This window comes from Enoplosus armatus, chromosome 3, assembly GCF_043641665.1.
Source record: "Enoplosus armatus isolate fEnoArm2 chromosome 3, fEnoArm2.hap1, whole genome shotgun sequence".
Classification (NCBI taxonomy): domain Eukaryota; kingdom Metazoa; phylum Chordata; class Actinopteri; order Centrarchiformes; family Enoplosidae; genus Enoplosus; species Enoplosus armatus.
In genome coordinates, this window is record NC_092182.1 from 6249282 (window position 1) to 6371177 (window position 121896).

The following is a 121896-nucleotide window of genomic DNA, read 5'->3' on the forward strand; positions in this document are numbered from 1 at the left end:
CAAATGTGTAACAAAACTGTAGCAATGCATAAGCAACTGTAGGGAAGAAGAAAACAATTTAAAGACGGACGTAAACAATGCAGGATTTACATTTTAAAAAAAGGAAGCTTTGCAAATGTTTTATGATCAAAGAAATCCACTCAACACATTTGATGGGCGTCAAAACATTTTGGTGAGAAACACTGGATTAAATATAATTGTTTAATCAAAAAATAATAACTCCACATATGAAATGTAAAATAAACTGGTGGACAATGTCACTCACCTAATCTAATGAAGAAGTCCAGGGGTAGAAAGCTACCAGAGCCTTTTAGCGTAGCGGGCATGGTCAGAATGGCAGATCTGGCAATTTGCACTGAATATAAATATAATTTTGGGGATGGATAAAAAGTTGATTTCTGGTTTCTTCTTTTCTCACACTGTCACTGTTCAGAGGATTAGTGCCTAGGATAGTTACTCCAGTGTACCACCCCCCCCCCATTGCAAAAGTAAGAGCCCTCAGGGAGTCATGACTACTATCTCACACATTAAGACACAGTTAATGCTTTAAGAGTAATGAAAATCCATTTGACATTTACTCACATTATGTCATAATGCAACTATAGACATAACAGCAATTACGTTGTCATCTTATTCTATGTTGTGTTAGCTACATTTTACTGTATTAGAGTGGTATAAGTTAAATTGGATCTTGAGTGCTCCTCCCTCTAAACAATGTAGTGGCCTAATATAAGCCATAAAGCCCTTCCATACACACACACGTGCATGCCTGCGCACACAAATACACACATTGGAAACATTTGGGGAGGCCACAGAGAGTGCAGAAAAGCAGATGCCCCTAAGTGCTACTGTAGTCCTTCACAAGAGGGGTTTGAAGTGTGTTCTCTGTCCACTTAGTGCCTTCACATATCTAAGTGCTCCGTTTGACCTTCTCACTGTCTCAGTGCCCAGAACTGGACTCATCACCTCTGATGTGACCTACTCTCTCAGGCCTGCTCGCTGCCATTTTCCTTGAACTACAACCAGAGACAGTGGAAGGAAACCAAAACACAGAAATCAATGTTGAGCCACCAAAACTAAATAAAGCTATTTTTGCTGGTTTCGTGTGGTTGGTCTGGACTTTTTGAGAACAGCAGCAAACCGCTACATGATAACCAGTCCTGAAGATACAGATAAAAAATCTATAATGCAGTTGAATGCATCCCAGCTGTTCATTGCCATTAAACAAAGTATTTTGTTAGATAAATACAACATCAATGACATTCGTGCTGTATTTATAGATGACCATGACATTTATAGACCACTGACATTTCAGAAGCCTAGGGAGGTCAATGTGAAAGAGTGTGGCTGGTGTGAAGCTGCATTTCAAAGTCTGACTTCATTTTGCCAGTTTTTCTTCAGGAAAAGTCTTGATGACAGCCGTTTATATGCCTCCACCTGGTAAAAATGCTCTCACCAGTCCTTTCAGAGGACGTCTGAATGGGCCAGTCTGACAACTAGTTGTAGAGAGTCTCCCAGTCTGTCATCTTTTCATGTCTCCGGGAAGCAAATCAGCACGCAGGGTCAGTCGGTCAGGCTTCCTTGGCCTTCTTTGGCCCACTTTTCCCTTGAATCAGATTCAAAACAGCTTGCTTCAGAACACACTACAGGGACACTGACGAAGCAGTGTCTGCATGTAGATATGCATCCAATAATGTACCGCACAGCTCCTCCAGCAGACACATAATAGACCCCTAACAGACCCAAGGGAGATTGTTAAAATAGCATGGCAGGTTAGCTAAGACTAGCAATGAAGTATTCCCATGTGAGAATCATCAAATAGACACCTAAGGGATTGATGGCAGCCTTTAGCCGCCTCCTAATAGTCACACGTTGGACAGATATGACGGCGAGGATGAGTCCCAGGTGGATGTGAAATACTCCACAGTACCTGTTAGCTGCTGGTTGTCAATACAAGCCAGGGGATATATGAGGGAGCTGGGTTGCTTGCTTGCTTGGTGAGCAGGCGGCGGAGCTCTTTGCTGGCTTAATGGTTAAATTGGGTTGCAGGGAGCTGGAGGTGGGGGTGGTGTGGAGGGTGATAAGCTGACACAGAGCAAATGGTAAGAGACTGCCTGGCTGCTGCAGAGGTGCGGCCTCTCCTCTTCTCTCATCATAACAGTTTAGCTGCTATTTTCCCTTGTTATTTTTCTCAGATTTTCTCCAATACATGCGGCATGTGACAAAAGTGGATGAGATAGAAGTGATGAAAAAAATCAGAGAGATGCTGTGAAGCCCCTTCATCACTGTCTTCTTCTGCCTTTCACCTCCATCGCCTCCTTTCCAGCCTCTGTGGATCCACAGGGTATAGCTAAGCACCTCCTGTCCTCCCCAGCCTACCCGACTCCTGATCTCCCCCGGCCCTCCGCCATCCTTCACTGGTCTTAATGACAGACATTTATTTAATTCAAGCTACTGGGAAATGAGATTAGTTTCGATAGAGAAGGACGGGGGGGCCAGAGGGAGGAAGAAAGTGAGAACGTGTGTGTCTTAGCCCCTCACCTGCCCACCTCTGCAGCTTCAAGTTATTTTAGAACAACACATTTAATGCAGTACAGTCCATCGCTTGTCATTCTGTCACTGACTCCATTGTGGCTCACTGCAGCATGGAGCCAGCAGGAGGACGCTGACAGAGACGATGTTAATGAAGATGATGATAGTAGTGATGATGATGATGATGATGATGATGACAGGCTGTTGATGCCGTCGGTTGGTAATGTGATTGCATCCACACGGCATGGCTGATTGCTTCTTCAACGCCGCCTCTTACTACATTATATTTGCAGAAGCTCTGCCATTGGGATATTGCTCTCCGCCAAACAGCAGCGTCAGACTCTGCGTGCTAGTGGAAGCATTGAGTCAGCAGTGTGTGTGTGTGTGTGTGTGTGCGTGTGTTGGGGGGGGGGGGGGGGGGGGGTCTCGTACAGTCTATCGCCCTCCAGCTCTGACACAGTCCACAGAGAGGAAACTGCGACAGGAGATCTTTGTTCAGACATATGCTCAATGTACCACTCTTCACACACACACACACACACACACACACACACACACACACAGTCATGGAGGCATGCGCACACACATGCAATTGATTGCTCTTACATTTACTCTGAATTGCCAGGTGATTGCATACACACACACACACAAACACACGCACTCAGCTGAATGCAAATCATATGAGATAAAGCATACACTCACTCTGCCTACAGAGATACAAGGCGGCTACAGAGCAGCACTTGGCTGCCTAAAGCCCCCGAAGCGCATGTCAACTCCTCCCTCCATCCCACATTGGGGCTCTGCATTTTAACTAAACATCTGGCTGTGTCAGCACCAGTTCATCACAGCAGGGACCCCCCGCCCACCTCCTCCTATTTGCCTCCGTGTCTGTGCCTGCACGTTGTGAGGCTGCGTTCAGAGAAAGCTCTGTGCGTTACATATTGTGATTCGGTTCTGTGTTTATGAGTGAGTGTTGTGCATGCATATTCATTTGGATTTAATCATCAGGCAGAGGTTGAAATTGCTTTGACTGGACAAACATGTATTGGGTGTCCAGCATATAAATGCATGCCAATGCGCGCCCACAAATGCCAAATGTCCTTACACGAGATGTTTACATGCGGAAATGAAACCACCTACCGGGCTACAAAAATTAATCGGCTGCTACCTACAGTGCATTAACATTAAGGTTGAGTCACCCCATTAAATGCGTTTAGCCTCCAGGGAAAGTGCTTTACTGTTAGCTGAGAGAAAGTACAAATAGCTCGGAACAAGCTGGATCCATGTTATATATAGAGTCTAACCGCATACAGCATGCATTAATGCAAACACTCTGCACAGCGGGACTGATTGGATGAGGGAGCCGGGGCACAAGCACAGAAATGCTTGCATTAAAAGAAGACTAAGACAGTTATTGTACAGTGACCTGCTATTGTGAGGAGAAATGAGAGGAGAGTCATGCCCTTTTTGAGGTGTGTGGCCATTAAACGCTGGCACTGGTGGGAAATCTCACCCGGCTATGAGAGAGTAATTTTCATCAATGAGTCATGTTCAGCGTTTAGTTTCACTCAGCTACATTATTACTTTTCTGAGTGGAAATTAATGTAACAAATTGGTCATGTATGTGATTATTGGTGCCACCAATCAAAGAAGGCCTACTCTTCATTTCCGTACCACTATTTTTGTTCGTAGATATTTGTCCTTTCAGATGAAAGAAGACAGAGTTGTTTTGTCATCTTGTTAGTATTCCCACTGTCGATTTTATTGAGTTACCATCTTGAAAGCGAAACAAACAAGTGGAAAACAAAGAATGCTTTTTAAATGAGGAACCGAACACTGAACATGTTAAGTAATCCATTGTCTCACATGTCTCACAAACCCATACAGTCAGAGAAGCAGCTACATAGCCACTGCCTATTTGGATAGATTCTACTTGCTTGTTGATGTTACCGGCAGGATTGATACCCTTGCCTGAGACGCTCTAGCTTCTTGTCTTAACTGGCACCCAGCTGGGGAAATTAGTGGATGAGCTCCTGACAGGCTCTCCGATAGAGAGCATTTAGAAGTTAGCACCTCTTGAGGAAACTGAATTAACCTCGCAATCTGTTTGGGAGCTTTTTCCTCATAGACAATATGGCAAAGATCTGATGAGACACGTGAGTTGTGAGTGAACACGTGATGTGTCAACGTGTGCTACATGTTTTTTCCAGTGTGAGTAGGATGAAATCTCACCCAGACCCGCTTGCCCGCCTGTAACTAAGGCGGCGATGTCAAAACACATTAAATCTCCCAAGTTCTGTTCGTTAAGTTATCGTCAATGCATCCCCAGTGCAGCCTTGTAGTTTTGAGTGCAGTGCACGTAAGCAATGCTTATCTCCGAAGAAAGGGGGCCTTTAGTGATTACAGTGTATTGGCAGTTGGATGTGTGTAACAGCAGTCTCCTGAAGTGCCCCATTACCTCTGATTTAAAGTGTGTAAAGAGCAACAGGCCAGGCAATACAGGCCTTCCTCTGACGATAGCAATAGCATTCTGCTCACGGACAGGAGGGCTGCAGAGGGAGAGAAAGAGGCAAATTACAGGAAGGAAAATGAGTCTTATTCATAGGAATAGAATCTAATTTTCTACCATTAATAACATTTTGGCATTCATCCTCTTTTTTACCTGCATTTGGTCTTTGGCTCAATAAAAATCTACATGTTGAGAGATGTTCATTAGAGAAGATACACTGAAAAGTCTACTTTGACTACATATAAATGTATTCATGCAACATTAGTCTATGTAGTTACAGATGTCATATTACCAGCAAATTGTGCTTTAAAGCATGTAAGCCATACTAAACTTAACTAGTTAGACATTCATTTTGAACTGGAAACATGTTTAACTGATGGATCAAAGTGAATAATTAGGATGAAAATAGTCAAACCTGACAGAGGCATTTTTACTGTTCCTAAACTCTCCTCGTCATCAGAACAGTCAAGAGAGAAAGTCAAATATCCCCCAAATGTGCATGCTGATATCATTAATCATCCCATGTTGTGCAGCAGGACACACTCAGATCTCGCTGAAATATTTTAGGGGTGAAAGACGCGTGGTCACCAGAGCAGCATCTCCAGAAGCACCCCCCAGTTTGAATCCTGAACAACAGCACCCCGCGAACATTCAGTTAATCTGTGATGCCAGGTCTAAACTCAACAAGTGTGTTTGTGCATCTGCCGCTGCACTGGCTCACACCTTTTAAAACTTCTTTCCTCACAATCAACACCTCTATTTTAGTTTTGGAATTTGTCACATTTGTAGCAGCAGTGGTGGAAAATAGTAAAATTTTGAGGTACTTGCACTGCACATGAGTATTACCATTTTATGCAACTTTCACTTTTTTACTAAAATAATATTCAGAGGAAAAAAATGTGACAATGGGCTTTTAGAGCTTTTTCACTCAGCTACCTGCAGCATCCGGAAACAAGGAGGAGCTCAAGCTGAGGAGAGCGGTGAGAGGAAATCAAAGCAACAGATTTCTGGATCGTAAAATCAAAACATTGAGCTGAAAGATGCTAAAATGCTACGTAGAGACGGGTGATAATCTTCTGTGGGTTGGTCACTACAAGCGACTTCGTGAACATCTTACATAGTCATTTGATTCATAGTTGACATAAACATATTGATTTCCATCAAGTAGGCAAGCTTTGGCTATCAAGGGTACGTACATGCTACAAGTGGCATTCATTAGATGCACACAAATTGAGAGTTTTGTGCATCTTTCATAAATCCCATCAGGGTTTTGTGGACATGTTTCTTATTATTCTGTGATGTCATTGAGACAGAAATATGACAAAGAGTGATGCGCACACAAAAGGACTAAGCCTCTCCAGTTTCAGCCATCTGTTTGAGGAGAGGCTGACGGTCATCACCTGGCAATAGTGGATGGCTGTGGATTAGGCTGTGCTTATCTTACCATATGGAGTTGAAGGTTGAATTGCATGTTGGGAGCCCCGAGAATGCAATTTACACACACGTATCTGTTAGTCTAATATAAAACCTCTTCAGGCAGCGGCCGCGGTTTATGTGTTGCATTGAGGGTTGAATATACGATTTCTCCCTCCACAAGGGCCCTATTACCACAAAACGTTAATGCTCCATGTCATTGTGCTTCCATTCAGTCACTTTAGTGCAATAATTAATCAAAATAAACATACAGTGCTTGACAATAAGGCTTTTATATTCGGCACTAATCAGACAACTCATTAGGCAGTAATGAGCCGACTCTGCCTGCTCTTGTCGTGTTTGGGGGAAGTTTGGCGCATGGGGACAAGTGTGTGTGTGTGTGTGTGTGTGTGTGTGTGTGTGTGTGTGTGAGTCTGTGAGCACACAGATACGTGCACCCACACATACGCACATATACATACACACACACACCAGCCGGCACTCCTGTAGTCCCACTCCAATTATGGCAGCATCTCACCCGGGAAGAAGCCCACTTACCCAGCATTCACTTTATGAATAATTGATTGTTTGTGCCAGTGTTATATTTGTAAATACACGTTTGCTCTCTGATTAATAGTTTTCTAGACATACTCATTTGTTCAATTTGATTAGACTCTTAAATGTATTATTTATTAGCAGAAAATGCTCTCCGGTTATTAGTCATCACAAGGGCAACAAGAAGATTTGGCATAAGGACGCATCTGCATGTAAACAGACGTTCTCACATCAATCCGCACTCACTCACATGGCAGGTGGCAGTGTGTGTGATTTAACACGTTGTTGGGATGTTGTGAACACTTTAACTGCCTTTTAGCATGTGTCAGTGTACGTCTTTTAGACGTCGGTCTGAAATTTTGATCATTAGAGAGCAAAGATGTCACTGTGACATTAAAACTGGGTTGGCTTGTATAAATGATCTCCAATAAAATGTACAATAGAATACTCGCAAATGTTTAATGTGTCAGTTTAGCCATCTGCAGCAGATCAGTTCGTCTTCTTTCTGCCTCCAGGGAGTGCACTAGCTAGCTATCAGACATGATAAAAAACACATTTCAGGTCGTGAAAATGACTCCAATTGTTTGCATTCGACATTAAGGATTACTTTATATTCTATTGTAAAGCATCCTCGTTGTGCATCACTAAATAAGACTGTGTTAGACTGGTTAGACCGGACCCTGGGTGTTTGGTGTTAGGTTTGTCTTGGTGAAACTGACTGCATGGTGGGAAACTGGTCAACAAAGTGCCACCAGGAACAAAACCTGGACCAGATGACCACTGTGATCTTGATGTTCAGTCTCAGTCTTCATTTTAGACCTGTGACATCATCATCCTAATTGATACAACTGAGCAATCAGGTGGTACACTTCCTGTCACCTCCTGCTCCTGATGAAGGTTTTAAAGTAAGACTGAAAAGCTTTTTTGGAGTATATGTTTTAGATATCAGCTGAGTATTGTGTTCCTGTAAGTATATCTGCAACCTAATGCTCAATAGATTGTAGAAGATGATCTATGATAATGATATATGATATTATATACAGATAACAGAAGCTAGTCAACCAGGTGAACACGTCCATCCATATATATGGATATGCATGTCACAGAGGATTGAGATCTTACATCTCTGTCAACAGGTCTTTTTCACAGCAGACATTTTGACTTGTTGTAGGAAAAGCATGGGGGTTACTAATAACATTCATGATGGCTAATTTTATTATTTACACCTGTGTTTTTCCAATATGTCAAAATGTCTTATTTTAATCGGGCCTATATGAATGACACTGAAGTGGTTCATTGGTTAAAGCCCCTACACATCTGTGGTACACCCACACAGGTGTTTAGGCCTCTTCTCAGGACGGTGTGGGTGTGAACACTGGGCTTGATTGACATCTCCTTGACCCTCCTTTTAGTTTTATTGCACCTGTCAGGTCGGTAAAACGCACACCTTTGTAATTTCTTTTTAGTTCTCAGGTGACCTTAACAAAGTGCCAGCATAGCCCCCCTCAACCAGAAGAGAGGTCTAATGAGCCAGAGTAAAAGAAAACACCAGTGTAGGTGTGCAGGGCCATTAATGGAACATGTGCTGAACTCACTCGAAAAGACTGGGTGTTCACATTAGCTGCAAATGTTCCCTTAACACCAAATCAGGTCTTTTTGAATCTTCCAGTGTTGTGAGTAAGCGGGCTGCGGCTGATTTGGCTGTTGCAGCATGTACAGTGCTATTGTTGAAAACCTTGAAACCTGTTGCAAAGAGGTTGTGGACGAATGCCCAGCAACTAAATGGGGGGGTCTCACATACAAAACTGACAGACGTGTTGCATCATTGATGTGTGTACATGGTACTTGGTATTTGCGATTGTGCGTGTATGTGTGTGTGTGTGTGTGAGTGTGCATGCCCGTGTGTGTTGCTGCGCTCCTCGGGAATGCTAGCAGGCCAACTGGGGAGAGAAGGAAAAGCAGCACTGCTCTGCACCATATGCCAAATATGAGCCAGCCTGCCAATTTGTGGGGGATACTGGCGAGTGCTAGCAAGGCTGAATTCTTGACAGAGGGAGATGAATAATTGAACATGTGCGGAGCGGAGTTGTGTTGGGATAGAGTGGGGTGCCTTTATACATGGAGAAGAGGAATGGAGACAGTCGGGCTGTCTACCAGCAAAACTCTCATTTAGATAGCGATGTGTTTGCTTTTTGTAAACAAGTCAAAAAGTTGCAGAGATTTTAAGATGAACTTGAATGGATTTATGGTGAGACATGAGTGGGGGAAAAAAGCCCAACTCATCGACTCATTTATGCATGTTGATCATAACAAGTATAACCATAGAGGGCAAAAGCTGTCATCGATCCTACAGCTTAGCACCGCAACCATGTAGAAAACCGAGAAAATAAATAAACATACTGGAAAATAAAGAGTGTTTGAAGAGAAATCTGTGCAACTTAATCAGTCTATTCCAACGGGGTATGCATTTTATATTTAAATTGTAATAATCTAGCAGACGCTCCTATCCAGATCAGCCTGTAAATGCAACAGTAGAACAAGCTTACATGCTCTTACACTTCTAAGACCTTACACCAGGCTCTTATACAATTGACCAGTAGTTCAACCCAATCTCTTGACATTGACCATAAAATGCCAAAGGATACCCATGTTCACCATCTTAGATTGGTGTGTTAGCATCATTAGCAGTAAACACAATGTACAGCTGAAGCTGATGGGAATATCATTAGTTAATTGGTCATAAACCAAAGTATTAGACGAAATAACAATTTGCCCTAATGATGGCAGATGAAAAGTTAAGGTGTTATCAAAGTGATAAGTGGAACATCAATGGGTGCACCAAATTTCGCTTTTATAACAAAACTACTCCTGAGAGAGGGAATACCTGGAGCCACCAGAGAGCTTTTCCTTAACACTTTTATTTTATTTAATTTTTTCATCATTGGCATACTGGGATTCATGCTAAAGTAGGATGTCCTGAAACCTAGAGTTCAGAAACCAATTGTATCTGATCACAGTCTGTATTTTTGTCAGTCAGCTTTAAGGCTTTCTAGATTAAAAATGTAAGCGATAAATGAAAAAATGAGCCATGGAGATTGCTGCTGATCAAAGCTCACTAAGAAACTTTGCTGGAGGACGGGAGAAGGGCATGCAACCGGGAGAGAGGCGTCAAGAGCCTCCACGGCTGCCTCTCCTCTTTCTGTCACCCAGCTGTGGTGCCAAGGTCTGAATAAATACCGCCCACAACAATGTACATAAGTGTGTGTGATGTGCATATGCAATATCCCGCAATTCTCCTGTGTTTCATTGAGTGAGCAAAAGAGCAATATAGACATCACAACGAGCGTTTGAAGATAATGATGAATCCCACTGCTTGAGGCAATGACAAGAAGTATAAGAGAGAAAACAAACTGTATTCTGGTTAAATGGTGCTGCCTGGATAATAGACAGAGACAAATGTGAGCGACTACGCAGTTGTGACAGCAAATTTTCTCCAATAGTAGCCCCACGTTCTGTATATGTCACTGTCCGACTATTGCCTGTGACTTTCCATTAATCCTCCAGAAATTGATCTGTTTTGTTCTCTTGTTTAGTGGTGACTTTAGTATTACAGTGCCACTTTTACTGAAGCCTATTATGTTCTAATCATCGTCTTCTCTCTCCTCTCCCCTTGCCCCTCTTCCTCCCTCTCTCTTTCTCTCTCCGGTGACAGATACCACCCTGTCCAGCGAACGCGGTAAGTACTGCAGCCGCACACTCCCTTGATTTAGAGCCATCTGTGCGGGGACTCTGCCAGCAACAGCGGATTGGCTGTTTGTGTTGGTGTGGAAGGAACCATTCTCAGATGTTAAGGCTCAGTGGGGGGGCGCGCCGAGCCGCACAACATCATTTGCATCACCAGGAAGCTATTTTCCTCTGCATCACTTTGTGTGTGATGGCGAATGTTGAAATGAGGAGGAAAAACATCAAGCGAAAGGCAATTATGAAAGCAGCATCCTCAGACCCATGTGGCCAATCAGAATGTGAATTTAGCATTTTTCCCTGCACGCATTTCGCCTCGACCTACTTAGTCAATTTACCCCCTTTTGACTCCAATAGCATTCAATAAGGAGCCAATAAGGAGTATCTTTTTCACTTTGTCTCATTCCAGCTTTAGTGGAACGCATCCCCATGTAGTCTAAATAGAGGGTAGATGGATTCCCCCACTGAGGCAGCCTCTCTTTTCATTTTATTTTGAATTTGACTCCCCTCTGTTGTGCGGTTATTAATGGCTTCCTGTGCTTGGAGGAGCACTTTAATCACTTCATCAAACAGGCTGAAAGAGAGAATCCATCTGCAGTACTGCCTTTGTTTATATCTTACGTTTATTTAGCAAGTGTGTGTGTGTGTGTGTGTGTGTGTGTGTGTGCTCTGGCCAGACACCTGGGTTGCCCTGTAAGCAGCGCGAAAGCACCTGTGTCAGCCACTCTTCGTCTACAGCACCGCTTTGTGTGTTTATAGATGTTCCCGCTGCACATGTTGTCAACAGAGTTTCAGTGTGACACCGAGACAAAAAGTTATCCTGCTGAACTTGCTCTCTGCTCCATGAAGGATGATGCTTTGGGGGCGAAATCATCGCGCTAAATTGGTGTGGTGGCATCACACGGTGTAGACATAACACCACATGCTGCGCGTCTGGTCTTTGAAACCTCAAAGTGGCGAGAGGGAAGAGAAGTGTAAAGTTGTGGTTCAGATCAAGCACTTGAGGTTTATTTTTTGTATGCCTGGTTAACCCTCATTCACTGGCGGAGGAGACACACAGCACAGAGAAGCTTGTGTGATCAATTTTTCATCGGCAAGTTTGCAGCAGTGTGGCACTTTTTTCATCCCAGTTAGGCTCGAACAAAGAGCAGGGAATAAGAAGTCACAATAGGCAAAGATTTGTATTCATCCTGAGTGTTATCCTTGATTTTGACCTCATCTCTGCCTTTCTTAAACGCCCTCCCGCTCTCACATTAAAACACACGCTTGAGTTCTCTCCTCTCTCGCACCTCTGTTCCTTTTCTGTACTGCTGAGTAGTCACATAATGTGAATGATGTTCAACAATGAAAGGCAGGAAAAAGAAGAGTGAAGTAATGAATGGATTAAAAAGCAGATGAGAGAGTGAGAGGCAGTGGTAGGGCAAGGTCTGTGCGCCCTTGGTCCCCTTTTATGAAACGCAGCCAGCAGGCAGCCGTCCAGTAGACTTATCACTCACCAGAGCAAACATCATTCGCGCCGTTCAATTCCTGCATTCATACATGTGCATTTTTTGAAGAACCTAAGCATATGGTATATACCTGCAGCACTAAACAGTACATACTTGAGCTCCCTCCCGGTTCCTTCCTGTGCTTAACAAGCTCCTCTCTTCCCCCTCTGCAGCGATGGGGTGTGTTTGGAGTCGTCTGATAGGCCTCCTCAATGTGAAGTGGCTGCCGGCGCATCCTCTTCTAGCTTAATTGGCTGTACCTGAGGCGGGAGGGCAAGGTGTAATTGCGATAAGAGAAAACGCTGTGCTTGGCTGGTTTTAGGGCCCTTATCTATAGTCTCCGGATTGATTATGGTTTTTCTGCCAGCCGTGCAAATTGTTCAGCCCCATCAACTGCACTGGAAACCACCTTAACTCTGTCTTGGCCAAACCGCAGTGCACATCGGCAAACTATAAACCAGACGGTGCGTGTACTGCTGATTAAGCTGCAATATTCTGGCCACTGGCTTTCAGCTCTGATCTCTGCTGGTTGTGCGCTCACAGTGTTTCATGCTTTCTTTTTTTTGCTTAAGGCAGCAGAGATTATATCGGAGACAGTACGGTTTAGCATCTGGTGTACCATATGAATGTCTTTTTTATGGCCAGATTAACAAGGCTATACTGTATCCCCCTGCAGTTACTTTCATCTCAGTCCTACAATTTCAGAAATCAGTTTTCCTCTAAATGCCAAAATATATTAAAACAACAGCTCGACATTTTGGGAAAGCACCCATTCACTTTCTTTGCGGAGTTAGATGAGAAGATTGATACCACTCTCATGTTTGTATGCTAACTATGTAGCTAGAGCCAGCAACCGGTTAGCTTAGCTTAGCATAGGGACTGGAAATAGTGGGAAACAAATAGCCAGGCTCTGTCCAAAGGTGACATCTACGTACCAGCACCTCTAAAGGTCACTAATTAACATATTGTATCTAATTGTTTAATCCGTACCAAAAACAGCTCCAGGAGGTCATTGCACCCCGGCTAAGAAATAGTCCCACACTAACCCCTGGTAAAACCACAACCTCCTGTCTTTGCTTTACTTTACTGCCACTCTTTATGCCCACCACCTGCTACCTGTAGCTTCATATTTAGCAGGCAGACATGGGGGTTTTATCAATCTAACTTTTGGAAAGAAAGCAAAAAAGTATATTTCCCAAAATGGTAAACTATTGCTTTAGATTATATTCCCTCATGCTGCTGTGACTTGTAAATTTCCCCGCTGTGGGATTAATAAAGTCTATCTTAATCTTAATCTTAATCTTATGTCAAGACAATACCTCGGCACCAGATGCACCTACTGACATGCTTCATGTACAGTCTCTCTCTCACTCCGGCTGTCTCTCCCCCACCCCTTCCTCGTATTCACTGGTTTTGAGTAGTGGTTGGGGCTGAAAGAGCAGCTAATGGGCTGTGAAATGTCTCCAAAGCTAGAGCAACAACAGAAGCTAATGTCTCAAAGCCCTTCTGAAACAACAAGCGGGGAAGAACCCTGACAGTGCAAAGAGAAGAAAAGGGGAGGGAAAACATCCCTGGTTTCGTCTGATGTGTCAGAGGGGCCATTTCTGTCAGCCTAATTGTAGTGAAGCTTTCCTAGTGGCCTTGGTGAAATGGCGTAATTGCCTGCTGAGATGGATCGAACTGCACTGTTGCCTGCACTCTGTAGGGTTTCCTTTTCACACGTAACGCAAGTTCCTGAACGCAGCTCAACAGTGTTCTGACATTTGCTGTTTCAATCTGTCTAGCTGCAGAGCACAGTGCTTAGTAGGGCAAATTCAAGGCTCAGGGATATTGACAGGGCAGCATGAAATATTACAGTTGGCAATTTTAGCTGGACAAGTTGATTTACCTGCATGGAAGCTGAGAGCTATTGCTCAAGGTGAACTACGGGATGTAGTTTCACAGCAAATTTGAACATGTGTTCATTTGAAGAGTAGTCTACTTAATAATCTAAGCATTTCTGTGTTTTATTACACATAAGGGATAATGTTAAAAAAGACCTATGTGGAGATGTTTGCTTTGTGTGCATTTCAATGCCTTTGCCAGGGAGACGCTGGGTGGAATGCAATTCTTGATCATTCGCAAGCATTTTTCTCTAAAATGTGGTGAAGCGTGCGACCCCTTCTGCTTCTCTTCCCCCTCAGTACCAATTAAAGCTGTTTTTCTGCAGCAGATCTTGAGCTGATGAAGACAGCCACTAAGAGCTCTTGAAGTAAAGTCGCACAGGACCTGTATGGCAGATGGTTTGTGCAAGAGTATGTGCTAAGAGAGAAAGCAGCAAAGAAGGAAACAAACAAGCGTAAAAATGGCAGCCTGTCTCCAGTGAGGAGCTCCTATTTTCTACCCAATTTAAGACTTACCATTTCCAAATTTTCAAACTTTTCCTCAAAAATGCTGTCAAACCTGCAGGAGAACAGGGGGAAACATAAGATATTGTTCTGTGGAGAATATTTGCACACCATCTTCCAAAAACTATTGAGACAACTGAAGTATTTCTCAGCGAGAAAAAAAAAGGGAGAAAAAAAAGTGCTGGGAGCTGCTTGATCTCGCGGCTTTGACCAGCTCTCCCAGCTGAATGGAAACAAGCTTTGCTCGGCCTTTGCTACAAAGGCTGAGACGGCAGAGAGTCAAGGCACAGAGGACAGTGCCTAATGGCTACAAGTCCAGCTTTCCCCAGTGGATTACATGTTTCAAAAAGATAAGGCTTGATCAGTATTTTTCAAGAGAAAAAGCCTCTTTTTGTGATGCAGATGAGAGCAGACAGGAAACTTGCTGGAACCAATGGGGTCTAAGGGGGCTTTGTGCCGAGGTTCAGAGCGTACAAACGCAGAAATGGAGATCATACACAGGGCAAGCTTTTCTTCACAGTCTGACCACTTTACTGCAGTGTGTTTTACATCACCTGTGGTCACGTCACCTTTAACCCTGCCTGCATCTGTTGAAAGAGCACCCGCCACCCCGTCATGATATAAAGCAGAAAAATTAAACATCATCTTTTTTGTCAAGCTTCTGGAGTCCTTTCTATCTCGCATAGGTCCCTGCTTACATCTCCATACTGGGCCTTTATTATTTCAGCCATGGTGTATACTTCACCAATTAGTTCACACTTCATTTTAACACCCTTACTGGGACTAATGAAGCCACATTTCCTGGGGTTAATTATACCAACATTATGTGATATTATGAGGAACAGGAAATGGCAAAGCACACTTTAGTATCTCTCCCTTCCATCATCACCGCCTGCTGTGGGAGACTTTCCCCTCTCCATCTCTCCCTCCACCCCTTTATATATCTCTCCTCTCTCCTCCGCTCGGTACTTTCAGGCACATCCTCCCCTTCTTTCAGCGACGAGGCTAGATGGCGTAGAAGCATTAAGGGCCTGTGAGACAAGGCTGGTCCGGGCAAATCCCTACACAAATTAGAGTGCAAGAGACCATTATTAAAGCCAATTGCCACTGTCTGCTACCAACAGTTAAATTACAATGTCTCTTGAACAGAAAGGCGAGCAGTTTTTATTACCCCCTTTTTCCCCTCCCTGGCAGAGCTGCGCACCGGAGCGAGTGCAGCTTTGGAACTGTGTCATTCTTCAAGATCTGGGGTGGAATTATAATGTACTACGGAGCTGACATTCGCATGAGGCCTGGCCCTCAAAGAGGCAGGCTCATGATTGGCACAACTTAAGTTTCTTCGTTTGGGAAAATAAAAGCCTGATATTTTTGCACACATTTCACCTCAGCTGCTCAGTTTCTCAAAGGCGCACAAAGTGCTCAAGTTTGCTTTCATGAGAAGTATACTGAGGCGATTTCTATGGCTGGCTTTTAACTCTTTGCATTTGGTGCTTTTCTCTGTCAAATGGATATTTCAGCAGGAACGATTTTCCTGTCAATCACAACTACCTCTCAGTGTTCCTCACATGCACAGATTACTTACTGTGAGGATGTCCTGACTTCTGTTTGTGCGCAAATGAGCGTGCATGCGTGCATTTGTGTTTGGGTATGTGTGTATGCATGCCAGTCATTTCATGTTATAAGTACTAATCTGTCACTTCTATAAGATTACTGCTGGAGCTGACTTCATGCAGCGCATGTCAAACTCCTAGCTGACAAAACCTGCTGAGTTCCTGTTTTCTTGACATTTATTCTAACTGCACTTCCCCCTATGTTACCAAATGACTTTAATCGACCCTAACTTGACACATTAATATCATTTAAACTCTCCACGACTCACTTCTTCACTGCTGCACTGAATTTTTCCTGTTCAGGGGCAAATTTGGTATGTAGAGCACATCTAGTCTCACTGGACCTTTTTCCATTAACGACATAACACTGTTGTGTAATTATTGCTCATCTGCACTTGAAAGCAGATACCACTAAAAGCTGGAAAATGTACTGATATTGTTACAGTTAAATACAGTCCAGTTATTTTGTTAACATGTATATGTTAACATGAACAATTATTTTGTATGGTTTTAAAAACCAGAGAGCCAACTTGATGGTAATATTTTTACACAGTAATCAAAAATGTACCTATGCTCCCAGAAAAATGCTGTGGGGACTTTTAGTATCTGAATGTATCATCTCTGGCTATGAGAGTCAGTACTCTGTTTTGTTTTAATAGTAAGGCCACCAAACACAGGATGTTCCTTTTTTGATCTTCAGGGCTCAGACACTGAAATAGCTCCAGGACTACAACGTAATGCAATGCAAAGTATTACCACTCATTTTTACGGAGACTGGAACTGAACTGTGAAACACTCAGTAAAGTATTCTCCCTGGGAAAGAAAAAATGAAACAAGTGTTTTCTGTGAAGTATGAAGAGGCGTATTTTTCTCACCTATGACAAACTCTAATTTCCTCTGCTCCCTTGTAGAGCAACTGTCAGAATCACTTTCCTGTTACAATTTTCTCCCTCATCATCCCAAAAAGCACATTCACCATCTACCTATGAGTCAGGCACGCAGGGCAGCATATGGCCGCTGACATTTTATGAATAAAAGAATTGAAGATAAAGACATGTCACTGTGAATCCTCAGAGATTCATGTTGTCCAGTTTTTTTACTACACTTGTACGGTAGATGCTTCACACAGGGTGCAATTTATTTTTTATTTTAGCCACGTAACCACTATCTGCCTCATCTAGGCTCCATCTATTTCTGTGAGTGATTTCCTGCAGTTTGTTATGTTTTTTGACAATCTCCAGAACTTTTTCCATTCAGCTGTTGTTTGTGAGCGGAGTAAATTCAGCTTCACATTCAAGACTGAAATATCTTAACATTGGGTGGATTGTCATGAAATTTTGTAGACATTCAAGGTCTTCAGAGGATGAATCCTAATGACTAAGATGGTGAACATGTAAACATTACACCTGTTAAGCATCAACGGGTTAGCGTTGTCATGGAAGGATGTGAGCATGTTGACATTAGCATTTAGCTCAAAGCAGCGCAGTTCCTAAATACAGCCACACAGAGCCGCTAGCATGGCTGCAGACTTGCAGTCTTGTTTCCTGAATATTGCAGCCATCAAATAGAACTTAATAGTAATTAAGAATAATACTCTTTGCACTGCACTTGGTAGTTACCACCCTCAAACTAGAGGCCAACATGTGTGGGTTTTTGTAATTAGTTTTTTAAATTACTTAGTTTTGTTTATTATTAAACTTCCTTACGTTAAGCTAGATATGTAGTGGAACAGCGAAAAACTAAATATGAAAAAAGGAAAAGGACATAAAGTTCTCACCAATAACCTGTTGTAGGTGTTAAAGTTTTATGAGCTGGATTTGTCTTGTAAAGCAGCCTGTATTTGTGACTCACCCGAAATGACCCTGATGTTGTCCTTTCCTCATCCTTCATCATCGCTTTCACGCCCTATCGTATCAATGCCCCAATTCATTTTGAATTGATTGAACTGTTCCGCACCGCTGATATTTTTCATTTTAGGGCCGGAGGAAAGACAGCATATTGCTGGCTCAACCTTTCCAAACAGCACCTGTACAAACTGTTTTTCTTCACCCAGCTCTTACAGCTCCATCACTCTCACTCTCGCCCACTCTGTAGATTAGCTCTGCACTGTGCTAGCAGAAGAATGAGGCCAGCTAGAATCAAACATTAATCAGCTGCTGTTTTATAAGACAGAGAGCGCGCCTGCACTCCCTGGCTCCCCCCCTCGTTCTTGCCCTTAGCATGCCCTACCACCGAATGTTAATGTGACTGCCATTACTCATTTATGAGCTGCCCGTTGCTCGCTGCCCAGAGCCTGGTGTCCTGGCCTAGGCTGGCATGGCGGGCACACTGCAGGTGGACGGGTGTGCCAGGGCATTCAGTGGTGGCAGAGCCAGGTCTGTTTGTAAAAAGAACATGGTTGGGTGGGCCGTGCTTTTTATCTGTCTAAAATAGGACTCTGGTGTTAGTGGAGAGGTAGGCAGTTGTGAATATGGTTGAATATGCTTCATATTTACAGTAGGTGATATATAGAGTGAGAAAAAAACAAGCAGAAAACAACACTGTCATCATAATAGAGAGGATCACTCATTCACATAAGACCAAATGCAAGCGCTCCAATTTTTATTCAGTAAATGGGCAATATGATATGATATATTCACATTTGGACTGTTGTAATTGGACATAACTCACGCTAAATTGCCTCCATGGTCAGACAAAGTACCTCGATATGTGCAGACAGGCAGCTTTGAAGAGTTAGAGCTGAGTGGTTGTTCTTGGTATCCAGGGCACAGAGCGCAGCAGGAGTCATTCTTATTCTTAGTAGTGACATCAATAAAGGAGCAAGTCTGCGCAAGGTGAGACACACACACATACACACACACACACACACACACATACACACACACTCCCTCTCCTGACAGTGTGTGAAGAGTTGCCATCAGTGTCAGGCTGTGTGGCAGAAATTAATGATGGAAGGAAGTATGGGCTGTGCACACGTGTCTGGGCCTGTATGTGTGTAAAGAGAGTAAAGATGAGAATAAAAGGGAGGAAGGTGAAGATTGAATGTGTGTGTGGCAAGTTTTCTCTAACCTCTGCTGCTGTGAGCTCGTGTGCAGCAGCGACATTAAAGGTGTTGCTTAGTGTGAAGTGGCTGATGATCCAGGATCCTACAGATTGTCACGCGATCCTGTCTCCCAGATGGCTTTGCTCTTTGCCTCACCTTCCCCCCCCCATGGCACTGCTGGCTCAATAGAACTGAGTGGATACAGTCCAGTGAAGCCTTCACTGTTTCCATGCATGTTTAATGCCTGTACTAGAATTACCAAGGATGGCACTCTCCAGCACATGTCATTTTTTGTGTTCCCTGCTTCACACAAATTGGTTCCCTCTCGAACACAACAGGGAGCTTTGAACGGTGTTTTTACACGCCAAATATTTTAAACATAATCAACCAACAGTGGAGTAACTCGGCCTATAACCGTCACTGTTGCAAGTGAGGAAAGAGCACACAAACAGAGTTTCATGTTTATTTTAAGAAAACTCGCCCAAGGAGGATGTCTTCTCCTTCATCTCTCTCTTGCCTATGGAGCCTCATATATTTGTGGCCTTGGGGGGATTCTCAGCATGCAGCCGAAACAGGAAGTGTGTAGCCTGTGGCTAAAAGGTAGATACTTCTCCTAGAGTGTTACACAGCGCACATACACACGTATACTTCTCTCCTATGGGAGTGCTAATCCCCCAGAGATGAAAGGAGACTCCCACTGCTCTCTGATCCCTGTGTCCTGCTGCGGCGGTTCATTTGGTGCCTGGCAGAGAGAGACAGGTCCAGTTGATGCTCCCACACATGGTGTCCTTGACCGAAGCGCAGACGTGACACAGGCCAAGCCCCATGCTGATCCAGAAAGTTCCCCATTAGAAATCGATGTCCGTTTGACGCCCCTTTCGTTCAAGCGCTCTTTGTGGTGTGTCTGTATCACCAGGGAGAAAGGAAGAAAAAAGAGGGGCAGAGAGCGAGAGAGAGAGAGAGAGAGAGAGAGAGAGAGAGAGTGCCTGTATGCATACTGAAGACCCCTTCACACCTCCCTGAATCATGGTGTTTCCTCATGGGAAGCCAGGCATTAATGCTAGATTAACTATCTCCTCTTCATTATAGGAAACAGAGTCCTCTGCTCAACCTTGATGCTTTGAAGTGGTACAAAAGTTCACTCAGAGTCCAATGACCATGTCTGCTTTTATTGTGTTTGTGTGTACTATTACACCTGTGTAATTGTGTACCTCTGGACTACAAGCACAACAAAGGAAATGCTTAAGTAAAAGCACGTCAACACCATTAAATGGGGAGGAAGAACGGGGAATATTTCCTGAAAGCTTCTTCAACCTCCATGAGGATGAACTCAGTAATATCCTCCACCCCTGTGCGTTCTCCGCCATACTGAGAGCTGCCGCGGCTGCTGACTGATGTAGGTCTTTCTTGTAGTTCTCCTCAATGTCATGAATTTTAAAGACCAGATAATAAACCCCAAGGGCCCTTATTCAGCACAACAGCACTTAATAAGGAAATTGCCAACCTATATCCTCTACATTTCACATCACAAATACAGTCCAGATGGCTATCTTCACTTCTGATTACATCCTTAATTCTCTGCTTGGCTGCTAGCCTAAATGGGAGCCTTCTTTCAGAGAAAGAAAATAAAAGAATCAGCAGTAAAGGATTGCTCAAGGTGTCCCTGCAAAGGTCTCTGTTCTTTCCTGCACCTGAATCCCACGCTAAAGCCCACCTGGTTTTATAAAGCCAGAGATGCAGGAAATCTTCTAGCACAGTATTTTATATGTGAGCACTTTACAAGAGAAAAAGAGCAATGTTGTGAGGAGAGTGAAAAGACTGTGTGCACTAACATTTAGCTAAAATGCATGTTAAATTAAGTTCAGATCATTATAATGTTTTTATGAACTCTCTTACACTGTCTGAAACTTAATGTGGCACACCTCATTAAACGTGAAGGTAATAGTTACAGTCAACAAACAAGACCTCCTGGTTTTGTCAACACATTTCGAGGTTTAATGTTGTGGTAGATCTCCTGGATAGTTTGATGTTTTTAAGTTGCTAAAATGGGCTTTTTCTCCATGTTCTGGCTTTTAAAGGAATTGTTCAACATTTTGGGAAATATGCTTGGCGAGAGTTAAGTGAGAAGATTGATACCACTCTCGCGTCTGTGCGGTAAACATGAAGCTGGAGCTCGCAGCAAGTTATCTTAGCTTAGCATAAATACTGGAAACAGAGCTAGTCTGGCTGTGTCCAGAGGCAACAAAATCACCTGGCTAAGAAATAGTCCAGCGTAACCCTCCCGTTTTTCCACTCCAGATTAGACTTACAAGTTATAACGTGTTAGTGAGCTGTTTCCACCTGTTTCCAGTCTTTATGCTAAGCTAAGTGATGAATAAAAAAAATATTTTCCTGTCAAACTTTGTTTTAGTTTTGAATGTAGAATGTAGGTACTTGAAACCAAACCCCACACAACAGTGGTTACATGGGATTTGCTTCACAAACCATCTTTCCAACAGTCTGTTATACCCAAGAAAACTAGGCCACCAATAGAGGTGTGTACGGCTCTTCTTAGCTATCTAGTCTAAACAACAGCATCCCGTCTCCATCCAGTATATTGATTGGCACACCAAGGTCTTATGAGCTTTCTAATTAGACAGTCTGAAGGCCAGTTAACCATGACACAGTACTTTTTTCTGTCTGTTTGCTCCAGCTTCATATTTACCGTACAGACGTGAGAGGGTTATCCACTTTGTCGTCGAATCTGTAGACAACAATGTTTCGGTATATGGTAGTGCTCCCCATAGCACTTCAGAATAAGTCCAGTGAATCTGCTGTTAGAGTCTAACAGCTAGCAGCTAACTTGAAAGCTTGCAGCCTAGTTTAAAACTTGCATCCCATTTTGCCGAGTAGGTTAGCTCCACTCAGGCTCCTCCAGTTTCACCTCTGCAGAACACATTGCGCTGTGCTTTAACCTGCTGCTAAAACAGGTGGCACATGGTCTCCCTGCAAAAGGACACCTTTGCGAGCTCATAAATAACAATGGTGAATGTTAGGTCCGTGTAGAACACATGGGGGTCACCTCCGCGCAAGTAGGGCAGCGTTGTCCATGGAGGATTGGGGGCGCATCCTCCCTCCGTCTTTCTAGAAGTGGCTACCATCAGCAGGTTTAGAGCAGGAAGCGCCTGGTTAATATTTAGGACGAAGCACAGTGAACATTAGTTTTCCCCCAGGCTCTCCTTTCCTGCCTCTCTCTGGTGCCAGCTATGCGACAGGTGTCTTTTCAGCCCGGGATGTGATAAATGAAAGGCTGTTTGTCTGAAGCAGAAAATAAAATGCACCCTGTAGGGCAACAAACAAAAAGAGGGCTCCCAGACATCTTGAACTGGATTAATCAAACAGTAAAAGGTGCTCTCCTGAGACCCAGCCTGTACAGCCATTTATGAAAACAACTCCTCTATTAGTTACTCTTTAACAATATGATTAAGTATCACAACATCACCTTCCAAGATGTGTGCAGTTTGCTTTTGCTTCAGTGCACCTTTTATCAGCATTTTTTTTTTTTTTTTTACAAATCCTGCTGACAATTTGTAAACATTCTTCATTTTAACAAAGTCCCCTTGTGAGTTTTCTCAACTAATAAACTTCTTTATGATGGCTTCTGTGTTGACACATTATGTAGCTTTACATTTATTGAAGTGTCAACACATAAAAATGTCACTTAACCTCATTACATGAGTGTGTGTTTTTGTCATCATTACTGTTGGAGGTAATGATGCTGAGAGAGAAGGGCACTGCTCTGGGTTGGCTGGAGGGACAGAAGACATGTACCTGCCTTCTCCTGAGACTCTCATTAAGCAGCACAGTGTTCACATCACATTACATCACTGCCGGGGTCCACAGAGGGCTACATTAGCTGTGTATTTATATTTCATTGCATGCACATGCAAGTATTTGCCCCGTAGGGCTCAAAGGCATATGCCTAAATAGTCTTGTCAAAGAGATACCATGGAGGATTCTGGTGGTTCTGAGCTGGTACAGGATTAACCACCAACCAGAAATGTATCCAGAATCAGCCCCAAGTCACAGTTCTCTCTCCCAGTTCCACCTGCCACTCTCCTGGAAGTAGAAAACAGGATGCAGCAGACACACTGTCAGGTCGTCACACTGCGATGATAATAATGAGTAATCAAATTGGACCCACAGTATATTTATCTCTTTTTGGAAATGTGCATATTTTCACCATCACACTGTCTGCATCTGTACTTACCAAAGTTACAATCCATGCTACTCTCTCTTTACTTTCATCCAGCAGCCATGTTTCTTCTCATAAAAATTGCAAAATCGCAATCATGAAAACATTTTGGCAGTACATTTTCAGACATTACAATGAGGCCATACATACAAATTCACACACTTGCACACACACACACACACACACACACACACACACACACACACACCTCCTTATCCTGTCCACCCCCACACAAATTCACCTGGTAGAACAGAGTGACCCCGTTCTGCCAAAACCCTTCAGTCATCCTCAGTGCGCTCTCTCTCTTTCTCTCTCTCTCTCTCTCTCTCTCTCTCTCACACACACACACACACACACACACTCTCTCTCTCTTCCCTCTCACTCAGCATCGTTGAGTGCAGGCTCCCAGCGAGCACGTTCCCTCAGCGGACCTGTTAAGTGATTAGCTCAACGCTGCACACAGTTCATACACTAGAAAGGCTAGTTAGGATCACACAACCTATAGCGTCCTATACTGCTCTGATGAGCGGGAGATTAGCCAGAGACTGCAGAAGCTAATGATTCCCTCACTGAGAAATTAAAATCAGGTCTTTTCAGGACATTCGCTGAGAGGTCTGACAGCCTGAAGGGACCCAGAAGGCAGTAAAACATTGGGCCGACTGAAAATGTTTGACTGAGCATGTCAGGATTTTGAGATGAATTTATAATTATAGCATGTCAACAGAAATGGCTTGATTGTGCATTTATGCATGAACGTTCAAGGGGTCAGGGACGTGCACAGGCATTTTAAGGGGCTTTGGCTTAATTCAAAAACTCCCATTGTGCTCCTCCTGATGTGCACTTGAACACACAAACATACTTGTGCACTTAAACCATGTAGTTCCTGGAAGACAAATTCAGATCAGATGCATGTTCCAAATATAGAATGCAAATGCTACTCATCAAAAGAAGCTGATGTATGCTATATTAAACCCACCATCTATGAAAACATGCTCACTACAATTTGAAACAAAGGAACCTATTGAAGATTCAGTCGCTCACTAGTTTGCAAAAATGCTCTTCTTTAACCGCCTCTGCCCCTGCCTCTTCTCTTTTGAGGGCGCTGTCACTACAAACATCACTGCATCAGAGCAATCACTTAACCTTAGCTGAACACAACAATTAGCCTATTATAGATATCTAATGCAACGAGTAAACAGTTTTCTTGGTGTGGGCATGAGCACTGGGAAAGAAATTCGATAAACGCTGAAAATGTGGCAACAACAACAACAATACTGCCAATATTTATTTGCTCAGTCTAGAATGGAAGTATGGCCAAAGGGGGCAAATAGGCAGTGGCTTGAGCCACTTTAGATACTCTGCACATCCCTATACAGTGAGCATAACTGCGATATTTCATGTTTACATATGGTCCTGTGTGTGTGGATATAAGCTTCATGCCATTCTGAAAGATGCATGTCTGTGTATTAATGTATTTTAAATGTGTGTATCTGGCTGTTTGTATGGACATGCATTCAGATTAACACTTTTGCCATTAGGTTTTGAGAGTGATGTTTCTGCAGCCGGCATTCACAGCCTCGTACACTGTCACTCTTTCAGTGGAAAGAAACAAAGCATTGTGGTCTGTGCAGCACAAGGATACGCAGCTTGGAATGTTAACAATCTCAGATTTTTATGCCAAGTGCGCTCTCAAGCTCTCCACTGTCTGTATTCCACAGTAACGATCTTCCATTGTGTTTCATTCAGTTAATGTGCCGCAGAATTTCAAGCCCTATATGACTTGAAGCACTCTCAGTAGGGGCTGTGTGGTTGCATATAAAGGAATGAAGAAGCGCTTACTAATCATCTGTTGATTTGTGAAGTTGTGAGGTTTACCCACTTTGTAAAACTCACACACTCAAAAACTCCATGCAGCCATTCATTTTCTGTCCCTTATTTGGGGCCGGGTCACAGTGGCAACAGGCTGAGCAAGGTGGTCCAGACGTCCCTCTCCCCAGCAACATTTTCCCGCTCCTCCTGGGGGATCCCAAGGCATTCCCAAGCCAGATTAGATACATAATCTCTCCATCATGTTCTGATGAAGCCAACAGAACCACCACAATCGTCTGCAAAGAGCAGAGAAGCAATACTGAGGTACTCCAACCCAGATATTGTCCACCCCCCTGGCAGCACCTTGATAACCTATCCATGAAAATCTCAAACAGAATCGGTAACAGGGGACAACCCCGGTGGAGCCCAACACCCACTGAAAACGTGTTTGACTTCCTGCTGAGAATACGGACACAACTGAGGACCTGAGGGCTCATAGTACCACTACCCCATACTCCTGCAGTACCCCCCTACTGCACTCACCAGGGGAGTGTACTCACGTAGACTGGATGGACAAACTCCCTGAACACAGCCTGGGCCAAGCCCTGCTGTCCCTTCCTGAGTCGTCTAACTCAAAAACTGAACTGAGCAAATAGATAAATGCAAATTAATATTATTTACAGAATTGTTTATTACTAATTTTGTATTCGTGCTTGCTTAATGCTAACCCTTTTATTCAGTGGTACATTGTTGCATTAGTAGCCGCTCTGAGAACAATTTACGTCTTGAAATGCACATTTCACTAAGAATATGACTCGCCTCTTCATCCCTCTTTTTTTTCTGTCTATTTTTATCTGATCACAAGCTCCCCAGTGTCCTTGCTAATTTTCACGCTTTCCCCCTCTATTTTCTTTCTCTCCTCGTTCTTTTTATCTTCTCCTCACATCTTTTCTACTTAATCCTCCCTGTCTTCCTAAGTCCTCTTTGCTGTTCATTTCCCCCTTTTTATTGTTACCTCCAAAACGCTGTGACTTACCGCGCAGGCTGCAGCCGCTTCTTGCGTTAATAACTGTGACCTATTAACTGACAGAGATGTCTCAGGGGAGAACCACTTGTCCTTAAATTATACATGATCGTTCTCTCAATTTGTTCGCCTCTATCTTCCTCCCTATACAACTCTCTCTCTCCCTCTCTCTGTCTTCCTCTTTATTTCTCTCACTAATCCTACTGTATAAGGTCACCGATATCACTTTTTCAAAAGGTTATACCAAAGATAAAACAATCGTGAGAAGGGAAAGGATGAACAGACACATTTGTCCACATTAGATAATTATATCCAGGAAGTATATTTCTTGTGATCTGACAAAGAACTTTTGTTTTCATTCTGCTGTCATGTCCCTCTCACATAAATGGATAGATAGATGGCTAAGTATATACCAATGTATTGCACTGGAAAGGTCAAAAAAGTTAATCCCATTGTAAAGTGTATTTTCAAACGCACATAGTATTCAAATCTTTGTTTAATACAAGAAAGAAAAGGCCTACAAACCTATTATTATTTTTACATTAACCTGCAAATGAGCACTGTTTCCAATTTTAATCTGACATAAAACACACCAATAGTTTTTCTAAGCATTTGTTTTATTCAAAGCAGCTTCCTTCACATTTTCAGGAACTTCTGACTAAATCAATAATACAAAAGCATTTCTATAGCCTGCCATTCCCGGTGTTACTATCCCTTTACTGCCATTCTCTGGAAACTTGTTTCAAGGTTTAGAGTTGACTGAAAATGACATGTTGGTCAGTTACTTTTGACTGGTCAGGGCAAAACCCAATCGCCACACCACAAATGGCTAACGAGATTAATATTAGACTGAATAATGAAATGGCCATCTAGTCTGAACATCAGGCTAGCTAAGGGGTTCTAACTGACCTAAAATTCTCATAGACATATTTGATTTGGTCCTACGTTTAGGCTTTTTATAAACTGTATTATAATTAAAGGTACCTCGTGGAGTTTTTGACCACTAGTAGTGCTATGGAGTGATGTTTTTATGAGTGGATCCCGATCCTGTTTGTATCGTGCGCACACACACGAGCATGAGGGCGACGTGACACACATTCCTGCTTTGCAAATGTTTCACGAGAAATGCATGTTAGTCAGACCTCAAGGATTCTGGTGAGAAACATTGAATGTAAACTTAAGATTTGTTTGTTTACAAGAAAATTTCCCAGAGCTCCTTTAACCTGGGAAGGTCAGCATAAGTCCACCTTCTGCAGGTCTGCAATGCAGTTGCCACCCTTATGATAGGAGGCATCCCTCACACTCCAATCTGTGCAATTTCAGACTCTACGGTTGCTTTTCTTATTATCATACATTGAATCTCAGCTCCTGCCCCTCCGACAAGCCTTTATTTAGTGAGCAGTGATCTTAATATATTGGACATGGATATATTAAATGTCACCCTACCAGCAGTTTATTGCACCTCAATGCTCCAATGTCATGCATATTCAATAATTTCTCAGCACAATGAACATGATTTTCAAAGATTTTATGTAAATTGTTTCCCTTCCTGCATTTGTGAAGGTCGAGTAAATCAATAACTCAGTTTCAACATATATCATTGGCATGGAGGCATGATCTTTGATGTTGTAGTTTGTGTGGGCGTATCTGTGTGCAGAAGGATTTCATTTGCAAAGAACTTTTCACGTTTATTTAATGCAAACTTATGTGAGACGAAGTGCTCAATTGAATTCAGCCGCTGGAAGCCAATTACAAAAAAGCAGATTAAATGCATTTTATGTAAAGGTAATTTTACTAGTTTTGATTAAAATGTTTAGCCTTTAGCTAATGTGTCATACACCCAAAGATGATGCAATTCACTGGTATTTTATTTGATTTCCCCTGTATTGAAGAACTGAGAAACTATAAGTCATAATTAAGTTTATCTTGTGAGTTTTGAATAAAGATTTGATTTTTCTCAAATAAGAACTTTTTCTTCGTGCAGATAGCACATGTAGGAAGCTTCTTAAATAACTCAGGTTCTAATCTGAGTTATGAGTAGTTAAAATCCTATTTTTGTGAGTGATCCTGAGAGGCTTCACAAAAATGGGCCCAAATGTACATTTTTGTTTTCTTCTTTACTTTACCAAACTACATCTAAACAACCCTCAGCTCTCACCGTGGGTAGTGACTAAAAGATTGACACAAGATTGGGTAAAACTGAGTTTCCCTTACAGGGTGTCTGGACTCACCTTTAGGGACAGTGGAGGAGCTCAGGTATCCAGAAACAGCTCACTAAATAAAGCCAATTGAGGTAATTTTGTGCAGCACACCTTCCATATGCCTCTCTGTGGAGGTATTCTGGGCACATCCAACTGGGAGGAGACCCCAGGGCAGACCCAGAACTGCTAGAGGGATTATATACCTCATCTGGTCTGGGAACTCCTTGGGATTCCCCAGGAGGAGATGGAGGTCGTTGCTGGGTAGAAGGACATCTGGGCTACTTTACTACAACAACTCAGAGTCAGATAAGCTGCAGAACAGAAGGGTGGATGGATGGATGGATGGCCAGGCCTCAGGTGAAGAGGGAAGAACAGTCAAAAACTGTACTTAAGTAAAAGCATTAAAACGTAATAACATGAATTCATGTATCGCTAAAAGTAATCATCACAATGACTTTGTAAATGTGTATCAGTGGAGAAGAGGACAACACAACTATTCTTGAAAGTTAAACATTAGCTTCTATCTATGAGAAAAGCAGACTGGTTCTAAATAAAGACTGGTTGCTAACCTCCCACAAGAATATCACATGAAGTCACATGAAGTTACTCAAACTTAATCTTTAAACCCACATGTAAGGATTGTACAAGCTTAATCAAAAGCCAACAAACTAATTTTTGTGGGGGAAAAAAAATGAAATTGTAACAAAGGCTCACACAGCGAGTGGATGTCAGGACAGAGGCCAGAGCGTACGATATGAGACCACCTGTTCAATGGCTAAAGTTGAACTAATCAATATTAATAGGTAACTTTTTGCTAACATGTTCGCCACAAGAATTGAATAATAAAAAAGGGTATTAATATTAGGAGTACTAGTTTTCAGGTAATTCCGCTTCCCCCAAGTGGCCAAACATTTTATTTCAGCAGGAACCTCTACAATTAAATGTCTGAAAAAGAAAGAATGTGATTTTGGGAAGTTTAGTTAAGCTCCAGACCACTGTGCCATTGTGGAGGTGTTGGCAGGACCTTAAAGCAGCTATAATTGATATTTTTGAAATAACAATGTATCGAATGACAATGTTAAAACAATGTGAAAGGGGTTGATTGTACAGAGAATCATCACCTGAATCTGCAGCTGCCCTCAGCTTTACAGAGCTTTAGAAGGGGTTTCGACTCATTGTTTAGCTTGTTCGGCACGCAAGCACAACTCTGTGCTGTTTTGGTTCACACTCACTGCTCTAATAGCATCATTTTCCGATGCAGCTGTTCTGAGACAAAGCTCTGAAAATGCACCTGCCCAACCCCAAATCGCAGACAGACACAATTAACAACTAGCTGCTGAACTAGTGAAACATTTAGCAGCGAAATATATTTCCCTCAGGAGGTGGTCGAGACCAAACACAGAGCTAAAAGACAGCGAATATTGGACTTTCATCAGGTGGCCAAAAAGCACGACTACAAATGAATGATCATGTAGCTCCATAACTGCTGGATGTATAAACAGGCAACTATTAGCTAACAAGTTCACCATAGCAACTTAAAAGGTGAGAATTATGTCCGTGTTGTATTCACAACATGTTTCTGCTGCCGCCAAGTGGCCAAACAAATCAGTCATCGCAGGTTTAAGTTTTTTATTCAAAACAAATGTTCATTCATAGTGACAGAACTGAAAAAAAAGAAACTCAATTAAAAATGTTAACAAAAATCAGCAGTTAAGAGTTTAATCACTTTTGTGTTTAGTCTTAATGAGTGAGATTTGCGAAGCAGACATTTTATATAATGTCACATACTCAAAACACTGTAGGTTGAATAGATTATATTGCTGCTGTAGGAACATCCGCAAACACAGATGGATGTAAGATATCAAACATTACTTAAAACTGTTGGTGATAATGCAGTATAACTTAAAAGCAGGTATGAAAAAGGGGCTTGAAAAAATGTTCAATGAAGTGCTCATCAGTCTCATCAGACTCATTCGTGTCACAGTCACAGACTTGATAACCAAAGAAGAGTTGAATGTTAAGTGCAGACAATCAATCATTCGAAGGTATTCTTCTGTGGGTTTATGGAGATGTCCTCATGCATTCATACTCTGAGACTTTCTTTGCTTTTCATCATTTGAAGAGGTGGAAAGGTTTTGCAAGAAACGGCATCAGCCACATTCAGTTTCAGTGTTTTTAAACAGCAAATTCTTAGGATATTCAAAGGTGCATTGTGGGGACTGGATAGCTCATTTAATTTATATTTCTAAACTATGTTTCTACCTGCCAAATAACATGCTCACCAGGGAGCTCTGCAGGCAGGAAAATATTATATGAGTAGATTATTTTCATAAACCCATTGAAGCCACTTGTAGTACAGCACAGAAATACATTCATCTATAAGAAGTCCTGACTATAGAATAAAATGTTGTGAAAGAAAGCCACTAATTTACCAACAACTTTGCCACGGCTCTTATAGCTCTTGAGCATTCGCTTCATTAAACAATGGTGAAATGAAATGAATAAGAAAAGTCTTCTTTGCTCTGAAGACATTATGGCCTTGGCCCCTCGTGGCCATTAATTCCGTTTATAATTGTATGCAGGAAACATTGTCTCACTGCGGAAAGGTGAAAATCAACTGTACATGCAGACAGAGAGGGAAGGACTGTCTGTGAGTGTCACTCTTTCTCTGTGCACTGTAAATCTCTTACCACTGCCATTTTTAGCCATGCTAGTGACATGGCTCCAGGGACGGCAAAGTCAGTCCGTCTGTCGGTGGGTCGGTCCACCACTTTGGTCTACACTTACATATCTCTACAACTATAGTAAGGATTGCCATGAAATGTGCTCCCCCTCTAGAGGAATTGTAATAACTTTGGAGATGCTAAAGACTACCTCCTACTAGCATGGCTGTAGACGCTTACTTTTGTTATGTGTACTGTATTTTTGGTTTGCACTGCTTTGAATAATACAGTAATCCTTTATGTTGACATGTGGACATTGTTCTCTGAATCTCAAACGTCAGTCTTAGCAGAACCGGACCCGATTGTACACACCAGAGCCACAGACAGTCCAGACATTGCTGGCTGACTCTCAGTCCGGCCAAAATGCAGACGTCCGCTCTTTCCATAGTAGAGCGATGAATTTTTAATGAGCCTGTATCACCATCCAGAAAGAGGGAGAGGAGAAAGCGGCGGGGCCACGCTCAAGTCAATTTCAATATTCCTGGATCACTGTCTCTGCCTAGTCCCCATCCCATCTTCATTATCTCCCCCTCCTTCAATTTATCTTTATCTGCGAATAACCAAAGGACCAGCAAATGAGGAAAAGGAGGGGAAAGAATTCCTTCTTGCATGAACATGGAGCAGAGAGAAGTTTGATGTGGCACGCAGACACGGGAGAGAAAATTCACATACCACAGAGTGTTCCTTTTTGTTTACAGCAGCCAAAGATGGACTCATTCTTCCTTTTGCTCTCTGCGTCTAGCTTAAGGCAGGAGAGAATGGAGAGTGTTTGAAGAGCTGACACAATGAGTCAGAGCGAGGCGAGAGTGAGTGTGAGGGAGAGGGAAGGGCGGTAAAGGTTTAGGCGTCTGCACTGACAGCTTTCTCCTGCAGTCTGACAGAGCTTTGTTGAGGATCCGGGGGTTTCACCGCTGTTGCCGCTCCAGGGTTTCACTGATGTTGCTGCCGCAGTAAGCGCCCAGCCCTGACCTTTTCATGCACACCGTACAAAATATCCATCCTTCACATGGCGACCGCTTTACCCCCGCGATCCACGTTTGTGGGAGAGAAAAGGAAGTTGAAAACAGGCTGTCATGTGTTGACAGATGGCCCGCGCTGTCAGTAAAACGTCATCACAGACCACGTCTCCCACGAGGCTGAGCAGTGGCGAAGATGGCCATTGCCATCTGTGCCGCTGCAACAGACGCTGCAGACAATACAGAGGCCACATGTGTCACACCGTGTTTCATACACAAGGCTGACTGTAATGCCCCTTGCAGGGTATTAGTTCGGGTGTGTCAGAACTGTGGAAATTGGTAGATTTTTTGCTGCTTCATCCTGCAAACTAACTCTGACATATTGGAGCTGTAAACCCCATTCTGTCCCTCTCATTTCTCTTCCCCTCCGCCTGACTCTCTGCCTGTCTGTCACTCCATCATGTCTGTCTCTCCCTCTGCTGCCCTCTCTCCTTCCTCTCCATCTTCCCGCCTGCTGTCTCTCTCACTCTGCCGCTCTCCGACGTTCTCTCTAGTTAAGAGAAAGCATGAAAAAAGATGAGCAAACATGCGGGCTGCCTCGGAATTCATTTTCAAGCCCCTCGCACTCCTGCCTTCTTCCCGTCTCTGCCTTGCCTCCACCTGCAATATTACTCCTCCGCTGCTCCCACACAGGATTAGGCTTAAATGAGAAATGTATTGTTTCCTTCATTCACTCAAGTCAAAGAGTAATTGAGTTAATCTGTCTGGCTTCTGTCTGTTGGGGAGCAGCAGAGATTAGGGCCTCTGTTGGCAGAGATGGAATCACAGCTTTAAAAAATGGAATAAAAATGTCACCACGTCTTTAATGACAGCCGGCTTGACATTTCCCAGCAAGCTTTTCATAGGAAATATGTATTCAGAATCTTTTTTTTCTCTCTCAATACAATGGAGGGAAATGCCATGTCGTTCAATTATTTAATCGTGGGATTTCTATAAACTAACTTTTATGAACACTTTATCAACTAGTGCTTATCTGGTTCCTAAGATCTCAAGTATTATTATAAAGATTTAACCTCCTAAGACCTGGCATCCACATGCGTGGACATCAAATTTTGGGTTATACCATAATACTTAATTCTGCTTATATGGAAATTCAAAATTGTCCCTGTATGCGGAACCACATCATGTCAACAGATGATGCTTAGTTTTTATACTTATCAGGTCCCAATAAGCCCAAATAGCAAAGAGAAATTAAGATAGAGCTTGGGTCTTAGGAGGTTAAAGACAGAACACTGTACAGTTGGTACTGTGTAGGTGCAGGGACTTTAATGGATCTCTTTGGATTATAAAAGGCATCATCATGCAGGTCCCCGGGGAAAACAAAATTTCTCCTTTGCCCAAAACAAGCTAGCTTGATTATGTTGACGCATAACTGGAGAGATGGATATTTGTCGTCTCTCCACATCTGACAACCCTGCAAATTTCCCTGTGTGTGCAGGAATTTGCTTATCCCACCTAAACAGTAACCATGCCAACATAGCAATTGTGCCTAATGGATTTTCACTGCGCCATTATTGCTGAACACACAAATAGTTATGGGGTGAATGAAAGCTTTTTTCCTGCGCACAGCAGAAAGACTAAGTTCAGTTTTACAAGTTCCGGCAGAATGGCTTGAGTTTATTTTTACAGAATAATGGATTATGGAGGCTTATTGCTGCAATGGCTGATTGGAAGTGAGCAGGGCTGTGTCAGAAAGTGATGGGCCACTCTATGTGCTGCCCTGAGGTATAGCTGGCTGATGGCAAGATCATCAGGCCACCACATTATATCCATGTAGAACACATAGTACACTCTTCTAAATTTAAAGGTATAAATCCAGGATGCACCTGAAAACAAAACCAAGAAGTCATGTTAAAATAAACTGGCTAGCAAATGGATACTTTACATTTGGCTAATTTAAAGGAATACTTGGACATTTTTGGGAAATAACCTTATTTACTGTCTTGCCAAGAGTTAGATGAGAAGATTGAGACCACTGTCATGACTGTATAGTAAATATGAAGCTACAGCCGGCAGCCAGTTAGCTTCGCTTAGCATAAAGCCTGGAAACAGGGGACACAGCTAGCCTGACTCTGTCCAAAGGTAACAAAATCCTCCGGCCAGCAAACAAACGAGATGTAACATGTTAATTAGTGAGCTTTAGAGGAGCTGATAGGCGGATGTTGTTACCTTTGGACAGAGCCAGTCTAGCTGTGTAGCCTATTTTCAGTCTTTGTGCTAAGCTAAGCCAACCAACCGCTGGCTCCAGCTACATATCTACTGTGCAGACATGTGAGTGGCATCCTCCTCCTCATCTAACTCGCCGCAAGAGCGAGACTATTTCCCACAGTGTCAAATTATTGCTTCAACTGTTTCCATATATTCAGATGTCTTTGTGTTGTGTTCCTGTTTTGTTGAGCATTGTGTTACTCGTACATTCCAGGTTCAGGGCCACATTGCTTGAGTCTATGTCCAACCTTGGCTAACATATTCAAAATGCCCCAGACTAACCCCGAGACGTGAGGTTTTAAACAAATGCAATCTTGCTGTCTGTGCACATGAAGGCCTCTTCAGTGCCAGGACCTGTGCTTTTAGATCGCCCGTACTTTGACAATAAAACAGGAAGCTCAAAGTCCAGAGGCTGGCCTGTATTGATTCTATTCAGTAAGCAAAGAGGCGAGAGAGAGAGTAGAACGTCTCTGGGTACATCCAAAGTGACTTTAGAGATTAATGACACAAGATATGAACTAGTGTACATAGTGAATCACCTGAGAAGGCAAACACTGGCCTCCTGGAGACAACAATGCATGCCTTCAGTGGTGCCAGCACACCTCCATCTGAGTAAATATATAAGTGGATTAGTAGAATTAAGTTTCCTGGAGGACCAGTTGGCAGGCTGAATAGGACAAACAGGTGCATGTGTTTAGAGGTAGATGAAGAAGGAACTGCTCCAAAAACCTCCTCTGTCTTTCTGCTTTTTTGTACCTGCCTAACAGTAAACATTCATTTGCCTGGATCTCGAAAACAGCTAGAAAATTAGAAAGAAGTGCTCCGTGAATAGTTTAGTTATTTAGCCAATCCTCCGCCACCTGTCTGGCTTCAGATACATCAGCATTTTTCTCTTCCTATTCTCCGGGGTTTTTTCCTCCTGGGTTTCTGACAGTGATCAGGGGAGTTGGAGCAATGCTGAGCTGAACAGTGCTGACAAAGCCAAAAGGCTCTGCACTTCAGGCTCCGGAGTGGCTGGATCGATGTAGTGCCATCACCGTGGCCTGGGGGGAACGGCTGCCACCATCCTTCATACTGCACTGGATGTCCTCATCCGCCTCTCTGTCACCTCCCCGCCTTCGGCAGGACGGAGATTTATGCATAGCAGACAGCTCAAGTCCGAGCATACGTTATAGGTTAGCAGGTTACAGCGCATGACACTAGCAATGCTGTTGGCTAGCTTAGATAGGCTCACCGTTTGGAAGGTTTAACACCTACACTGACAAATTGATGCTGGCAAGGAAGTCAAACTCCGCCATGGATTTGGCATGAAAATAAAGCTTAGCAATTAATTTGCTATTTTAAAGCCCGAAGCTGTGATTGCAGCGCGGCTGACTCTGTTGAACATGTTCCTCCACCACAGACGTTGTTTACATGGTGATTTGCAGGTTTTAAATATACTTTTCACACTTATTTATTAGCTGATATTTTTATATTAGCACAATATGCATTTTCACCCTGAAGGTTTGTGAGCATGTGGCATGTTTGTAAACACTGTGGGAAACACTTTGTGAATGGGAAAAAGCAGAACAACAGAGCAGGCGAGTCTACGTGTTCATCCAGGTGACAATAATAAAAGTGGATAGATCACTTCCTGTTAAATACTGAGAACTTAGAGAATTAAACGCCGACATGTTGGTACGTGTGCCGGCTTTGCTACATTGCACACACATCCAGCACCTTTGCATATATCTGTTTAGTCAACATTGTTGCATTGACTCTTGGTTTTAAGGTTGCGTTTCACTGTGCACACCCAAGTGTTTCTTTTTTTTTTTCACTCAGTTGGGGTCTGTCTCAAGAAGCAGGTTAATCATGTTAGTTGAATAGAGTAAAACCCATAACCCTGAAGACTGAAGTAAAAAGAGCTATTCTGCCTCGTATCCAGTGCTGTTAAACTACTAATTTAATAATCCTGCTTTGGGAGAGAGGTCCTTGGTGTGCTTTTGTGTTGTGTGTTCAGCACAGTTCTCTCTGGTTGGGTCTTAGATTCTCAAGCTTTAGCTCGAGTGAAAACAAAATTCCGCCAGCCTCTCCAGGGCCTCAGAGTAAATTTTAGAAGTGGTTTGCCAGGCTGGCAACCGGCCATCAGCTTTTTAGTCGCCAAGTCGACAGGATGGATGGTGTATTTTAATTGTTTGTAATGAGAGTGATAATGGTTCTATGTAATTATAGACCATATTTAATTAATGAAAAATGATACCAAGAATGATTAAACATATTTTGCTTAATACAAGCGACTTCTTGCCTCTCTATGTCTTTTGTGTGTTACAGACACATAAACACCACACACACACACACACACACACACGCTGTAGAATAAGTGTTTTCAGCCACTCAAAGGCAAAAATTTTCAAAGTAATGTATGGTAGGGAAAATTAAAATAGGTAGATTAATTAAATGTCAAATGAGATAAGACAGGAAAAAGGCTCTTTGTCTTTGAGATTACGGTGTTGTTGAAAACTTAGTTAGCTGTATTCAATCATTTTTCACTTATTGCAGTGCCGTCTTCTGTTGGTCAGTTCTGCTTTACCTCCCAGGCTTGGATGAAGCTTGACTGTCTCTTTTGTTCAAATTGAGATGTCTGAAGATGGGTGCTGTCTTTTTGGTCATCCTGTGGAGCAGACAGTATTTCTTTTTTTGGTAATCGTAATGTAACAGCAGCGCTCTTGCTTTCTTTGGCAGAAGATTAGGCCCATACACTGAGGGGGAGGTATATCGAGGGATTCTTTTAAAGACAGGAAGAGTGGGGGTCAAAATCTGGGCAAACTTGATTTATAGTTATCCGTTAAGGTGTGAAGGTGGCATAGCTACATCTATGCTAGCTCTCAAAAATGTACAGTACCTACATGTTGGGGCCACAGCGGCTGCAGAGATGTGAAAGCCGCAACAACTGTGGTCAGCATGGGCTGCTTGTCTTTTCTGATGCCGGTAGAGATTTTTGAGAGTGAATGTAAATATGGCGATTTGCACGTCAGTCGTCTGCTATTCAGTAATGAGACACAGTGAAATAGAATAAGAAGTAATTCGTAGCTCATTATCGTTTATGTTACAATTTTAAGTCAGCACATTAAAGCACAGTTTGTTTTTGTTTGACATGTGACTAGGGTTTGCGTTGGTGCTGTCAGTGGGTGAAGTCTGACACTGAACTATAAATCCAAACACACTGTTGGTATCTATTTACGCTTGGCTCAATTAATTCCAGCTTTACTATCAAATCCTGCTCTTCATAATGCTGCACCAAACCACTGCACATAGTTTGTCCAGTTCTCCTTTATCTCCCAAACAAGCATCTTTCTGCAGTCCGTTCACTTCCAATTGAGATCGGTCAGCTGACAACCAGCCCCGTTGGATACCAGTCAGTCCTAAACCACATTGCTTGATGACAGCCAAACATGATGGACTCAACTTTGCTCTCAAAGACAAGCGCATAGACCACTTCCACTATATATAGTCACTCGCTTAAGAAGGGCAATTAAGCCTCTTCCCAATACTTGTGCGATAACGCGTATACCCATTCTCACCCGATAACCTAAACAGCCTGATTCCTTATAGATTAATGACTTGTCTCCAGCTAATGTATTTTTATCACAAGGTCATGAGTGATGTATTATCAGTTAATGAGAAATACAGAAATGTGAGGCGGGGGGGAGGTAAACACTCACACTGAGAGACACACTCATTTCACCTTTCACAAGGGTTTTTTCTGGCCTGCGGTGAGTTGTCCTGCAGTGATAAGAATAATGGTTTTGGCGCCATGGCCTGAGGAGACCGACCTCCCGTTCCCTCCTGGTAGATAGTTGAGCAGAGAGGTTCGGCCTCTCCTATTGTGGCTCCTACATTTATAGCAGACAAAGAGGCTTAGTACTGCCCACTTAAGGGACAGCGGTATGCTCGTATTAAGGACCACTGCAGATCTCTCTGATAACTGTCACTAGGGGATTTATATGGAAAATGTAAGGAGGGGCAGAGTGGTGGAGGGGAAAAAAAGACACCTGCATTAGATTATTTACAAATCGTTTGACAGGAAAATGTCTTTGCAGGCCTGAAAGACAAAAGAGGACACTCACAGGGCATAATATCGTACCTTTCGTCTGATGGGCTTTTAGGCACGCTGGATTTCTCTGTCGAGTGTTGTGCAAAAACAGCACAGTAGGAGTCCACTGATATCCTTCATTATTTCATTTCACTTCACGTCGGAGCTTCACTCATAGCGGCGAATGAGTGCGAAAGAGTCCTTGCTGAAATCCTCCCGTCACTATCTCTGTGATCTCCGCATTTATACGCTGTTAGGCAGTGGGGGACATCAAACACTCTAAAGAGGAAAAGTGGAAAATGTTAGGTGCAAATGTATTAGTCATGTTTTTAATTGATTTTCTGGAACAGGCCAGGGTGACTTCAAAGCTCATAGCTTCATAGCTGTTGAAAGAAACTCAGATTTGTTGCTTTTAAGGGAGGGCTGCACTCTGAAAGGCTCACACAGTTTTTTTCTTTTAACTCAAGTACCTACGCATATCCAAACTCAAGCTGGGATTGTGTAAAGGCCGATTATACAGGATGAAATATTTTAGTTACCGTATGGTGTCACAGAGTTAATGACAAATGCTAGCATTCATATCGTATGTGCTGCTATTTACAACGCTATGTACTGTACATTTGCTGCCTACTGTGTAGACAGTGTGACTTAAAGGTGCAATAGTCGATTATTTTTATCTCAACAAGAGATTGAAAGACTGTGTGCAATTTCAAAGGGGTTGCTCATAGTGACGAATTATCACACAACACTGCCGTTCCCCTCAGCTTTACAGAGCATTTTATCATTGTTTTGGATTTATGACCTGCAACTTTGCTGCTTTGTTTCACTCTCACCAGTGTCATTTTTAGCAGCAGTAGGCAGCGCATAAATAAATAAATATAAAAATAAGATACAATAAACCAACTGTACACTACTTGCCCAGACCGTTAATGACCAGCTAGTGAACACAGTGGAGCATTTAGCAGCTAAAGAGCCAGATATTTCCCTCAGGAGTTGATGAAGACTAAAACAGAGCTAAATGAAGATTGAATATTGGACTTACATTCATCAGGTGGCCAGAAACATGACTCCAAATGAATGCTAATGTTGCGCTGTGTCTGCTGGACGTGTAAATTGGCAACTAACACTTTCACCATATCTACTTTATATCTACCCCCAAGTGGCCAAAAAAAATCCTGTCTATAGTTATGTGTATATTTATTTCTTTACTTAACTCCTTTGAAAATGTTACAGCATCCACGTCATTGTTCATGAATTCAAAAGTCCAAATGTATGTCCACACAAACACTTTTCCTCTAACTGTTTAGTGGGTTTGACACTTCATGTAAAATGTTTCCTGTTTGGGCCTGAAGCCATATGCATTGATTCCTCTTTTGACCTCCACACTGTGCCTTATGGCTCAAGGCTACTAGTTGGAGAAGCAATTGTCTTCATAATGACAACATCAGCACCCGGCTCACAACTATTTGTCCCCATAGTCCATGTACCTGTGCACCTCAGACGAACGTCATCTGCTTTGCAGGCTGGGCCCTCTGGAGAAGCCAGCCTAATCCCCACTTTTGTGTGCTGGTTGACAATAATGAGACCAATATCTTTCATCAGTTACTTGGCTGATTGATCAGCGGAGTGACCTTTACGGCTTCAGATGGCAAGAATCTGACTGAACAATTACTTCAGCATCACTATGGCTGCATGTTTCCATCTCAGAGTCTCCCTCCTTAGATCAGATGAGTGGAAAGTGAGCAGCTGGTGGAAAGGCAAAGATCACTCTTTAAACGGCAAGTATATACGCAGATACAGAGTCAAAACAATTATTGGTGTGTAATAGCAGTCGGTGTAGCTGACCTCTGAGATGGCCTTGATGTCCTCCTAGGGAAAATACGGATGAGTTTTTTCCCTGGTCTCGGGGTCTGGAGACTAATGGTTGGCCCTGGCCTATCGCTCGCCCCAGGGGGCTTTGGAGTAGAGACAGGATTAGAGAGAAATGGATGAGAGCGACGGATAATGAGGGAGATCTGTCTTAAGTCTAATCATTGGCTTTAGAAGACATGATCTGGGCTGGAGAGAGGGAGAGCGAGAGAAGATAAGAGGTGCGTTTCTTGTTGTGGTTATACCTTTTATCACGATTGAACATCCAAGATGTTCCCATTGTCAGCTGCTCAGTGTGCTGTTTTATTCAGGTAAAGCGAACACGCCCTTCATCAATTTTCATAATTGTAGTGAAAGTGTAGTTTAAGCGGATGCGGATAAGACACCTCATTATTGAGACGCAGTGATACACCTTTTATCACATGAGTGTAGCGTTGCCTTCTCCTCTGGCCTCCGTTTCCCTTAAATGAGTCTGTCAGGCATAACAGATATTTCTGTTCCTCTCTAAGTGTATATTTGTAATGCTAATTAGGGCAATTGCAGGGAATCAAATCAAGATGCTGAACACAGCAGCTAAACAATCACAAGGGAAGGATGCAAACACTTTTATGCTAATAACACAAGAAAAGGGAAAAGATGGAGAAAAGAGCCAGAGAGAAGAAAGGGGCTGCTGGTCGACTCAGCCAGTCAGGGAGGGAGGTGGAGAGTGAGAGCTGAGAGGGAGAGAGAGATACAACAGGAGAGCGTAAGAGGAGAAGGGGGACAAAATTAAAAGCTGATTACCTTGTGAGTGAGTCTTTGGTTTCTCTGAGGATGGCGAGGAGGGGCAGGGGGAGAAAGCCTGTTTTTAGTCTTATAGTATTTATTAAGGCCAGTCTCCAGGGTAATCAAAACCAGCTAAAAATAACCAGCTGAGATGTGCTGCAGCCATAAACACTGGACACAGACGGAGCACTGCCTTATGTACCGTAACTGGGCTCATTTGCTCACCCGGCCGCTCTCCCATTCAAATGGCAGGCAAAGTGTAGTCTCTGCAAAGTGTAACCATTATCTAAAACCTGAAGTTTGTTCTCTACATTGTACATTGTGTGCAGCAGGGGCAATGTGATTCACACTAGAAAAAAAAAAAAACTTACTTGAGAATAATGGGTTTTCATTACAGTCATTATACGGTTGAGTGAGAGTCACGGATATTTCCCAGAAGCCCCCTTTGTCCCCTGATCCTTGCCCCTGGTTTGCTCACATTCCCCTCTTTGTCACTCGGCCCAGCTGAGGTCCCACCACCTCCCTTTAGGCTATGTGAAATTATTATATTGTACCGGAAGATAACAGACAGCGTGTAGCCTTGAGGCGGTTTCTTCGCTTCACCTCCTTAAAAAAGATATTGCTGTGATAAAGCGTGGCTCCTTCTCTAAATCGAAGGGGAAGCCTTGAAGGCAAGGTCTGGTGAGGGGGAGCCAGATGAAAGAAATGAAAGAAAGGATGGGTTGATATGTTTGTGCAGCTTGCTGTGTTTTCAAAAAAAGCAAAATTTCTCATTACCATAAGACTCTGGAAAGGGCCACCAGCTCTATCGGGGGAATTTTTGAGGTGTTGTTTGCTGCCTTAATGCGAGTTTCCTGCGGAGGGCGGATTGGTTGTGAGCCAGATTTCACTGATTTGGCATGGTCTGAAATTAGTGGGTAGCTGCTGGTGAGATGGTTAGCCAAAAGGCATGCAAACACATTCAAGGATAGTGGGTGTTCATTAAAGTTCACAGCAGTGTGAACCTGTGAAGCCTAGCAACAAATTGTATGCAGTATTCTGAGATTATCTAGCTGTAAATGACTCTTCTTTCAAAAGTTTTAAAGCCAGTGTGACGGTGCCACATCTATCTCCCTTACTCCCATGCTTTTTCTTGTTAGAATCAAAAAAAGAAATCTCTTCACTTTGGATATTACATTGTTTTGCCTCCTGAACAAACGGAAAGAGGGCAGACAGGCACAGGTAATTTCTTCAAACCTGTTTGTTCAGGTTACCAGAATTCCTGACTTTAAAAGGGGGTTAATCCTGGCACACCTGAGGATGGCACGTATTGAGACACACTGGTGCCCCCTAGCTGTGGTATGCTTAGAAGATAACAGATTCACAAACAAAACCACACACACACTGCACACACACACTACAGAGAGAGGAGAAAAGCTCCTGGGCTGAATGGTGGTGTATTAATCACACTGACGCCTGGCACTGCGATCTGTGACCCAGTCTTTTAATTGCATCCGCTCTGCTTTGCTCCCGCTCTCCCTCTTTATCTTGCCTCTTTCCCCTTTCTCATTCCTCAAGCCTCCTCATGCCAGTGCCCATGAGAGGAGGCTAATGCAGAGATAAGAGGGAGGGCCGGGGATGTGCAAAACCCCAAATGTGCCCCGGCCAAAACTCGCGGGACGGCGAATGCAGTGGCGCTTTCAACACACTGTGATTCGAGCTGTAAAGCAGAGCAAAGCTTACTGTGTAATGCGATGATGCGCAAGTGGGGTGGTGTGTGGAGAAAAACAAATATCTGTGCGGAAATCTTCATAATCTATTGATATACTGTGACAACCTTTTGAAAACCCCCCACAGTGCATGTGGGCCCACACAACATCCTGTACGTCAGTGGTTATATTACAGGCAGATCTGCGGTGTAAAGACTCTCTCTGTATCCTGACAGGCGTGTAGGCTCCAACGCAGGAGGGCCTTCTTTCACAGCTGTGCCTCCATACCTGCAGAAGAAGGGAGGTGACAGAAGGAAAACAAAGGTGTGATGGGGCGGGGGCGACGGGGTTTGTGGGCGGATATTGGCCCTATAGACACGACAGTGCACCAGCAATGTGACAAGGTTTTGTTCAGCCCCGTACGTGCGACGGAACAAGATAACAAGTGCGTGATGTTTAAAAAGTGAAACATGAGCGCTGACACACACAAATACAGGTTGACAGCACCTTCTCTCCCACGCACACACGTACACACCTATAAGAGCGCAGAGAGTCGATGACACCCATACCCATTTATGCATCAGCTGTAATAATCGTATATGTTAAGAGCTTGTGTCACACACTCCCACTCCAATGTCCCTCTTCTCCCTCACTCCGCCTCTCTCTCTCTCTCTCACTCGGGCGCATAAGCACACAGAGCGACACTCACACACACACACACACACACACACACACTTGAGTCGCAGTGGTTTCCTTTTGTGAGAGCGAGCTGTCAGAGGGAACTGTGTGGGCTTTTGTTAAAACAGAGAACTGCAGAGGCAGAGAAATTCATTTCCAACTGCGGCAAATGAAAAAAAAGAAGAAGCCTTTTCAGGAAAGTCACATTGTACCTGCAGTGTTTTAAAAACAGCAGCATGTAAATTGAATTAGTTATAAGCATTCCTGTGGGGGCACAGTGGGCTGGATTTCAGAAGAGTTTCAAGGGTTGTGGATGTACCGCATGGGGCGCCTCAGGTTTGACTGCAGTTTCACAAGATGCTGCACTTTAGTTGTGATAAATCACGACATCAGAAAATAGATTTTACATCTTCACTTGCCAATCGCGCCTGTTCCGCTGCAGTTACTTTGCTGCCCACTGAAAGCTGTAAACTTTTCTCATTTATTTTGCCTTTCTTAGCTGGAAAGAATATTACAACTCAAATAAGTAGACTTGTAGCTGCTATAATGTCACTGTCACGTGGAAACCTTGTGCGTTCAGGCTTTCTTCATGTTTAAACTTACATTACAGGCACCGCTAAGGATTGTTTTAATTCATCAAGACCTTTTAGTTCCCCAATTAAAAATGCTTGGCAGTCAAGAAAAAAAACAAGGCTGTTTCTCTTTCTGACATCTTGGAGATAAAGTACAGGTTTTTCAGGAAGTTCATTGCTCTCAGCTGTGGGTTTTTGTGTGGAATTCAAGGGTCTAATCTCTTAGCTTGCAAATTGAGCTTTCGTATTTAGTTTCACAGAGCCACATTTGATCCAGTTTTATCATTTAAAAAAATGAATTCAGCTTCTTCTGAGTGACACTTCTTATCAGAGGACTTAAAAACAAATGCTTTTTCAGTTTTAATTCTTAATATGGTGAGTGAAATTAGATTTGGCATTTTTTTTTAATAAATCATAGTCCTTCTAGACTTAACAAGTAAAACTGCGTTTAAAGTACTTGCGACATGCACTTGAAATTGTAATGACACTGAAGTTACAGTCCTTTTCTTTGGACTGAGATATTCCAGTACTCTCCCAGCTTCTTGCATACAGTACTTTAGCAGTGTTGGTTTACTCGTCAGTGGGCCCCGTGCTGCTGTCTATCACAGCCTCAGCCTGGCAAAAATACTGTTATTTGCAAATTGAGTGGGTGGCGTTGATTTTCCCGTTGGCTTGAGGAAAGCAGCAGGGTACCAGAGGGAATGTTTACTTAGCACTGTGCCACGACTGGGATGAACAGCACCTTAACAAAAGGAGCTCCAAATGCTCCACGCGTGGCATACCTGACTCTCCACCAAGTACGCCACAGTGAGACTTTTAACTTTAACATTTCTTTACAACTGTGTCAACTGCATAAAGGTGGATATTTAATGTCGCACACCAACCCATTTATGTACAGTGTGTTGGCTGTCAGACATCTATCTTTAGCTGCTGTAGCTAATAGCATGATCTTTATTTATAGACCTTTCAAATCACAAAAACAAAGCACTTTGCAACTCATTAAAAAAAAAAAGCAGATCAAATGTGCAGTAGAAGCAATAAATACGAGGTGAGACATGCAGAATAGTAGCAAAACTCATAAAAGGGAGGCTAAGAACAGAGTAATACAGGTTGTTACATAAAAGCAGGTCTATAAAAAGATCCATCTGAGCCTTAAAAATGATCTGTAAAATCATATAATCACTTGTAAAACCAGCTATCAAGTGTGTAAATGCTCAAATCAGACTGACGTGATCTTGACCTTGTCTTTTGTTTTTTGCCTCTTTTTAGCTCTTTTGTGCCATTCTCTCAGCTCACTTTAATAACGGTAATAACTGACCCACCAGGGTGCCCATTTTTATGTCTGGCTGGGCCGTTAGCTCAGACTGGCTCTCCCAGTTTGCTTCTGGGGAAAAAGTAGCTCTGTCTGCAGGGAATGGGATAGGAAGAGGAGGGGGGGGAGAGGAGGATAGATTAGGACAGGTGGGGGGTTAAACAGGGAGGAAAGAAGGGCTGTAAGGAGGAAGGGGAGCTCTGACACTGGAGAACAGGGCGGTGGAAGAGACAGGGAGGAGACGGTGACATGAAGAGGAGAGAACGCCAGGGAGGAGAGGGGAGGCGTGCAGGGCGACAGGTGAACATGGTGTAGGCGGATGCAGAGGGATGAGGGAGGCACGCTCCATGTGGATTCACAAAGCAGGCAGTTACTACCTGCCATCCACATTATGCACATGTAATGCTTCCATACACGGCTGGTTTTGGCCTTCTCTAGGGTATTGTCGTGGATCTACAAGCAGGAAGAGTCAAAGAGCATAAGTGTGTGTCTCTCTCTCTCTCTCCCTCTGTGTGTGTGCGTGCGTGCGTGGAGGACTTGGTGGTCGGCGGTCACGGCTGCTTGCCCGCTCTGTTTTAGCCGAGCCTGTGCCGCGCTAGCCGCTCTGTTGGACAGCATGTTCTCTGCCGTACGAGGCCAGAGAAGAGCAGCCGAGCAGAATGACACCAGCCTCAGCTGCCTGCCAAACATCGCTGTGGATGGCAGGATGCACTAAAATATACAGGACACACTCTGACACACAGAGACACACACACAATGCATGCACACACTCACACAATACATGCACACTTACATACACTCAAAAGAAGCTCGCACAGGGACACAAAGGCAGACCAACACCCTACAATGCAAACACACACACACTTGCACATATCTAGGTACAATATAGAAGAACAAAATGCAAACACACACACACACACTTGAGCTGGTGGTTTAAAACCCCTGATGTTTTCCTCATCAACTACAGGGAACCAAGACAAAGAACAAGGACACACACACGTATACACCCATAGACAAACCAGCAGGACACAGAATTGTCCCTACACTTTACAGTTTATACAGTTTGCTGATTCTGCTGCAAGGCTGTTTGAAGCAACACTATCAGCCTTCCCATCCAGCGCATTAGCCCCGACCACAGACTATCATCAGCCATGTGTATGATATAGCACTACACAAAGATTGTATAGTAATTTCAACGCATTCATTCACGTTTTAGCCCATGTTGTTTGGATGGAATGTGTTCAGAAACGCATCCAAGCTTCAGGCTGCAGAGAGGTCTTGAAAAATTGAACACAGTGAGTTTTCTTGACAGCCTTCACTTTGACAGGGAGATGCATGCTGGGTACACAAGGCCACCCAGTGGCTTGAAATGTCGTATCATGACGTCTCCTATTAGACATTTTGTTGATCTTCTAAATCAATCCAAACTCATGGAGAGAAGCTCATTTTGATACGTCTATGGGTGAGCCACTATCTGCCCCACGGATGTGGCTATGACATGATGTCGATTGGGTCTATTAGCTTACAGTTCATGAAATTAACAATATATTCAGAACGTTTTAAGCTCGGTGACAACCACACACTGACACACTTAACCCTCAAACATTCACAGAAGAATGGCTGGCGAATAGAGCTGCCTGTAGATATCTGGCAGCAAAGTCTGATGTTATCAGAGCTGAGCATGTATGAAGACTGAAAGACTTTATTCCAGCATTAAATAATGAGCATTTTAAATACCTACAGAAACATGCAAAGTGTGAGATAACAATGTGTGGGACCTGTAGATAGATCTATAGTCAGAGGCCAGACCTGCACTCAGTCCAGTCCTCTGTCTCTTCCATTCAGTCCTGGTGCTCCAACCAGGTGATGAAGTCCAGCGACAGCATTGATTGACTGTGCAGTAAAATATGTATGTGATTTTTTTTTTTCTTCCGCGGAAGGAGGACTGACCTTCAGCGCCGTCAGCTTAGAAAACACCCTGAAGCCTCGTCTTCGTTCATTCATTTCAAGTTCAATTTTTCGCACAAAGGGACGCGCAGTTTGCCAAGCGTAGGATGACAAAACAAATTACATGCACTGGAGAACAATAAGAATAAATAAACACAGTTTAGTTATCAGCAGTGTTAGTCTTCATTCACTGTTATCTATTTCCATTATGATGTGACAGCAATGAATAAACGGCACTGCTACGTTTGCACATTAGCTCTTCTTGCCATAAAATTAAGGTTTTTTTTATTGAAGGCTGAGAAAATAGTTCCAATCACAGTTTATTTTATATATTTTATCTCTTTTTTGGGTGTGTGCTACAGTATTTTGAGTCTCTCCTTTTATCCTCCCATCTCACCCCTCTCTCTCTCTCAGACACACATAGTTTCTCTATCAGCGTCTAGTCTCAGCGTTGTCTCCTTCTGCCGCTTTCATCTCCATTTAACAGCGTGGCAGATCAGATCCCACCACCCGATTTAAATGTGCTTTGTGAACAAACAGGATCTCTTAATGAATAGCGAAGCGTTTATGAATATCCTCACACGATGTGTCAAGTCGACGTGTTAGGAATCACGGTCATGGTCCCTTGCAAGTACACACCAGTAGGCGGTGAATGGTACACTGAGAGGTGGCCCAATCAATCAAAGACACTCTAACAATGCCGCAAAATGGCAATGCCTCGCAGACCACATGTGTGTTCCCATGCCAACAGGCACCACTACAGCACACACAAGGCAGCGGACAGACCCTCGGAGACCTCCCTGGTTTTATTGTAGAATTAGCATAGAAATTAATATATGCACCAGCCATTGTCAAACTAGCTGTGCTTTGAACTTACTCCTACGCGTATGCGCACACAAGCAGAGAAAAACACACACATACGCGTGCGCATTCATAAGCAGCACTTTGCAGTGCACGTGTCCTTAAGCCTCTCTTCTCCAGCTGCACCACAAGAGACCTGCCTAAGTGACAACAATTAGCCCGCTCAGTTCAAGCTAATTGAAGTCATTTACATAATACATGCCTGCCATCACAATTCATCTGTGGACAATTCCAGCAGGTCTGTGTCATATTGTCACAACCCCCCCCCCCCCTCCCCACCACCACCACCACCATCACCTTGATAAATGATCCCCAAAGTAATGCTGCCATTTCACACAAAGCTTATCACTCACATAAGGACGTTCTCCACTTTTTAAATGAAAATATGGATTGCATTTGCCAACACAGACAGATGCGCACATTGTCAAAACTGTGTTTACCCTCCGTCCCATTACGCATGCAATTACTCAGAGGCTGGAAACAAGCAACCTCATTTGTGTGACACTAAGCTGCAGTGGCCGAGGAGATCTCACGCTTTATTAGCCTGTTGTTTTTGGAGCTTCTTTTGACAGGAAGCTGGGCGATAAATTAAATAGATGGCTTGATAAAAAGCTTGCTGTGCAGAATTCTCCACGCTGGATTTCTGAAAAATCACGCTGCCATAGCTCATAACACAGCAATCTGCTCCCCGGGTGATTTATGAAATCAATTTGTCTTGTTATCAGCAGCCAGAGTTTGTGAGATAACATCAGAGCACATGCATTTCAACTTGAAGGGAGAGAAGGGATGGTGTGTATGTGTAAGTGTGTGTGTGTTAAGATAGAAGACATATTGAAAATAACAATCAGCCATTCTCAGCATTCATGCCATTGCATCATGCTGTGAAACATGCGACAATGGCGCATTGAGTGTTAATTAAACTTGGCAATAGAATGAAAGGATTTTTACGAATAGTTGTGCCTGAAACTTGGGTTTCTCTTGTGTTTTGTGTGGTTTAATGGTATATTCATGTCAGCTGTCACTGGAGAATCTGCTCTGATGCACTCAACAGCCCAACACCATCTCCCTGCCTGTCTCTCTGTGATCTGTCCCAACACCCCCCCTATACCCAAACCGTCCTCCCATACTGACACACCCGGTACATTACTCTGGAAACAGGAATAGCAATATAGTTTGTGTGTGCAAACATGAGGTTTCCGCACAGCTCCCTTTCTTTTGTCTCAGTCGAGCAGAGCCCTCCAAATATCATTCAAGATGGAGCTCCATGCTTTGCTGCCAAGCACAGGGAGTCCAGTCAGCCTAATGTGCTTTAGACCTTCTCTTCATGCTCTCCCCGGAGAAGCCGAGGGAAATGCTGTTTTGACATTGCTATCCATCTAGTTTGGGAAAAGAATGATATGAAAAAGAATTACCCCCCCCCCCCCCACTCCATGTATTCCGGTTAAGAAACAGATAAGCAGTTTGTTTTGCCAAAGACGTCAAAGCGGGGAATCAAAAGTGACAGCAGAAGGGATGAGATATTTCAAGATACGTCGTGATGGATGCAGGTTAATCTTAAACCTGCCAGATGTGTCAAGGATTTGCGAACACCTCATGGACTTAATCTCACTGTGCTGCTCTCTAATTCTGTGCCCCCCTCTCCCCTTTCTGTCTCTCTCTGCAGTGAAGTTTGAGGATTGCCAGCGCAGCAGGGAGGTGGGTTTTGTCAGCAACGACCCCAACTTCAGCGTGAGGCCTGATGGGACGGTTTATGCTGAGCAGGATCTGGCAAACCTGTCTGAGCCCGTCCAGTTCATGGTGACGGCCCGGGGACTCCATGACCCACACATCTGGGAGACCACCGTCAAGCTAGCCCTGGCTGGACATCCTCATCCTTTAGCCTTGACAAAGGTAACCAAGAACAAGGGTGCACTGATGGCACCGTTAGCAGAGTTTCATCATAACCAAACTGTAATTTAAACAACTATCAAATAATACATTTGTATTATGTACTGACAAATATAAACTTCATCACTGAAATGCCTTCTCGATCTATGCTGTAAACTAGCAGGCAGTTTTCCCATCTGACCAAAACTTTCTATAGGTGGAAGTGGTTATGGTTGAGTTAGGTTCATCATTTTATACTGCTGCGTTTTTTGTTTGGTTGTTTTAGCTTTGGATTTGTTAAGATGTGATGCTAACAAAACGTTTTCATTAGCAAAGAACAATGCAGGAAACATTCAGGTAGTCTGCTTCTCATTTTAAGCCAAAAATCATTTTTAGCCAATAATCATCACCAGTGGGTGATTATACAACATCAGCTGTAGCTAATTAATATCAATTGAGGGATGAGGGACTAAATAAAACTTGAGTGGACTGTGTGTTCGCATCAGGAGAACTTGAAGCATATCATCACATCAATATTTTAACTGTATATAACTAATAGATCTGTATCGGACCTCTAGTATTCGGAGCAGGTAGCTTGTGAAAGCTAAGGTGTAGAAGTCAGCAGGCGTTTTAATGTGTCTGATGAATTAAATTTTCTTTTCATTCAGTGTCTTCCTGTCATTTCCATCTCATTTTCAGGTTGTCGCAACAGGTTGTGAAAATGAACTAAGCTGCCACTCAAAACAGTTTCTGCCTAATCAGCCAGCAAATGGTGATTATGGATCTTTGTTGTAGCTATTTTCAACTTTAGTTACTTGTGTGAGTGTTGAAAGCTAAACCTAATTATGATATAAAATAGATTTAGATTTGATAAGAGGATTTGAGACTGGATTTGAACTCAATGAACTGCTATTAAACCCCAATCCTAGGTTGTTTTCTGATTACGATATGCTTCATTGTTTGTTGCAGAGAATGTAAATCATCTCCCTGATAAAGGCTCCCATCAGTTAAGACAGGGGACACACAGTCTCTGACCCTGAATGTACACAGTCTTTGTGTTTACAGCTGTAAGACTTTGTAACAGTGCGTGCGCAGCAGTTAAGATGCAGTGCTTCACAGTGTGTGACAAGTAGAGACATGGCCCTATTTGCCACCAAGGCTCTATTAGCGAACCGAGACTGTAAAACTGCACAAGGCCAAATGTATAGCCACTGTTACTAACTTCCACCACCGGGCTGCACTTTGTTGAGCGACAAACCCATTATCATTTTTCCTGCACTACTTGTTGAACGCCATTGGGCTTAATGTTCAGTCATGTTTCTAATCATGACAAAAAGCCCAAGACTCATGTAGCCAAAGCAATTGCAGTGTGGGGATTAAAATTCTGCCCACTCCTGGCAGTGCAATAATGGAGACTGGGAAATAATTGACATTGATTGAGCTAATGTTCCACTCTGGCGGAGTCTGCGAGGAACAGGTGATGTAGTTTCAGCGTATAATTATGTTCCGCACATCGAGCTCGAGAAAGATTCAATAATTGAACAACAAATAATGTGTTTTTTCTAATCACAAGGATATTTGAAAAACAGCTTTTATAAGTGCAGTACAGTATGCTTATTCTTTTTTTTCTACCAGAACAGTGTTCACATGTGTACATGTCACATTTTCCTCACAACAAATAATGTGTTTTTTCTAATCACAAGGATATTTGAAAAACAGCTTTTATAAGTGCAGTACAGTATGCTTATTCTTTTTTTTCTACCAGAACAGTGTTCACATGTGTACATGTCACATTTTCCTCACGTGCTAGTGTTGCAGTAGACTGTATTACCAGTATGCCTGGCGGAGAAATACAAATAGATACGTGTTTCATTCATGTATATTAAGGATAGTCGTAAGAAAAATGTAATTATAATAATGTGAGACAGGAACATGAGGAACTCCTATTGAAGAAACCAAAAATGTGAAAAACACTTTAGTTTGTGGTTAAGTCATGTTTTTATTTGTTGCTTGTTACATACTGTTCAGTCAAACACTGCTATTTCTGATGGACTCACATTATCAAAACTGCATGAAATGTAAGGAACCAAGTGAAACATTGTGTGAAAACCTCCAGAAGGCTGAAAAAAAATCACCATTTTAAACACATTGTCCTCACTGACATCAACTATTTATGACTGAAGTGGGAAGGGTGACATTTATGAGTGATCACAGTTTTGCACTAGACCTATTCCGTCTGGTTGACTCTGGGTTTTTTTGTTTGGTTTTTTTTTATCTTCCAGAATTGAACCGTGAACTGTCCCTTCATTTGGCATGGAAGAGGCAGAAAATGAATCCTTATAGAGCAGCAGAGTGAATCTGTGACCTGCTGTAATGTCAAACGACAATGCAAACAAGGCTGTGAGTCTGTGAGCGAGGTGACGTTGTTCAGCGTCCCTAGACTTCTTGTTCTCTGCTGCCTTCCCTGTCTCGCTCCTTCAAAGTAAAAGCGTGTACGATTGAACACCAGGAAAAACACTATAGTACTAGTAATAGTTCAACAGAAACACATATTTACACCATTATTGTTATTATGGCACATTGGTGCTTTAAGCTAAATGCTTTGCATTTGATAAACACACAGTACAGGGAATGTCATTCATTTTGCAGGTAGTTTGTCTTAAACCAAAGTATTGGACAAATTGAAATGTAGATCAGATTATGGTGCTAGATAAAAAAAAATCCATCCAATAGTTGTCAAGACATCTCACTCAAAACCAAAAATGTGAACTTCATGGTGGCACTATGAGGAAAAGTCAGGGGATCACCAAAGTCAGTCGAATATCGAATGTATATAGGTCTGGAGACCTTACAAAAAACCAAAGCGGTGGATCGACCGACAGACCCACATTGCAATCTCTAGAGCTATGCAGGTAGCATGGCTAAAAAGTACTGTGCATGTCTTACCACTCTAAAGCTCAAATTAAACTTTCCGTTTCTGCGAAGCCACGAATGTTTACGTGACCTAAATTCAGCTGACAAACATGACAATCAGAGTTAAAAGTGTGTCCAACAGAGAAGAGAGTCCCCTGCCCTCTAACTGAGATGCTGTCCCAAAATGAACTTGTGGGTTTGAGTTTGGACACTTCTCTACTGTAAGCAGCAGTGAGTTAGAAAGCTAAGCCGTCCCATATTTGTTCTCCTTTGATGTATAGCATTATAAACTAGTGGAGTCAGTAAGTCAGTTAACGGGAGTGTGCCGTGTGCAGTTTAGTGCTGTGGCTTCACATGATTTCTGGGAAATTAAGTTAGAACTTATCAGCGTTATCAGTGCAGTGCAGTGTTTTTTGAACTGTGTGGCCCATTTTCCTTTTCCAATTCAATAAACACACACGGAGGTGAGTTGTTGTTATCTGAGCCCATCTCTTTGTTCTGAAAGTCAGTAGGTTATCATAATCGCATCACCTAACCGCAGCCAATCTCTGCGTAATCAACATGGCAGCGGCGGATATAAACAGCTCAGGATATCCCTTTCTTCTGAATGGCGATTAAAAGACGGGCGGCTCAAATACCAGCTCATTTTGTTCCCTCGCGTTGTGCAGCCACAGATAATGTGTAGAGAGGGGTGCTGTAGTGTAACAAATGGTGTGCTTGGTTCATCTCTGCTCAGATGAATCGGCTCCAATACAGAACACCGTGGCGTTCTTCTCTTGCCTGCTTGCTTTGTTGTGTAGCACCAGTGAGAGTGCACTGATTTGCTTGTAATAACTGGCTTACTTTCTCACTGTACTGTTTTAGTAGCAGAGATTAGCATACTTTGAATGTGCTCCATGATCAACCAGTTCATTTTTAGTATTTAATTTCCCGGTGTACAATACCACAGCAATTGAAGTGTAGAGCATCTTTGGCCTGAGAGCCCTCTCCGCTGTGTTTATGTACTCAGGCTATCGCACCTCACACAGGTAGGGCCTCTCATTGAGTGCTCTCCAACTCGTACTGATTTCATGGCACGTTGGTTTGCCTTCTCCACCAGCCCATCAGTTATGCGCCACTGGAACTGGGAGTCGACTGGTCGCCAGAGCGGGTTTTAGTGCTTATTTGATTTGCATTTTTACCCCACTCTCCCCGGACGGCCTCACCTGTTCAAGGTAGATTACAGGCGAGGCCCGGCAGCAGGGTGGAACGTAGGACCCTGGGGTCCACTGGTCATTGAAAAGCAACACCGGCAGGGTTGGATGGTTGCGCTTTTGCCGTGTGCTTTAACTTTGTGATTATAGCCTGATTATGTTGACAAGCCACACCGGGAACCTGCAAGTCTCAACAGGCAAATAGCAGCTGTGAGAATTTCAACACTTTTTTATGCAAAGTTAGATTAAAATGTTGTATTTTCTCACTTTAGTTTTTAAGAGAAGATCTCATGGGAGAACGTTCTCCTTACTGAAGACTCGCACTCTGATCTCTTTTTGTAGTGATAGTCGTAGTGAACCAGCAAAGGGAACTGCAGCACTCAAGACATAAAAAAAATAACATCAAAAGACATGAATCAAATGTTTTCAGAGCCACACTGAACAGAGAATGGACAATGAGCACACACTCTTCTTGTATTGTTCTGCCTGTTTGTCAGCCTGATAACCTCCAGATGTCAGTTCCAGGGCTCGGGGGCTGCAGGCCTAAAGAATGCCCCAGCAATACGCATGCTGCCTGGGAGCAGAGAGCTGCCAGCTGGCCCTGGCTGCCTCTGGGTTTCAGGAGCCCCGAGCACATCATGGACACACTAACTGACTCCCTGTCATGTTGTTCATGCACATACACACTCTGGGACACACTAACGCACAGACAAATACACCCGCGCATATGTTCATGCATTATTTTTTTACACAGTTGCATGTGTGCACACATGCTTGCATCAAGGCCAGCGCACATGATTTCCCATATGTGCAGGCAGGCCTGACTGAACACACTACACATGCACATACTGTATTCATACACACATTCAGACAGAAAAAAACATCCTAACCCTAATAAGCACCTATGTAGCTTCCTGGCGGCCTATAGAGAGCTTGTTCCAGTTTTTCTTTCTTTCCTTTCCTTTCTGGTATTGTCACAGTGCCAACCGCCTGTCATCCGCCATGCTGTTTGAAAGTGACAGTCACATGCAGCCGCTGCACTGATATCATCCACAAGCAGACTTACCAATAAAGGACCTCTCCCTTTCATTGTCTTTCTCCGTGTCTGTCTCTCTCTTTCATTTCTGTTTTGGCAACATTTCCAGAGGAATGTTGGGCCTGACCAATCGGATGCTTCAACCTTGTTATCGTCAGGCCTGATGGGCTGCTTTCATCAGTGGGCTGATTGGCGTATACAGCGGCTATTCAGTCATTGTGTTTTTCTGCTGATAGCCGGGAAGTCAGATAAGGACTTTTATGGTGGTTGCCGCACGCTGGACTGAGCATACATGAGGAGGAGCGACGCCGTGGTGTTATATATTTTATAACTGTCCATACGCACGGACATATAGACAGTCCTGATGACTCATCGTCATCTGCCAGAGAGAGTGTTGTTTATCCTCTGTGGCCTGCTTTTTTCTTTTTTCCCAGACTTGTTTGTTTTCCCTTGTTTTTGTTTGTTTCAAATGAGCATCTGCAAATATACACACAGCCACAGAAACACACACACACACACACACACACACACACATTCACAGACAGAGACTAATTCCACCTGCCGCCTGTGGAGGGGGCTGGCAGCGCCCTGCCTCCGCCGTGCCAGTTGGTACCTGTGAGTGTTTTGGATGAGTGGAGCTGGAACAAGAGTTATCTTATCTGGGAAACACATCTGGTCCCCTCGTTCCTCTTTCTGTCCTCTAACCATCCACCCGGTCGCCGTGCTCCCTCTACGTCAAGCCCCTGCCCAGCTAAACCCTCAGCCCTGGCTGTCCAGCGGTCCAATCCTCTGTGTGAAGAGTTAAAACAAAAGATGAAAAATATGCACTGCGTTTGCTCAGGTGTAGCTTACGGTCTGCAAAGCAGGTGTATATTGATAAGATGAACCGCCGGCCCGTATTTGGCACGGCAAACGTGTCCGTGGTTGCTCGTGTGCACACGTGTGTCTTTGCCTGTATGACTGCGTTGTGTGTGTTCCAGGTGGGATGAGCGGGCGGATTTCCACTGCGCTTCAGGTGACAGCGGCACACTGCCAGTGAGTGTGTGTGTGTGTATGTGTGTGTGTACGCGGGGCACAGAGACAACAATAGGATTAGGTGGATTACAGCAATACAACCATCTTACACAGGAGGACACCATAGAGGATCGGGGGGAAAAACACTCAGTCTTTTACACACCCTTCTAACCCTTATTTCAGCAGGCAAAATGAGTAAGAACACAATCTTCTCTCTGCAGCTATAGCTGGAGGGGAGTCATTGCAGAGGGGTTGTCTATACAGCCATACATCCCTACATAGGAGTAGCCCATAATACCTGGGTCCTGTATGATGTTCAAAGGTACCTCAACGTTAGAAATAAGAAGCAGTAAACACATGCAAACAACTGTGGAATAATCCAGGTCTAGACACTCTGTTTTTAACTTTTTTTTAATAAAAAAAAAAATCTCACCAATTGTGTATGACGTTTTGAGTTGCTCGTTTTCGAAGTGCCTGCTGCGTGGACAAAACTGCAGGGCGGTCTCCTGCTTCTCTCCTCCGCTCCCCTCGTTATTGCACTGCTATTTCATCAATACCTGTTTTATGTGACAATAGGCTTCTGTCAGGGAAAAGTGTCACCGTTTCTTTCTGTCTTCAGCAGGGACAGAAATGACAGCGGCAGGCGGGAATAATGTTGTCTGTCTGAAGAATCTGTGAAGGGATGCAGACAAAGCGCAGCACCTCGGCGGACAAAACCCAGCCATGTAGCCTGGGGGAGGTCTCGCTTTCTTAAGCAGAAGCCGAGGGCTTGGGCAGGCTAAGTGTGTCTTGCCAAGGGCCTCATGAAAAGTGATGCAGCAGCATTTAAAAAAAAAAAGTATATTTATACTACCTCGTGTTTGCCTCTCTGTCACTCTCCCAAAATGAGTTTATTGTTAGTGCGACACCCAGTATTTTAGTTTCAATTTTAGCAGAGGGGACAACTTGTCATTTTACAGCACTTTATAGATTCATCTTCCCACCTGTCGTGGCAAAAATGGCATTCTTCAAATGATAACGTGTGCAAGTTATTCAATGAGAGACACGGCATGATATGATATGTTTGGGCTTTTCTTTTCAGGTTGAAGAAATGCTGTCAAGAGTCTGGGACTCCCAACCCAGAGTTATCAAGTTTCCTCGAAAACATCAGAGGAGCTCCTCTGCCAATGGGCTGAGGCGACAGAAGAGAGACTGGGTCATCCCGCCTATCAATGTGCCTGAAAACTCCCGGGGACCCTTCCCTCACATGCTTGTCAGAGTGAGTGACAGTTTGTATAATTTCAGCAAACACCACACATCTCTCTCCTGAATGTCTTTGGTGCACCTCAAAACTTTTATATAACTTGTCTTTGCAGAGAAAAAACACATGGTAGCCAACCCTTATATTGTTATATAATATAACATATTATATACAGTAATATCTCTTATAATCATTATGACGCCAAGAGACTCAACATTCTGGTATTTTCTATCAAGCACGCCCAGCAGGCTAAAAGCGCTGCTCTTATCTCCGATTGAAGTCATGATGCCAGGTGATTTGTCAGGTAGAGGTGGAAAAGATCCTTGCTTGGAAAGCACACAAATTCGCAGTTCATGCTTGGTCTCAGAAGAATAGATCTAAGGATTACCCAGGAGTATTCTCTCTCAGTGGCGTATCTACACCTGTTACTATAGCTGGTGGACTACTTTTCTCATCACACTATGTCTCTTTGTAGATTACAGTTTATGTTAAGTTGCACGTTAAACACTGGGCACGCAAAGGATGAAAATACTACCAGTCCTCTGCTCGCTTAAAGATTTCAGTTTGGGTTCCTTTTAAAAAGATTTTTAGATTTTACGATTTTTTATGCAATATTACCTTTATTTGATAGTATTACGGTACAATGAGATACACAGGAAGAGAGATGACGACATGCAACAAAGCTTCACACCGGGAATGTAATTGTTACATGATATGTGTCTTACCCACTCAACCACCGGGGGCCAGATGCACATCGCTCTGTAGCCTTATGACTGAAAGAAATAGGCACACCCACTCTTTTTGTCAGATTTATAAAGCTGTGCACATTCATGGTTCTCTTCATGAATTTCACTCATTGTGAAATTTGAGTAAAGTAACATTTTTCCATTCCCACATGATGACAGATGGATATAGACACGCCCTTAATTAACTGCTCAGTCAGTCTCTCAATGAAACTGAATAGCATTGGCAAGGTCCTCAAATATCGCCAAAGCTGCCATCCCTTCGCACAGCTGCTCTATTTGTAGCACATATAGCCGTCATCATCAAACGTTGGGTAGGTGGTCAGTAGTGATTTAGTTTGTAGCCTTCAAACAGACTCTTCCTCTGAATTCTGCAATAAATAATGGAATTGAAGGACACACGGAAATGATCAAACAAGGGAAAATGCCAAAGCAGAATAAATAAAAAAGAATAATACAATTGAGCTCACAACAGTCATTAAAAGAAACATTTGTAATGTACATTTGACGACCATGATTTAAATTTGTGCAGACTGCAAAAAATAATTAATTCTTAGTGAAACTGACTTACAACCTAAAAGAATAACATTGTATATTGGATTTGGTTTCTCGTCTTATTTTCCATTTTTCCACCATATCACACAGAGCTGCCTCTAGAAAAAGGTATGAACAGCTGGTCTGAAATATGCATGAGGGGTGCACATTCTGACCACACGTTCCTCTTCACTAATACCACTTTAATGGCAGCCGTGGATTTTGTGCGTGTGCATCGTTTATACATCTGTCCCCTGGACGCAAAAGGATTCAATTTTGCCCTGCAGCTCAGGTACAATTCACAGTGAAAATGTGAAACTCTACAGTTCTCACAATCAGAAAACAATGTTGAAGTGAACATGTATGTAACCAGTTCTTTATTACAACCCGTGGATAACAGTGATTATTATAAATAAGGAAAATCAAGAGCAAGTTTCCCATAGAGGCATCACGCTCTCAGCTCTGTGCTTCTACTCTAAACTCCCCTCACTCGATGCCTCTTATCAGACACCCACACAGACGTGCAGCTTTCTGCTGGCATTTCTGACACACACACACACACACACACACACACACACACACACACACAGGGACACAAAGTCCCTTACGCCCATTTGTACAGCGAGGCTTACACTCACGGATTACGGAAATCGCCTTTCACCAATGTGTCGGCAAGAGGGCAGATTTTCCACCAAAGCACGGAAACACTCACCCTCACACAAAAACACACACAGCAGGACTGTGGAGTGTCAGGGGAGGCACCAAATTGTGCTGCCCTGCTGGAGAAATGGACCCTCTTTTATCCCCTTTTCACATGTCGGGTGTTAGATGGTTGGATTAAACCTCAAGAGCTTCCTTTGTGCGTGTGGCCAAGTGAGTGTTGAGGTTGGGGTAGTTTGAGAGTGTGTGTGTGTGTGTGTGTGTGTGAGAGAGAACATAGTACATATAGGTGTCTCTCAGCCATCAGCCATAGCTGAAGGCAGTGCACCATGGTGGATGTCACTCATGCTGTCCGTTGCTCTTTCAGCTCGTCTGTCCCCGGCTGTCTCAACAACACAACTCTCCTTTCTGACAGGCAGCCGAGGAGAGGAACAGGGGGGATTTCGTGCTTTATCTTGCCGGTCTCAGAAGTGGCCAAGAACAACCTCTTAAAGCTTATGCACTTGATTTCAGGACACGCCAACTCTCCTGTGCCGCGGAAACTCTTTGAGTTTTCTTCACCTGTGTTTCTGAGGTCCAGCCATCACACAGTCAGGCTCACTCGGATTAAAAAGACCAATTAACCCTCAGAGTGTAATTACAGTTTAGCGAGCATCAAATGATGCAAATGACACGCCCAAAGAGGTGTGTGGTGGAGCAGTGGTGGCTTTCTCTTTGATTCAGTGAGAGTGGAGAAAGACCTGGCAGCATGACACAATGAGAGTACAATGAGAGGCTAATGTAGCTCTGCTGCTGTAGGATAGTCGATTAATCCATAAATATTACAAAGTCCTTGCTGAATTAATTGTAAATAATAATTTATACAATCATAAAGCTTTCATTTATTCCTCCATTGTCATTGTTATATTATATTGGTGCTATTTCGGTTATGTGAATATAGAGCATTCTGACATTGCCACCATCATCATCATCATCATCATCATCATCATCATCACAGGCCTCTAGCTCATTCTGGTTCAGCTTCTGAAAGCTACTTTCACTTCCTCGAAACAAAGAAAAAATGCTCCCTCGCACACACACGCACGCACGCACGCACGCACGCACGCACACACACACACACACACACACACACACACACACACACAGCAGTGTACAGGAGCACCATTCTCACTGCTGGCCATTTTCACCTTGACATGTGCAATTCCGTCATGAAGAACCACGAGCGGTGCAGTGTTGATGCCATTGATTTACCATTGTGCTCAAATGGAATATGCTTCTGAGCTTTCGCTGTCAAATAATTTGACAAGACAGATGTAAGTGCAGTGGAAATGGAGAGTTTGAGAAACGTCTTGAGTTAAATGGATACTGAGGTAGATGGCAAGAAATACTCCTTTTGAGAAACTGAAAAGCAGCAAGGGTGCGTGCGTGCGTGCGTGCGTGCGTGTGTGGGGGGGGTGATATATATATATATATATATATATATATATAATAAAAAAATAGAAAGTCTTTGGAGAGTGCTGTAAATCTGCGGGGTGAGGGAGGCCAACATTAGTTTCAGGCCATTTGTGGCATTCTCATCTCAACCGTCTCCTGCAGCACCTATACTGGGGCCAATGAGGCAAAACTGATGGAAAGCAGTCTGAATATGGGAGAGAAAAGAGCCTCCTTTCATTTAACCAGGCCTCAAACACTGGCTCCCTCTCTCTGACCCACGGTTAGGACAAAGAAACGAACAATATGAGCTGGAAATAATTGAGCGCATTGTGGACGGTTGTTTTAACATTATGTGATTCCACAGCCAAGGGAAAGACTAAAAGAGAAATGTCTGTGTTCGCTGTTGCTGTCAGTATCTGCATGACTGTATGCCCTTCCCATGGAGCTAAAAGAAACTATAATGATATCTGTAAAATATAGTCTTTATCATACGCTCACATTCTTGTAGAAAAATGAAGGTCTTAAGGTGAATAGGTGAACCGGCATATTGGAGTGCATCTCACTATGATTTGGTTTACCTCATTATATTGAATAGCCCATTACAGTGGTGCTGATGGGTAATATAATATGGTACCGTGTAGTGTTGAATGTGTCACAGTCAGAGTGAACTGGGGCTCCTCATTTAAAAGGATTTTTATCAAAAGTAAACAGAAGCACACAAACAAAAACAAATGGTTAAGTTCTTCTTTGGCAGAAGAAAACTTGCAACTTGCTTTAGAAGCAGAAGGAATGCATGGCTGTTTGTTGGTTTTCTAATTTGGTTTGCTGTGCCCAGCAGCTGAAATATATGTGAGATATATAAATATATGTATACGTGTGGAGGAGCAAGTTAGCTCAATGACATTGTAATGTCTGTACTGCTGTTTGCTCAGTGCCCAAAATGAAAACACTGTGGTTTATTTACAACCTCATATTGCAGAGTGTATTTCATTACAGCTCATAACGAGCTCGTAATATGCTTTTTGGATCTGCTTGTTTTGTCTGCAGTTTTATTGCATCCCCTGCGCGCTGAAATACATTGTGTCTAGTTTGTGTGTGGGGGTGTGGTATGGATACATGAGGTATGTACACCAGCAAAATGTACACCATTGTATTACATTATTCAAGACCAAATGTATCTAAATTTAACACTTTTCTAACAGAATTCTTCACCCAAAGTAAAACAGTTTTCACATCAGTTACTTATTCCCCCTGCCCAGTTTCCAGATGGAAAGCACTTGTGTTCACAGTCCTTCACTGCTGATCGAGGCAGTGAGGGATACTATAGGACGAACTACAGCAAAATAAATGTCCTCTCTTTCTGCATCACAAGCACATGTAGTTTCACTTAACTATTACATACATAATACACTACTTCCTTCAGAATCATTCTAATTTAATGGTCTTTCTCTAACTTTACATTCAAACGTAGCATGATATGAATGTCTACTCTCTATAAGGAGAGTGCTAACAGGAGTTGTCAGCTTACCCCAGGTTACACAGCATTTTATCTTCACCAAGGGGAAACTCTCAAATATGGCAACATTTTGACATTAAAGTCAGAACTTCCAAGCTGCCTGCGTGTTAACAGTGTGAAAATCTCAAAACATGAGGAGTTTGACTCTGCAACAGAAAAAATGTGGGCTTTAATTGGGTTCAGACTCTCTAAGTGCTGCAGTGGTTTGATCTTGTGGTACTGTTTCCATCCTCTGCTGTTTCCTTAGTAGCATGAGTCACATCATCTGTCCAAATGACTTGTTGTATAATTAAAGTCACAATATCAACATATGTGTAACATCATATGTGTAAAGGTGAGGTCAAACACTGCTAAGTATTAAACTGCACCGACTGCACCTTTTTCACTTGATTTTCCAAGTCGATGTGCAGCGTCTGTCTGCGAAAGAAAATCAGAGTCAGTTTGGCTTTCAGCTTCAAGGAGCCAACACAGTCTGTTGACATGTCTCGTTCTGGTTTATATCAGGACACCCCTCACTCCCTTTTCTCCTGACACGATCCTCAGAGTGCGTCCCAGAATCCAGGAGTTTTGTCGTTGCTGAATCATCCACAATAACAAGGTCTCCAGGAATAAAGTTCCCTTTAATCTTGTTCCACATACTTTACTTTTTCATGATGAAGTACTATCTAACTCGCCTCCTCCAGAAGAGATCTGCCAAACACTAAACCTGACTCCATCTCCTTGCAGAGTTCGTGTCCTCGTGGTGGAGTAGTCCAGAGATCATGAAGCAGTTTTCAGTTCTAGCAGATGATTTAATGTTAGAGGACCGTTCATGTCATTTGTTACTGTTGTGATTGGTCCCTCATTTTGCTTCTACTTCACTTGTTACTTTATATACATGCTGCATTTTAAATATTCATATTGACAATGTAATAGTGACAAACCCACAGAGCATTATAACCCAACTCTGCAGAGAGTTTTAGCATTGTTTTGACAGTTGAAATGACAGTAGAATAGGATCATCTCACTGGTAAACACAACTGTATGATACACACTGCGGTATGCGCTTATCTCACTAAACCCTACAACTTTTACAAGCACATTAATCATCATGACTTTTTTAGCCACAATGATGTGGAGGATTTGCCTTTTAAAATCAATACAATTCACAAATGCCACAAAGTTGGATTGAACTTAATTTGGTGCACTCAGAGAATATATTCAGATATTATAAACACTTGTTTTAAGGTACCAGATGTAATATATAAATGGGCCCTTTGCTGATAATGGATGTGCAGGTCAGTGCTTACTTATTGTACATACTGTGCCATGTGAGAATATTCTCAGAAACACAAATATCTGGCATATAAATAGTGTCCATGTGTGAACGTTTGTGCACACTGCCCTTTGTTTGCTGCTTTATGCCTGTGTCTGTGAGGGTACTCTGTGTGTTTGTCAGCGCCTCTGTATTGTCTGTGTATTTGAGTGTATGTGTGTCTGTTTGTCATTCTGAGCATTCCCAGTCGGACAATTAGAAGGTGACAGTCCCATTAGAGCCGGCCCAGCAGTACAAAGGCTGAGTGCTGTTGTGAGTGACGCAGAGCTCAGTCTCTCACTAAATAACTGTCAGTCTGCCCTCGTCCACTCTGACCCCTCTGGCAGCCTCCCTCTGAGCCACCCGAACTCCCCTCTGGACTCTCATTGGCAGCCTTACTGGCTCCCCAAGCCAAGCATGGTCCTCCTTTTAAGCCTGGCCTCTTACTGATTGGTTGGACCCCCACTAGCCTTGGGCATGCCAGAGGGGCTTTCAACTGGCCTCCGGGTGCTGCTGATTGGCCAGGCTGTCAGGACCGCATGTCCCCTACGGGAGCGTGCGGCAGCAGCTTGGGTTGAGGGATTCAATTTGACAATGGCAGTAGGTGGAGAGGAAAAGTGCAAGAGCAGCAGAAAGCTCCTCACTGCCCCCTCCCTCCATTTATAACTCTATCTGTATCTATCTCTTTATGCCACCGTCTTTCCCATTAGTCAGCCTCCCAGCAGCCAACCATGCCTTCACTGTAATTATCTTGTAGGACATGTCTCTGTGGGTGGAAGACCTGTAGCATGGTTTACCTGTCGTCCTTATATACGTATGGAGCAGGAAAATGGTGCTACTTAATGAGTTGAGACTCTCCGGGGGTCTGTTTGGGACGAGTGAGACAAGAATCGGCCTCTGCCTCCTCCATTCCCATCGCAGAATTAGGGAATGTGGCTCTCTTTATAAGGGAGACAGAATGGCTGTATTTGCTCTATTCTTCTCTCCTCGCTGTGAATCAGGGGAATTAATGCCATTGTTAATGCAGAGAGACCGCTGTTACATTTCAACAGGATTTTCGCCTCTCGCAGAGCTCATCTAAATTGCCTGGCTAATGCTATAATTGGGTTTGTGAGTCACTTCTTAACTTCCATTAATATTTGTTCTCCCTCTAATTGCCCCTTTTTCCAATCCTACATTTCATTCCTCCGTCTAGTTAATGGTCTGAGGTGGAGGCAGCGTAGTGCGTGTGCGCGCGCTCGCGTACGCATGAGAAAGCATCTAATCTATTTCTGAGCAGATACAAAATGTAAAAGCGGTGGGACTTCTTTCTCTCTTCTGGGTAACAGTGAATGACATGCAGGATGGAGTTGGAGGGTATTGGAGTTTAAGAGAGAGACGTCAGAAAGGTTCAGAGTCAAAATTTGAGGAACAACCTCCAGATATCTGTGATCCATATGAGCTTAGGATAGAAAATATCTCCATGAAGTTTTTTAAAAGAAAGCAAAACTCTTTCATTTGAAGGTTATTTATTGGATATGCTGCCGGCATTCAGAATGCTTTCTGCTGTTCATTAAAAGACGTATTACTTGACAATGCCTCTGCTCTCTCAGATGTTTTCTCCTAAGCTTCTTCCTTCTTTTCACACTCACCTATAACTGGATTGTCTTTTCCTCTTATACATCACATTTAAACAGCTCCTCTGGAGGGAGAAAAACATCGCCCCCAAACGGTTTCAGCTTTGTTTCCCTTAAATTTTCAAGAAAAAAAAAAGAGTCTTACTCTATTATCTTTAAATCCAAATCCACTTCACAGAAACATCACCTCAGGAAACCTCAGGAACTCAAAGGATTCAATTCAATTGACCGCAGTGGAAAGTGGAGAAGAATGGCTGAATAACAGCGTCAGTGCCAGAGCAGACAAACCTTCCTCAGGTGGCAACTCTTGCTCGTTTGTATTGATGGGACTCTCACTGCTTCCTTCCCACTGGGAGAAATGGGAGGAGGGGAGCGCAGGCGAGTGAGAGACAGAAAGAGACAAACTGATATGGCAGCAAGAACACAGACAGAATGGGAGAGCACACCAAATGAAAAGGAGGGTGCATAAGGCAAAAAAAAAAAAATACATATTTCAGAGCTGCATGGAGCTTGGTTCATTTCCCATTCAGTTTCCGATCCATAATGGACTAGCGTGCCTGTGTGCTGGGGCCCAGACGCAGCTGTTCTTTATGAGTATCATGGATAACTGTGTGCGACGGTGGCTGTCAGAGGCTCTCACTTGAGAGATATTAAACCTGAGCTCTCTCCAGCTTCTCCCTCACAGACCTCCTATGCGACTATTTTTAAAACCATGCGCACCATTCCCCTCTCATGACGCCGCTAAACTGACAGGTTTTACCCCTGTTTATCGCCACACTCTTGCATGTTACGTTGTTATTGTGTTTTGTAGGAAGGAAAGTTTGAAGGCTGGCAAAAACTTGAGGTCCCGCATTTTCCATAATTGGAAATTTAGTTTCCATTTTGTCAGCCCATCTCTCTCTCTCTTTTCTTTCATCCTATGCTCCCCTATTTCCTCCTCTGTCATTTTGCTGAAAATTTGTGTGGATGGCCTATCAAGACTATTTGAATTCCTCTTCCCCATCAAACGCAGGGCACATCAGCTTTGAAGAGTGACAAGCACACAGCAGGAGGGATCAAAGCAATGCAAAACTGAAATTTAAGAGGAAGTTAAAAAGCATGTAGTTTTGCCATTTCCCTCATGTTCAACAAAGAGAAAACAGATACTGTATAACAGCAGGGGAAGATGAGACATTATCAAACACAGCGATTTTCAAGGATGCCTGTGTAGTTTGCAGATGCACAGATGCTTTTGATAATGCTGTTTAACATAGCAATTCACCCATTTGCAGTGGCTCGTGTTAGCAGCATCCCCACGAGTGCGAAGGTTTATTCTCAGATCTGAATGTTTTAACCCCAGTTGTGACACTAAAGTCAGCCTGCTCAAGATAGGAAAATCAATAGTCTATTCCAGCATGACAGTGTCATTTTCTTTTCTTTAAAACCACTCACTAAGGTGCCAGACCTGCTATGAATCTGCTATGGAAACATACAAAAAACTGAAAGCATATTTTAAAACCATTAAATTGGTTGCTAGCAATTCCCCAAGTCGACAGGCAGCAGCGTAACAAGGAGCAGTAAAGCAAATAGAAATTAGACATATGAGCTTGCAGCTGAAATTACTGGAAATTCATACTACTTGGGGGAGATTCAAGGGGGGAGAGTAAGAGCATCAGAGAGCAAATTAGATTTGGTTATCTCTAAAACCTTCTGATTGTTTTCTGCTCACACCGAATCCACATGATGAATCGACCATCAGGTGCTTAGACAGGATACCTCAAACTAATCCTGACTCTGAGCATTTTGCCTCGTTATTTAAATTTTGGAGAATAAAAATTCCAAATTGTGCTTTCTTCCCCATTAAATGACCACATTGTTGTCTGATGTCTGATGCTTGTGTGCCTACGTAAACAGGGTTCAGAGTGGGAGTCTAAAAGCAGAGCAGGCCTGTGAGTGCATGAGGCATCCAGTCACTGAGTAGTTTCTATTAAAGGCATCCAGATATTTGGCAGACGCCGTCTTAATTATGGTTGACAGCTATGACAGCTAAAGCGTGACTGAGAGGCCGCCAGAAGGGCTCTATGATAGCCTGTCTGTGCCCAGAGTGTTTGGCATCACTTCCTCCCACAATGCACCTTAGCACGGAAAAGCCATTAATTTGGTTTTACTGCATTTATCTGCTGCTTATTAACCATCCCTCAAACTTACAGACTTAGATCCCTCACACCAGCTGTTACATCTGCTGTGTAGTAGGTGTTATCCATAATTTGCTAGTGGTGCCATCAGTGACATTTACTGTCTCACCCAGTAATATACATAGCTGACTGTTATACACGTATAACACGATTGTATATATTACACATACATACATATATATATATATATATATATACACATATATATATATAATATTATAGCCTTTATTGGGTTAGGGGTTAGGATTAGACGAAAGGAAAGAAAACATTCAATAGGCAAGTAGTTAACAAGATATGAGGAGAAGAAAGAAAGTCAGCTCTACAAAATTTATAATGGTAATAATTTTATTTGCATGGCACTTTTTAAGCCAGGAGCACAAAGTGCTTTCCATAGACAGCATAGAAAAAATATCACAAATATTAAAGAAAAAAACACAAGAGCAGAAAAATACAAGCTCACAATTAAAATACTGTATAAAATAACAATAACAATAGACAATGATTCAAAATAAGCTCATGTCAAGTGGTTGCACAACTGAGCTGTATTATGTAATCAAATAAGACTAGTTGTCAGGCGAAATGGCAAGTCTGTAAAAATGTGTCTTAAGACAGGATTTGGAAGCAGAAACAGTAGATTGAATACTAAGTGGAAGACCGAACCAAAACTGAGGTGCCAGTACAGCAAGCACTTGATCACCCTTTGACCCTAACCTGGACTCTGCAACCTCTAGCAGGCCTAATCCAGCAGATCTAAGAGGCCTTTGCACTCGCCACGTCCATTATAAAGATCCAAGAAAGGTGGACACACGCAAAACAACATGGACTGGGGCAAGCCGTGCGAGCCAAGCTTCCCAAATAAACTTAAATTTCACACAAATCATTTCAAATGACGGGAAGTAAACACAGCATTTAACCCCCTGGTTTAGCTATTGTAGCTACCTGCATAGGAATCTACTTCCGAGGCGACCCACTGGCTAACCTAACTGGCTGCCAGTTTACGTGGGAGGATGGGTCAATTTAGTGTGTATATAGTGAACTAGTAACAATTGGTATAAAACTGTGTGCAAATTTACCCAGCAGACTTGCATCTGATATACGTTAGCTACAATAGCTAAATCAGGAGGCTAATTTTGAGTTTACTTTAGGCGACTCCATTTCAATTTGAAATCATTTACGTAAGATTGAAGTTTATTTGGAAAGATTTAGGAGGCACGTGCTGCTTGTCACAATGTATCTGTATTTCCCAAACCTCTACAATGGAGGTGGCACGAGTATTAGTATGACCCACTGGAGAAAAAGAAGACCCAGGCTTTATGGTTTTGTTATGATGGTGAAAATAATTTTCCACTGAAGCCTTTTCAAACTAATTCTCCTGATGAGCAAGTGCTACACAATCTAGAAACAAAGCCGTTTATATTCAGAGATTTGACCGTTGCAGAGCAGGTTGAATGGATAGGACCTGGTTGAACTGGCCGTTTGCAGGCATGAAACTTCTATTATATCCAGACTAATCGAACTGCCCCAATTCTACATGCATGTGTGACATTTACACAACTGTAACCTACAGAGGAGGACACTTTTTTTCCCCCTCAAGCATTTGATCCATTGAAAAAGGGATCATCAGTGGCAAGAATATGCAGTGTTGTCCTCTTGATAATAGAGTAGGTGAGTGTTTGTAAATTCATAGTGAGTGCTCTCGCTATGCTGGATAGATCTGTGGTATTAAACGATCCCCCGGTTTCCTGGTGTGGCTCTTGAGCCTGGGTAACTTGTGGGGGGTGTTTGATGTGCCCTAAAGGCAAAGTGAGGTGACTGAGCCCATAAAGAGCTATAAAATAAAGAGAGAGAGAGAGATGTGTGTGAAGGACTACAACACGGGCCTGAGCCATTAAGCGCGGACGAGACATAAAAGAGCCTATCAAAGAGTGTAAACCACAGATTCCCATTATTGTGTGACATTAGCCCATAGCACACAGTAACCCTTAATGATCCCATGGGTGCCCGCAGCGCACTGTCCTTTAATGACTTCCTGGTTGAATGATTGTTGTGTCCTGGAAGCAAAACACCGGCAGGGAAAGAGAACTACAGCTTCCACACATGCTTGTCCTTTGCGTAGCAGAATGCTGCTTTGTTAATTTTGCAATAAGTCGGACATGGAGTGAACGGATGAAATGCAGAGTACCATCAAATAAACAGCAAATTAGTCCATGTTTATGTAGGCATCAAACTATTTATGCAGATAGAGTGATCATACAGGGTTGGATCAATTAAAGGAGATTTGGACAGACTGAAACTTCACAGTGCGCTAATTAGGCAGCCCGCCGCTATGCTCAATAAATGGAAATGTATTCCTTTCCATTCCTTTCCCTCTATCTGTTTGTGTGCCTCGCGTCACCCCGAGGAGTTTAGCAGAACACTAATTCTTCATCTAATTTTCCCCCAACTCCCCATTGCTTTCGCTCCCTGTGTCGTCTCTGCCTCCATCCCACTCCATATTTCTTCTCACGCTGATAGCTTGTCCCACAGGATCCCAGCAGTTGTCAGTAATCAAGGAAATCACTCTCAAAGAGCTACAAATAGGTCACTTATCTGATGTCTGGTCTGATCTGACGGAGACAGACAGTCCGTTAAGTCCCTTGCATCTGCCTCCCTCTGCTATTTCTAGTGTGATTAGTAACCATTCTGTCTGCCAGGAGGTACTGAAGTAAGGGGGAGAATGAAAGATAAGGAGAGAGACCGAGAGGGAGAGAGAGGGAGGTAGAGGAGGATAGAAATCCCAGCTTTCATCATTAGCATTCCATTCAAATGGCTCAATTGAGCAGTTGTCACTCATGGGATTCCCAGGACTCCGTGAAGCCATGCTTCTTCATTTATTCAATTTATTGATATAAAGACTCTTCATTAAGAGACACAGTCAAATGTGACATCTGGTCTCAGGTGGCCTTGATGTGGAATTTTAAGCAGGCGTGGAAACAGAGGCCGCATGACGTGTAAGAGCTCCTTTGTCTCCTCTTGGAGCTATTACACCCATGTGCCAACTACACATGGCCTGCTTTGAAGTTTCAGTGAAGAGACAGATCGCACGCTATCACACACACACACACACACACACACACACGCGCTCAGACAATGCAACCGTGCCAGAAGCACAGACCCGTGGCAGGTGAAAATTTCACATGTGCGTTTCCCACATGACGGCCTTGTGAATTATTGAACTGAGCTGGTCCTCTTGATCCGCGCTTTGGTGCGCACACAGGGAATCTCTTACCTGTCAAACACTTCACTACACACACACATGCACATCTACAAGCTTCTTTTTTTCTTTTTGCATGTTCCTGCAACTTGAGCAGATGGGACACTTCACGGTGTGCCTCAGTTCTTCTTGTTGTTTTGAACAGTGAGGCCGCAACGTGTTTGTCTCCTTCACAGATAAGACAGAGTGTTGCTCAGGCACGTTCTTATTACTGAAATGCATAATCCATCTGTTCTGCTGCACATTATCTGTCTGTTATCCAAACAGATGACACTGATGATGAGGGTGAATGATCAAATTACGTTATTACTTATGCCATGATTTCATCATGCTTTGATTGACAGATGGTGGCCGTCGTGATTAATAATGTAATTTGTCTTACAGTATCATTGTTGCGCTACAGTAATTACATCTATGCCAAGTAGACCAGCTTGAGTGCACTGATTGATAGAAGTTATACAATACTGTACATTACACCTGAACCAGCCGGGTCCGCGTATGGATTGTGTGTGAAGTGAGCTCAGGAAATGAGAATTGTGCCTGTGAAAGCTCGCAGCGGAGTGCTACAATGTGGGTGTGGGAGGACCACGTCGGAAATTAAGAGAGAGGGTATCATGTTCAAACAGAGAGATGTTTTATGCAGAAGCCGCCGTCACTGCTGAACGGATGAAGTAATTTCATTTTCATGCATGATCTGCAACTCCACAGACCACGAAAATTGCATAGGAGGGGAAGAGAAAGATGGGGGGGGGGGAAGCCAAGGCTTCCTTTTTTTCTCCATTTGACTCTGTGATTATTCCCTCTGACTTGTAACCATAGTGATTTCTCATCCCCATAAAAAAAAAAAAACCTGAGAGCGAGGTCACTGAAAAGATAATCTGAATATATTTGGCTCTTAAAAGATAGAAACTGGTTCAGGAACCATAAATACATATAATCAATCCATCGTACTGGATCTAAGGAGTCATCGACCACTTATATTTGATTAAGTAGTTCCTGTATAATTACTGAACAAGAGCACAGTGATCAGATTACAGCTACAGTATGTATACTGGGCTGTATTGTAGACAGTGATTCCCAACCTGGAGTTCGAGGCCCCAAAAAGGATTGCAAAATAATTCATTAAATATGAAAAAACTAAATTCTGCCTTAACAAATCTTCAGACTTTACACTAATTTCTGTGTTGCAAAAATACTGTATAATTTTACCTCTTCAGACCCTTAAGAATTATTCAAATTAAACAGTCTGAGTAGGGAAAATCCCTCCTGAATCACCCCTGAACTGAACTGCTCACAGCTCATAGACATGCAACCTGTGAAGAGCGGTTGAAAGACATTGATTGACTATTAAGGGGTAACAAGCAAAGTGTCTGAATTTTATTACATTTTATATTTCACAATAATGTTGACAATGTACGTTAAGATTTTGTGTAGGAAGACATCGGCCCTAAAGGGGACTCAGTGTGGATTTTGGCCCCAGTTCATGTCTTTAGACATTGTTTCTTAAATATAAAGTAAGCAGGGTTAATTACTGACTGAGTTCATTAGTGGTGGCATGCAGTAATTACATGAAAGACAAATATAATATACTGTTAATTTGTCTTGATGTGTGTTTTATTGGAGTGTGAGTCTCCAGCTCTTGCATTTCTTTAGATGATAAAAATAACACCATTCAAATGGACTTGACTTAAGTAATCATTTAAACTGAGGTCCTTGAGGGTCACATTTGCATAAACAACACTTCTGTAATTACTGTTTGTACTGCCTGTCCGTACTGATTTGCTGCTATGGCCATAAACACACACAATAACACAATACCACGTAATAAGATTTTATAATTAGGGGAATAGTTTTTTAGGAAATAAGCTTATTTGTTTTACTGTAGAGAGTTCGATGATGCCACTCTGTAAAGCTACCAGTCGGTTAGCTTAGCATAAAGACTGGAAACAGGGGGGAATGGCTAGCCTGGCTCTGTCAAGGTAACAAAACTTCTAAAGCCCACTAATTAACATGTTTTATCTAATTTGCCAAATCAGTACAAACAGTATAAAAACGACACATTGTGGTTTTATGCGGGTTTTGTACCGGACTATTTCTTGGCCAAGCTTTAGAGGTGCTGGTTGGTGTTTTTTGTTACTTTTGAACAGGCTGGCTGTATCACCGTTTCCTGTCTTTGTGCCAAGTGTCTGCTGGCGGCAACTTCATATTTACTGTGCAGACATGAGAGTTGTATTGATCTAACTTTGGGAAAGAAAGCAAATAAACATTTTTATTGTCAAACAATTCCTGAAAATGAAAGAATAATAAGTATTCTGGGGGTTCAGAGGTGACAGCCTTTGTATGCCAACCTAACAATGGTAACACTTTCACACCCATCAGTTTAAGTAACGTCACATTAACGTTGGTGCATTGTGTGGTGAGACAGTCGAATCAATGCCACGGGAAGAGATGCTATAATCCCATCTTCTTTGTCTTCTTTTAAGTCAGCAAAGTGCTGAGCAGAAGTATTGATATTTTTATTTCTGTGGCAGTGGAGCTGCTCATACTGAAACTCGTTCAAAGTAAAATATATCACTCTTTAAATGTCACATTTTGAATTGTGTGTGAAATAAAAACCCAGATGTTAAAGGTAGAACAGGCACTGTGAGATATTAAGCTCCAGTCAGACATAGTTGAGAATAATGGCATGAATCATTCTCACATCATTCAGGCTGGTAGCTGTCAGAAGTACAATCATAGCTGGCAGTAAGGTCCTTTTCCACTTGTTCAAGGTCTGCTGAGAAGCTGGCATGAAGGTAAAGAAAACCACGAATTCAACAGGTCAGACAAAATCTTCTGACAGTAGATCTATTTCCCACTCTGCACATTGTTCAATTTTCTATTTCCACCTTCAGGCAGTAGGTTCAAAGTGTTAGCACAAAAGAAAGCTTGCAGTGGAAAGGTTATCATCAATGTATCTATCACACATCCCATGTACTCTCAGTCTTCTCTCAAACGTGTGGTATTATTTCACGATGCGTTTTTCACAATTGAAGTCACCCTGAACATTTTGTGCTTCCTGTTGCGAGTGTGGGAAAAGCCTAAAAACCACATGTTCCTCTGTGTTGAACTTGTTTGTCTGGTTCTGTCCACAGATCCGCTCAGATCAGGACAAGGACGTCGGCATCCGCTACAGCATCACGGGAGCAGGCGCCGATCAGCCCCCGAGTGGGATCTACAACATAGACCCCATCAGTGGCAACATGTTTGTCACCCAACCCCTGGACAGAGAGGAGAGAGCCTCCTTTCACGTAAGGAAGAAATGACTCTGTTTCCGTTTCCTCCTCTAGCCTCATTTACATCTGTCTCATTATCTCCCAATTATCCCTGTGGAAATGTGCCTCTCCTTTTCTCTCCCCCATCTACCTTTCATTCTAACACTAACGTCACCTGCTGAAACAAAATCACAAGTCGGCGCGCACATAACTCTGCTGTACAGTACCTTCACACCAGCCTCTCCAGGCTCTGATTGATGCAGAAGCCAGCAATGATGAATGCCTTGGCAAAACACACAGCCACTTCAGCTGTCATTTAGATTGAGGTTTCGCCGTGCAGAGCAGCACAGGATGGATAGAACAGAGGGAAAGAGACAGAGCCAAGGTTGAGTGCAGGAAAACTGTTGTCTTTGTTCATACCATCAGAGCTAATTAGCAGGTGCAGCTTCAAGTGTGTGCGTACATGTTTGTGCACCTGCAAAGGTGTATGTTCCTGCATGTTCTGAATGCTGATATATGACGTGTGTCATATCATGAGCAGAGCCGGGTCCCTCTTTTCTCACCTCTTTTCACTTACTGTATGTGCTTCCCACTTTTCCTCTGTTCACTGCTGCCCCGTTTTACTCCACCACTGCCACACATTGTTGCACGCTCACCTCTTGCACTTTGCAGCTGTGCTGTTCAAAGGTGCAGGCTGACAGCTGTACAGTTAGCCTGTATATGGCCCATAGGATTCCCCACCACACACACACACACACACACACACACACACACACACACACACACACACACACACACACACACACACACACACACACACACACACACACACACACAGGAGACTGGAGGTTTGAGTTCATGACTGGCCCCCCTGGAGCCTCGGGTTAATCGGCTTTGAGAATGCGTGAATTAAATATGCAGACCGCATGAGACTTGAGTTAACACTAGGCCACTGGTTCATATACACACATTACAGGTTTCAATTTATATCAGCAAAGACTAACACCTCCACTCGAGGTGAGCACTGGTGTCAGGCTCGCAATGCCCGCGTGCCTGTCACCATGATAGATGGCTGCGCTGCTGATAGAGCTAATTCAAAAGCATGCTGCTGTCTCGGAGGAAGAAGAGAATAAAGGAGAGTGGATCTCTTCAGTGTTTCTGTCAGCGCACACAGTCAGCAGTATGCACACGTAATACACACACCAATGCACACACACACACACACACACACACACCCACACACACACACACACAGTACGTGCAATGACTATAAACAAACGCAAAGCTCTAGACGATTGTCTTCTTGATTGGTTTGTCTCGTACTTCTGTGTGTGTGTTCCATTTAGTTTTAGATGAGCCTCCTCTCTTGCCGTGCTTGCTGCGTTCAGGCTCTGGACACTCCTGCGTGTGTGTTTGTTGTCTCCCCGTACCCGCTCTTATGCTCAACCAGCATTTTGGGATCAATAAAGCAGCGAGGTTATTGGTCCCTGGGAAAGGACAGCCGCTCAGTAAACACTTATTTGACACTGCCTGTAGTGAAAACAGCATGTTAGGTTGAGGACACTTCAAGTTGAACGCAGCTCCTATTTAGACTCCTGTGGACCCATGCTGCTTGTGATGTGATGTATGATTTACTATAGGAGAATGTAGCCGGCGTTTGACCCAGGGGAAATTTAGTCCATTGCTTACTTTCTTTCAACTTGACAGGAAGTTCCCAGCACTGCTGCGCTCTCGCAGGCCAAACTTTGCTTGTTAGTTTTGGGTTCAAGTAAAAAGAGAGACGAGGCTGCTGTTTTTGACAGACTAGCACCAGGGGGAAGTGATCTCCGAGGTGAGGAGAGTGGGTGTTAGCCTGAGCTCCAGTTTTGTCAGACAGATCTACAGTGAGTCAGCAGGGCACGAAGAGAATTGAGCAAATATGAGAATGTCTGTGATTTATTTATTTATTTTTTTTTTATTTTATATATTTTTTTTAACGCATGGACTTTAGTGTACATTCAGTGTTTGTATGTGTGTTTTACACAGATGCACCAATCACGATTAGCTGATAGTGCTGTGTTTGTATTTGTGTTCATTTGGAGAGGAGGTTGTGTGGGCCAGTTGCTGTATTTAGGCACAGTGGTGCTGTGAGCTACATGCCAACATCAGTATGCTAACATGCTCACAATGATATTTAGCAAGTATAACCATGTGCACCATCTTAGTCCAACGAGGTGCAGCTGAGGTCAAGGAATAATCAAAGTCATGAAGATAACATCTCACAAAATGTTGTGCCAATCCATCTGGTAGATATTGATATTTCACTGAATAAGTGAAAACTTTGACCTGCTGGCCGCGCTAGAGGAAAAATCAGGTGATCATCAAAGTCATTAGAATTGATCTTCCTGGGACCTTGAATATCTTTACCAAATGTTATGGAAATCCATCCAATAGTTGTTGAAATATTTCAGTGTGGACCAACAGAGTCCACAAGTTCAGCATTCAATACCATTGTGCCCTCAAAGCTCATCATTCAGAGACCTGGGACTCAACACCGCCCTGTATGGATCCTGAACTCCAGGCAGACCCCAGGCTGTGTGGCAAGGCACCACCACATCCTCCACCCTGACTCAACATGCTGCATGCTCAGCCCTCTCCTGCACTCCCTGTTCACGCACGACTGTGTGACCTCTCTCAAGTTCACCACTGTGTCACTGTGCTCGCACCGTATCTAGTAGTAGTATCACCGTAGTCTACCACAGTATTATATTTCATATATTATATTATATTCCTGTATTTTAGCTGTTGCACTATTTTTGGTCTTAGATTCAAATTGGATTTTGTTCCACTTGCATGATTTTTCTTTATACATATTCTGTTATACATATCTGTAGGAGCACTGTTGGAGGGGGCCTGATATCTAAGACTCTCATTGCCAACGACTGCTTCAGTGTAATTGGACTTGAATTTGAACCTGAGTGGTGGTGGGCGAACCGACTGACAGACAACACTGCCATCCCTGGATCCACGCTAGCAAAAAATAATAATAGTTCATTGTAGCGTGTGTGGTAGGCTTGTACATTTAAGCCTCCGAAAAATCCTTGTGGAGACACAAGAAGTAACAGATTTCCAACAGCAATTTGTTTGGAAAATGTCTGTAGATAGGCGTAATATAAGTGTAATAGCTACTTATTTTAGCAGAGAAAGAAACAACCACAGCATATGTTACAAAATTGTCAAGGATTTCTGGAAGTACCATGCAAGCATGGTTATATATTGGGTAAGTGGCCAGTGGGCCAAATACAAATTGTATTTCTCCTCTGTGGTTGGTCCAGTCATACTAAAGCTCACCCTGCAGAATACTGATGTCAGTTCACACACATACATTTGAAGTCTGCCCGGCGCACACACTTCTCTAGGCCCTCAGATCACATTTCCAATTCCTCCAGCGAACCCACAGACACACATGAGCAGACCCTAGTGCACACACACGGGAAGACACACACGGAGATGTGAATATAGAGATATATGCACTTATAGAAATATAAGAAAATATGCAGGAATGTACACGCACAAAGGACACAGGCAGAAAGGACAAAACATACACACACTAAAAGATACAGTTTAACACATAGACAATAAATAAATGCACAATTATTATCACACATTCACACACACACATCCTTGCACTGAGGCAGTCACACATATCAGTCACACATCCCTCAGCGTGCAGTGTTCACAGCTGAGAAAACAGATTGGGCTTGTTTGTTTGTTGGGCTTCCTCTCCATGTTTGTTTGCTGTGCTTCAGCCAATGGAAAACTAGCATCTTGAGGATCATTAAGTGGCTAAAGAGGGCTCTTTTGATTGGTTGTGTGTGCCTCCCCAGTGTGTATCTGCACGCTTGTGTCAGTGTCCATGTTAATATGCGTAAACATGTGTCTGAATCGGTGTTTGGATGCGCTTGTGAATGCTCAAGCGGGCGCGTGTTTGGGTATGTTTTGATGCATCCCTGACAGGCAGGCACAAAAGCCAGGATGATTAGTTGTGTTTGGGTGACGGCAGGTGCCGCCATTCAATCTTTCATGTCACCCCACAATACATCACGACTTCCTGTAAATAGGCTGGCAGGCGGATCCCCCTCAACTGTGTTGTGGCAGGCAAAATGTTTTGCTGCCAGTGTGTCGGTGTTAGCCGGAACGAGAGCCCCTCTCCTCTTACCAAGCCAAGCTGTGATTGAATAACATTTCTGCAGAGGATATGAATTTCTAGGCAATTGAGTGAGAGTAAGTCACAGTGAACAGTGCTGGTTTGGTTCCAGGGCTATTACAAAGCTTTGCGTTATGTTAGATATCATTAGCGGGGATTGGTGGGGAGTAGAGGGTGTGTAACAGCGGCGGTGGAGATTAAGACATCTCACTGTAGATGATGATTGCTTTTGTCAGTCCTCCCTGTTCAAGCCCCCCCCCCCCACTGCCTCTTTGTGTTTTCATCTCTCATTTACTTGCACATGGTTCAGTCACTCTCCTCCTCTCCCTCCCATCTCATTCGCCTTTTCCCTGCGCTGCTCTCTTTCTTCATTCTCCTCCTCTTTGCTCTCTCTTACTCTCACACTGTGAATTGTCAAGGAAAAGCTCGTCAGTCAGAGACATCCATCCAAATGGCGGACTTTGTCGAAACCAAACACTCTCCCACGAACAAAAAGACGCCACAGCTTGAGCAGCAACACCTCACTGATATTTTTTTAGGCCTCTGGCTGTGCTAACAACAAAATAGGTGTTGTTTGTGTGTCTGGAACATTTCACTACTTTGCCCCTTTCTGTGTTGTTGTGGTTCATGCCAAGATACCAACAGGATACTCATGCCCCGTTGGCAGACAGGAAACAGAACGTTTGCCAGTTGAATGAAGTTGCCAACTCACAAAGTCAAAGTTGTGCTGTGTGCTGAGTTTGTCCTGGTCCAGACAGTCTACAGAGTTTCATATCAATCAAGCCAGCGGCCTGTTAGTCAGTTGAGCTACATTTGAAATATTCCTTCAAGCTCGCATTCAGTGTTGAAAGCTAACGATCCCTTCTTTGTTTCTGTATATTCACAGCTGCGAGCCCACGCAGTGGACATGAATGGTAACCAGGTGGAGAATCCAATCGATCTGTACATCTATGTGATCGACATGAACGACAACAGACCCGAGTTTCAAAACCAGGTGTACAACGGCTCCGTGGCTGAAGGGTCCAAACCAGGTAAGAGTTATTTCTACTCATCGTAGATACGGCGGCATGCTGATACAGGTGTAAGTGCAGGTTCCACCATAAAATGGAGGTGGCAGCTTCCCAAATTATTATTAAATCTTTCCAAATTATGATAATATTCCTTTCTTTAACGACACCCTGTTTTTGTTGACAACTATCATCAAGCTAATTCATCTAGGCCTAAAACACACTGCAGACTATACACACAATACTTCCATTTTGTTCCTGTCATTTTTTATTTTTACAAAGGTGAAAGAGAAGGGGGAAAAAAATTTGAATTGATTCCCCATTGTTAGACACTGTGCAGTTCCCAACTTTTATGATTTATGACCCCTCAACTAAAGCAGTGTCCACTTGCGACCCCTCGTTGAGAAAACATTTACAGATTACAGAAAAGCCTGTAGCCTGTAGAAAAGCCTTTTTTCTTCTCTCCTTTCTTGTTAATCATCTCGCGACCCCTCAGATTTATCTTGCGACCTGTTTTGGGGGCCCCAACTCCCAAGTTGGGAACCACTGCGTTAACAAATAGGGGTTCCAATTCCTTCATATGGAAGAGTTTCATATTTGCGTCAAATTTAGGGATATCTAACATTCAAGCTCAACAGCAGAGCTCACATTGTGACTAAAGTGACGTCACCTTTTGTTATAGGAGGATGATATGAGCTCAAACTGTACTTTCAGTTCTGATTTGGCTGAGTCATAATGAAAGCCATTAAAAAAACTGTAAATACAAGCCTGTAATCATCTACAATTGTAACAATTGAAATGAATGCACGGACTTATGCACACCACTTATACTGCCACTATGTTTGCTTGTCTACTGCACTCTGCAGAATATTAATAATGCAATAATCCACTTGAAGTTGTGCTTGAGACTGACTTATGAATAGCTAAAACATTTTGTTGGATTAGTTTAAAATTCTAACAATTGCAAGAAATGTTTTAAATGACTGAAATGCACAGCCTCTTACTTGTTTACTTTGTAAACTACTCGAGTCTTTTTGGGTAACTCTATTTCGGTCAGTTCGACCAATCAGATGCTCTTTTTTTTCTTTTCCGTCCTCCGAGGGCCCTTCAGAAAACCCTAATGTTTCAATCTTACTTACAGTGTCCCTGAATAAATTTGGACTTGTGTGGCCAACCAATATTTTGAGGTGTGAGTTTGCCGTGACTCTTCAAGTTTTCGCCTGGTTCAGATGAGGGCAAGTTCACAAGACATTTGTGTTCCAGTGTCTTGGCTGGATGCATCATTATCCAATTCTGCAGAGCATGGAGAGACGTAGACCTTCCCTCACAATCAGGGAACAGATCTGTGGTCAGTGCGAAGCCAGAGACGAGAGCAGAATGTGCAAGTAGCTTTCATGTCTTGACTGGAAGAACTCTTGTTCTAACAATCAGACCCCAAGGACCCATGTTTGTCTTCACAGTGTTCAGATATTGTTCTGCTGCAAAGTTTAATCTCGAGGGGATTTGTAAACAATATAGGAAAGCATGTTGTGTGTGTGTGTGTGTGTGTGTGTGTGCGTGCGTGTGTGCGTGCGTGCGCGTGTGTGTGTGCCTGTGTGTAAGTATGGGATTTACTGTGTGTGTGCGTGTGTGAAAAGTGGTTACTCCTCAGTGGAGCATGGATCTATATACAGAGCTCCTAATTAGCGAGGGCAACCAGACAGACCAAAAGCTACTTTCTTCGTTTTTTTTCACTCTGATAATCTCTGCTTACTTTAAAATGAGAGCACGCAGTGACAAAAGACTTTGAATTAAGTTTTGTTTTGAATGGAATGCAATCTGCGATACCAATTAACAAGAAATATATTACATTATGTACAGTATAATTGCTCTGCTCTTCATTAAGCAATTGCTGCCATGTAACATTTATTTTTGTAGCGCGCAATGTCAGGTGTTGAGAGTTTGGTGTCAAAAAAGCTTATTGTGCATGGAGCACTTTTTATCTTCCTTTACTCAGCCATTGGTGTTTGAATTGATGAATTTTAATTAGGAAAACAGGCTGCAAAGCCGCGTTGGCCTTATTGCCTGTTTCAGTCGAAGAAAACAGGAATGACTGCGATTCGTCTTCAGTGTAGGTTCAAGGAGACATTTTGTACTTTTCTGGCCCATTTAAGCCTTTAATATATACTCTGCCAGTTAAATCTTTTACTCACTAATAATGGACCCAGTTTAGACCTCAAGTTAAGTGCCGCACAGTTTTACTGAAGTCAGTTTTTATAGCCAGCAGCACTGCAGATAGAGAACAGGATACACAGCCGAATGGCAGGTATGCACTTATCATTAGTATTCCTTCTGACTTTGTACGCACCTAGAACTCTGCTACATTTGATCTAGGGGTGGGCGATATGAACAAAACTAAGGGATAGCTCCCGAGGGGCAACCGCTATTGCCAAATCTCTACCGGGAGACATATTTCTACCATCGTATATACTGTCATATCGCCCAATCCTAATTGGATCCCAAAACCATAAGCAACTACCACAATATTCAATATATATAAGATTCAATAGAGGAACTATCTGAACTAAAATAGAGAGGAATATGAGGCACTCCCAAGCTCAAATAATACTTATTTTTGGCTTGAGAGTGCCTCACATTCTCTGGATTTTTCTCATCTTCTCGCTTTCAGTCTTCAATTCTGCCTATCCTGAAGAGCAGCCGCTGCTCTATTTTTTGATACTCATTGTCTATTCTGGCCGAGTACAGCGATTCACCTGGCTTCTACACGTAATAATATACATTTCCTCTACTAAATCCCTTAAACTAAACCCTCATATCACACATAAGTCTGAAATTTTGAGGGATTATTAAAAGAGCCATCGGATCAATAAGATGCAGTAATCACTTTCGCTGAGCTCCACAGTGTGCAACCAGAATTTGCATGTGGCTTGCATCATTGTGGGGAAATCGAAAGATGACCGTGGAAATCCCAGAGGTGTTACTCCAGGTGACTCTTTCCATCCTGGCAGCAGGTGGTGTGTTGAAAGCCGTCCCAGCTTTGCAGCTGGCAGGTGCTGCGCAGGGCAGAGTGTCCAGCGATGCTGCTGGAATATCTCAGTATCTGTGTCCCGCTGCCCACAGCAGGTTTAAACAGTGGTGAGACATCATGGAATACTGATATCTATTACCACATAATGATTCACAACAGTTACAGGCATGTTGTGGCCATGCACGTGCCTATCAGGACACAGAGAACTCAATAATGAAAAGAAAAAAAAACCCTGCAAAGACAATATTTCACAGTAATAAGCAGTGAAATAGTTGAGTGGGTTGTGGCTATCATGAAATTTGTGCCAAGCAACATGTATTGTACAGAAATCAAAACCCACAAGCAATTAATAACATATTTTCTCACGTACCTCTTTTTCGCTTCACCGTGTATGGGCATGGTGACAGAAGTCTCGGCGGCGGAGATTTCAAAAGCCTTGGGGGGAAAAAAAGGAAATTATCTGCATGGTTAGATTCCATTTATGTTAAGAGTGATTTCTTTAAACATTAAAAGGTTAAACAATTTAATTCCACTATTTCATCGGAAAAGAAGTGTGAAACTGTCCAAATGAATCCAAAATTTGTCAAATATTGCTGTTATATTTAATTCATGTGCTGATGGCTCGCAGCCAGTGCTCATGTCATTCCAACAGAAACTTAACTGAAGGCAGATTCATCGGCACTGTCTTGGCAGAAAGGTGAACCATGATGCATTGAAAGTAGAAAGGCTCATTGCATAGTTTTCTACCACACCAATACAAGAGATTAAATCAACCTGTGCACAAAGGAAAAGTATGCTCTCTGTCTTCAGTGTGCACAATGAATAATCCAAGTATATAGAAACATTTTTGATATTTGAGATATTTTAAAACATGGGCGGAATAGCAACAAGCCTTTTCTATGGATATGGTTGTAAAAATAAAAATAAAAATCCTTGGCCCCTATTTTTCTTCTAAATGCCAAGCAAAGTGGGGGATGCGTGTAAAGCTGAAGTAGTATCACATTCTGTATCTATACCCAGATATCAAAGGTTCTCTGAAGCATTACAACACATCTCCATATCTAGCGTGGCGTGAAAGCCATCAAAGAGGGAGACCTACAGGGAACCGCCCTTATCGCGGTCACCAGATGTTACGTGGGGAGAGATCCGATCAAACCGTCAGCCAGGTTCAGTTTTAAAACAGCTTCATTTGTCACTCCCTGCCACCGGGCCCCCCCGGCACCGCACCAAATGAACCTGTGACTAATAGAATTTAATTTGTGCAGGTAATCAAACGTAACAAAACAGTACATGACAAAATGAGCTATCTGATCACATTCGGCTCTTGTTAATGAGGAATAAATGGGATTCAATCTGAAACTAGGAGGATTATCCTGGGAAACCTGCTAAATGTGTGCAAATAGGTTCTTTTGGTAGTTCTCCTCATTTAGTATCATAAAAAAAAAAAAATCACTTGTGGGCTGCGGCTCAAGAGCTAGTGTATAATAAAATAATAAGAAATACTACAAAGACTTCTGCCTTTTCAAGGTCACCAAAATGATGTGAATTTCTATAAAATCTTCAAGACTGTGACATGAGACAGTCCTCGCGTTGTGTTAAGTGGCCTTAAGTGGTTAAGATGTGTCAACATGGCGTGACTTCTTCAGAAAGCTCTGGTGTTCTGAGGCCGCAGTGTGCTCAGAACATCTGCCCTGTGATGTTCTGTCGCTCTGCTTCCCTCCCCCGTCTCCCCGACTCTGACAGCAAGTTGTCCCCTTTTATGGACCGTCTTTCTCAAAAAAGGCCTTCGGAAATGAGAGTGCAAGATCAAAACCAGCAGCTGAGTGCCTTCTCTCACAGTCGATTTGCCCTCCCAAGGGGGAGGGGAGGGACGGGGGCTGCATCTCTCTCTCCTCTTTTTCTCTCTCCTGAAGAGTTTGCTAACAGTTGCAGAGAGATTTAAGAGACTTTCTCTCTCCGTCTTGCCTACGGGGGTAATTAGGCATCAGCACAGGAGGGGAGAGGTGGAGTGATGGAGGCGAGCAGAGGTGGAAGAGGTGGAGAGAGCAGCGATGCTTTTAATCCGTACTGGACCTAGACTTTGTGAGCAGGTGGTTGGTCCTGACATGTATTTCATGGTGCCAATCCAGAGCCACATGAACAGTTTTTATTGACACAGCGGTTTGTGCCGCCACCTCAGTGTAAACGTCTGTTTCTGTGTCAGTTTTCTTTGAAGCAGTTTGTTCCTACAGGCAAGCAATGTGGAGCAGATAATCCACTAGACCTGTAGGGAGGTGTGTTTTAATGTAGACTATAATACAGTGCCATGTTGTCAAAACCTCATCTGATCTTTGAGTGCTAACAAAATAATCCCTATTTTATTTTAGTTGAAATGATACTACTTCGTTTAGTAGAGTTCAGAAATGCTGCTGGCTCCTTTGTAAACGTTCATATGTCTTTTTTATAATATCCTCAAGGTTTAGGGTCATGGCCACCAGTTTCATTCTTCATGCAATGGCTGATGGCTGTAAATACTATGAGGCCCATGAGCCTGAAGGCTGGAACACACTTCTCTTGGCTAAATGTAGGCAAACGTGCATGAAGTTTGTTTGGAGATGTTTGCAGGGCTGCTCCATAACAGTCGCCTCTGCATAGACACACTCGTGTGTCTTCGGAGTACGATAATTCCAGACTTAGCCAAGACATCTATGGAGAAGAAGCCAGTCAGACACAACAAGTCATAATACACTTCTCTCCTATTCAGTGACTTTTTATGAAAGCTATTCCCATGAATTCGTAAAAAATGTGGAGACTTGCGAGAGAAAGATTTAATAAAGAATAGTTAAATTTGGTGATACAGAGGCCGAGACATCTTGAGCTTTAGTCCGTAGAATGGATCAACAACTGGATCCTGCAATTCCCTTATTGCAAGTAGTCCACGTCCAAGATAACCCTGATGACATCATCTTGACAAAGCTCCATGAGGGCCACAAAAGAAATGTTTTCACAAATAAACTGATCCTCATCTGTCAAAACAGCTGCTAATCTTTTGTACAGATGATTAAATCAGGATCGTTTCAGGCCCGTCCGAGCCTTGGAGGTGCTCAAACCACTGTAAAATAAAGAACATAAACTCTGGACACTGTTGCCTTCCTGTGGGACAGACTGGAGTGGAGTGGACAGCCTTCAGCCCCTGTGTCCTTGAGTATGAGTCGGCTGGTAGAGGCCCACAGTATCATGCTGCCTGTTTCTGACCTCATTCGTAGCTGGTGTTTGTGAATGGTCCGAATGGTTCGACTCGTGTCCTCAGAGACTAGTGGACTCCATCAGAGGCTCTTGTGTGAACACTGTGCGTCACCTTCATCACTTCCCCCCAAGATCCACGGGTTTCAACCTTTTCTCTTTCTTCCCTTACCTATCAACCTCTGCTCCTTCTCACTCTCTATCTACTGTACCGCAGCCACTCTTTCAACCTCTATCTTCCCTCCACTGATGAGAGTTATTATCCTCTTACACCGTCCATCCCCTCTCGCTCCCTGACACCCTTGTACTTTTGCTTTTAGTGGTCTTTATAAACCCTCTATTCTCGTCTGCACGTTCTTTTTCTGCTTTGCAGTTTCCTCCTCTGCTACCTATCTTTGCATCTGTGTATATATTTCCCTGGTACTGCTCGATCTGTCTGTGCGTCTTCCTCTTTTTTTTTGTTCCATCTTCCCTCTATTTGGGAGGCAGATGTTGACTCTGGCTTGCTAACGTTCAGGCCACAGATAGACCTCGTCAGTGATCTCAAATCACATGAGCAAAATGGCCAACAATGTGTGCGCCTGCCGCCAGTTGAATTTTCAGCTCCAGCAATTTTGGCGGAAAAGCAATTAGGATTTGGAATTAGTGTTCAAATTAAAGAGGAATTAAACAGGCCCAGAGATTAACCCTTTCAGGCGTGGCCACCCCTCTTTGAATCTGAAAGCGCTCCATCATGATATCCCTGAATCCTCCTCATTGAAATGAAAGGTAGCTGCACCGACATGTGATTCAAAATCACGTCCTCTCCCTCCCTGCGGGACTGGAATGGTTGATTATATATTGACGCTGTCCCCGGTGGAATAGCAGTAATTGTCTCTCTTCTTCCTGTCTTTTGGACTCGTTTCTCTTCCTCCAATGGACAAACTGACAAATCCTGCTTTGAGACGTAATGAAGTTTGAAATAGAAATCGAGGCTACAATACTCTTCATACGGGCTGTCACAGGAATGATGGTGCCATCTAGACCCAATTATGGGAATAGAGACACCTGTAAATGCCCAAATTTGATGGCTTTTGTGATTATTGAAAATTGCTGATTTGGTGCGTTCTCAGCATGGCACCCACCATCATGACCACTGATGGTCGACCACTGATGATAATGTTTTCGTTTTGGGTGGCAGTGGCATATTTTTATAAAGCATCAGGACTTTTATCCAAATTTTGTTTCTAATTAATTTAAACAATACATGTAGGTTTTATAATGACCACTTTCTCCCCATCTCCTTTTTCTACTTCAGCTCCTATATCCATGTCTCCCTCCTTTTAGACTTTTCTCTACTTACACCGTCTTCTCATTCAAGCATGTTAGTGCTTCAGCCGTCTCTCCTCTCTCCTGTCCCCCTCCTGCGAGCTGACAGTCCCTTTTTTTTCTCTCGGCAGCAGGAGCAGCCTGTAAATGGCTGCCTGATGGAAAGTGACATTTTCACAGAACCCTGTGAGGGAGGCGAGGTGATCTCTCCTCTTTCCAGCACAAAGTGCTCCTAATTGCCTGGTCGCATTTGTGAGCCCAGCTGACAAACTCTTGCAAATCAATAATTCTGCTCGGGGAAGATGCGGTGACACGGGGCCTCTCACCCTTATACGTGCTGTGAGGACAAACACACACACACACATGCATACAGGTGCACACATGTACCTGTACGTATACGCAGACATACATACACTCTTTACCCACACACACACACACACACTCCCTCCGCCTCACCACCTCTGTGCTGTCTGCCTTAAATGGCAGTGTTTATCCGTGATTCTAAGACAAATAGGGAGAGAGCATCGGAGCATTAAGGGCAGCCACGGTGTCGCTGAAGGCTGAAATAATGGATGGTGGAAATGGCAGAAGACCCAGCGCTGCTCATTACTAAATGGACTCTGCAGAGGTGGAAACTTTGCCCCACTAGCTTGCTATATACAGAGTACAAAACAGCACAGCTTAAAATAGGGGCTTATTTAACAGATTTGTTTGTGTTTTTGTACTCTGTTCTGTAATGGCGCTCCCTCTAAAAGTTGCTCGCCAAAGAACAGAGAATGTCACAGCAATTTGCAAAGTCTGATTGACTTGTTTCTTGTTTATAAATGGGTTTGTTGTCTTCTGAGCCCCCTTCCGTCTCTTTGATATTCTCTACAAATTCATTAACGGTAATATGCTTACAAGGAACCTTCACTATGCCATATGTATTTTTTATGTATTTTAATGAATGTCGCCTGCATGTTTTTCTGTCTTGCTTTTTTCCCCAACTTGACCTCCTCTAGTGCTGTGTGCACTGATGTGCGTCTACCTCGCTCTGAGTCTCCTTAGCTAACTAACTCTCTCTCTGCAGGCTCGTCTGTGATGCAGGTGACAGCCACCGACTCGGACGACTCCACCACAGCTAACGGCATGGTGCGCTACCGCATCCTCTCACAGACGCCCCACAGCCCCATCCCCAACATGTTCACCATCAACAGCGAGACTGGAGACATAGTTACCGTGGCAGCCGGCCTGGACAGAGAGGTCAGTATCAGATATGTGCATTGTGTTGCTGTTACTCTCATCATGTCATCATTCTGTGTCTCATTTGAGTCCACCAAGCCTTCAGATCAAACTTTGGCTGAAATTCAGGGACTTGATATCTTATTATTATTATCTTCTTGGCCTTCAGCGGTTTGGTTGATCCATCCAGTAGTTAAAGAAAGGCTAGCTGCTTCCCCCCACTTCCAGTCCTTATGCTAAGCTAAGCAAACCTTTTCTTTAACAATTTCTTTAACCACCCAGCCACCAGGATGCCCATTCTGGCTAACCAGCCACCGACTTGCTCCCATATGTCCGACCCACTCAAGAGGGAACTTGAAAACAAAGCCTTTCCATTCAGTCATTCATTATTTCACACAGCCTTTCTGCAGAGACCAAACCCCACATCATACACACACACACACACACACACACACACACACACACACACACACACACACACAACACAGCTGTGTAGTGCTTCACAGTAGCTTGGGTCTCCGTGGACAGAGTAAAGTCAAATCAATCAAATGCAGGTTAGCAGCAATACAGGTCAGTTACCATAATAGATGCTTCCCAAGTCTGCACCTAACATTGATTTTAATGTCTTTATCTGGTCTGGTCATTTAACCCCAAAATATCTTATTCTATATCTTAAGGGACTATCTTAAACTCCCTTAATATTTGTCTAATAATTAACTTTCAACCAAAACTAGTTAAGTTAAAATTTCACTAGTCATTAAACGAAATATATGCCTTTTCTGTTGATAGTGTAAAGTGTTTTCTGGATGCACAATGCTATGAAATAACCAAATAAATATCTCAACCTGCAAATTCCAGGGCTTCCTGCCTCACAAATCCCAAATTTGATCCCTGGACGTAACTAAACCTTAAAAAAAAATCAGGATCACTTTCAGCAGCATTTGCCCTTTCAAAAATGTCAAATAAAGTAAACCAAGCACAAAATTCATTCATTCATTCCAGTCATTTGCCTGTTTTTTGTGTGTATAAATATAAATGAGAGTCTGATATCAGCTAAGTACATGTACTGTAATGATATTTCATGTTTGTCTCAGTGCAGATATAATGGCCAGTTTGGCCACGCAAATGCAGCACCTCTCTGCTGACGAGGTCGCGGGAGCTTTCTCTACATTGTCTTCTTTCGTCTCATCCACCGCTGATGTGTGCGTCTGTTGCTTGCTGTGGTTGTTTGCCAACCCACACACCACCACAACACACATTGTACCCGCTCCCATCTTCCATCTTATTCTGCTAATGAGGGAGGTCACGCAGGGCCAACTTTTGTTTATCTCAAGCTGCATCAGGTGATTGTGGGCAGTAGTGTTTCATAGGAGATTGTTCGTCCTGCAGCCATTCTCCCTGACAGACACACACACACACACCTTCCCTTATCTCTCTGTTAGAAGATAAAAAAAAATACTGGCAAAATCAGGGAAACGTTCAAATTCATATGCCGCCATTATGAGGATAATCTCAACCTCGTAACTTAGTTCGCTGATTTTACTACTGACATTAAAGCACCGCTGAGTGTGTCTCATAATGTTTATATTCTGAGAAGTCCCGCTGGTCCCTCTCGGCACTAAACCCGGCCAGGCAACACTTTGGAAATTAAAACAGGATTTTAGCAACAGCAAGGCGAGGGTATTTGGAGAATAATTACGGTTAAAATCTCAGGAACAAAACCAGGTTTTGATAACAGAAGAATACAATACATCAATGCTCGTTCCTTATCCAAATTTTATTCGGAGCTGGCGTGCCATGATAGCGTGATACATTTGTGGGACAATATAAATGAGTCTAGTGAACGCGAGCCAGCTCTGTGTCCCTGTTTCCAGCTTGGCCCAGGCGGCAGCAGTAGCAGCTGATGTGAGTGAGGGAAAGCTCATTAATCTGGACACATCAAGCCAGGCTCAGTCCCACCTGCCTCTGATCCTCCCACTAAAACTGGGACACACCTGGGAGTTCACCCACCTGCTGTCAAGGTCATCAACACAAACACGCAAACACACTGGGCACGTGTTCGCATACACACGCCCGTGAAGTTATGTTTGTCTCTGAGATGCCGTGAAAGCTCACACAGAGCGAGGAGTAGCAGCGAATGTCATGAACAAGATCCAATGTGTCAAACTGGAGTGTTGTATAAAAACATGAATATGCTTATACCCTATAAACACCTTTGCAGCACTCTCCTCTCCCATCTCTTTCTCTCACACTCAGCTAATCCTCATCCACCATGCTGGTGTCTAATTAGAATATTCATGTGCTAATTAAGGGGTGAAGCAGGTTCTCTCGTGTTGAGGAGACCGGGGGGGTACATGGAGGTTAGCCTGGTATCACTTACCTCTGACACCGCTGAATACCAATTATTCTCCCTCACTCAATGCCCGCAACCCCTCTCCTGCCCTGACCTCACATGCTTCCAACGTGTCTCCTGCCTGCAGGCTCACAAGCTGGGCTGAACCGTACACATGTGTGTTTGACTCCATACATCCTAAATATGGAGTATAACATGGCTATTTGTGTGAGGACTCTGGATGAACTGCATTTAAATTGGGGGACAAAATTAAGATTAAGATTGCAGTAGGTGAAGGTTTAGGTTATTTATATGTATGCTGTACTAAAAATAGACTCGTCTGTCAGTCTACTGTAGAAGAAATCCATGTCTAATGAAGTGCAACTCTGGTGCAGCAGGTAGCAGAGTGGGAGATGTCAGGGTGCCACAGCTGGTGTGGATGTTCCCTCTTTGTGCCCCCTTTCCAATGGCTCCGGTTCCACTGGCATGCAGAGCTGTTGTCTTTCATTACCCCAGGCTGTCTCAGTCTCCCATGAGCCCTGGACTGGAACGTGGCATGGTGTGGCATGGCCCAGCGCCAGGCTGTCCGCCAGGCCGATGCCAGCTCTACGTTTGGACTGTCTTGCTGTCGATTAAGACATCGCCTGGACTGCCTCAAGGACATGAGCGCCCACAGCCTGGCTCCATCAGGATCTGCAGGGATACAGACTGAGAGCAATCCTCCTAAATGGGTCTGGGGCTTCATTGAGACGCTGAGTTATGTTAACTCGCCGCCCTGTACCAAAGCTCCAGGAACCAGAGCGCCAAGCCCATCAGCTGAATGAAGAATATTGATGCATTAAGTTGGATGTTGACTGCTTGTAGCCAACATTCAATCAAGAAAATATTTACTCAATATCCACCTTATTATGTGCACCTAGCTAGTATTGAGTTGGACCTTGTTTTGTATTCAGAAAAGCCTGAATTGAACTTTAGTTTCAAACCATTCTGCCCGCCCTCTCTTGTAGATAATGTTTTTCCGTTTTGGTCTTGGTCAGGTATTCACTGATTTAAAGATCCATATATTGATTATGTATTTGCCTCCTTTCAACAGCTCAGGATAAATATTCACTACCAAAACAACGTGTTTACAGACATTTGCAAGTCCATTGTTTTTCCTTTGTCCATTCTGTGGGTTTCCTTCTTTACCCATCGACAATCCCATGATGACTCTTTGACGCCAGTCTATTCTTTAAAGGACTTAATCTCATTTGTTTACAGTAGAATTCACCTAATATGACCCCATAAGGGCCTTGTGGCACAAATGATTTTGAGGAAATACCAAATGACCTATGGTCAGATATTTTGCATTGTATCTGCACAAGGCATGCCCTTACACAATGCAAAATCAGATGCTGTAATATATAACAGTGTTTCCCCTATATGTGACCAATGTCAGTGTTTACCTGCAAATCATATATACATATTTTTGGCTATGTCCATCATACAGTAACTGCTGGTCAGAGATTTCCCTTTCTTTTTTTATGTTATTTCATTTCCATTGTTTTATTGTTTAAGGCCTCGAATCAACTGCATGTTAGAAACCTTCCGCCGGTATCTTGGTCTATTGTGAGCAGATTGTGGTGACCACACGCCCTCTCTTACTGATGAGAGACCTGATATGATCTGCTGCGGCAGAACAAGAGCCATTTTCTATCTGGCATTCCTGTTTGTTATCTGTTTGTGACGTGCTGGAGCCAGCAAGTGTGACAACAGCATGTTCATCATGGTCATATTTGCTTAATCATGTCCTGTCCTTTGTATTGTAATGCTCAGTTGGACGATTAACTAAACTTAATGCCCAGTCGTGTTGCATGCTTTATTCTAGCAGCTTTATTCATATGTGACTCACAGCTTTTATTTATCCAGTATGTTACTCTGAGCTGTTTGCGAAAATGTGGAGGCGGATCTAATCAAGTGGATTCTAAGTTTATATCTCAGATTTACCTTCGTATCTGAGTGACTCTGTCTCTGCAGTGGGATTCAGAGAACCGTGCTTGCAATAAGTCACCGCTGACTTGTGTTCTTTTCAAACCAGTGTTGAGCTGTTTGTGTCCTCACCCCAACCTGAGAGACATCCCTGCGAGGGATGAAGAGAGGAATGGATGATGAAGATGGAGACAAAACAGACTTCTCTTCATATTTTTGGTTCCAACTGGGAAAAGATGTGAAAATAGAAAATAACTTTGTGGAAGTTTACTGTATTTCATCATCACAACCACCCAGCTGCAGGTACTTCACTTGTTACTATAGATATCTCTCTGCAACGTGGATGTGTAACTGAACTGAAAGGAACTGAACTGATTTGACCTAAACTGAATGAGATGGAATCGAATAGCATCAAATCAGATGGAGTAAATTTAATTGAAGTGATCTCAGCTGAACTGAGCTGAAACTGTAGTTGGGGAGGGGGGTCACTGACAGAGAGAGAGAGAGTGTAGTCAAAGGAAAGAAGGGAGCTGGTCTCTACAGTTTTAGCCACGAGTACCGGGCCATTTGAGACAGATTGTAAGTGACAAGCTAATGACTTTGGCCAGTGGGAGCCTGGCAGGCCGGAACTCAATCCACAAATGACACAAGTAACAGCAAGTCTCTCACTCGTCTGGCCTCTTTCTCTTTACCCCCCTTGAGTGGTCCTTTACAACACACCCAGAGAAAATGCACACTCAGCTCAGGTATGATTAATTCACCACTGTACATGTTTTGCCAGAAAACCACTCATCTCCATTTACTTGTTTGACATCGCCCTACACGTTCGGACCATTATTTCCTCTACTTTGCTCTTGCTAACAGAGTCTCACTGGAGCACGAGTCCATTTGCTTACAAATCATGAGCAGCCAGGTTTTTTCCCACCTGTCCTGTCTGCTGCTTGGCTTGAATTTGTCGAGTAGCTAACATTGGTGGCCTGAAGCCATTTTCCTGCTTCTTTCTTCAGGTCTGCTGGATGGTAAACTACCTAATTTTGGTCTCTGTGAAAAAAAAGAATTGGGTTTTATTGTTGGCGGATCTCTGTGTACAGGTGTTTCCATGGTCTCTGGTGGCTTTCAGCTGTGGCAGATTAAGTCCATGAGGCTCAAGGCCTGTGTGGGGAGTCTGGGCTGTTGCTGTTGGTCGTGAGACAAGAAGCTGCGTTTCCTGCCAGCGCTGGACTCTAATCTAACAGAGAGATTTTCTGTTCAGCACTTCTATAGGACTCATTAGAGAGCCCTTTACTGGCTTGTTAGGGCAGCCACTTTTGGACAGCAGAGTGTGCTTGGCTCTGTGTGTGTGTGTGTGTGTGTGTGTGTGTGTGTGTGTGTGTGTGTGTTTTTGGTGTGCACATGGACGTGTATCCCCGGTGTAAGAGTCTGAGTGTCCCACCTGTTCCCACTCACTGGAGCATTAGCAGATATGTATGTGTGCACTACAAGGGCCATAAACTCACAACTGCCCTCAGATGAGTGATATAACCCTGCAGGACGGGATGCATCAGCCACACCTCCTACTGTGTGACAGCTCCACCTGCTGGCTCAGCTCCAGCCATTTCTCTTCACCTGACCAAAGAAAAAGGCGTCCATCAGAGCTCGAGCCTATTAGCTTCCTGCAGCCATCTGGTGCTGTTTCTAGATTGATGTATGTGACGGGATCTAAATGAGCCTGCAGAGAGGCACATTCATTGGAGGCTCTATTTACTGAAGCGCTCTATGTGGGGAGATGGTATTGATATTTCATTATGAGTCTAATAAAGGGCAGCCTGTATTGAATTATCATTAATAGGATTGGTTTGGTGCAGATTAACATGTCTGCGCACTTCATAATGACTTGGAGAGATGCTAAATGAATCCAGTTGGGTGTTTTAACTGGCCTCAATGGTTTGACTGATCAAACAATCAACTGCATCCTTCACGACTGAAGAAAAAAAAGAAAGAGTGGGAGGGAGAAGGGAGATATAGAGATACACAGAGACTGGCAGAAAGACAGACAGAGAGATAGACAGATAGAGAACAGACAGGCGGAGAACACTGAGCAACCGAGATGTGATGAGAAAGATAGCAAGAGATCAAAAGCAGAACAGAATGTGAGTTAACAAAGAGAACAGAAAAAACCAGAGGAAGAAAAAAAAGCCATGACTTAAGGAAATAAAAAAAGCAAAGAAGCAGCCACCTAAGCAGGAAGCAATAACTCCCCCGTCTACACCTACAAGACCTCTGCCTGGGTTTGTTTTCGTTCCTCCAGGCAGTCCCTGACATCAGTGCCACTGGCCATCAAGTTGTTAGAAAGCGTGACCCCAGGATGAACACAGCAAAAGCTAGCCTAGCAACAGACGAACATTTGACTATCGATAGGACGCATTGTGGATGCTGAACAGAGCAGAAGGCCCTGTGTGCCGAACACTGGCCTGTCCTTGACATTCAGTCTCTCTCGCTCCCTCACTTTGCTGTGGCATAATAGAGGTTTGAGCCAAATGGATTAGTAGGAAGAGAAAGAGACCATAAAGCAGATAGGCTTATACTGCTAGGATGGAAACACACACACAGTCGTCTTTCCAGTGGCGAGTCTGGGGAAAAAACTGAACTTTCAGCACCATGGACAGTGTCACACTGCTGGGATGTGGATGCAGTGCCTCTCCGCCTCTTTGTTTTTTCATTGTGCCTGAACAAAGCTCAACGCTTGATGGTGTTTCCTTGTCACAGCACTGTAAGATTGCAGTGTGTGCTGCAGCACACTCTAGGGCAACTCCCCCTCACTGTAACTGGACTACGCAAGTTCACCTCCTGGTATTATCTGCAGCACTGTGGTGCATCTGAAAGTGGCAGAGCCTCCATTAAAATGAGTGATGATCCAGGTCTGTTCCCACAGTGGAAAGCCAAGACTTTTAAGCAATAATGGATGGGCCTTTTACCAACACATTGCTCCCTCCCTGCTACTTTGTGTATGTCTATTCATGTGTGTGTGTGTGTGTGTGTGTGTGTGTGTGTGTACACTGTTTACTATCTGTTATTGACTAAATAAGGGGTTCTAACTGACTCCAGTCGTTCTGTTGTTTCAGTGAATGGGTATCTACAAAAGAAGGGAAGGTGTGTGTGCTCAGCTGGTGGTTTTCATGCATTCATTCATATGACTCACTATGTCATTGTCACATGGCAAAAATATCTAATTTGTTGATCTATTTGTGTCCAGGTTTGTTGCATTTGAAATATTGTTCCCTGAGTATGTTTTCTCTTTTCTTCTTCTTACAGAAAGTGTCCCAGTACACCATCATTGTCCAGGCCACTGACATGGAGGGCAACTTGAACTTTGGCTTGTCCAACACAGCCACAGCCCTTATCAGCATTACCGACATCAACGACAATCCCCCAGAACTGACAGTCAGAACGGTGAGTCCTAAATTTTCCCATCAATATTTTATTGATCTGTGTGAGATTTATGATTCGAGATTTATGAAAATCGAATAGTTTAAGTCGTATCAGTCCTACAGTCCTATCTCTGTATTAAATCTTTATTTTTCTCGTCAAATTAGCAGCCTCTTCCTGGTTCATTCAGTTGGTGGCTGTCATGGCCGTTTATTTAACAGCTCTTTATTGAACATTAGAGAGTGGTTGTATTTTCACTATTTTGTATTTCGGGGAGGATATTACAGTTCTGTCAAAGGGGGTAGAATGAAATATAGGATTCAGCCACCCTCCCTACCCCAACAGTCCCTTTAGAGGATGTATTCCTATATGCATAAACAGGCAGGCCAGAGGTCAGACTCCAACAAAACAGTTTCACCTCCAGGTTTGACCTTGTCATTTTAACAATTGCTTATTGAGTCGCTATGCTACCCCACTGTCCCACAGAGCCACTATGCAACATATAGCACATGAGGGTATATTGTTCTCATATTATCCTCAGATATTATTAGAAAATACACTATCTGGTCCCTCTCAAAGACAACATTGAGACGAGGGGGATGCATATACAACAGCTGACATAGATGTGAGATAAGGACAGATATACAAAGAACATAAAACAACACAGTGACAGATAAAGAAACACCGTGCAAGAACAACATATGGAGAGACAGAAAAAAAAATCAGTTTTGGTGATGGGTGGTGTACCCCTCCCTCCCTCTCTGTGTTTTCCCTGCCAGCGGGGCCTCTGGTGGCCACCGCTTGCCTGCAGGCATCTGGCCCTGGTCCCTGTGACCTCCACATTGGTCTGACAGGAAGCCCGCTACAGCTGGTCCACTTAACTATGACACTGTGTGTGGTTAGATGGGTGGGGGGTATTTGTTTTTGAGAGTGAGAGTTACCATATGAAAGTTTATTGATGGGGAACCAACTGAAAGCAGAAGCTCTGCATTTATGCCTGCATGCCTTTACGTTTCTGCATCTTCCCCCACATATTGCTCATATTCTCTATTCTCAGCCTGGTCACAAAACAGAAACAAACGCTGACCGCAGCCCGACAGACCTACAGGATTGTTGCTGCTCTTTATGTGAGCGCTTGGATTTCTGAGATTCCTGAGAGAGACAGATGCTGTCTGCAGCCGAGCTCGGAGGCAGAGCGAGCAGTGTGTCAGCGTCACACACTGTGATCCCTGTCTCCTCAATGGGGCCGTCGGCAGTGTGCGTGCCAGTACAGTTCCAGCCGCATGCTCAGATAAGAGCTCCCCAGCTGTCAGGGGGTAGAGCTCACCGAACAAGGCTGCTGCCCCGCTCAGAACTGCCCCGCTCAGAATTGAGGGTAGCTCTGGACCAGAGTTCTCCCGCTAGCCAGAAAATGTGCTGAGCTTCAGTAGACACACAAAAACACATGTACATTGTCCTTGGCATATACAATACAGAGTGATGAGACATGCACATACATGCTGTGATAAACGTTTGTCATCTCTTCAGGGCCTCATTACGTTCCCTGCAGCCCCTCCTGAGTAAATGACTAGATTTGCCTGAGCTTGTCAGTAAAGGAGCAGTTGACCATATTTTGGTGTGTTATTCAAAGGAGCAGAAATGAATGAAAATGTGTTGTATGTCCTTTGCTTAGACACAAACAGCAACACACTCTTACATGAAACATCCACGGCAGGAGATTGTTCTCCACCAGATGCCGTTTCCACCACTTTGTCAATCTCTACGTCTTTTGTTTTGTTTTGCTTCCCACACAGGCAGCTAGACTTGGAGCAGTTCAGTAATTATTTGTGCATGACAGACACGAGAAGAATTCATTGCTCTCTACGGGAGGCATAGAGAAAACATAAGCACGCTAATTAAGTTAAATTGCTTGCGGGGGTGTAAACCAACTGATATATAGCATCTAATATGTAAAAAAAAATAATAAGCCACATGTTTTATTCATTACCACCACATGGGCCTAAACGCGCAATGTTAGCGCTATGTTCGGCATTATGTGATGACAAAAGACAGTGGTACTTGCCTCAATGTATCCAATCAAACTATCTAATCAAGCGTATCACCCCCCTGCTAAAGTGTACTGCCATTCAGCGGACGACGACAAAGAGCAGGAGCGTTGCTTGAAAGACTTGTGGGGTTGAAAGCTCGAACTCCCCAGACACACAGGTTTACAGATCTGAATGAGTGCTGAGTGATATTTGTGATTCACCTGTAGAGCTTCTAAATACCTGAAAGAAGTGGAGTGCCAGAGATTATCGCCGCTCACCACTTTCCCCTGCTTCCCACTTCTCGACTTTAATTTGTGTTAAGAAAGAGCAGACTGCGAGAAAAGGCAGTTCTGTGGAACATGAAAAACGAGCGCCTGTTGCCAGTAGCTATATCTTTATTACACCATAGTGAAGACATAACGGCCGTCTTAAGTGGACTGATGTCAGTCTGATATTAGTAGGAGTCTGTTGGGGTACATTTATTCCTACGTAATGCTGGCATTACCGTTTGGTGTTGTTTTCAACGCCCCGTGAAGAAAAGGACGAGCCCATTTAGTCTTGCTGAATCGTAGCTCAGACGTCTAAAATGGAACATTTTCATTTGCAGGGTTAGTTTTCAGTAAGAAGGCAGTAGATTTCCCCTGCTGGGCAGTGCACCTTGATGCAGATTTATTTTCTAAAATGATCTGGGGTCTGTACAGCACTGTAGCCCCACTAATGTCTCCTGGCTAGACTGCAGCTCAAACATTTGAAGGCTGGTTGTGTCTATAGACAGTTTAAAACATGAAAAGCAATAATTAGAAGTGACCCTGTATTAGCTGGGCTTTGTTTGGTGCTGACCTTCATACATGTGAGGTCTATTGATATGTCGGAGGTTCATAAAGTAATTCATTACCCTGACATAGCCTGTCAATGAGGATGCTTATGCTTTGAATGGTTATGAAAGTCGTTTTTCTCTCTGCAGTCAGTCAGAATCAGTGAAGAACAGTGATGCATTCACTTACTGTTGTACGTTCTGAAATGCATTAAAATGGTAATGCAATCACTTAGCTTAGAAAAAAGTTAACAAACTACATAGTCAGTGACTACGAATCTTCAAACTGAGCTGAATGAATTTCCACCTCTATATGTGTTAGCATTCACCCTTTAACTGTCACCTGTGGCCACAGCGGCTGCTGTTACACAATCTCGCTTTAAAGCCAAAATAGTCAGCGACAAAAACGGTTTTGTTTAAGAAATTGAATTACTCTCAAAGTAAAAACTTCGTTCATGGGGGGCTTTGTTTTGATCCCGTACATCGTCTTAACTTTTCTTCAGAAAATGTGTCTAATGTTGCTGAGCAAGCTCACACTGTTCCTGAGGTTTTCCTCTAATAAAGTTCTCTTTGTTGAATGTTTAAAGGGGCAAAGCACATAAAGTTTGTATATAAAGCCAGAATCTGTAACACTGAAAAAACCTTTTGTGACATAACGACTCAAATGAAAGTTTAATGATTCTTTTTATTTTTTGTCTCATTTAAGTTTTATATTCACCGGCAGAGTAGACTGAGGTCCCGTTTGACGATTACCTACAGCTGAATCTTTTTCCCCCCCTTCCTTGTGACTACAAAATCCTTCAGAAACTCGAAGTCTGTGTCTCTAGTGGCTTATCAACGGGTCCACATTGCATTTTAGAGAGAGTGGCCATTTTGGACTACAGTCAGCACCATTGTGTATGCCTCTGAGAGAGCACATTCCATTTGGCCGCCTGACAGTGCGGCCCAACAAGCTTGGAAGGTTTGTGGTGGTGTTTATGCTGAAGCTCGGGGTGGAAATGAAATGGAGGAGTCCACACGCCAGAGACTGAGAGTGCATATTTAATTTGTTCTGTGCTTATCAGCCTGGTCGTAGCCTGATAGGAGAAGAGGATGCAAGAGGGGAGGGAGGGAGGGAAAGAAGAGGAAGAGAGGAATCGGGCAGTTTGGACGCCGCTTCAATCCCACGATGATGAAGCCATTAAAGTGAACAGCAGCTGGCAGACACGCACCGTAAACAAGTTAACGCTTCACAAGAGGAAACGGGGATTATCGTCTGACAATGAGAGCTTTTAGTGTGGATGTATGCGCATGTGTGTGTATCTACCTTTGAGTGCCCATCACTCTGTAGCCAGATAAATCCCTATAGAGGAGGACATGCATCCCATTGCGCCGTAAATTCTTCTTTGAGCTCTGCAGCTGTCACCAAGTTTCCTCCAGAGTTAGTTCAGAGGGGAGTTGTTTAAGATTGCAATATAATGAAGATCATTAGCCAAAGATTATTCCTACCGCTGCCTTAATTACAGCACTTATCTAATTGCTTATTAAGACCTAGATTTGGTGAATGCACAGAATCTAAATGAAACGGGTAAACACTTAATTGAACAAATCCATTAGTTCAAATAAAGAGTTTCATATGAGCAGACATGGAATAAGGGACAGCATTAACATAATGGAGGATATGATTCTCTATTATCCACATTTAAACAAATACATATTTTTTCTTACTCTCCTCTTTTTCTAATTTCTCCCCCATTTATTTTACCACCACTTCCAGTTCATGTTTCAGTGCAGTGAGCATTCTTGGCATGACCCTAAAAGCACTTATTTGTTTTCATAGTAACAATTATGAATGAGGATGGCACAAGCTAATGTTTAAAATCTCAATAAATCAACTTATTAACGTGCATTAGCCGACTGCTGGAGCAACGTCAGCTTGATGTTATCTCTCCCTGTTATCTCCCCTCCCTCCTCTCTCCTTCTCTTCCTCCCTTCCCTCCTGCTCTGCAGTTTTCAGGGGAGGTGCCAGAGAACAAGGTGAATGTGGTTGTGACCAACCTGACGGTGGTCGACAGGGATCAGCCCCACAGTCCCAACTGGAACGCCGTCTACCGCATCGTCAGCGGGGACCCCTCTGGACACTTCACCATCCGCACCAACCCTATCACCAATGAGGGCATGCTGACGGTGGTCAAGGTAAAAAACAAAGCTGTACATGTGGCTCCTCTACACACATGCTGATGTCTCATATTGAGCTCTTTCAAAATGAAAGCGGACAGTTGTTCTCCATTATTATTCCACACTGCATCTTGTATGTTTCCACCTGCTCTGAAGTGCCAGATGTTGACGACTAAGTACTTTGGTCTCACATTGTTTTAACTGAATTATATGTCATTTCTCAAATTGGAACGCAGTTAGAACCAATCTTGCAATCAGCTACACTCATTTTCCTCCCATCTCTCATCATTTTGCATCCCTCCCTCCTTGTGGCTTTCTTTCCAGCCGGTGGATTTCGAGATGAATCGTGCCTTCATGCTGACCGTGGTGGTGTCCAACCAGGCCCACCTGGCCAGCGGCATTCAGTCCTCGCTTCAGTCCACAGCGGGAGTCACCATATCAGTTCAGGATGTGAACGAGCCTCCCGTCTTCCCCGTCAACCCCAAGACGATCCGCTTTGAGGAGGGCGTGCCGGCAGGGACCACTCTCACCGTGTTCGCTGCTCAGGACCCAGACCACTTCATCCACCAGGTTGTCAGGTACTTTAAAGGACACCACAATATGGAGGGGTCACTTATCTGCTGAATGTAATACTTCAGTAAACTGACACAACATAAGTACACTTCGTCGTCCTGGATCAATGTTCATTAAAAATATTGATTATAGCAGCTTTAAAGTGGTAATATGACAGATTATTTTCTTTTTTTAACTTTTATTTAGTATTTTATACAGTATGAAGGAAAAAGGGAAAATCTTACATACAAGATCATTAATAATAATTACAAAAAAATAAAAATAAGAAGTGTCAGTTGTTTGAAAATGCATGTAGCTTTAAGAAAATGTAGGATGAATGAAATAACCTCATTCATGTAACATAATGTTATGTGTTCCATAGCATTACAGTAGTCAGAGGTGGGACTGCAGCTCCTCTGATGGCCAAAGACTTTCCAATATGTGGTGTATCTCCCACTGAATCAGTGTGTCACAGTGTTTGTCCCTCCTCTGTGACATTCTCAACCGCCCCCCCCCCCCCCCTCCACAGCCCAAGCTCCATTTACCTTCCCGTTGCCAGGCGACTGGTGTGAAGAGGTCATCCTGTAATGAGTTGGACACTGTCTGCCCTCCTTAGATCCCCATCTTCCTCTTCTCTTCCTCCTCATTGATCCCTCCCTCCATCCTCCCTAACTGGGACGACACACACAGCGGGCATCGTGCCATCCAGGCATCGACGCCGTGCGATAGAAACTCCCACATGCCCACTAAGGTCCAGCGGCACCGTTCCACTCCATAGCCACCTCCAACAAGAGGGATTGATTTTTCTTAATGTCAGTGAGACGGCCCCTTCCACTGAGAAACCCAGTGGAAATGTTACTGAATTGAAAGTGAGGGAAGTAGTGGGAGATGTACTCATATATATATATATATTGTGCAGAACAGCAATACCCACGTCGCAGGTTTTCTTCTCCTAAAAAGACATGTCATGCAAACTAAGTGGGCTGAGCTCTTCTGCCCTTAGAGAGAAGTAACTCCTCTTTTACTCTCTTTTCTGTCATCCCTCCCTCCCTCCCCCTCGCTCCCGCTGACCCTGTCACTTTCTTCTCTGTCAGTCTGTGGGTCTGTTATTGATGGGACCTCAGAGCTGCTGTCTTCTCCAAAGCAGCTTGCCAGCAGACAGCCTCCTCGCTGCTGCTGCTGCTGCTGCTGTATTCCCATTAGGTGACCTCGCTTGAACCGTCTCTGAAGCACACACAAAAGACACAGAAATGCACAACGTTAGACGCTCAAGCGCGGGTGAACACGCACACGGGCACCCGCAGAGGATGAGTGAAAGGCCTGTGCATGAGCAGTGGATGGGAGAGGAGGCCGCTTGTGTTTTTTTTTTGTTTTTTTTATGTTTTTGAATTCCTTTGAATTCCTTTTTTCTCTCTCTGGCGGAAAGGAAAGAGAAGATGATGTGAGGCCGAGCCTTTTTCCTAGCTGACTTTACTGGTAGCTGTGATTGAAGTGGCAGCAAGAGCTAATGTATGTGTGTGTGTGTGTGTGTGTGTGTGTGTGCGCGTCTGTTTCTGACTTAGGTTACTTTCGGGGACACATTTCAGACTAAAGACCAGTTAATTGGAGACGGGTTGTCCAATTGGGGACAGAAGCCGTGTCCCCAATTCAGAAAAAGCTGATGTTTGGGTCAGTGGTTAAGCATAGGGTAAGGGTTAGGCAAGTAGTGGTTAGGGTTAGGGTAAGTCTCCAGGAAATTAATATAAATCTTTGTAATGCCCCACAAAGTGACTCTAAAGTATTAGAATATTAAGCCTGCAGATTGAGGACATTTTTGTGATGTGAGGTCATGTTGTTCGGTCCTCACTTATAAAGGCCTTAGTTCAGGGCTTGGGTTTAGGTTTAAAGGGGTACTTCTACAATTTAGTATTGCACTTCCATGAATCTGTCACTCACGAGAGACAAATTAAAAAAAAAGGTCAAAATCGAAGCAGCATATCCTGACATTTACACAACGTCTGCGCAGCCTGAGTAGCATTTGCAGCACGTTAGCAGAACAGAATAGAGGCGTATCTGATCCTTCAGAGGCCTTTAGTCTGAAGTCCAGCATGGGTCAAATTCCACAAGAGGTGGATTCTACAATTCCCACAATGCAACTCAATAGCATCTTTCATTAGATCCTCCCAGCCTCCTAAATGGCCACTTCTTTCAAACCCCACACCTCCTGTTTGTAATGCAACACTTGTGTTAAATATTTTATGGGTGGAGTGATGGATGAGTGAAGAGTGGAGTGGCCTTTTAAGGTTAGAATTAGTGGTGAGTATAAGGGTTAATGTTAATTAGGGCTTGGATTAACCCTTGTGTTTAGTTGATATTTGCTTGCTGATTGCTGTTTGCTTTATCCTGCTGTATGTGTAAAACTAATAACAACAATAGCAAAAAGAATATTTCCATCACATATTTTTTCTTTTCTTCTGATTTTATTAAAGCCCAGTATGTAGAACAGTATTGGAGTTGTAACCCTTCTTTACATTTGATGGTAACATAAAACAGCATTACAGCATTATTACACCAAATAAAGAACGATTTCATGTTTTATGTTATATGGGCTATGTATAAACAAAGATGTATTCATTTAGTCTGACATAAAGTCATTCACAGACCAAGACATTCACAGTGCGTTATCCCACTGTACATAGTGGTTAGTTAGTTAGTTAGTTATGGTCAGTGATACCCAAGAGAGGTCAAACTCCCTGTTAGACCTCTTACTAAAAGAAAACATATAAAACAATAATAAGAGGAATCTAAATAGACTTATTTGGGATTTGGAAGGGGTAGTCCTGAATAAAAAGTACTGCCAACACCAATCACAGATATAGAGAATATAAAATCTATTGTATTTAACAGCAGAATGAAGGCATCATTTCCTCTAGAGGACTATGTCATCAGTTCAAAATCATGTTTATAAGCAACTCTGATGAAATTAGGAAAATGAGGTATGTTTTTTGAGGGGCCCACAGCCTACCTTCAGGTAACCTTAGGGTTAAGGGTTATGGCGGTCCTCACAAGCATAGTAAAGACACTTTGCTCTGCCAGCTGAAAATGAAGACAGCAGGAGGTGACATCTTGTTGGCACAGGAAGGAGATGTGAGTGCCAGGCATGACAGAGTCTAACCTGCAGGGCAGCATCACATCCCCACCAACGCTGTATGACAAGCTCTTTCACTAGAAATTAGATTTATATTCATCTATTTATGTTATTCTCTCGAGAAAAAAAATCTAAAACCAGTGTGTACCAGTCCAGAAGTGTGTGTCTTTGCTGGAGGTGGAATTTGTTTTCTCCATCTCTGGCTAACCAGTGTCAGCCTCCAACGCCTCCTTTCCCCCTCATCACTTTTTCTACAGACCGTTACATTCAGAAACACGCCTCTGATCTCTCTCCCTCCCTCAGTATGCTTGTGTCTCTAACCCCGGCCTCCTGTCACTGTGGTGACACGCTGACCATCTACCTACCAGGGATGACTTCTCGCTTGTCTGCAATTAACCATTTCTCATTAGACGTGAGAGAGAAGCACTTCATAGTTGGTAATGGGATTTATAGACTTTAATTGCAGCTGTCACTTTCCGCTGTGTTGATGTCACGACCGGTGATGGCGATGGAGAGTTGCTGTGGCGGCTGTGTGGGTACAAAGAGCAGGGAAGTTGTTAAGAGCGCTGCCTGGTTGTTCTGCATATGGGTTCAGGTTTTCGCCGGTCTTCATGCTAATGAGCTGCTGCTACGATAAGCTCGGCGAACATATGTTCCGCTCTCCATGTCACTGTAATATTTCAAAGGTGCTTGGCTGGTATTGCTTATTATGGTAATGAACATTCAACATGATAATGGGTACTTTGAATCAACAAATAAAAGAGGGCTGCTAGAATTCAAGTAACAGTTGGCTGCGAAAGTTAATATGTGGAACATGTTTCTGTATATTTGCGTTTTGGATTTAATGAAGTATCTGGCTTTCTGTGTGTGTGTGTGTGTGTGTGTGTGTGTGTGTGTGTGTGTGTGTGTGTATGTACAGGTACTCCAAGCTGTCAGACCCTGCTAACTGGCTGAAGATCAACAGGACCAATGGTCAGATCACCACCATGGCCCTGCTGGACCGAGAGTCCATGTACGTCAAGAACAACGTGTACGAGGCCACGTTCCTGGCATTCGACAATGGTAAGTCTGGTAAGTCGGGATGACTGTGTGTGTCGTGATTATCTGATAAACAGTAGAGAACATACACAGACAATAGAGGCACTTTCTAGCCACATTAGCCGCGTGGCTCTAAGGATGTCAGTCCACCACTTTGGTCCAGACTGAAATATCTCTCCAATTATTAGATGAATTGCCAGGAAATTTGCTCCAGACATTCATAGTCCCCCTCAGGATGAATTGGAATAACTTTGGTGATGCCTTAACTTTTCATCTAGCGCCATCATCAGGTCACAATTCTACTTTGCCCAATACTTATACTGGTTTATGACCAAATACCTGGACAACTAATAGCATCCCCGTCAGCCTCAGTGGTACTTTGTGTTCAGTGCTAAGTAGCAAATATGAGCATGCTAACACACTAAACCAAGATGACATTACACCTGCTAAACATCAGCATGTTAGCGTTGTCATTGTGTCATCGTTTTAGCCTGCTGATGTTAGCATTTTGCTCAAAGCATATGTACAGCCTGAAATAGCCGCTAGCACAGATGATCTTGTTGGTTTGTTTGTTTTTTGTCATTGTGAAACATTTGCATCAGCTGTGTTTTAATGTTGATAACAACACATCAGTCATCGTCTGACTGAAAAGGAGGCTGTCTGTTACTATGTTTCATCATCATTCATCATCAGAATGAAAGTACTGTAGCACAGGCAGGGGGATGAATGCAGCAGTTGTCATAAAAGGCCACAACATAATGGAGTAGCACATTTTTCCAGCATATTTCTCACTACTCAGGCACTGATCATCCAACACTATGCTCCTATTATGAAACTTGTATAATGCATTATATAACATATTGGGTCTGTCCCTTCAGAGATGTGCCGTTCTGTCACTTGTTGGTCTTGACATAACAGTGTAGGGTTACTGTGGAGAACATATGACTCAGCAGCAGCTTGAATACGCTGGAAAATAGTAAGCTGTTTCATTCACTTCAGCGCACCTCACCTCAATAGCAAAGAAACACATTAAGACATTTGTTCTAATGAATGACATAGGTTAGCTCCACTTAACTCATTAGGACAAACAAAGGAAGACTTCTCATTTTACTTATATAATAATACAATTATTTAATTGGCCAAATCTGCACAAAAGCAGAGCAAACAGTTGTGGCAGAGAATTTCATGAATGAAAGTTATATATGTTTAATACCCTTGCTGCCTTCCTGCCAGATACCCTGCAGTGTGGGTAAATTGCAAATGAGTGGGGGCGGTCTGTTAAGATACTGTGCCGTATACTTTATATAAATATGCACTCATCTTCATTGCCCTGTCTCTGAGAGGAAAAAAAGAGAATAATATCTGTCTTGAAGGTCTTGAGTATCAGCCTCAGGTGCTGCAACAATGTATGAAGCTAAAGAACTAAAGCACTACAAGTAGAGGTGCTTGATCTCGGTGTAAGTAGGAGGGACCCAGGTGTTTTTGCTCTAGTGAGAAATGAGGGATTGGTTGCCCCGAAGCACACCAACTTAAGCTCAAAGTGTTGACTGGCTATTGATTCTAGAGCCCAGTGTCAACAAGGGGATATATTCCACTTTGATTGAAATTCTCTTTACTTATTCTACTCAAGCGAAGCGTAAGAAGCAACAAAGCACCCAGCCAATCATAACCGACAAGACGGTCGATGGGCCTTGGGGCCTGGGGCAACAGACCTTTACATAGTTGATGCACCAAGTTGCTGTCTGATAGAGGAAAAAAAGTTGATGTACAACACTGATGAGCTACTGGGATAAACTCCATCTATGCTGCGCTGCATGAGGAATTCTGTTCAGCGTGCTGACAGTCTGTGTGCAGGGGGTTGTCAACTAAATATCAAGGCCACAATATATCACTGCCGTCTGTTTGTTCAGCAGAGCAGTGTACATACTTTCTTCATCTGTAGTTTGGGCTTGTGATGTTATGATCAGTAGCAGTATCACTGAAGAATATTAGTGACTGCAAGTAGTGGAAGAAGTATTCAGATCCTTTACCCAAGTAAAAGTAGTAATACTACAGTATAGTAATACCGATTACAAGTAAACGTTCAAAACTACAAGTAAACGTTCAAAAAAAAGAAAAAAAGAAATATCATTGTTATCGTTATATAAGATCGAGTTAAAATTTTAATCGTACGCTACCAAAGTTAGTCACTTGATTTACATCAAGATGGAACGCATAACACTTTATTACATTGAACATCAGTTGTATTATTTCATATGATTTTGCATACATTTGCTATATTAGACATTAGACATATATTGTTATTGTAAAAACACTCATAAGTATCGTGACTTCAATTTAAACTTGATGTCCAAACCTTTCTGATGCTCTAACTGGTTGAGGTGAAGCTAATTCCATATATGTTTCTGTGTAGCCTACAGTAATCTAACAACTCATCATATAGTAGAAGCAGATGTGTTTTTTGTAGAGTAACTAGTAGCTATAAGGGTCACATGAAGTGGAGTGAAAAGGACAATACTTCCGTCTTAAATGTAGTAGAGTAGAAGAATGACTTAAACTTAAAATAGTAAAAGAAAAGTAAAGCACAAGTACCTAAAATTTGCACTTAAGGACAGTAATGTGAGTGAATTTACCATTGGTGATTGTAATAATTATCTGATCACATCCACTGACTTTATTTGAGTAATTTCACAGATTTGGAGGAAACAAATCTATCTCAAACTGTGTGCTCTGTCTTTCAAAGCACACTGGAGTCTTTTGATCATCTTAACTCATATGTTTATGCCAGTGATTTGAACCACATCCCAGTGAAAACAAGCACTTTAAAATGAGAGATTTCTTTAGCTGATTTGTTCTGCATAATGCACACTGTGCCCACACTTTGAGTGGCTTAAAGCCCCTGAAAACTTTGCATCTTAAGTATTTCTTTATGACCCTGAATATCAACGAGTAAATAAGCACCAATCATAGTTAGATTTTGGAAGAAAACATCCTTTTGTATTATTTATTATAAGAGTTTAGCACTCTCACACAACTGAGCGGATAGGCTTCATTGGGACTGTTACGGTGTGGTTTGATCAGATGTGGTTGACACAACCCCATAACTGTCACCTTTTGATTCAGATGTTGCTGAATCCTGATTGGTCCATGGAAATATGTGACATCACTTTTTTCCAACTGAGCCCCACCGACCACAAACCAGTGAGATCAGCACAGACTATCGCACATGTGAAATAACAAACTAAAGGGCTCAAACTTTGATCAGATAGTCAACGTAACAAGCTGAAAATGTGTTTTCAGGGCCTTTAAAATGTTTTTAAATCAACAAAAACTATTAGATGCACTGATATATGCATTTTTTTTAAAGAGACATCCTTAATCGTTTTCAATCCAAGAATTAAATATTTAGCCTCGCACTAGAGTTCAACCTCATTACAAATGTTTTCACTGTTTTCATGTTGCACCGACTTGAGACAGAGCGGCAAAACAACTTCAAGGTCACTCTGCTTTTTAAAAAAACAATGAGGCACTTATTCCCAGCATCATGTTGTACAGCAGAGCAACAGAAACAGTGTGGCAGGAAAAACATTTCTCAGTCAGTTTAAGCGCAGTTAAGTGCGTCTGCCGTAATCAAAGCACATTAGAGGATTTGCTGTTAATGCATAAAACATCAAAAAATGTGTCTCCCCGACCTGATGGTTCTGTTCTGGTCTGACAGTCGTGAGAAACCCTGAATAAGTTATGATGAGCTTGTGTTGCTGGATGCAGCGAAGGGTTAGCGTTTGAGCCGTTTCCCAGAGGGCTTTGCAGAGTGCAGATAACAGCAGTCTTTATGTGAGTGTTGTCCCCTCCAATATGAGTCTCAGCCTCAGCCTTTTCAAAAAGCAGCCAGTTCTGAACGCAAGGACTAAAAAATGTATGTGTCTACTCATTTGTTCTGGGTGCTCCGCCACAAATGTACACACCTCTTTTTTCCTGCTTTTTGCTCCATCTCCAATCATTTCATCTTTACTCCTCTCTCGATCTCCTCCTTTGATCTCTTTGCCTCCTCCCTTTCCTCTCACCTCCCCTCAGGCTCGCCTCAAGCCAGCGGGACAGGAACCCTTCAGATCTACCTGATCGACGTGAACGACAACGCGCCGGTGCTGATCCCCCGGGAGGCCCAGGTGTGCGAGCGTGCGCGCCCCAACTCCAGGATCAACATCACAGCCTCTGACGCAGACGCCGACCCCAACGTGGGGCCCTTTGTCTTCGAGCTGCCGTCTTTTCCTGCCACCGTTCGCCGCAACTGGACTATTTCCAGGCTCAGCGGTAATTAAACGCTGTACATTGTCTTTGCTGCAGGTTCATCCTACCTGCCCTTGTGATGTAACATTTAGGATGTGGGAATGATATATGACCATTCTGCATCCCCAGCTGAATTAAACCATAAACTTAACAGATGGGATGCAAAAACCCCTCTGCAAAATAACTGGCGACATCAATCAGGGGGCGCAGGGATTGCTGTAAGCTGCGAGAGAAGTCCAAGTTTAACAAAATGTCTCACAAAGCTCACAGTGAGGGACGCGGGTGCCATCCAGTGTTGACGTACGATCTATCGTTTGTGACAAATGAGATCCATTCATCTCTCCGTCCCCCGAGCAGCCGATCTGTCACCTAATCCACCCAGATGGATGTATCACAGCAGTTGTCTTGGGGACAAATCTGATCACATACCTGGATTCTTCTCCCACTGAGGCTCTTGTCTTAGCTTGACTGAGTGATAGATGCTGAAGGTTATACGTTCTGTTGTTGTTTTTTTTATATCTTTAATGCCTCCTCGCATGCGTACATGTCAGAACGATTGCTGTGCGGTTTGCTCAGTTACAGCTTTTATTCGGTGTGTCAGTCACTCGTACCTACGCACATGATGACATGATATCCTGCAGTGAACAAAATGCAATTTCCCTGCAGTACACTGTCTAATCTTATTTTTCCCTTCGTCTCCTTCTTCATGTCTTTTTCCCTCCTACTCACTCCCCTCCATCTCTTAATGTTTCCCCCTTTTCTACTGGATTCTCTCCGTCATCAACACTGTCTCACACCCACCCTCCAGGTGACTACGCTCAGCTGAGGCTAAGGATTCCTTACCTGGAGGCGGGCGTGTACGAGATCCCCATCATCGTGTCCGATTCAGGGAACCCTCCTCTGTCCAACCGCTCTATGATTAGAGTCAAAGTTTGCCCTTGTGATGGTAACGGGGACTGCAGCGCCACGGGGGCCGTGGCAGCCGCCGGCCTCGGCACGGGGGCCATCATCGCTATACTCATCTGCATCATCATACTGCTCAGTGAGTACAACACAGCGGAGAGACCAAACCTACCCACTTTTATATCAGTATGTGTTGTACATCGTAAAAAATGACCACTACTGCTGTTCCTGTTGTTCCCAGGCATGGTTCTGCTGTTTGTGGTTTGGATGAAGCGCAGAGAGAAGGAGCGGCAGGCGAAGCCCCTGCTGATCGACCCCGAGGACGATGTCAGAGACAACATCCTCAAGTATGATGAGGAGGGAGGAGGAGAGGAGGACCAGGTATGAAGATCAAGAATACATATGTCATTAACAAAAGTCTGTTAAGAAGTCGTGGCATCTTTTGAGAAAGGTCATTCATTTTAACACAAACTCTCATCTTTTGTGTAAAGATGGTATTTACTGTCTCTTACACTCACATTATAATTCCCCACAGATCCAGGTGATGTATTCAAATAGCATGATTTATTTGACCATCAGTCCAAAACCCCAAATAATGTGCTATCATATATGACAAAGAAAAGCAGCAAATCCTCATATTTGAGGAGCAGTAACCAGCGAATGTTTGGCATTCGTACTTGGAAAAACAAGTAAAGCGGTTAATCAATTAATTGTCTGTCGACTTAGCGTTGTGGCTCCATGATTGATAAATAAAAGCTGACCGTAAGTGATGCACCTGAAAACAGGACCAATAAAACAGCCAATAACTATGAGGTGAAAATGTAAAAATAAAAGGTTTCATAGCAGTGAACCCAGAAGACCTTCTAAATTGTTCTGTCTCTCAAAACACTTTTTACTACTGAAGTACAGTTTGAACCCTTCTCCTGGTTCTTTCCTCCAAAACATGTTCTAATAAGTCAGGAGTCAATCAATATGAACTCTCAGATATTTGTTTAAATGAAAAATTTCAGCCTGCTGATTCTTTTTAAAACTGGTGATGCCGCCTTTTTCCTCTGTCGAAGATAAATTTTTAACTCCTTCGTCTTTCATTAAAATTGTATTCAATGAAAGTGAGAGAATACAGAAAATGATTCATCTGCCGCAACTGTAAAACGAACCACAAACAAGACTGGGAGGATTGGGTCCACAGATCGAGTCTGTAGAGAACAAAATATACTTTTCTAAAAGTTTTCAGGGTGCAATCTGTCCTCTGCCTTACAAACAAGTGCTGTCCAGAAATGGTTATATAAGTTATATACCTACTGCACACCACCTCTTCTTATCCAATATTCTAAATAAATGAAAACCTTCAATAATGTTAAGCTCTGACAGCTTTGATTAATTCTGAAATGTATTATTAATTATGCCATTTTTGATACTTGCTATTTGCCAACACCCACACACACACCAGATATCTTGCGCACACGGTAGCATCAGATGGCTGCAGTGTGTATAGCCGTATTTTCACTCTTAAGCACCTGTGTGAGGATTTAGTGGGTACAATTATTTATCGGCGGTGGCGGTTAAGAGAACTCAACAACCTGCTCCATTTACAACACATAGTTAAACATTTGAAATCGATCTCTATCAGTCGTAAGCTGATTTGTATTAACCACAGACCATTCATTTGTTATGTAGCGTTTAGTTCAGCACATGAATTAGCACATAACTAAAAGTATATAAAAAATAAAAGAAAGTGCACATCAACTAGTCAAAGATGTCACCTGCATGATCGGTGAACATGCTTGAAGAGGAATGTGAGGCTCGTGTTCATATTATGAATTTAACAGTAACTTACAGAACATATTTAAGCTGAATGGTAACATGTTCTTCACTATTTTTTTTAACATTTCAGACTTCCCCTAACATCCTTGTTTCTAACATTAGATCTATGAATTGTGGGTAATTCCCTCAAGCAAAGACTGCAGAACTGCAGGTTTACAAAGGGGCTCAAAGGTCAGCACAGATCTGTAGCTCAGATTTCTCTGCAGGTCAGTCCTGAGCCCTCGCAGACTTTACAGGAATGCACATCAAAAAATGTACGTCTGTGAGGGCGGACAGCGGGACCAGGCCAAAGTACCAACTTGGAAACTGAGCTTGATTCAAAACACAACGCATGTACTGTATTCAGAGAATCAGTGCTTTGGAAAAAGAGTTTTAATTTGGGTTCGATTGTTACCTATTGACCCTACTGGACGCTATTTAAAAAAACGCATTTTAACGGTAGAGCAGTAGACAGTGAATCAGAAAAGATATGTAGATTTGGTAGGAAAAAAGTAGTAAATGACCAATAAAAGGACAAGAAGATTAGGAGGACCTGTCTCTCAACTTTCCCTCTATGGCCTTCATCCAGGACTACGACCTGAGCCAGCTGCAGCAGCCCGAGTCTCTGGACCACATCATCAATAAGCCGGCAGGGGTGCGCAGGGTGGACGAGAGACCTGTGATTGCTGAGTCGCAGTACCCCATCAGACCCAGTCTGCCCCACCCTGGAGATATAGGAGACTTCATTAATGATGTAAGTTCAAGAACGGCAGGAAATATTATTTGGTGTTTTTATAAGCTGAACGATCCAGCAGTGTTCACAGAGGGTTAATGTTACCTGATTGTTGTGACTCGTACAAAGGTTGACACAACACAAGTTTTGAGGGCTGAAAGATTCCCTTTTTTGTGGAGGATTGTTAAATATTTCAAAACAAAATGCAGGAAGTCCTTTTTTTTCTGCAGCAGGATGTTGTTAGAAATATTTGTCCCCGTACACAGCTCAAAGTCTGAAACAGCATTCAGACCATGATGGGTGGGTGATCCAGATGAGACTTAGTTTATTGCAACTTTACAGTCTGAACCTGTTACCTTGTGAAAAATCATCGCCTCCATTATGTTGTTGATGAGCAACAGTGATTGGCCTGAATCCAGTTTTGCTGTGTAGGTCTGACCTCACAGAGTGGGGGGTCTGTCTTTGTGTCTCCAGGGTCTGAGGGCAGCAGACAACGACCCCACAGCTCCTCCCTACGACTCCCTGCTGGTGTTCGACTACGAGGGCAGCGGTTCAACCGCCGGCTCTGTCAGCTCGCTCAACACCACCAGCTCAGGGGACCAGGACTACGACTACCTCAACGACTGGGGCCCTCGCTTCAAGAAGCTGGCCGACCTCTACGGAGGAGGGGACGACGACTGAGAGCGGAGCGGCGGGCTGGGCGGGGCGACGGCAGGGGTCGGGAGAGGCGGGATCGTTTGGATGGATGCTCCTAGAGATCGCGGTTGGGGGCCAAGAACATGACGCAGTCTCCATGGTGGACATGTGAGGAACAGACCCTTACATGGGCTGCGTCACCGAGCCCGCACACATGAATTCCGCTGCAACGCAACTGTATTCTGGCTTTATATTTTTTAGTGGCGAGTTTGTAGTGATGTTGTTTTCTTTTCTTTTTGTTGTTCTCTCACCGCGCTGGACCCAGAGCTCTCTGGGGATGAATCAAGGCGGTCGTGAGAGACACGAGTAGTGAATTTGTGCTTTGATTGATTGTTAAAACAAAACCATCTCTTGCTTTAGTCTCACACTGAAGAGAATGTTTTTGGGACGACGCTCTCTGATTCTCTCTTTCACTCTGTCAACTTGAATTTCCTTAGAACAGAAGCACTGTCATTTTTATAAAGTGCCTTTTGTGGTGTGTTTTTGTATCAGACTCCTGCTATCTCAGGATCGGTTGCCATTCGTGCAGTACAGTGGAGGCGCGTTCTCTCGTCGCCCCCCTCCCCCCGGCGCTCCTCAAACCAGCCCTGCCTGTCACTCTCCTCTCCCCTTCAAAGTGGTGCAGATGAACAACCCCAGCAGTCAATCCCAGGAGGGAAGGACACAACCAGGGCAGACTATCGAATATCATAACCCAATGAATTATGGCCTAAAAGAAGCCAATGAAGAGTTGTTGTGGGGAAGACGACCCTCTTCTCCAAGGACCTGCTCAGTTTGACTCTCACAAGCATCACCTGTCGACACGCTGGCAGTGTGTGAGAGCATTTTTATACACATGGGGGTTTTCTAATTTAGTGGAGAATGCCTGCCTTTCCTCTGTGGACTCATGAGTTTAGGAGCCTTTATGTTGAGACGCTTGCCTGCCCTGTATGGTTTTGTGTTGCTTTCTCCACAGTGTAAAGCTTATGTAGGCATGATCTGATTAGTCAGACAGTGTAAGAAAAGTGGAACTTGAAATGACTTGGAGCGAAGGCATCTGAGAAAGGTTGTTTTTTTTTGTCGCCTTGAACATTCCCGTTTTTTATAGGCCAACAAAACTACTAAAAGGTGCATGATTTTTTTTGTTTTTCAAAATGTTTTACTTAAAGCACTTGTTACTATGTGGTGAGAATGTGAAAATAGTCAGCAGAAACTATATGAATATACTCTGTATAAAGACACCGAGAAAATAAAAATACTGTAAGATACCTATTTTTGAAGTATTGATGACATAAAAGTTGCTGCTCTTTCTCTGGCTCTTCGTTGGGCTCAGGGGATTTTTGGCCCGTTCATTTTTAATATGTGGATATTTTTGTTTCTTTGTCTTCTGTTGAAGCATAATTCCATTTTTAAGATGCCTGCTTATTATATTTTGCTCTTTTTTTTCTTTTCAGATTGTTTTCTAAAAAACGCTTTGTTATACTCCTTTTATATGTAAAAACACAGCCTTCCCCTTTCACTCTGTATTGTCTCTGACAGACGTGTTCCTCCTGTTGGTCTCTGGCCTCGGGACAGAGGAAGGTTCATTAGCCATGCCTGCTGATAGTTGTTCTATTATTCAGTGTCCAGGAATTATTATTTTTGTTTCATTCATCTAGATACTGGATGTGTGCTTCAGAAAATAAACAGGACATGTTTTGAAAATGTGCTATCTTCTTTTGAATATTCCCTATATGCGTCATCTTCAGGTGTATGCTGAACGGTGTGACATGGCCAGGTTGGTTCCACAGTGGTCATTTCAAACATAATATCACTCAAAGCTTTAAAGGTCCCATATTATAGACAGTAAGATGCCCATGTCTTGTTTGATTATAAAGCAGGTCTAGGTGCTGTATAAATACTGTGAAAGTATCAAAACGCTCAGTCCACAGAGAAATGCTCACAGCCCGTATTCAGAAACTGTGCCTTTAAATGAGCCATCAGGACTTCCATAAGGTTGTGATGTCACAACTATATAGTCACCACACTCAGCCACACCCCCAGCAGGTCATCTGCTCCAGACACAGCACACCCACCAAGTACAGGGACGCTCATCCACCTGCTCAGTCTGTTTAAGTTATTGGAGCGCTCTGCTCAGGACTACTCTTCAGAGTTTTTGGAGGTTGTTCAGTTTGTGTAAAACGGCTTGTTTCACACAAACGGTGAACTGAGGGGCTGCATGAAGGGCCAGTAGAAGATAAATAAGGACGTTTATGAACTGTGAATCATGCAAAGCTACTCTAGCATCCCAGAATAAAATTATAGAGCTGAAATGAACATAATGTGGGACCTTTAAATTATAATTACAATCCTCATTTATTACAGCTTTATCTCAACTAGCCTAGACTTAAAGCCGCTATGTTTTGGATTTGAGCATTTCTGATGTTTGCGCCCCCCCCCCCACTGGTAGTGTTAAAGAAGATACTGTGGCAGACAGCCATGCATGCCTCTAGCCCGTACCCACCCACATGGATCGACCAGGGAATACTGATGATGAAAGTGCTGAAAGCAACTCAGAGACTGCATCAGTTTTCACCAGGACTGTCTTATTTTTCTACAAACCCTTATGCCATCAGAGTAATTTGAAATATGCTATAATCATATAAAGAGTCTGCACATAGTGGCTTTAAATGGACTGCTTTTCCCCTTTTACCTGTTCAAGAAATGACTGGTTTGTATTTGCACACTGAGTGATTGTGCTTTCTTTATTTTTTTAACAGTGGAATGATGTATTTTTAAGTGTTAGAAAGAGTCATGAAGCGGAACAGACTCCCTTTGGAATTACGCAGTTAATCTTTGCCCCTAATGTTTGGATATGGCTTCATTTTCTAATAAAACACTCGCTCTTCGTCCTTTTATTGCATTTCAGAAGAAGGAGTAGTCGAGCAGTGTATGGAGTCAGGAAGTATATTTGTGTCCATTCCTGTGATTTCAATTAGTCAGCTGAAGCGCCCAAAAAACCCACAGGGGACTTAAAGGGATTTAATCCTCTCCGGCTGTGTGTCTATCAATTAGCCACACCATTAATCCCCACGGCGTAATCTCATTAGATAGAGCGCCTTTAATGAGACACCCAGAGAGAGAGCGGAGAGGCAGGCACTAAGAGGGAGGGAGAAAAATGAGGCGGTGACAAAATGCAGGTAGGCCGTGTGGAGAGGTGATTAGTAGGATGGAAGAGAGGGTCAGCAGGCGGGGGCGGGGGGGGGGGGGGGGGGGGGCAGCAGCAGCGAAGGAAGTGAGATCCAAGCACAGCAGGGACAATGCATAACATTTAGAAAATGGTTTGTAAAAAAGGTTAAATATGAGGTGGAGAAATATTTTGAGTGAAAAATATTGAGTGATATTTAATCGTGTGGTATCCACTCTGGCCAGAAATTAGAGGAGTGTGTAATGGAGAGGTAAAGAAGGCAGGTTGAGGAGGAGCATACTGGACTAGCTAATGAGAGGTACTTTGATTCCTTATCTACACTGGAGTATCCCAGTAATGAGAACATGCTGTAATAAACCTTTACTCTAGTACAATAGTGGATTCTGCTATGGACCTCGTTAATAAGAGAGTCATCAGAGGTGGGCACCACTGCTCCAAAATAATAATCAAGTTGGTAAAAGGTCATCTTGGTCACAGCAGATACGGAGATTAACTCCAGGAAAGGTTTCTTTGATGGGCTTAGTGGAAGTTCACTTGGTTTCCCTGTGGCAGATCGGCAGAGTGAAAGAAGAAAGCAAACTCAAGTTGCTCCCTTGATAAATGGCGTATATAGACTGAGAACTTTGCTGCTGGCTTGCAGCCAGCGCCTTGTGTGTTGTAAATAAAGTTCTCCTCTTCAAACACGTCCAAGCCAGCCTGGCTCTTTTCATTTTCTCTCCGTGTAGCTAGTGAGTCTCTTGGGCCGGTGCTGGGAACAGTCCAATCTGAAAAACACCACCGGATGTTGGTTCTGATGTCGGCTGCATGATCAACTGTTTCTAGTTTAGTGTTGATGTTGCTATTCAGCGAAGGTGCCGCCCAGGACAGGCTGGCTCTGCTGGCTGCTTTTCTGCTGACACTCTGAGCCTCCTGCTATTTCAGGACTCAGTCTAACATGAGATCAAAGCAGCCGAATAAATTTGATGTTCCTGCTGAGAATATCTACTGTTTAACAACCAGCCATTTATGATATGGATGGCTGGTCCAGTGGAGACACTCTGCTATTACCAAGACAGGATGATCATATAAGTCAGGGCTGAAACACTGTGTGTGCACTATCAAACAGCATTTGAACAGAGCATTTTCTACTCTTCGTGATTGCTTTTTGTAGTGGAGTATCTGATCAATACATTTTCTTTACTCCCCTACATTCGACAGCTATAGTAACTAGTTACCTCACTGACTGCATTTGTACATGCTAAACATATGATAAACTCAGACAGTAGGATGCATTGCTTTACATCAAACTACCCAAAAATATTAAGTTGTACGAGTACAACGAGTGCACAGCTGTAACTAACATTAACAATGGCTCCATTCTATTCAAGTGTCCCAGTGAGCCAGCATGCACACTGCCAGGACCCTGAAACTGAAGCAGCTAAATGGAATTGAGCCATAATTAATTTTATTATTAACATCTGTGCTTTTCCTGCAGTGACATGTCACAATGTCATGTCCAAGAAAAAGGCCTATTTACTGCGAAGTGCATCCAACCTAATCCAGTGGCCGTGTCTTTTAGAAAGGGTCACATGTCAAAACCTAATACCTTTTATTATATATGAATCCTTATGACATTGGACATTCCCCTGACTTTTCCTCTAGCACCACCATGACATTTTTGGTTTTGAGTGAAATGTATTGGCAACTGTTGAATGGATTTTGGCAGACATTCATGTCCCTATCAAGATGAAGTGTAATATTTTTGGTGATCCCTAAACGTTTCATCTAGGGCCATCATCAGGTCAAAATTTCAATTTGTCCAATACTTTAATGTTTGACTACCTGCAAAACAAATAGCGTCCAATCAGATTTACTTTGTACTCTGGGTTAAGTGCTAACTAGAAAACGTTAGCATGCTAATACGCTAAACTAGGATGGTGAACATGGTACACATTACACTTGCCAAACATCAAAATAGTAGCATTGTCACTGTGAGCATACTAGCATGCTGACGTTAGTATTACATCCTCACAGGTCGCCAATGTGGCTGCAGACTCTCAGTCTCTCACGTTTCATAATCCTAAATGGTTTACTTGCATTATGGGAAATGTAGGATCAAGTGTTTTTGGAGCTTGACCCATACTAGAGAGTCTCTCAGCCTCTGCTGCTCCAATTTTGACCATTCCGTTTTTAACATGTCTCCTGTGAGCCCCACAGCTTTATGGAGGTGCAATACTAAATCATTGGAGTACCCTATAATGCAGGACTTTTATTAACTTGGACTTTTTTATTTGTTTTTTTGCTATTTTTACTTATGTAAAGGATCTGAATACTTCTTCCAACTGACAACTGAACCCTATTCAGGAACATATTCAGGAACACCTATAACATAATCACAATGAATGATGCTTCATGGGATTGCCCTTGTGCTATTTGTTGGCATCCTCAACACAAGTACATGAAATCTGTGCCGCTGCTGCTGCTGCTGAGCTGCTCTGCAGAGACTGACTTCTCTGTGTGATTACATGCTAGAGTGCAGTGGGATATTCGAGCTGCGTCCTCGAGCAGAGCTGCTGTTCTAATCAACTGGATGTAATTCTTCACCTTAGCCACAGGTTAAGTGCCTTCCCCGGGACACTGGCTACATCTCTAAATGGTAGGAGATGATTCCTTCACAGCCAAGTCAGTCTCTGGTGTCCTTTAGGGTACAATCAAGCTTCCATTCCCATCTGCCCCTCCATTCCCTTCGTCAGCATCACTCCAGGAAGACAGGCCGACGCTTACCATGAATAATGGATGTATAGCACAGTCATTAGTATAAATAAATAATTGACCACCACACGTGCGTAACAGAATTAGTCTTGTAAATGTAATGATGATATTACAGTAACACGACGGGGAGGAATGACAGCCTCTCTGGTCATGGGCCAACTTAAGCTGATTAGACGCAGCTTGATGACTCTGTTCTTATGTGTGTGTGTGTCCTTTGTATATACTCCTTTTTTCATCTCAAGAGCATAATTTACATATGTTTCATGGTGATTCCCCACTAAACACTTTTCATACATAATTCATTTTTTGTCTCTGTGCTTCAAGGTGAGGTGAATGTCTTGGCCTAAAGGTACCTTATGGTCATTCATATTCCTGTTTTGTTATTTTGGTTTTTTTTCCTGATTCAAAATTTGCAGGTATATTTTTTAACGTGGTTTATTTTTTGGCAGAGTTTGGCCATTTTTAGCCATGCTATCTGTGTTCATCTGTGGATGGCAATGTCGGTCTGTCAATCAGTCAGTCCAACAGTTAGTCCAGACTGAAATATCTCACCATTACATTTTGTACAGACATTTATGGTGCTCGTCTGACTTTTCCTCTTGCGCCACAATGAGGCTGACATTTTTGGTTTTTAGTGTCATGTCTTAGCAACTATAGTCTCACCGTATTTCCATCACGTTTTCTAAATTTCCATCGTTTGAGCTTTGACTGGCGCTCTTTTAACTATGTCATCTCATTGCCTCTTCTTGTACAATGGTATAATGCCACCTGACTGGAGCATTAGCGCCACCTACTGCTTATCTTGTAGAAACAACTCCCCTTATTAGCATAACTGTAGAGGATGGAAGAATGCATACATTTTAATTTTCTTTTACAGATTTTCTAAAAATTCTGTTAAAATATGTGCTACGAAACCTGGCTACTGTTGATCCCTTGACGTTTTCTTTGAGGGCATCAGCAGGTCATAGTTTTGACTTATACTTTTGAAATATATCAACTTCTACTGAATGGATTCCCACAAAGTCTTCATGAACCCCTCAGGGTGACATGTGATCACTTTGGTGGCATCATCAATTTGTCCAATACTTTAGTTTATGACCTTATACCTGCAAAACTAATGGCACTCCCATCAGCCTCCCTTGACAAATGTCAGCATGCTAACACACTAAACTATGGTGTACATGGTAAACGTACCTGCTTAACGTCAGCATTTTAGCATTGTCATTGTGAGTTGTTGCAGTGCTAAAGTTAGCTTTTACATAGACTATTGGACACTTACATTAGTCAAGCAAGTTGTTAATGAGTCTTGAGGATCATAGTAAGATCCATATACAACAAAGTACTGACTCCAATCTGAGAACCAAATAAAACATCAGTGGGTTAAAACACATCCTCATGTGTCATGCAGAGTCTGGGAGCTCAGCTTGTTTGTTCTTGTGTGCATCTGAGTGTGTGTTCAAGTGCATGTCACACATTTCTCTGCGAACCACAGGTGTGTACGCTCAACACATTTTGGTACCTGTCCTGCGCCATATAGGAAATTACTTTGTAAATGGGGATGTTTCTCTCCTGTGGGCTGACATCGCCTGCTGCTTGACCTGATTCGGCTCCATTAAAGAGGCCAACAGGCTATTAACCCCTGCGTCAGGACCTCACAGGTTCAGCCACGCTTACAAACCCATTTCACCAGCAGTCATAAACACTGGCCTTATTATAGTATCTTCAGGCCAAAGCAGACGGCCCCGCTCGACCCCATAACAAAAGTCCAGGAGTCCTAAAGTCAGCATTAACCCGGGTGGAACAAGGGCACGAACGCACAGGAAATGGACTTGTGAGGAGGCGTGAACTAATGAACTGTTGTTGCATGTTATATTTCAGGGTCTGATACCTCGGGAAAGGCTGAAAATCATTCTCTTTCATTTCAGGATAAAAGTGGTTATAGGCTGCTGGATTTGTGCATCTTAATGGATGATAAAGTGCAGCGACTGGATCACAGTGTGCCACATCAGTTCATCCAAATCACATCCTCATGTCCCTCCTAGGAGAGAGTTTTATTCATAAGCTCAAAGCTTAATCAACAATATGCAAGGAGGCGTTGAAAAGGATCAAATTAATTAACTGACTTTTAGTATTGCATTTGTCTCACAGCATGAATACAGGGGCATTATG

At 43.1% G+C, this 121896-nt stretch overlaps 1 protein-coding gene across 1 annotated transcript; it reads left to right on the forward strand.

Annotated features, from left to right (window-relative positions):
• Nucleotides 1-57368: 57368 nt before the first annotated feature.
• cdh4 (cadherin 4, type 1, R-cadherin (retinal)) lies at nucleotides 57369-113795 on the forward strand. The gene is made up of 13 exons (XM_070902116.1): nucleotides 57369-57536; nucleotides 73877-74032; nucleotides 79069-79213; nucleotides 87817-87989; nucleotides 95560-95697; nucleotides 100504-100689; nucleotides 100996-101249; nucleotides 105270-105412; nucleotides 109463-109699; nucleotides 110484-110717; nucleotides 110820-110959; nucleotides 112971-113135; nucleotides 113589-113795. Exons 1-13 carry the CDS (start codon nucleotides 57369-57371, stop codon nucleotides 113793-113795), a joined length of 2346 nt encoding a protein of 781 aa, XP_070758217.1.
• Nucleotides 113796-121896: the final 8101 nt, after the last annotated feature.

Bases quoted from the DNA above. Each gene is read 5' to 3' on its own strand.
- cdh4 (XM_070902116.1), top strand. From the start codon at position 57,369: ATGCTGTCAAGAGTCTGGGACTCCCAACCCAGAGTTATCAAGTTTCCT. The intron at 74,033-79,068 runs GTAAGGAAGAAA...GTATATTCACAG, and splicing joins AGGAGAGAGCCTCCTTTCAC to CTGCGAGCCCACGCAGTGGA. The intron at 109,700-110,483 runs GTAATTAAACGC...CCCACCCTCCAG, and splicing joins GACTATTTCCAGGCTCAGCG to GTGACTACGCTCAGCTGAGG.